Source organism: Bubalus bubalis, chromosome 9 (genome assembly GCF_019923935.1).
Source record: "Bubalus bubalis isolate 160015118507 breed Murrah chromosome 9, NDDB_SH_1, whole genome shotgun sequence".
Taxonomy (NCBI): Eukaryota; Metazoa; Chordata; class Mammalia; order Artiodactyla; family Bovidae; genus Bubalus; species Bubalus bubalis.
In genome coordinates, this window is record NC_059165.1 from 38,932,427 (window position 1) to 39,050,165 (window position 117,739).

Sequence of the window (117,739 nt, forward strand, 5' to 3'; positions counted from 1 at the left end):
CAAAAAAGTTTTGATGAACAAAATATCAAAATGTTAAGTAAAGATGGGGTCTGACAGTGCCGGCATTCGGGCAAGGTAAGGGAGGCCCAGTTATGCAAGCATGCAGACTCCCTGGGCAGCCAGGCCCTAGAGGCGGAAACTCTACTTCAGTCCCATGGGTGTCATCTTCACTCTTTCCACTAGGGGGCGAGCGTCTACCACACAAACCTCACCAGTCCCGCCGCTTAGAGGTTGGAAGACATCCCTGGCGTCTTCTCTCTGCTGTTCCTAGATTCTGAGCCAAAGGGGGAAAAAAAGGGCGGGGGTGGGAGGTGGGGAGAAAGAGAGATTCTGATCCATGATATTATTCGACCGTGACCCTCTGCTGGAGAAAAGAAAAAGAACCCAAGAGCCACACATCTTCCTAGCATTTTCAGTTAAAGGGATTGTGCGTGCATGCTGTGCTCAGTCATTCAGTCGTGTCTGGCTCTTTGTGACCTTATGGACTGTAGCCCACCAGGCTTCTCCGTGCGTACATTCACAATTACAGAGGCAGCTGGCAGAGTGCAGGAATACAGCAGTTGTCCAGGAAACAAGAAATCTGGGTTCCAGTCCTAGCTCTGTCTTCCCATTCCTTGTGTGGCTTCAGCCAAGTCATTTCACGTCAGATGGCCTCAGTATCACTATCTGTGAAGCAAAGGATGGATCAGATGAGGTCTCAGAATCCATTTAGCACTAAACATTTGTGCTTCGGTCTCCAAGACAGAGCTAAGAAAAGAGCCTGAAATTACTGAAACATAAAACAGCTGGATGAATCAAGCCAGCATGCTCTGAAGCGCTGAACTTTCACATCTGGCCCTCTGCTTCTTCGGAAGACAATCGTCGGTTGCTATTATTAGGTTTCCTGAGCTGGAAGACAAGAAGACTCACTACTAGAGAACGTTAGCCACATGCTGGGTGTTACATGTATCGTCTTTTCTCAGTTTCCCAACCCCGCTGTGAGCAGTTATCATGACCACCATTCCCACTTTATACATGGGGACAGTTGAGTCCTCAAAAGCTTGGGTCAAAGCCAAAGGAGATAGATGGGCTCCAGGTTAGACATTTACAACTGGCCTCCTATTTGCATTTCATGAGCCACAAAGAAGTAGGCTTCAGGCTGGATGCTTACAACTCTTGGCACTTCCTGAGACAAGCAATTTTACAATCAGCCTCCTGTTTTCCCTCCAAAATGAAAGTAACAACAGAAACAAGGTAAACAGCCAGTCTTTGTCTCTTGTAAACACCTTAAGGTAATAGTCATAACAATAGTCAAGGTAATAGTCACGACAAGGACAAAGAGGGACAAAACCCTGTTTGAGTAAAGGATTACGGGATCTCCGATTCTCCCACCACCACCTTTTTTGGGGACAAAGAAGACACTGCTGCTGCTGCTGCTGCTAAGTCGCTTCAGTCGTGTCTGACTCTGTGCGACCCCATAGACGGCAGCCCACCAGGCTCTGCCGTCCCTGGGATTCTCCAGGCAAGAACACTGGAGTGGGTTGCCATTTCCTTCTCCAAAGCATGAAAGTGAAAAGTGAAAGTGAAGTCACTCAGTCGTGTCCGACTCTTAGCGACCCCATGGACTGGAGCCTACCAGGCTCCTCCATCCATGGGATTTTCCAGGCAAGAGTAGTGGAGTGGGGTGCCATTGCCTTCTCTGAAAGAAGACACTACACATATGTAAATTCTCCTTGTGGGTCAAAAGTCAGGGGATAACACCAGTCCATGAGTCTTGTTCCTCCCAGAAGCCTTCACTTCAAGATCCATCTTGGCTGAGGGGTGCATGCACACTCAGGGGAGTTTCCTAGGGCAGGGCAGGGCAGGTGTGGAAAAAGAAACCAGATAATTGGCTAAAGGTAAATAAAGACCTGGAAGAACTGACCTATATCAATGACTTAACCACGCTTTACTGCGCTCCCCCTCACTAGGGGGACACTCACACCCTTTGTCTTTGGGTGTACATCTCTACCTTACTTCTGTCTTAACTAAACAAGTCATTTCTCTGTGTGCTCTCATAGCACACAACAAATTGTTGTTGTGCTATGTGTCTAGTAATGAACTTTATACTTGCATTTTATAGTTTTTGCCTCCATGATAAATGCATTTTTTACTGGAGGCATTTGCCCCTGGATCTTTTTTTCCCTGGATCTTTAGCCTATATCCGTGGTTGGTCTGGTGGCTAGGATTCCTGCTTTTCATCCAGGCTACCCAGGTTTAATTCCTGGGTAGGAAATTAAGATCTCACCTCATGCTTCCTCTCACTGCTGCCTCACCAAGATCAAATCCAATAGCTAAGACTGGAACCAAATGGGTGACTCTAGAGTCTGCACTTTGAGTGACATTAGCCATGAACGGGCCCCTTGGTAGGCAACAGGACTTCCCTGCCACACTGTGTGCCCCGCCCCCACCCCATGGGAGGGGAACCAGAGAAATCAAGACAGCCCAGATTTAGAAGCACTCCTGCCCGGTACGGGTTGGGCCCCAAATGCTTCCTTCCCACAACACAGGGAACTGTCTAAACTATTAGAGATTACAGATTTCATTTTCAGCAGACACCTCCTAAGGCCTCAGTGTGGCGAGGCCAGGGGACTTGCTCGTGGTCCCTCAGACAGGTGGGGAATCAGAAGCTCCCAGGGCAGAGGAGCGTGTGGACACGGCTACGCCTCCTCCAGCTTCCTCAGCGGGGCTTGGGAGTCTGGCCCCTTAACCAGGCTCCTCAAGCCAACTCTGGAATACAGCCATCTTGCCGATCCCTGGGCCAGGCTGAGGGGAAAACTACCAAACAAAAGACTCAGATTCTAGTCTGTAATGGGGGCTGGAACCTGTGTGTGTCCCTTTTTCGTTATTTTCTCCTTTCCTAGAGTCCCTTCCGCAGCTGTCCTCAGGCTCCGGTGGCTGCTGGCCATGGCACTCTGAGGTTGAGATGGAAGCTAACCTCCCCTGAGAGGCCCAGCTCCTCAGGCAGCAGCCAAGGGCATGAGGAGGGCAGGTGGCTTACTGGCTCCTACTTACTGGCTCCTAAGAATCTCTGCAAAATTCCAGGCCTCTCCCTGCTTCAGAGACAAAAGCCTAAACAGAATTTCTCAGAAAGCACCCCAAATGGCTCTGGGCAAGTCACTTAAAAAACAAAAAAAAGACATTCCTCATCTGCTTTATCATTTCGCCTCAGATTGACCCTGATGAAAAATAAGAAGGAAGGAACTTCCCTGCCGGTCAGTGGTTAGGACTCTGCACTTTCACTGCCACGGCCTGGGTTCAATCCCTATTCGGGGAACTAAGATCCACAAGCCACAGAGCACAGATGAAAAAGGAAAAAAAAATTTTTTTTAAAGAAACAAAAAAGAAGAGTTCAGCTTCATCCTTGGAATTTATCTTCACTGATGCCCTTGTAAACTTACAACACACATTCGTCTCTACCCCAAGTGATTTTTCAAGCTGAGGCTGACAATTGCCCCAAGTGGCCTCCTGGTGTGAAAAGTTGGTATTCCACATGGGGCCTTCCCGTTCTATAAAACTCATTTAATGTATGAGCTTAATTACATGGAGAACAAGGGCCTCAGAGGTAAAAGGCTAAGGAGGGCATTAAATTCTGAAACACTTCTGAGCAGCCCCTTCACCTGGCACAACTGCACAGACAAATCACACTTAAGCTCCTGAGCACACGGAGGTCTGGAAGGGCCACCTTCTGTAAGGAATGGAGAGGAGAGAAGAGTAGGGGTCCCCAGGGTACCTGCTCACTCCTGTAGGGCAGTCCTGTAGTCCAGGGCACTGACTGCTGTGAGTAGCTGAACTTGAACTGGTGGACTTTATCATGAGACCAATTTTGGCTAGTTCGTTTATTCAACAGATATTTGAACAGCCCTCAACTCAGCACCAAGGAGAAGGCAATGGCACCCCACTCCACTACTCTTGCCTGGAAAATCCCATGGATGGAGGAGCCTGGTAGGCTGCAGTCCATGGGGTGGCTAAGAGTCGGGCACGACTGAGTGACTTCACTTTCACTTTTCACTTTCATGCATTGGAGAAGGAAATGGCAACCCACTCCAGTGTCCTTGCCTGGAGAATCCCAGGGACGGCAGAGCCTGGTGGGCTGCCATCTATGGGGTAGCACAGAGTCGGACACGACTGAAGCGACTTAGCAGCAGCAGCAGCAGCAGCAACTCAGCACCAAACCCTGAGTTCGGCACTGGGGATGCTGGGATAAGCAAAATGCAAACATGGTCTCTGTCTTCCTGGACCCTTGAGTCTAGCACAGGCAACAAGCACTGGACAAATGACCAGGGTAGTAAATATAAACTGTGAGCTGCCAGATGGTGTCATGAGAATGGCAAGGTAGGAGAACTTTACTGGTTGAGTGATACGAACAAGCTGAAAACTGCAGGGTAAATTATTAGAGAAGTAGGGTGTGTGGGTGCTAAGTCACTCAGTGGTGTCCAACTCTTTGTGACCCCATGGACTGCAGCCTGCTAGGCTCCTCTGTCCAGAGGGATTCTCCAGGCAAGAATACTGGAGTGGGTTGCCATGCCCTCCTCCAAGGAATCTTCCCAACCCAGGGATCAAGCCCAGGTCTCCCACATTGTAGGCAGATTCTTTACCAACTGAGCCACCAGGGAAGCCAAGAATACTGAAGTGGGTAGCCTATTCCTTCTCCAGGGGAATTTCCCAACCCAGGAATCAAACCGGGGTCTCCTGCACTGTAGGTGGATTCTTTACCAGCTGAGCTACCAGGGAAATCCTGAAGCAGGGTGGGGAAGGTATCTGAGGGAAGAAGGGGAGAGAGATCATCATATGCAAAGGCCCTGTGGGGGGACCAGAAGGGCAGTTTGGGGGAATCAAAGTGTGATGACCACCATGATCCCCAGGTCATGATGAGGGGATGGAGGGACACTGCAAAAGAATAAGGTGAGGGGGCCGAGCTCAGAGCTTGAAGGCTGTTAGGTCAAATTCAAGACTTCTGCCTTGACTCTGAGAATAAAGGAAAACAACAGAATGATTTTAAGTGGATGAGTCACATAAGCAAACTTGGATTTTGAGAAGATCACTCTTGTAGCCATTGCAATTTAACCTAAAGAGGAGCTTTGCAATGGAATGCTTAACCTTGGAAAAGTAATAACAATAAACACATGAATTGGGTTTTGTTGTATAGGAACCTGGAATGTTAGGTCCATGAATCAAGGTAAATTGGAAGCGGTCAAACAGGAGATGGCAAGAGTGAACCTTGACACTTTAGGAATCAGTGAACTAAAATGGACTGGAATGGGTGAATTTAATTCAGATTACCATTATATCTACTGCTGTGGGCAAGAATCCCTCAGAAGAAATGGAATAGCCCTCATAGTCAACAAAAAAGTCCAAAATGCAGTACTTCGATGCAATTTCAAAAATGACAGAATGATCTCTGTTGGTTTCCAAGGCAAACCAATCAATATCACAATAATCCATGTCTATGCCCCAACCAGTAATGCTGAAGAAGCTGAGGTTGAACAGTTTTATGAAGATCTACAAGACCTTCTAGAACTAACACCCTCAAAATATGTCCTTTTCATTATAGGGGACTGGAATGCAAAAGTAGGAAGTCAAGAGATACCTGGAGTAACAGGCAAATTTGGCCTTGGAGTACAAAATGAAAGCACAGCAAAGGCTAACAGAGTTTCACCAAGAGAACGCACTAGTCATAGCAAACACCCTCTTCCAACAACACAAGAGAAGAGTCTACATGTGGACATCACCAGATGGTCAATACTGAAATCAGATTGATTATATTCTTTGCAGTTGAAAATAAAGAAGCTCTATACATTCAGCAAAAACAAGACCAAGGGCTGACTGTGGCTCAGATCATAAACTCCTTATTGCAAAATTCAGACTTAAATTGAAGAAAGTAAGGAAAACCACTAGACCATTCAAACTACTAGACCTTACAAATTCAAATCCCTTATGATTATACAGTGTAAGTGACAAATAGATTCAAGGGATTAGATCTAGTCTATCAAGGGATTAGATCTAGTCTATCAAGACAGACTGCCTGAAGAACCATGGACGGAGGTTCGTGACATTGTACAGGAAGACAGTGATCAAGACCATCCCCAAGAAAAAAAAATGCAAAAAGGCAAAATGGTTGTCTGAGGAGGCCTTACAAATAGCTGAGAAAAGAAGAGAAGCTAAAGGCAAAGGAGAAAAGGACAGATATGCCCATTTGAATGCAGAGTTCCAAAGAATAGCAAGGAAAGATAAGAAAGCCTTCCTCTGTGATCAATGCAAAGAAAGAGGAAAACAATAGAATGGGAAAGACTAGAGATCTCTTGAAGAAAATTAGAGATACCAAGGGAACATGTCATGCAAAAATGGGCACAATAAAGGACAGAAATGGTATGGACCTAACAGAAGCAGACGATATTAAGAGATGGCAAGAATACACAGAAGAATTATACAAGAAAGATCTTCATGACCCAGATAACCACGATGTTGTGACCACTCACCTAGAGCCAGACATTCTGGAATTCGAAGTCAAGGGTCCTTCAGATCAGATCAGATCAGATCAGTCGCTCAGTCGTGTCTGACTCTTTGCAACCCCATGAATTGCAGCACGCCAGGCCTCCCTGTCCATCACCAACTCCCAGAGTTCACTCAGACTCACGTCCATTGAGTCAGTGATGCCATCCAGCCATCTCATCCTCTGGCGTCCCCTTCTCCTCTTGCCCCCAATCCCTCCCAGCATCAGAGTCTTTTCCAATGAGTCAACTCTTCGCATGAGGTGGCCAAAGTACTGGAGTTTCAGCTTTAGCATCATTCCTTCCAAAGAAATCTCAGGGCTGATCTCCTTCAGAATGGACTGGTTGGATCTCCTTGCAGTCCAAGGGACTCTCAAGAGTCTTCTCCAACACCACAGTTCAAAAGCATCAATTCTTCGGCACTCAGCCTTCGTCACAGTCCAACTCTCACATCCATACATGACTACAGGAAAAATCATAGCCTTGACTAGACGGACCTTTGTTGGCAAAGTAATGTCTCTGCTTTTGAATATGCTATCTAGGTTGGTCATAACTTTCCTTCCAAGGAGTAAGCGTCTTTTAATTTCATGGCTGCAGTCACCATCTGCAGTGATTTTGGAGCCCAGAAAAACAAAGTCTGACACTGTTTCCACTGTTTCCCCATCTATTTCCCATGAAGTGATGGGACCAGATGCCATGATCTTCGTTTTCTGAATGTTGAGCTTTAAGCCAACTTTTTCACTCTCCACTTTCACTTTCATCAAGAGGCTTTTTAGTTCCTCTTCACTTTCTGCCATAAGGGTGGTGTCATCTGCATATCTGAGGTTATTGATATTTCTCCCGACAATCTTGATTCCAGCTTGCGTTTCTTCCAGTCCAGTGTTTCTCATGGTGTACTCTGCATATAAGTTAAATAAGCAGGGTGACAATATACAGCCTTGATGTACTCCTTTTCCTATTTGGAACCAGCCTGTTGTTCCATGTCCAGTTCTACAAGGGTCCTTAGGAAGCATCATTATGAACAAAGCTAGTGGAGGTGGTGGAATTCCAGTTGAGCTATTTCAAATCCTAAAAGATGATACTGTGAAAGTGCTGCACTCAATATGCCAGCAAATTTGGAAAACTCAGCAGTGGCCACAGGACTGGAAAAGGTCACTTTTCATTCCAATCCCAAAGAAAGGAAATGCGAAAAAATGCTCAAACTACTGCACAATTGCACTCATCTCACATGCCAGTAAAGTAATGCTTAAAATTCTCTAAGCCAGGCTTCAACAGTATGTCAACCATGAACTTCCAGATGTTCAAGCTGGATTTAGAAAAGGCAGAGGAACCAGAGATCAAATTGCCAACATCCGCTGGATCATCGAAAAAGCAAGAGAGTTCCATAAAACATCTACTTCTGCTTTATTGACATGCCAAAGCCTTTGACTGTGTGGATCTCAGCAAACTGTGGAAAATTCTTAAAGATATGGGAATACGAGACCACCTTACCTGCCTCCTGAGAAATGTGTATTCAGGTGAAGAAGCAACAGTTAGAACTGGACATGGAACAACAGACTGGTTCCAAATCGGGAAAGGAGTATGTCAAGGCTGCATAATGTCACCCTGCTTATTAACTTATATGCAGAGTACATCACACAAAATGCCGGGCTGGATAAAGCACAAGCTGGAATCAAGATTGCCAGAAGAAATATCAATAACTCAGATACGCAGATGACACCACCCTTATGGCAGAAAGTGAAGAAGAACTAAAGAGCCTCTTGATGAAAGTGAAAGTGGAGAGTGAAAAAATAGGCTTAAAACTCAACATTCAGAAAACTAAGATCATGGCATCTGGGCCAATCACTTCATGGCAAATAGATGGGGAAACACTGGAAACAGTGGCTGACTTTATTATTTTGGGCTCCAAAATCACTGCAGATGGTGACTGCAGCCATGCAATTAAAAGACGCTTACTCCTTGGAAGGAAAGCTATGACCAACCTAGACAGCATATTAAAAAGCAGAGACATTACTTTGCCAACAAAGGTCCGTCTAGTCAAAGCTATGGTTTTTCCAGTAGTCATGTGGATGTGAGAGTTGGACTATAAAGAAAGCTGAGCACTGAAGAATTGATGCTTTTGAATTGTGGTGTTGGAGAAGGCTCTTGAGAGTCCCTTGTGCTTCAAGGAGATCCAACCAGTCCACCCTAAAGGAAATCATCCCTGAATATTCATTGGAAGGACTGATGCTGAAGCTGAAACTTCAATACTTTGTCCACCTGATGTGAAGAGCTGACTCATTTGAAAAGCCCCTGATGCTGGGAGAGAATGAAGGCAGGAGGAGAAGGGGACAACAGAGGATGAGATGGATGGATGGCATTGCCGAGTCGATGGACATGAGTTTGAGTAAGCTCTGGGAGTTGGTGATGGACAGGGAAGCCTGGCATGCTGCAGTCCATGGGGTCGCAAAGAATCAGACACGAATGAGTGACTGAACTGAACTGATTGTGTTTTATTAGGAATGAGCCCTCTGTGCCGTGTGTTTATCATGCATGAATATCTTTGGCCTTGAAAACAACATGTAAGGTATTTGTATTACTATGATGCACTTTTCACAGATGAGGGAACAAGGTTCACAGAGGCTCAGATAGTTGCTTGAGCTCATTCAGTTGGTGAAGTTGCAGAGCTGGAGCTCAAATCAAATTTCATCTGACTTCCGAACCACCGACAGCTCCTAGGAGCCACAGCCCTGGTCCTCAATCAAGGTTGCACAATGGAATCACCTGAGTGGGGTGTACATATTCAAATCCTCCCCTGAAGAAGTTAGGATGTAATTAGCTCGGAGTGCAGCCAGGACTTTGGGAATTTTTGTGGATAGGTGAGTCTATTGTGAATTCCCTTCCTGCTCAGATTGGCTGTGATTTCACCAGTTCTGCTGTCAGAAGCTTCTCCCAAAGTGACTAGGTTTCAGGAACTGACAAATGAAAGCTGAGGGACTTTGGTGACATCAGTTTGGCTTTAATGGGTGAGCAGAGAAAGCCAAGTCCTCCAGGCTGCATCTCTAAGGCCTGCCAGCCACTCACCTTTGGCCCAGACCCAGCCTGCAGACAAGTGGAGAGGAGAAAGAGAAATGGTCAGCTGATCTCAGGTGGGCCCTGTTACCAGAGACTGATGGACTCCTCTGAGAGCCTCTGGAGCATTAGAATGTAGTGGGAATAGCTCTTACCTGCCCCCTTGGGCCTGCTTGGCTTCTTGGATGTTCTGCTGCTTGAAGCAGGATATGGGTATTTGACCCTCTCCTTTTTCCCTCTCCAGCCACTTGGTCTGCTGCCACTTGAACCTGCCCAGTTCATTCCCTTCCAGGCCTTGATACTTGCTGGCCCCTGGGCTTGGAATGCCTTCCCCCAGCCAGTCACTTGGCAACTCCAGGTCTGGAACCCAGGTGGGGCCCAGACAGAGCTCTGAACAGACTCTGAGTTGAGAGGCACAGAAGCAGGCTCTACCCAAGGCTCCTGCTCCTCCCAGACACCTCCTCTCTGATACCTGGGATAAGTCTTTATCTGCCCCCAGGGAAACCAGCACCCCACCCCCCCCCGCCCTGAACCACCATCATTCCTGCAGTCCAAAGACTCAAGTCACAAATGCTTACTTGATCCTCTCTGACTCATGACTGCACAACCGCAAGAAGTTAGAAAGAGATGGGGCAGCAGAGAGCAAAAAACAATACCTCACATCTAGGGGCTGCTTTCTGCCTTTTCCAGAACCTTCTGGAGCTATTATCTCACTTAGAGACTCAGAATCTGACAGCTTTATGGAGACTGCATATGCCCTGTCCCCATAAGGCAAATACGAAACTTCGGGGGGCGGTTGTTGCAGAGATTTTATGGCTGATGCAAGGTCATGCAGCTTAAACTACAACCACAGATGATGTCGATGCACGTTTGATTTTCAGGATAACTCTGCAAGACTGACAGAACAGTATCATCAGCCCATTGGACAGATGACAAAATAGAGGTACAGAGATGAACAATCTGCCCAAGGTCACAATGGACCTCACTGGGGAACAGAGACCAGAAATCTGCACCCTTGGCCCTTGCCAGTATGACACCACACAGCTCTGCTTCTGAGAGGGGCAGAGAAAAGGCAGGCAGGGTCCCCATAATGCCAGTTGACGTGAATGGAAAAGTTGCTTTTCAGACTATGAGTTCTCAACTGTTCAATGTTAGAGTTTGCCTGACAAGCTCAATCGCAGCTCAGCTTTTTTCCTTGACCTCTTAGGAGTCTTGGTTTTCTCATTTATTAATGAGGATAGTAATAGTCCTTTGTTCATGTATCATTGTACAGATTAAATGAGATAAAAAGCCCACCAAATGAATAAACTGTACTCACAGGCAACAAAGAATAGTTGCTATTTTTACTTTAATAACCCTTAGTAGAATTTCCATTATAATACTAACCATTCTGGGACTTCCCTATCGGCCCAGTTGTTAAGACTCTGAGCTTTCACTGTAGTGGGCACAAGTTTGATCCATAGTCAAGGAACTAAGATCCCATATGCCAGGAGACCCAACCAAAAATAAAAATCAAACATTCTGGAAAACAAACCACTAAAACAGCTTCTCTGAGGATGAGGCCTCCTGGGCTCCCAGCTTGTGAAATCAACCCAGAAGGAGTCTCTCCTTTTTGTCTTTCCTTTTTTTTCCCCTCAAAATACATTGGAATACTGGAGCCAATTTGTACTGGCTTCTGAGGGCCTGTTGTTCCATTTTCAGGAACTTTGTGGGCTGGTTGTTAAACACAGCCATTATTAAAAATTAAATTATATAAGCTGTTTGAAGCCAATTCTTTAAGAGTTTCTCTCATTTCAGTTGGTCCTGTGAGAGGGAGCACTAACAGTCTTTGTTCAGGATTATCTTTTCAAGCTTGTTTGTATCGTGTTTCCCTTAAAAAAAAAAAAAGGGCAGGTTTGCTTATCGTCCAGAATAATAAAAATGATGTCTGGCTCTGAGCATTATAAAAGATGATTACTTAGCATTATAAAAGGTTTGGGTCCCTAAGCTCAGGATTCCTCTCCTATGTACAACTCACTGCACGTGCAAGTGCCAGCTGGCCCATTTTGCATCACTATCTGGGAACTGGGGCTCAGGGACGCAGTATAAGACAATGCTGACACTTTAGTTACTGCAGTTGCGGTAAATAATGAAGTCCATTGTCTCTGACCCAGGAGTCTCACGTCTTCCGTCAGCTTCCGTGAAACTGACAATGTATTAGTTGGCAAGTACGGCAAACTCTTAGCACCCCCAAAGTTTTTGACATACACTTAAAATTGAATAAGTTATATTTAAAATAAAGTTGATAAATACTCAAAACGCATCACTTCCTACCACCTTTTATTATTCTCTATACTTCTGAGGTCATGGGCATCTATTGTAAGTGTGAGTGTATTACATAACAGTGTACTCCTACGAATCTCTTCATAACTCTGTGCTCAGGGGCATCCTATTATTTGCCAGCAATCAGCTAGAAGTGTTATATTTATACCACGGAAACTATCCCTCCCCCACCAAGATCTGGCTGTGAAACATTTACCATCACATCACCATCTAAATCCTACCAATCCCTCCCAGAAATTTCTCAGACCTTGATGTTCCCAAAGATCTGTTAAAATGTAGGCTCCGAATTAGACATCCCTAGGAAAAACAAGACAAACAAACAAAAAAATCTCAACCTAATCTCACACTTTATTACACAAAGTAACTCAAAATTGATCATAGATTTAGGGAAATTCCCTGGCGGTCCAGTGGTTAGACCTCTGTGTTTCCACGGCAGGACTGCAGGAACAGGTGTTTGATCCCTGGTCAGGGAACTAAGATCTCACATGTGGGAAGGCCATAAAAAGAATTCAGTGAGAGAAAAAGTAATAGGTAAGAAGTGGATTTATTTAGAGAGATACACATTCCACAGACAACAAGCAGTCTGTCTCAAAAAGCAAGAAGGGCTCTGGGAGAAACACATTCCACAGACAAAGTGGAGGCCATCTCAGAAGGTGACATACCCTGAAATACGGGGGTGGCTAGTTTTTATGGGTTGGGTAGTTTCATAGGCTAAATAGTGGGAGGATTATCCCACTATTTTGGAAGAAGGGGTGGAAATCTGCAGCAATTGGGCCATCACCCACTTTTGGTCCTTTTATGGTCAGCCTTGGAACTGTCCTGGCGCTTATGGGTATCATTTAGCTTATGCAAATGTAATATAATGGCTTCCAAAGTGGTGCTAGTGGCAAAGAACTATCCTGCCAAGGCAGGAAAAGTAAGAGATTTGAGTTCGATCCCTGGGTCAAGAAGATCCCCTGGAAGAGGACATGGCAACCCACTTCAGTATTTTTGCATGAAGAATCCCATGGACAGAGGCTAGCTGGCTACAGTCCATAGGGTCACAAAGAATCAGACATGACTGAATTGACTTAGCATGCATGACTATATTACAATGAGCACGTAATGAGGTTCAGGATCTCCTGGAAGCTGAATCTTCCCCCATCTTGGACCTAGTTCGGTCTAACCAATTTATGTTGTATCCTCAAGGATTATGTCATTCTTTTGCAGGTTGCGCCCAGTCCTCTTGCCTCCTCTTTTAGTTCCAATTTAAAGAAGGGATATGTGAAACATATAAAGACTAGCTATTTTCTTTTTAAATAATTTGATTGATTGATTGATTTTTGACTGTGCTGGGCCTTCATTGCCATGTGGGATTTTCTCTACTTGCAGAGAGCAGGGGCTACTCTTTAGTTGCAGCGTGCTGGCTTCTCACTGCAGTAGCTTCTCTTATTGTGAACTACAGGCCCTAGGGCAAGTGGGCTCAGTAGGTATGCCTCCCAGGCTCTAGAGAACTGGCTTAGTAGTTGTAGCGTATGGGCTTAGTTGCTCTGCGGCATGTGGGATCTTCCCAGACCAGGGATGGAACCTGTGCCTCCTGCATGGACAGGCAGATTCTTTACCACTGAGCCACCTGGGACACCTAAAGACTAGTTCTTACTGAGTACTCATATGTGCAGCTCTGTTCTGGACAGTGGTGATAAAGCAGCAAACACAACACAGGAAGATTCCTGCCTTCATGAAACTTGTACTCTAATAAACAGAGGCGATAAACCAGGTAAAAGTATAATATGTTGCGTGTTCTTAATTACTATGGAGAGAGAATAAAATAGGAGAGGACATAGGGAGCTTGTTAGAGGCAGGTAAGGAATTGAACAACGGAAAAGGTGAACTATGCTGTGCTTAGTCATTCAGCTCTGTCTGACTCTCTGCAACCCCATGGACTGTACCTCACCAGGGTCCTTGGTCCAGGGGGATTTTCCAGGCAAGAATACTGGAGTGGGTAGCCTATTCCTTCTCCAGGGGATCTTCCCGACCCCAGAATTAAAGTGGGGTTTCCTGCATTGCAGTCAGATTCTTTACCAGCTAAACTACCAGGGAAACCCAAGGTGTTACTGCAAAGGTGGCACTTGAGCATTAGCCATCTCACTCTTCAAGGATGAGTTGCAACTATCTGAGGGTGCTATGGGGGAGGGGAGCATTTCAGGCAGAAGGAATGACAGGCAAAGGCTTGAGCTGGCAGCGCACACCTGTGTTCGGCCAACTGGCCACCTTGGCTAGAGAATCAATGGCAGGAGATCATTAAGGGCCTTTGACCTCACATAGGTTTAGCATGCAGACAGAGAGACTGCAGCCATGAAATTAAAAGATGCTTGTTCCTTGGGAAAATCACCTGTGACCAACCTAGACAGTATATTAAAAAACAGAGATGTTACTTTGCCAACAAAGGTCCATCTAGTCAAAGCTATAGGTCTTCCAGTAGTCATTTATGGATGTAAGAGTTGGACTACATAGAAAGCTGAGCACCAAAGAATTGATGCTTTTGAACTGTGGTGTTGGAGAAGACACTTGAGAGTCCCTTGGACTGCAAGGAGATCAAACCAGTCAATCCTAAAGGAAATCAGTCCTGTATATTCATTGGAAGAACTGATGCTGAAGCTAAAACTCCAATACTTTGGCCATCTGATGCAAAGAACTGACTCACTGGAAAAGACCCTAATGCTGGGAAAGATTGAAGGCAGGAGGCGGAGGGGACAATGGAGGATGAGATGGTTGGATGGCATCACTGACTCAATGCACATGAGTTTCAGCAAGCGCCGGGAGTTGGTGATGGACAGGGAAGCCTGGCATGATGCAGTCCATGGGGTAGCAAAGAATCAGACATGACTGAGTGACTGAACTGAACCTGGAGAGTCCCTGGAGCGTTTGAACAATGGTTTTGCATAAATGATGCACAGGTAAACCGGAAGTAAATGCAGGCTGCAGGTCCCCCTGTGGAGGTGCTGAATGTGTGGGCGAGATCTGACAGGGTTCTGAAATAGGATTCAAGGTGATCAAAAAAATAAAGGAAGGGGCGTAGGAAACAGCATCACAGAAATCCAAGCCCCTGAACCTCGTTACGACAAATTATAGTTAAGAAGTAACCCTGCAGATGTTTTCCTTCTCCTTTTTCCACCTTGCTCTGCCAGGTCGCAGCGTAGATAGGATGCCACGGAAATCTTAGCAGCATTCGGGCCTGGGAAGGGCGACACAGAGGGCTACAGCATCCCTTCCTCCCCGGTCCCCAGGTCCAGGCACTCCCTTAAATGCTTTACCTACAACAACTCATTTCTGCTGACTTAATCCTCCCAAAAGCCTTATGTACTGCATCAGGGGCCTCTCTGCTTCACTATAACTCAACACTAAGAAACAGAATTGCTTTCTGTTTTACTCTTTTTTCATTTAAAAACAAACAGTATTCCTTCAAATGGTTAATTTTAAGACATACTCTCAATATTAGAAATGTCAAAAAGTGAATGACAGAATTGAGGCAATCTGGAGTCATCCATTTCAGATAATAATGAAGACTCCTGCAGTTAGAAGCGTAAAACCAGAGACTTGAACCCACAACGCTTGGTTCTACCCCGAGATCCCCCATTTAGTAGCTGGCAGAGGAGCCCAGCGGGCTACAGTCGGTGGGGTCACAAAGACTCAGCCTCGACTTGGCAACTAAATAGCAACAACAAAGGTCATTGCATCTGATGCTGGCTCAGGCAGGTCAGGCCGTTCCCTCTATCACAGTGCTGACACACAGCGTTCTTTCAAATCCTCAACTAGCAGGACCTCGGCAGATGGAGCCTCCCACCACAATTCCCATCTGTTGATTTTTTGCTCCATGGCCCAGCTCCTGAATTTTGCTGACATGTTTTAATCTTTAAAATATATGTGACTGACATTCTACTCATTAACATTGTATGAACACAGAAACAATATGTTTTTCTTAGCCAAATCTTTGAATAATATTGAAGTTTGATGGGAAATGGGCCATGGCCTTGGGTGAGCAGAACACATTGATAAAGTCAATCCATTTGCTTGTGTGTTTCCAATTAGTCAACCACAGCTTGCCTCTTGGCAAATATGGGTAACAGATGAAAAGGTACTTTCTGGGTCAGCATTAATGCATCACTGAAAGCAAGTCAGTGACAATTTGTAAGATGAAGCATAAATCTAAGAGAAAGCCACCAGTATCATCAGGCTGAAATCTTTGGTGCATGCACGCTCAGTCGCTCAGTCATGTCTGTTTGTGACCCCATGGACTGTAGCCTGCCAGTCTCCTCTGTCCATGGGATTCTCCAGGCAAGAACACTGGAATGGTTGCCATGCCCTTCTCCAGAGGATCTCTCCAAGCCAGGGATTGAACCCACGTCTCTTATGGCTCCTGCATTGGCAGGTGGGTTCTTTACCATTAGTGCCACCAGAGTGACTCAACTGATTGACCTTGGAACTGAATCTGGACAAGGTGAGACAGTAGAGAGGTATTAGGATTCAGGACTTCAAGGATTATTGGGGTCTGGGTTCTAGAAGGAGAAAACTAATAAACTGAGCTTATGGATGGGGTGAGACCATGGTAAGGGAGATGGGGTGATTGGAAGATGGGAAGTCAAGGAATAAGAGGCCAGAATCTTGGAAGGTACATCTATCTGCTTGGATATTAAAAATACAAAAATTAAAATAGAAGTTGGTTACAGAGAGTGACAGTGAGCCAGACAGGCATTAAAATCCTCAAACAAAGAAGTCATGGCCTAGTGGTCAGGAGGTGACTGCCATAAGGAAAGGTGACAGGAGCTGCACTCTGATGACAAGTGGTTCCAAGCCAGAAGGTTTTACAGGAACGACAATGGAGGAAGGTCCGGCAGAGACAAGGGGGAGCAGGGAGAGCCCCCCACCTCCAGGTCCATAAGAAGAGAGACAGGAGCGCCACAACCTCCACCTGCAGAGAGGGCTGAGAAGCTGAGCTCCCTGGAGAACCAGTGTCGGTGGTTCTCCACCTGAGCCACAAATGATCAACATGGGGGCACTCTGTGTCTCTGTCAGTGCCTGGACCCCACCATCTGGCATTTTCATTTAATTAGTCTGGTGAGGAGCCTGGACTTTAGTGTGCTTTTGAGTCCTGGAGGTGACTTAAATGTGCAGCCCGGGAATGACAATAGAAGCTAAAGGGGACATAGAGAGGATTTTGAGGATGTGGGGGGCTTTGCCCGGGATTGGCCTGGGGTTAGAGGGAAAACGGTGGACTTTAGGGACAGGTTAGAACAAGGGAGGGTGGTGAGCATGGGGATGAGAGCCTGGGGAAGGGACGGGAGGCCTGGGAGACCTGGGCTGAAGAGGTGGATCATGTGGTGGTGAAGCTGTGAATGTTGGGGAGCCGGAGGGGCAGGGTCTTGCCTGGAGCACAGAGAAGGCGGTGGTCCACTGCACCAATGCAGGGGCCTGGAGGCCTAGGGAAGCCTATCCTAAAGGAACACCTGGGACTCTGAGCCTCCCACTGACTCCCAGCTGCACCCTTCCCATCAGATTCCCCAGCACGTCACCCTCCCATGAGGCAGGGCAATGTAAGTCCCCCCTTTATCCAAGGGAAGGGCTCACTTTCTGCAGTTTCAGTTACTCTCGGTCTGAAAATATTAAAAGGAAAATTCCAGAAATAAGCAATTCATAAGTTTTAAATTGCTTGCCGCCCTGAGTTGTGTGATGAAAGCCACCGCCCTCCTGCTCCCAGAATCATCCCTTAGCACTCTAGTCTCTGTCATCAGATGGACTATCACGGAATCATGGTGCCTGTGTCCAAGTCACCTCATTTTACTCACATGGCTCCAAAGTGCAAGGGCCGTCCACGACGCTGGTGATTCACATCTGCCAAGGAGGAACTGGAAGTGCTTCCTTTAAATGGAAAGGTGAAAGTTCTTGACTTAATACGAGAAAAAAAAATACACTGAGGTTGCTAAGATCTGCAGTAAGAATGAATTTTCTATCAACTTGTGACTAAGAAAAAAACATTTGTGCTACTTTTGCTGTTGCACCTCAAACTGCAAAAGTTAAAACCACAGTGTTGATAAGTGTTTTGTTAAGAAGGAAAATGCATTACATTTGTACAAGGCATTAAATTTTGAGAGACTAGATTCATATAACTTTTATTCCAGTATATTGCTATGATTGTTCTATTTTATCAGTAATTGTTAATCTCTCATTGTGCCTAACTTATAAATTAAACTTTGTCATAGGTATGTATGTGTAGGAAAAAAAAGTGTGTGTGTATTTAGTTGCTCAGTCACCTCCAACTCTTTTCGACCCCATGGACTGTAGCCCATCAGGCTTCTCTGTCTATGGAATTCTCCAGGTGAGAATACAGGAGTGGAGACTTCCCTGGTGGTCCAGTGGCTAAGACTCTGCTTCCAATGCAGGGTGCCTGGATTCAATCCCTGATCAGGGAACTAGATTCTGCATGCCACAATGAAAAGATTCCACATTCTTCAACAAAAATTGAAGATCCTGCAGGCTGCAACTAAGACCCACTCAGTGAGGCCAAATATATAGATACTTTTTAAAAAGAATACTGGAGTTGTATGTATGTATAGGAAAAAACATGGTATATATATATAAGATTTGGCTCTATTCGAGATTTCAGGCCACCGCTGAGGATCCTGAAATGTATTCTCCACGGATAAGAGGGTACTGCCACAGTCAGAGCCTAGACTATGGAGTCAGATGAAGTTGGTTCAAATCTCTGCTCTGGGTGACTTTAGGCAAATTAATCTCTCTGCACCTCCATTTTCCCAATGGTAAAATGGGGCTAATAATAGTATACAACACAGAGGGATTTTGTGAGCATTAAATGAGTTAAATTATGGAGGGGATTAGAAGAATGCCTAGCATACAGGAGGCCCTATTTGTGTTTTTCATTCTTTTCTTTCCTTTTTTTTTGGCTGGGGGCAGGGGGACAATCTGCCTGTGGGATCTTAGTTTCCTGACCAGGGACCGAACCCAGGCCCTGGGCAGTGAAAGCACAGAGTCCTAACCACTAGACAGCCAGGGAATTCCCCTGTGCTTTCCATTCTTTATCAAACATATCCCAAATCTCCTTCTCTCTACCTCTGTTGTGATAACACTGGTCCAAGACACCGTCATTGCCCACTGGGAGTCCTATTTTCACTCCCGTTTCTAACCCACTCGCACGCAGCAGCCAGGGTGATACTTCAAAACTGCACATCAATCTGTGTTACTCCTCTGCTTAAAATCTACCTCTGACTGCTCACCCATGGCATTTAGAATGAAGTCCCAGATCATTATTCCTGGATTACTACATCCCTCACCATCTGGTCTTCCTCTCTACCTCATTTCCTCACCCACTACGTCCCAGAGTCACTGACCTTTCCCTTCCTTAACATGCCAAGCACATTCCTGAGTTGGGTCTTTGCCCAGCTGTTTCCTCTGCCCAGGTGATTGTTCTTCCTAGTCTGTGCACGGCTAGATTCTTCTCGTCCCTGAGAACTCAAATGAGGCCTCTTCCACATCCCCAATGTCCCTTTGCTCACTAATTTCACTCATGCCAATTTCAGTTCTCTGAGGAGCCTCGCTACACTGTTTGCTTTGTTTGTGTCTGTTCTACTCTGCATTCCCCCCAAGACAGAGACTGAGAGTAGGATTTGGGTGCAGATGGCTTATTTGGAAGATGTGGCCAAAAAGCAGTAGTGAAAATGCAGGGTCAGTGTATGTTTACAGCCTCACTACCCCGGAATTCGATCCCTGGTCAGAAACTAAGGTCCCACAAGCAGGGTGGCCAAAAAGAAGGAAAGAAAGAAAAGAGTGGAAAGTTCAAATAGGGCTTTCTGGATGCTAGGCATTGTCCTAACCCCCTCCACGATAAGTTTACTCGCTTAATGTTCACAAAATCCCTCTGTGTTGGATACTATTATTAGCCCCATTTTAAGCACAGAGAACACCTCACAGGGTTGTCCTGCTATATATAGGGGCTACGTCTTCAACTGCTGGCTCTGATGGCTCTTTCACTGAAGGCTGCCTCTGAGGCTTTAATTCCCTGTTCTAGGCTCTGCTTGCCTTTGGGCCAAGCTAGTTTCAGCTGCAAGGCTGTATTGGAAAAGGCTCTGGGCTTCCCTGATAGCTCAGATGGTAAAGAATCTGCACGCAATGTAGGAGACCTGGGTTTGATCCCCGAGTTGGGAAGATTCCCTGGATGAAAGGGATGGCAATCCACTTCAGTATTCTTGCCTAGAGAATCCCATGGACAGAGGAGCCTGGTGGGCTACCGTCCAGAGGGTTGCAAAGAGTCGGACACGATTAAGCAACTAACACCTGCCACCAGAGGCAAGTCAGCACAGGTCTATCTAAACTCAAAGTGAGGCTGAAAGCCTTTACTATAGGCTCAGGTGTCTGCTGCCTGCCTGTCTCCCCACTACAGTGTAAACTTTTAGTGAGAGAAGGCTGTTCTTTCTGCTCACTGCTCTTTTCCAAGAGCCCAGCATGGTGCCTGGCAGATAGCAGGTATCAATAAATACTAGTTGAAGGAATGTAATCCCTTCATCAATCCAAGCGTATGTATTGCTGTTATCCTCATTTTTCAATGAGAAAATTAAGACTCAGTCTTGCTTACTTGCGGTTGCAGCCATGGTACAGCTGGAATTATCAACCCAAGCACTCTGACTTTAGGCCCCAAAGCTGAGAACTACAAGAACTTCCCTCATCAGCAGCTACAGTTACTGAGAAAGATCATTAGACTTGGTCATCACATTTAGTTTTGGCAGTATAAGAGTTTTAGGTACTTTTTAGAGATTGTCTTGCTTCTATGGCATAACGGCTTTCATGTGGTATTAGGGTGTGATTTAGAGAATGAATAAGAATAAAAAATGCAAATGACTCAAAGGCCTTGGAGAGCAAGATAAATACTTGGAGTTGGCCTGGTTTGATATAAGAATAACTGGGGAAGATCTGCCACAAACTGGAGGGCACGTGCTCCATTTAGAGGAAGCTCCGGTGGTGGCCCACAGCTGGTGTCTAATAGCAGGGGTCAGTGAACCTTTTATGCAAAGGGCCTGGTAGTAAATAGGTTTAGGGAGCCGCATAATCTCTGTGGCAGCTACTCACCTCTGCTTTGTAGCAAGAAAGTAGCCACTGAGCATTTGTAAGCAAATAGGTGTGGCTGTGTTCCAATAAAACAACATCCTTTACAAAAACAGATGATGGGTGATGGGCTGTAGTCTACCGACCCTTGCCTTAAAGGAATGTAGTCCGGATCTTCTGATTTTCCAACAGAAGATGGGAACTGGGACTTGACGTGAAATTTCCCAGTTCTGAAAATATCATATAGACAGCCAGTTTGCACTCACCACAAACAGTGGCTTCTCATATTGCCTCAAACTTCTGTTCAGGAAGTAAGGCACAAATATCAATAGCCATAATGCAAGTGGCCTGTGAAAGACACTGTCGTTCAAAGAGAAAATTCTCTGGACTGGGAAGCAATTACTAAAGCCTTTACGAGAAGGCGGTGCATAGCTGGAGTTAAAAGTTAGGTAATATTTTTCCACGTAAAATTTACAGTGTGGGAGCACTGTAAAGGCAAAGGTAGTAGTATGAGCAGAAATATTTGGGGAACCACAAATATTCATTTTGACAGAGAGCAGAGGTTGATAGCCTGGGAGAACAGGAAAGGAGATCAAAGGCTTGCTTGGAGTTTTGTAACAAACCTTGAGCAGGGTGTTCAGAGCTTCCCTTTAGGAAGGTCCCTGTTGATAGCAATGCCACTAAAGACCGCACCATGAAGGGACTTCCTGGCAGTTCAGTGGTTAAGAATCCTCTTTGCAATGCAGGGGATGTGGGTTCAACCCCTGGTTGGGGAACAAAGATACCACATGCCACAGGGCAACTAAGTCCTCACACTGCAACTACTGAGCCCATCACCACAACGAAAGAGCCCGCATGCCTCAACTAAGACCCAATACAGCCTTAAATAAACAAATAAAAGATCAGACCATGAAGGGGTCGCAAATGGGAGTGAATGTTTGTATCCCCCACCCGCAATTCATACATTGAATTTCTACTCCCCAATGTGATGGTGTTTGTAGGTAGGGCCTTTGGAAAGTAATGGGATTTGAATAATGTCAGAGAGGTGGAGCCCCTATGATGGGATTGGTGCCCTTATAGGGGAACCAGAGCTTTCTCTCTCTGCCTCTTTCTCTACAGCAACAAAGAGGCCATCTGTAACTAGAAATAGGCTTCTCCTCAAGAATCGGACCATGCTGGCATCCAGAACCTGGACTTCCAGACTCCAAAACTGTGAGAAGTAAATGTCTGTTGTCTAAGTCACCCAGGCTATGGTAATTTGTCATAGCAGCCTGGGGTAAGACAGAGAGTATTGTAATTGGCAATGACGGCTTCTTGAAATGTGGGCTCAGAGGCAAATTTCCAGTTCTAGAACTAGAATCAGAGAATGCCAGAGTTGGAAGGAAGCTCCGAGGTCTAATCAGATCTGCCCCCCACTGCCAGGCAGAGACTCTGTGATCTGACAGATGTCACATGCCTGCAGGTGCACGTCAAGTTAGGGCAAGAAGGGCCTGCACTCTGGCTTCCCAGGTGCGGTTGGAAGCACATACTCTCAGGAAGGGAAGATAGGTTTGACTATATGTATCATAAAAATCTAACATAAAATTTAAGACAGCAGGAAAAACACTTGCCACAAATTTAACAGTCTTGCTAGTTTTAATATATAACTAGCACTTCCTTTAGCAAAACTCTAATATGCCAACACAAAGATGAATAAAGGGCAGTTTGCAGAAGAAACACAAATAATCACATTTTAAAACTCCAGTCTCACTGGAGAGCAAAGAAATGTGAACTGAAACAGTATATTCAATTTCATAATCAGTTTGGAGAAAATTTTAACATACTTTCTCTTTAAAAATAATTTTTTTAATGATAATTTAGTCTTAGTGGGTCCAGGGAAGTAGGTACTTTCTAAGATTGTATTGACAGAGATGTGTTTTGGTAGAACGTTGCTAGAGGCCCATTTATAATCTATTTTAGAAGGGGTAAAACTGTCATACTCTTTATCACAGCAATCTCACTTCTAGGAGTGAATCCTCAGGATAGAATTGGAGAAGCATAAAGACAGTATGTCTTTAGGATTTTGTTTATATTGTATACACACACACACACACACACACACACACAAGAAAAAAAAAAAAAAAACCCCTACAGTGTGTTACCACTACTCTTTGTTGTGTTTTAAATTATCCAAAAATAAAAGACTAATTAAATAAATGCTTTGGCAATATGCTAGAATATCATGCAGCCACTGAAAAATATTGTTACTATTTTATTTTTGGCTGTGCTGGGCAGCTTGCAGAATCTTAGTTCCCCAACAATGGATTGAACCCAAGCCACGGCAGTGAAAGCTCAAAATCTTAAACACTAGGCCACCAAAGAAGCCCTTGAAAATATTTTTGAAAGATATTTTTAAGATAGTTCATAAAAATACTCGAGATAATCTGGGGCTTAGAAGCAGCAGGATGCAAAACTGCATTCAGGTGATTACAACTTCACGATTATATCCTAATTTTGGTTCACACTTAGTACCATCTACATGCCAGGCATGAATTGATCTTCATATAACTATATAAAGGAGGTATTCCTTATTATCCCATTCTACGAATGAGGAATCTGGGGTTAAGTAGCTTGCCTCAGATCATCAACTAGAAAGAAGCAAGGTCAGGATGGTAGCACTGACATATACACTATCATGTGTAAAATAAAGAGCTGGTGGGAAGCTGCTATACAGCACAGGGAGCTTAGCTCCATGCCCTGTGATGACTTAGAGGGTGGGATGCGGGAGGAGTGGGAAGGAGGCTCAACAGGGAGGGGATATATGTATGTATATTTATAGCTGATTCAGATGGTTATACAGCAGAAACCAATACAACATTGTAAAGCAATTACCCTCCAATTAAAATTTTTTTAATTAATTAATAAAAAAAAAAAAGATTGCCGTCTGGGCAGTCTCACTCAGGACTCTGATTGAATCATGGAGCTTGCAGGAGGCAGAGAGGCCAGGGTAGGAGAGGGCGAGACATTAAAAATATCCTGGGTGATAGGATTAAGGTCTCAGGAAATGACAAGTTCCACCTTCAGATACTCATAACTAAAGCCTTGGTTTCATCTTCATTCCCCTCTTTCACACCCCACATCTGGTCTATCAGCAGATCCTATCCGCTCTAACTCCCAAACATGCTCAGAGTCTGGCCCCTTCTCACCTCCCCCATCACCTCCACCCTGAGCCTCGGACCTGGTTGCTCTTGCCCCCACCATCTATGTCCGCAGCCCAGGACACCATCACACTGATACCGTATGGTTGCCTAGTGGTAGTGGGGCAGTGGGGTTGTTCAGGATCTTAAACATATTTTAAACATGCTTTAATAATGTTTCAAGCAGAGTGATACCTGTGTAACTTAAAAATGTCAAAACAGAAGATTGCCTAGCACCTTCCCCCACCCTTGGCCTCAGGGTCCCCAGCTGAGCAACTGCCGCCCTAATTCTTGGCTCTTTGAGCCTGGGTCTCTGAGCACTTGCAGGCTTTGGAAGCCCCTCATGGAAGGAGACTTCGTGGCATCCTGTGGCCCAAGGACGGTGGTGCAGGCCGCTGGCGGTCAGGACCCTCTCCGCTTGAGGGTGCCATGGGCAGGCCCCAGCAGGCTTGTCTGGTTGCTTTTACTGTCCAGTCTCAGTTTCCTTCCTGTTCATTGTCTGGCAGAGGAGGGGTGTCTGGCAGGCTCAGGGGCTTTTAAGTTAATGACGGCTTTTATTTCCTCCTGGAGTCTGGGCCGTTCTTAGGCTCTTGTTCCATTGTTCCCCACAGACTCCTACTCAGGATGGAATGCTCCTTATCACACACCTAGTCCAGAGTTCACAAACTGGGGCTGATTGTAAGCGTGGCCGCAAGCATTAAAAAAACAAAAAAAGGAAAAAAGAGATACATGCATCATTTAAAAATGGACATTTAAGTTCGAAATACGTGGGAATTTGTTTAAAGTGTCTTAAATATTAATTTCTCACTTAAATGCTTTCTTCTCTGCAATCACCCTCTGTTTTTTCCAGTCTAATTTTATTGAGGATTTTGATGGCTAAGTTGAAGACTTTTCTTGGTAAATCTCACATTGCACTTGAAAATATATTTTGATTATTTTCAAATATCTTTTGATATTGATTTCTAACATAATTCCACAGTGATAAGAGCATAGACTCTATGATTTCGATAACTTTAGACCATGAAATTGTTGCACCTCATTTTATGTCCCTGGATATGTTCCAGTGTTTCCTAGTTTACAGTCTTTGGGAACTTGAATAGAATTTGTATCCTACTGTTGTTGGCTGCTGCTGCTGCTGCTAAGTCGCTGCAGTCGTGTCCGACTCTGTGCGACCCCATAGACAGCAGCCCACCAGGCTCCCCGTTCCTGGGATTCGCCAGGCAAGAACACTGGAGTGGGTTGCCATTTCCTTCTCCAATGCATGAAAGTGAAAAGTGAAAGTGAAGTCACTCAGTCGTATCCGACTCCCAGCGACCCCATGGACTGCAGCCTACCAGGCCCCTCCATCCATGGGACTTTCCAGGCAAGAATACTGGAGTGGGTTGCCATTGCCTTCTCCATGTATTCATTCTATTAATTTTTGAATGTTTGATATTGAAACTCCAACTACAAATCTTAATTTTAGTTCAGTTCAGTCGCTCAGTCGTGTCCAACTCTTTGCGACCCCATGAATCGAAGCACACCAGGCCTCCCTGCCCATCAACAACTCCCAGAGTTCACTCAGACTCACGTCCATCGAGTCAATGATGCCATCCAGCCATCTCATCCTCTGGCGTCCCCTTCTCCTCTTGCCCCCAATCCCTCCCAGCATCAGAGTCTTTTCCAATGAGTCAACTCTTGGCATGAGGTGGCCAAAGTACTGGAGTTTCAGCTTTAGCATCATTCCCTCCAAAGAAATCCCAGGGCTGATCTCCTTCAGAATGGACTGGTTGGATCTCCTTGCAGTCCAAGGGACTCTCAAGAGTCTTCTCCAATACCACAGTTCAAAAGCATCAATTCTTCGGTGCTCAGCCTTCTTCACAGTCCAACTCTCACATCCATACATTATCTACCTAAAAAAATAATTATTAATATATAGTGGAACTACATGTAGTTCTGTATTTTCCAAGTCTCCTGTAAATGTGTTATCATACTTTCATAATCTAAAAAAACAGGAAAGGAAAGGAAAAAAGCCAATATTTTAAAAGTCAGATGTCTTAGTTTCTTCTTTGAAAAATCTAACCACTGGTGATAACTGAGCTGGAACAATCAGAACAGCACAGAGGGGCCTCACTCTGGATGTGTCGTGAGCGGTCTGACTCACCTCAGTCCTCAGCACCCTGGTTGTCCTTGGTGGCATGGCTGTTGACCATCAAGCTTGGGCTGCTGTTTTCCTCACAGAGAAGAATACTTCTCCATCCCTCCATCTCTTTCAGAATGAGGAGTGGGGGTGGGGGAGTTACACAGGAGGGCTGGGAGCTTTCTTCCACCCGACAAGATTCTCTCAGGTTGATCACCTTGGGTTTGGCTCCCCTAGCCCCTGCCAGGATCTAATCCCATCCTCTCCTTTGATTCCCCTCCTTTGACAGAAGGGGAAACTGAGCCCTGTGGAAGAAGTGTTGCTTATCAAGTCCCTACAGTGAGTTTGCACAGCGCTTGCTTCAGGCTGTAAAGTGCCATGTCCTAGGAAGGCTCTGGCATGTTTTGTTATGAGTGATGCTATTAGAGAGCACTTTGTACTTCCACTAACCTTTCTTTTTTTTTGAAAAAAAAAAAAAATTGTCTTTAAAATAAATAAATTTAAATAAAAAACAAAATAAAAACAAAAAACTAAAAAAAAAAGTTTTCAGTGAATCTTATAAAAAAAAAAAATTCATTCATTTGACTGTGCCAGGTCTTAGTTGCAGCATGCAAGATCTTTAGTTGTGGCATTCAAACTCTTAGTTGTGGCATCCAAACTCTTATTTGCTGCATGTGAGGACTATTTCCCTAACCAGGGATTGAACCTGGGACCCCTGATGCCATTGGACCACCAGGGAAGTCCCTCACCCCCCTACTTTTCATCATCACAACAGTCTTTTAAGGAAACAAAGTTCCTCCATTCTAAAACCAAAGAGCATTAGTGTCTGGCGTCACATTTAAAAACTGGGGGTAATGCCTCGCCAAGCCGAAGTCTGAGTCAGATGATTCCTTCAGACCCTATTAGCTCTGCTAGCTACATGCTCCTCATTTATCTGTTAATTCAGGTAACGTATATTGACCCCCTCCTTTACATAAGGCACTGTGCTTTTCCTCAAGGAGCCTAAATGGTGTAAGGGTAAATACTGAGGGTGAGGAGAAGGGGAAGTTTTTGCTCCAACAATTGCCCATGGAGGGGGATGGGTGAGTTCAGGTTAAGCATTGTAAGGTATAAGACTATCTTTGGAAGGAACATAAATGGGTGTCTTACTCCGTTCAGGCTTCTATGACAAAATACCACAGACTGGGTCACTTAGGAACAACAGGAGGGCTCCCCTGGTGGTCCAGGGGCTGAGACTCTGCACTCCCAATGCAGCCGCCCAGGGTTCCATCCCTGGTCACGGAACTTGGTACCACACGGTGCAACTAATCCTGCATTCCACAACAAAGATCGAAGTTTCTGTGTGCAGCAACTAAGACCCAGTGCAGTCAAAAAAAAACAAATAAACAACAGGAATTTATTTCTCAGAAGTTCAGAAGGCTGGGAACACAAAGATCCACATGCCAGCATGGTCATATTCTGGTGAAAGCCTCCTCCTGCCTCACCACCAGCACTCTCTCATTGTGTCTTCCACGTGGTTGAAGGGGCCATGGTTCTCTCTGGGGTCTCTTTCATAAGGCACTACCCTCAAGACCTACGTGTATCCCAAAGGCTCCAGCTCCTAACAGGGTCACCTTGGAATGTTAGGATTTCAACATATGAATTTGGGAGGTGGGGGGAGGGGCGGACACAAACATTCAGACCATAGCAGTGGGTTTCCCCTTAGGTAGAGGTCAGAGGACCAGAGCGGGGAGCTAGGCTAGCTCTGGTCCTCTTCAGGGACTAGTGCAAAATGAAAACACAGGGCCCCTTGTTCAAAAAGCACAGAAAAGTGCTGTTAAAGTTCTTAAAATATAGTTTTTTCCCACTTCATCTGCCATCTCTCAGCTTGTCATGGTTTTATTTGCTATTTAATGTTCTAAGTTAAGAAAAATTGGGAATTCCCTGGCAGTGCAGTGGTTAGGACTCCAAGCTTTTGTTATTGAGTCCAATCTCAGTATGACAGGCTAATGGATCGGAGATGAGATGTTGAGGTGAGGAATATTATTCAGAGAGCTGATTGACGGAGAAGGTGGCAGATAAATGTCTCAAAATAACTAGCTTATGAGGTGAGGGCCAAATGCCAGGTTCTTCTATAGATCAGAGATGGGGAGAGGTGAGGAAAGAAAGTAAAAAGGCCATTAATCCTGCAAATATATCCTAGAATGGCAAGCCTCAGGCAGGTTACGTGTTGATTCTTCCTTCCTGCCACCTACAGGTGGACAGGGTTCTGAACAAAGGCACTTCAGTTTAACAGTGAGGCAGAGAGGCAGTATTCTCTGAGGCAGGCCATTATGTTTGATTATAAGAACAAAAGCAGTGCAAGGCACGTCATAGAAACAGTTCCAATATGGAGTCAGAATTGGCTTATCCCTGCAACACTCTGATCGCCAAAGCCACAGTCCCAGGTTCATTCCCAGGTTGGGGAACTAAGATCCCCAAACGCTACCTGGCAGATCCAAAATTTTAAAAGGAAAAAAAAATTCATTTAAATATTACTGTGATTTTTATCATTCATCTTTATATTGTGCATTGTCACTTTTCACTGCAAAAATGAGAATTTAACTAATAATCAGGATTCCCGAAATTACACAATTCATATTTCACAGTTTGTATGTACATATATATTTAGTTTACATAATAGCAGTGGAAATGCTGCACACGACTAACACCAACTTTTTTTTTTCAGATGGCAGCAGGTTTAATCAGATCAGATCAGTCCCTCAGTCGTGTCCGACTCTGCGACCCCATGAATCGCAGCACGCCAGGCCTCCCTGTCCATCACCAACTCCCGGAGTTCACTCAGACTCACGTCCATCTAGTCAGTGATGCCATCCAGCCATCTTATCCTCTGTCGTTCTCATGATGTACTCTGCATATAAGTTAAAAAAACAGGGTGACAATATACAGCCTTGACATACTCCTTTTCCTATTTGGAACTAGTCTGTTGTTCCATGTCCAGTTCTAACTGTTGCTTCCTGATAGTGGCCCCCAAAGGTATGCCAAAGTTGTAACCCCTAGAACCTGCAAAGATGACCTCATTTGGAAAAACAATCTTTGTACATGTAATTGTGGATTTTGAGATGAGATCAACCTGGATTAAGGTGAGCCCTTGTTTGTTTGTGCTCAGTTGTGTCTGGTTCTTTGCGACCCCATGGACTGTAGCCTGCCACACTCCTCTTCCATAGACTTTTCCAGGCAACAATACTGGATGGGTTGCCATTTCCTACTCCATAACACCATCTTTTTATTTCACTTCTATTTTGTTTGTTTTTGTTTCTTTGTTTCAATAATCTACCAGTTTTTATGAACAAAAAATACTGATGCATATTAAAAGGTATTTTTGTCTGTCACTTACATGTCCCCATTTTCTGGATGGGAAGTTGTCTTCTCCATGGATGTGACTGCCTGTTTCTCCCCGGGGCCCAGCTACTAGCCGCCTGTGTACGGGAAAAGCTTGTGGCCCCCATCTGCAGCTCTCGTCAGCGTTTTCACTGAGTAGAAATTGCTTTTGTCTTCTGCCTGAGAAGGCCACCAGTGAGATTAAAATATCTGCTGCAAAATGGATGTCAACCCAGGTTCTTTACATGAGGAAGGCTAATCATCTTGGAGCCCAACGCTCTGCCTGTAGTTCTCAGTTTAGGACAGAGCTGTTCTTGGGTTCACTTTCTGGCCTTTAAGGACCCAGCTCTCCAGCGGTGCAGGTCTGCACCTGGGCAATGTGATGCGGGAAGGACAGAGAGAGGAGACAGCTCTAGGGGAGTGTATGGAGGTGGGGCCTCAGGCCACCCAGAGTCAGAGGAGGAAGGACGTGAGCAGGTGAGCTCAGGGCCCTCCACATCCTGCCTCTGAGGGCAGGTGAAGCACTGGGCCCGCAGGGGCCAGCTGAGGGCACTCACTCTCCTGCCAGGGCCGGGGCGAGGTCAGGCGTGCGGCAGAGTAGGGTTACCAACCACTGCCCCAAAAGTCGGGTGGGCCACAAGCAATGCCCAGCACCAGGCCCTTCCCCTACAAAGAGAACCACCAGCTGGCCAACAAGAGTGTAGTGGGCTGACCCAAGCCTTCAACAGTGGGCAAGAGGTTTCCCTAAAATAAATATTAGTTCCAGCTTATCAGCCGTTGGCCATCTGTGCAGGGCAGGGGTTGGGGGAGCTCAAACTCATTGAGCAGCCCCCTCCAGACAGCCAGACCCAGCTCAGACCCTCAAGGCAAAGAGGTCTAGAGCCACTCCAGACACCTCCAGAGTTGCTGCCAATAGGAACGGAGGCCCAGGAGAGTCTTGGGCCCTAGGGCACCTGTGTGGCCAAGACTGAGACTGCTGGCCACACGTCGAATCCCCAGCTGAGGGCAGGCAAGCCCTCGTGGAGGCAGAGCCTCATCCGCTCCTGGGCCGGGGGCCAGTGGACACCAAGGAGCTCTATCTAGTACCATCTCAGGAGGTCAAGGCTTGTTCTCTTTCTGCCCCATCCTAGTCACCCACCCTCTGCTGCACCTCTGCTCGGCCCCTTTGTTCCCTACCACCCTCACCCCCACACAAGGCTGCCTGGAGATAAGAAACCGGTGACTGAGGGACTTTTGTTTTTTAATAAAAACTATATAATTTAAAGTCTACATGTGTTTTGATATACACATATATCGAACCTAGGTCTCATGCATTGCAGGCAGATTCCTTACCCTCTGAGCTACCAGGGAAGCCTTACCTATACACAGTGAAATGATTATTACAGCTGAGCTAATTAACGTATCCATCACCCCCATCAGAATATATAGTTACCTAAGGTTTTGTTTTTGTTTGTTTTGGTGGTGAAAGCACCTGAGATCCCCTCTCTTAGCAAATTTCCAGTATACAATGCAGTTTTTGTTTGTTTGTTTGTTTGTTTGTTTTTGGACATGCCTTATGTGGGATCCTAGTTCCCTGATGAGGGATGGAACCCATACCCCATGCCTTGGAAGGATGGATTCTGGTCTACTGGACCACCTGGGAAATTCCTACAATGCAATTTTATTGACTATAGCCACTGTGCTGTACATTAGATCCTCATAACTTATCCATCTTACAGAACTGTAACTTTGTACCCTTTGAATAATAGCTTCCCATTTTCCTTAGCTCCCACTCCTGGTAACCACTGTTCTGTTGCTTCTATGGATTCAATGTTTTTAGCTTCCACGTGTAAGTGATACAGTACTTGTCTTTCTGTGTTTGGTTTATTTCACTTAGCATAATGCCTTCCAGGTTCATCCATATTGTTAAACATAACAAGAGTCCCTTCATTTTTATGGTTTAATAATATGCCATTGTGTAAATATACTATAATTTCTTTAGCCATTCATCCATCAATGGGCACTTAGTTTGTTTCCATGTCTTGGCTGTTGTGAAGACTGCTGCAGTGAACTTCTTGAGATGCGCACATCTTATCAATACTCTCCACCTCTGGCTCACTCATGAGTAGGGAAGCTGCTGCTGCTGCTAAGTCGCTTCAGTCGTGTCCAACTCTGTGCAACCCCAAAGACGGCAGCCCACCAGGCTCCCCCGTCCCTGGGATTCTCCAGGCAAGAACACTGAAGTGGGTTGCCATTTCCTTCTCCAATGCATGAAAGTGAAAAGTGAAAGTGAAGTCGCTCAGTCGTGTCCAACTCTTAGTGACCCCATGGACTGCAGCCCACCAGGCTCCTCTGTTCATGGGATTTTCCAGGCAAGAGTACTGGAGTGAGGTGCCATTGCCTTCTCTGAAGTAGGGAAGAGAGGAAAGGAAAAGGAATGACGGGTTGCCCCATCTTTTCCTTTCCTTCTTCGTCATAATATGTGGTTGCTTAACACAAGTAAGCAACACCAGTAAGAAAGACTGTGATAAGCTTCTGTGGTTGTTCATATTTCTCAGAATGCTACTGCCTTCTGTTATGGGCTGAACTGTGCTCCCACCAAAGTATTTTAATTTTTATTTGGACATAGGGTTGTTCTAGTTATAGTTAGTTAAGATGAGATCACAGTAGTGGGGTGAGCCCTTAATCTAGTTGACTGACTAGTGTCCTATAAGAACACTATGAAGATGAAGGCAGATGAAGAAAATGCAGCTGGAAGCCAAGTCACCATGGGCTGACAGCCACTGCCAGAAACTGGAAGAGGCAAGGAAGTATTCTACCCAGAGCCTCCAACGGAGCATAGCCCCATTGACTTCTAAGCTCCAGAATTGTGAGAGAGTACAGATCTGTTGTTTTAAGCCACACGGTTTGTGGTATTTTGTTAATAGCAGCCTTTGGGAAACTGTCACACCTTCTTTTTGCGTTCAAAGCAAGTCTAGTTCAGGTGGAAAGTAAAGCATCTCAGGGTTGTCAGTTCTTCCCACCCTGTGACCTGCAGTTATAGATGTAATGCACTTACCTTCTACTTCTTTGGATTTCACTGAACTCCTGTGCCTTGTCGGTCCACTGGAATTCCATGTTCCCAAGGCAGCAAGGAATAGCAGATACCTATGGCACAAAGTTCCTTTGTTCACATACATGCTCCTCTGTCCTGGACTTCGTTTATAAAACACAGATTCAAAGATAAAACTCTAAGAATTTCAAGGTGTGACAGTAGAACATAAAAAGCACAAGGCCCTTCTGAGCTTCAGCCCGTACAGCTGCGTAAGTCGCACACCCAGGAATTGACCCAGTGAGAGGGAAATTTATTTTTTCTTATTTCTTTTGTTGCTGCTAGATGCCACACACACTACCTTTTAATTGAAAAAAGTAGTATGGGCCTGCTTTATAAATATCCTAGGTTTCAAGTTTTGTTTGCAAAATGGTGCTTTGAAAAAAATTCATCCTGCTGGGGTCTCAGACCTAATCTGTAGAGTTATAAGTCAAGAATTTCTAATCAAGGATCATAAAGGATTTGGTCAATGTTCTTTTGACTCTGTAGAGCACAGAGCTAGAAAGAGTTTAAAGGGATTGAATTGGTTTTTGGTTAAAGACCAAAGTGGTAAACAAGGCTTATGTCTCAAGGTTTATAGCCCAGATGTCTTCCTTCTGTCCCTATAAACTGAGCCAGGCTTCATGCTTTTGGTCCTAAATGGAGCAATGCAAACCATTAACACACTAAGGAAATAATGGGGGGTGGGGGGGGGATAAATTTGGAGATTGGGATTTACATATACACATTGCTGCTGCTGCTAAGTCACTTCAGTCACGTCCGACTCTGTGCGACCCCATAGACGGCAGCCCACCAGGCTCCCCCGTCCCTGGGATTCTCCAGGCAAGAACACTGGAGTAGGTTGCCATTTCCTTCTCCAATGCATGAAAGTGAAAAGTGAAAGTGAAGTCACTCAGTCGTGTCTGACTCTTAGTGACCCCATGGACTGCAGCCTACTAGGCTCCTCCATCCATGGGATTTTCCAGGCGAGAGTACTGGAGTGGGGTGCCATTGCCTTCTCCTACACATTGCTAGTGCTATGCTAATGCTAAGTCACTTCAGTCGTGTCCGACTCTGTGCGACCCCATAGACGGCAGGCCACCAGGCTCCCCCGTCCCTGGGATTCTCCAGGCAAGAATACTGGAGTGGGTTGCCATTTCCTTCTCCAATGCATGAAAGAGAAAAGTGAAAGTGAAGTCGCTCAGTCGTTTCCGACTCTTAGTGACCCCATGGACTGCAGCCTACCAGGCTCCTCTGTCAATGGGATTTTCCAGGCAAGAGTACTGGAGTGGGGTGCCATTGCCTTCTCCGACATATACACATTACCATATATAAAATAGATAACTAATAAGAACTTACAAGCACAGGAAACTCTACTCACTGCTCTATAATGGCCTATATGGGAAAAGAATCTAAAAAAATAATGTGTATGTATAACTAATTCACTTTGGTATATGCCTGAAACTAACACAACATTGTAAATCAACTATACACCAATAAAAGTTTTAAAAGAGACAAAGACTCCAAGGAAATACTACTCAAAGTCTAGCCTCAGCTTAGGACCTGCAAAGCTGAGTGCCTGAAGAATTTGTATCATGGACCCCCCCTGCCACCTAGGATATTTACTGTGGTGTGGTTATGGCAACAAAAGGCTGGAGACAATGTAAATGTCCAGCAGAAGAAGACTGGGTCCATATATCATGATGGATGGATCTATACTGTGTGACTATGGGGTAACTGTGGAGCTTCCCTGATGGCTCAGTGGTAAAGAATTCTCCTGCAATGCAGGAGATGGGGGTTCAATCCCTGGGTTGGAAAGATCCCCTGGAGAAGGAAATGACAACCCCCTCCAGTATTCTTGCCTGAAGAATTCCATGGACAGAGGAGCCTGGTACAGTACAAAGGGTCACAAAGAGCCTGACTGATCTACTGAGCACACGGGATAGCTGTGCAGCTCCATGGGCATTGCCAAGGGACACGGAGAGGGAAAAACAAGATGCAGAAGGATGTGTTCCATACGCTGCCATTCATGTAAAGGGGGAAAGGCATGGGTATTCATGTTGGTAAGTGCATGGATCACTTCTGGAAGGAAACATCAGGCGCTGCTTATCCTTGGGGGGGAGATTCAAAGCCTGGGAACAGGATGAGAACACATCCTTTTCACCATAAATATACATTTATAATGTGAGGGCTTGTATCCTATGAGGGGGAAAAAGACAAAGGAAAGTTAAAGTGACCAGTTGAAAAAAAAAAAAGTGAGCAGTTGATAATATTAGATTGATTTGTCCTCTGAGGAAGATTGGAAAGATCAGAGGAAAAAAAATTATTTTCTCATTTTATACCTAGGAAAGTTTTAGATAGGTAGGATGGTCTTGCTCTAAATCTTTGGTTCCCATCCTGTGAGTTTCAGAGACTGGAAGTAGAAAGGCAGTAATTGGTTCATAGTTCATATTTGATAAAACTGTAGGTTTTGAATGAATGAATGAATACTTTTCGGTTTATTTACTTCTCATAATGCAGTGAATGGGAGAAGTAACTCCAGTTGCATTTTTCCTCTGTCATCTACCATAGGAAGCCTCTTCTGCTAAGGGCACCGACATCATTTCTACCTGTGGACAGGACTCACTACCAAAACCATCAGTGCGACATGTCTTCATCTTTCAGAGACACAGGGAAAATGAGAGACTCCTGGGAATGATATACAAAAGACTGAATAATATGAATGATGTTTAGCATCCTCTTAAAATAGCCCTGGGAGAAAAGACCAAAGTCTCTGCATCTCCCTCAGCTACTGGGACTCTGGATAACTGAGAACCTGAAGTTAGGAAGAGAGAACTCCAAATCAAAGAACAATAAAGACCTGACCTCCTTTGGTGTACCTGAGAAAGAAATAATACTGCTATGGAAAAGATAAAACCAAATCAGAAACAAAACAACCCTGTGAATTGTTATTCAATGGAAGGCCACTCTGTAAATACATCAAGTGATTTTTTAAAAATAGCATTCATTCTTTTTTTCTGACTGTGAAAGTAATGCATGTTTCTTAAACAAAATTTAGAAAACTCAGATATACTAGAATAAAAACTAAGTTAAAATTTCCCATAATATTACCACTCTGATTACACAGGGTAATGTTTTAAAAGATGCTTGCTCCTTGGAAGAAAAGCTATGACCAACCTAGGCAGCATATTAAAAAGCAGAGACATTACTTTGCCGATAAAGGTCCGTCTAGTAAAGGCTATGGTTTTTCCAGTAGTCATGTTATGGATGTGAGAGTTGGACTATAAAGAAAGCTGAGCGCCAAAGAATTGATGCTTTTGAACTGTGGTTTTAGAGAAGTCTCTTGAGAGTCCCTTGGACAGCAAGGAGATCCAACCAGTCCATCCTAAAGGAAATCAACCCTGAACATTCATTGGAAGGACTGATGCTGAAGCTGAAACTCCAATACTTTTGCCATCTGATGTAAAAACTGACTCATTGGAAAAGACTCTGATGCTGGGAAAGATTGAAGGCAGGAGGAGAAGGGGACAACAGAGGATGAGATGGTTGGATGGTATCACCGACATGATGGACATGAGTTTGCGTAAGCTCCGGGAGCTGGTGATGGACAGGGAAGCCTGGAGTGCTACAGTCCTTGGGGTCACAAAGAGTCTGACATGACTGAGCGACTGAACTGAACTGACTGAATGTTTTTATGGACATTTTTTTTTTTTTTTGAGTGTGTGTATGTGAGCATAATGTATAATTCGGATCATAATCTAATCTGCTTTTTCACTTAATATCTTGTGAACATTTTCTCAGATAATTATTTATTCTCTTTAAAAATGTTGAGCTAAATTAATATTTAACCAGTCCCTGTTCACTATAATGGAAAAGCTTTGTGATGAAACCCCCTGTAAAGAAATCTTTGTACTCATATGCTTATTTTTTTAGAGTGAATTTCCAGAAGTGGAATAGTTGGATCCAGTGATACTTTTTTAAGGTGTTTGTTTTTTTTTTTAGTTTGAGGAAGTTTATTGTTATATTTTTACAATAATAGATGAGGCACAACTATCTCCTGCTTTTCCAGCATCTCAATGTAAAAGACAATAATTAAGTGTATCAGTGAAAGTAAAAAAAAAAAACAACAAAAAACGCAAAAGCCTAAGGTTTTAGAGAGAAAAGCGACTATAATCTATGTGCAGAAAGGCTGTAAATGGTTTTAGCTGAGGCTTGCAAATAGCGATCTTTGTCTCTGATGAAGACTTGAGGGCCGGGCACCTTCCAGGAATAAGATGCCCGCTCAGCTCACCATGAAGTGGAGGAAGCCCTGCCGCAGGGGAGAATGTGGGTCAGTTTTGTGGGCCACGCAGGGCCCAGGCCTTTGGGCTGTGTCGTCTGCTTCCCAGTCAGCTTAGAAGTGCGTCTGAATACAATTATATTGTCTCTCAGAAGACATGTTAATTTTCATTCCCACCAACGTTGTATTTGTCAATCCTGTATACTGTGCTTTAAAAAATTCTTGTCAGAGATACACCCCGTTTCTAAAACATGTTTAATGTCTTGGCTAGTGAGTATGAACATTTAAAAAAAGCTTATTTAAAAGTGATAATTGTCCATCTGAATTTCCTCTTTCATGCATGCCTGTTCATCCATTCCTGCATCTCAGTTGTTAGTGTCTTACATAGTGATTTACAAGAGGTCTATATGGTAAGATCAACCATTGTCACATTTGTTAACAATATTATCATTTGCCTTTTTGGCAATATTTGATGGCTGAGTGCTGAGTGCTAAGTCACTTCAGTCGTGTCCGGTTGTGTGACCCCATGGACGCAGGCTCCTCCGTCCATGGGCTTCTCTGGGTTTATTTATTCAAATCTATATATACTCATCCTGGCCTTTTGTTTCTTCCTGTGCCTTAACCTCTAGACCTTCTCGTCTGAAATAATTCACCTATGTTTTCTTTCTTAATTTCTTAATTATCTTGTGTTTTTTGTTTTTGTTTTTTTTATGGGGTAGGTTGTCATTTGTTTGTAGTTCTTTGGGTTTGATAAAGTTAATTTGTTATGTGGAGCCCACCTCAGTGGTCTGGCCTACATCACACATTTAAACCTAAGTCAGCCAGCCCACACTGACTGGAAACATCTCACTGTATAGAGAACCTAAGGACAGCAATCAGAGTCCTCCAAGTGAGCTAAAGCTGGCTCACCCTACCCTAAAAAATAGGACCTCCTCGTCAATCATGCCGTTTCCTGCTCCTTGTAACACTTTATAAATAAACTATCTCTCTTTTAAAATTTCTAATTAGAGGATAATTACTTTACAATATTGTGATGGTTTTTGGTATACATCAACATGAATCGGCCATGGGTATACATATGTCCCCTCCCTCTTGAACTCCCCTCCACCTCCTTCCCCATCCCTCTCCTCTAGGTTATCACAGAGCACCAGCTTTGGGTTCCCTGCCAATCACCTCAAGGTGTTTGAGTCAGACACCAAAATCCCACGGGCTATCTACTTTACATATGGTAATATATATGTTTCAATGCTATTCTCTCAAATTATCCCATCTGGTCCTCTCCTTCCCCTACTGTGTCTGTTCTTTATGTCTGTGTTTCCTTCGCTGCCCTGCAAGTAGGATCATCAGTACTAACTTTCTAGATTCCATTATTATGCATATAAAATTCACTTTTGCCCAAAATTCCTTGGGAAGAATATTCCATTGTTTGTAAGGCACTGTACTCTCCCAATCCATGAATTATTTTCCCTTAAATAAATAACATCAAACCATCACTAAATTGTTTTAGTTTTGTCATTTGACAGGTTCTTATTTTTAATTTGATGATGGTTTAAATAAATCCCTAATTTTACTTTTTTTCCTCAAATTAACTAATTTCCCCTGGCCAGTTTATTGAAGAATTTATCCATTTCCCCTTAAAAGTGAAATGCCACATTTATCATAGTTTCTAAGTATGTGGGATATATTTCTAAACTTTCGATTATTCCACTGATACTTATCCACCCATTCTTGTGTCAACACCACACTGTTTGAATCATAGATCTGCAATATGTTTTAAGATTTGGCAACATATAGCTCTATCCCTCATTTTTAAAGGATAAAAATCTTAGTTTTACTCACTGATATTCTTCCATTTAAGTGTTAGAAGTGTTGTCATCCCTCCCCCACCCCCCATCTACCCACAATCGTTAGAATTTTATTAAAAAAGTTAATTTGTGTAAAGTTGGTATTTTCACCTTTTTCTATTTCCTCAAACTTTTCTTATTCTGCTCAACCTTTATAATGTCTTTATTAAGATCCTATATTTATTAATGCTTATTCATTGATATTTTTCACTTTTACAAGGTTTTTTTTTTTCAACATTAAAACTTCTCTTTAAGCACCTATTGAAGCTTATCAAAGCTGATTTAAAAATTTCTTTCCAGGTGGGTACCTGCATGTAGGAAACTAGTCAGAAACCAAGGCCTCCTTAGTAGCAGTTAGTTATTGAGTGTTTTATATTTGGCATGGGGATTATCCCTTTATACGAATTACCTTATTTAATGATGCAGTATCTCCAGCAGATTGGTGTGGTTTTTATTCCCCGTTTCCACGTGAGGGTTCCCAGACAGTCTGAGGAACATGGCAAAAGTCATCCAGTCGGTAGCTGGATTTGAAACGAGTCTGTGAATCTCCAAAAGTATCACAAAAAGCAATCAATCTGTTGCTCCATCAGAGGGGCAGATTTAAGGGAGTGTCTTTCCGAAAACAAATTAAAACTAAATTAAAAAGACAATGCTTTCCATCCACCTGGCCATCCAGAAACACTGGTTTTCTCCCAATGTAACGAGTAGATCTATACTTTGCAGGAGCACAAAACAAAACCCGTTGATTTACTGAGCCTCCTTTAGAAACAGGGACTCGTGGATAATCAAGAGCGGGTTTGGGGGGCTTCCGTGGGAATTTTACATTTAGACATCCACCTCCGCATTGCAGGACTAGTTAAAAAGAAAAAACAGGTGGAACCGACTAAAGGTAGAACAGCGCACGCGAGAGACAGAACTTTCTGGGGGCATCCTGCCCGCGCCTTTCACGAGTGGCGCGCGCAGGTGGCGCCGCGGTCCCAGCGCTGCCCGCGTGAGCACACGGTGGTGTCCAGGAGACCACCGGGAGTCCCCGCGAAGGTGAGAGGAAGCTTTCCACCCAGGCGGGGGTGGAGTGCGGACAGGAAAAACAGCCAGCTCGGGCGAAAGAAAGACTCCAATTCCCAGCCCCCAGCCCCGCGGGGTGCGGGGGCCGGCGGCGCATGCGCGAGGCCCGGCCCCCAATTCCCCAAGCGAAGGAGGGAGGCCCCCGGCGGCCCAGAGGCTGCGAGCCGCGGCGGGACCCGAGCGCACGCAGGGGCGAGGCGGCGGCAGGGGTGAGCAGGGCTACGGAGGCGGCGGACGAGAGCTTGGAGCGCCCCGCGCCAGGGGCCCCTTCGCTTGCAGGCACCCGAGGGCACAGCCGGCTCGGCCCTGGGAAGGGCCCGGCGCCCGCAGCCCCCCACCTCCGGAGAGGGATGCGTGAGTTTCGCCCCGGCTGGAGGGCAGGATGTGGGAGCAGGACAAAGGCTGGGCGGCGGGGGAGGAGTTGGGGACGGCGAGCCGGTGGCCGCTGCCGGAGCCCCGGCCTCTGTAGAACTAGCGGAGTCTGCAACTTTCTGTGCAACTTTTGCAAAAAGGAAGATAAAAATTCTGCAAGTTGTTGCAGAGCTCCAGGTCGCCTCAGGTCCCGTGAGTAAAGGGGAGGGGACGCTGCAGCCTTCTTGGGATGGGAGGCGACCGTCCTCCGCTGAGTGGGGCAGAAGGGGGCGCCGAGGACAAGAGAGGATGGGGATGCCGGGGTAGGAGCTGGGGGGCGCGCTGCGGGCTCTGAAGTTGCCTGTGTCCACTCAGGGTGTGTCCTCAAAACCCGGTAGCCTCGGAGAGCGGCGCTGCAGACGCGATGATGGATGAGCCGTGGTGGGAAGGGCGCGTCGCTTCGGACGTCCACTGCACCCTGCGCGAGAAGGTCAGTCCCTCCTCGTCCTTGTCACTCGCAGGACTGGGTATTTAAAGTCCCTTTCGCTCTTGACTCCATATCCTCGGGTCGCCCTGCGTCGGAGCTAGGAACTCCTGGTGCCTTTCTTTCCTTCTACTCGTAGCCTCCTCCTGGGACAGTCGCGGGAAGAAGGGGAATGAGAAACGGGACTGGAGAGCTTAAATTGATTTTTCTGCATAGGAGCCCAGAGTCGTTAGACAACTAAACTGTACTCCTTAAGGTGGTATTTTCCATAGTATTGTCACCCGAGATTATTTTAAAGGATACATGAACGGACTTAAAAAAGTTATCGTGTATTTAATGTACAGTTTAAAAACATGTATCTAGCAAGCTCTGCGTAGAATAAATGATGCTGATTTTCCATTTATTGTAACGATATAGCAGTTCCTTTAAATATGTTTATTTAAGTAAAAGCAGTAACATGATATAAAGAACAGTTAGGTTAATGCTAGACTAAGGCGTATGTAGTTATGCCCCACCCCAAATATATCTAGGATGGGACTGAATAAGATTTTAGAAACACTAAAGGAGAGGCTACAAAACTAGGAAAATGTGGGAAGAAAACCAGCACTCCCTGCCAGTGTGCCTCCACTGGCAGAAGATGGGGGCAGCTGAGAGAGATCTCTGCTCTCCCCCACCCCTTAAAGGGAGAGGTGCTGATGGGCTCTGGGAAGGTGGCGGAGTCCAGGTGGGTTAGAGGTATGGCCTGTGTATCTTGTCTCCTGCCCCTGAGCTGAGACTGGGAAGGGTGGTTTGGGGAACAGGTGTGTAGTAAAAGGTGTATATTGGTTTCCTAGGGCGGCTGGACAAGCTACCACAAACTTGGAGACTTAATAAAAATGTGCTGTCTCACAATTCTGGAGGCTGAAAGTCTGAAATTAAGGTGTTAGCAGGGCCATGTTACTCCTTGGCTTTCCTTGGCTGGTAGATGCATCACTCTGTCTCTGCCTCTTGTCACATGGTGTTCTTTCGGTATGTCTGTCTGTGCCTCTGTTTTCTCGCTTTATAAGGACACCATTTGTTGGAATGAGGGCTTCTTGACCTCATCTTAATTTAACTAATTACATCAGAAAAGACCCTCTTTCCAAATAAAGCCATTCTAAGGTTCTGGGAGGTCATGAATTTTGGGGGGACACTATCCAACCTAGTACGGGGAGGGAGATGTCTCCTTAGTGGAGTTCCTGGGTCCCTTCATAGACAGGTCCCACATCCAGTGCATTTGCACCCAATGTCTGTGGAGTTCTGCTTAAAAAGTCATTAGCTATTCAGAGTTTTTTCCTCATGAGGGGTTAGCTGTATTCCAGTCCAATTATCTTATCTTTTTTCCTGTACCTACTAGTCCATCTCTCTTTTGCATTGCTTGTCAGGGCTGTGGCTTTCCTCTGCTTCCTTTGGTTTTCCTCCCCAGAACAGTATGCCCCAAGGTGCAAGCATATCAAGGCATATGGAAAAGAAATCCAGATCTTGGTGGTTCAGTTAACATGCAGGGAGTGGGAGTGGTAGACCAGGTAATAAGGATTGGTCCTTTTCTGGAAGTGGTGGCTAGATGAATTAGTGAGGCCTGCTGTAAAAACTGGGTTTCCTTGTTCTTTGCAGGTGCCAGTGGTTGTCAGTTCTGCTTGTAGCTTATAGGAATGGCTTTGACCTCATTGGTTCCTTTCTGGCAGGAAGGATTTCTGCTGCTACTGCTAAGTCACTTCAGTTGTGTCCGACTCTGTGCGACCCCATAGACGGCAGCCCACCAGACTTCCCCGTCCCTGGGATTCTGCAGGCAAGAACACTGGAGTGGGTTGCCATTTCCTTCTCCAATGCACGGAAGTGAAAAGTGAAAGCGAAGTCGCTCAGTTGTGTCCGACTCTAGCGACCCAATGGACTGCAGCCTACCAGGCTCCTCTGTCCATGGGATTTTCTAGGCAAAAGTACTGGAGTGGGGTGCCATTGCCTTCTCCGAAGGATTTTTGAGAGCAGTATAAACTCAACCAGCTCAGTTACCTGAGAATCCTAGACCTTTTGTATATAAATAAGAATGTTCTAATCTCTCCTTCAGCCACTCAAAGGAGCAGGGCAGGCAGTTCCCCATTAATTGTGCCTCACCCATGCCGTATTAGTTCACTGTTGGGCTGCCTACCTTGAGGTAGGATGGGTTTGTCCAGGTCTTACGTTTTAGAGGATGAAAACTCACTTGAGTTAGTGCTCAGAGTCACCTGTGACTTGAAACTGGTCTTATTAGTTCCTTTTTCTTTTTAATTGAAGTACAGGTGATTTACAATGTTGTGTCAGTTTCTGGTGTACAGCAAACTGATTCAGCTATGCATATATATATACATATTGTTTCACATTCTTTTCCATTATAAGATCAGAGAAGGCAATGGCACCCCACTCCAGTACTCTTGCCTGGAAAATCCCATGGACGCAGGAGCCTGGTGCGCTGCAGTCCATGGGGTCTCGAAGAGTTGGACACGACTGAGCGACTTTACTTTCACTCTTCACTTTCATGCATTGGAGAAGGAAATGGCAACCCACTCCAGTGTTCTTGCCTGGAGAATCCCAGGGATGGGGGAGCCTGGTGGGCTGCCGTCTGTGCCGGACATGACTGAAGCGACTTAGCAGCTTAGCAGTGCTATGCAGTGGGACCTTACTGTTTATCCATTCTCTATATAATGGTTTGCATCTGCTAATCCCAAACTCTTAATTTATTTCTCCCCTCCCATCTTCCCCCTTCAGTAACCATAACTTTGTTTTCAAAGTTTGAGTCTGTTTCTGTTTTGTAAGTAAATTCATCTGTATCATATTTTAGATTCCGCATGTAAATGATATCATATGGTATTTGTCTTTTCCTTTCTGACTTAACTTCACTTAGTATGGTAATCTCTAGGTTCATCCATGTTGCTGCAGATGGCATTATTTGATTCTTTTTATGGCTGAGTAGTATTCCATTGTATATATATCACATCTTCATTCATTTGTTGATGGACATTTAGGTTGCTTCTATGTCTTGGGTATTGTAAATAGAGCCGCTATGAACATTGGGTTGTGAATGGTATTTCAAATTTGTATTTTTTCTGGGTATAAACCCAGGAGTGGGATTGCTGGATCATATGGCACCTCAATTTTTGTTTTTTTGAGGAATTTCCATACTGTTTTCCATAGTGGCCACACCAATTTACATTTCCACCAACTGTTAAGGAGGATTCCCTGTTCTCTACACTCTTTTCATTATTTTTATTGTTTGTACACATTTTAATGATGGCCATTCTGAGCAGTATGAGGTGATACCTCATTGTAGTTTTGACTTTCAGTTCTCTAAAAATCAGTGATGTTGAGCATTTTTTCATGTAACTAATGGTCCTCTGTCTGTCTTCTTTGGAGAAATGTCTGTTTAGGTCTTCTGCCCAATTTTTGATTGGGTTGTTTGTTTTTTTGTTATTGAGTTGTATGAGCTGTTTGTATATTTTGGAAATTGAGCCCTGTAGGTCACATCATTTGTGAATATTAAAGTACTCCTTTGAGCATCCTACCTGGCCCTGCTGCTTCTGTTGAAGCAGCCTTAGAGCTCCTCCTCATTTAACTACTTTTCTGGTGGGGCCTGGTGGTACCAGCCAGTACAGGGGAATCAGGATTCTTCCCCATCACACCTGTGCCCTTGAACTTCTTCACTGAACATGAGAGAGGAGCAGATCATCCCCACCAGGCTGGTGGTGACAGTGAGGCTATTGGTGATGTTTTTCAGGCTTATGGCTCAAGGAGTGTTCAGATTAGACTGACTCCCACTTTTTTTTTTCTTTTTTTGCCAAAAGATGCATCCAGCCATTTAAAATGAGCAGGTTCTGGATACACATGATGGAATTAGGGCTGGGGATGGCTCTCAGCTTGAGGCCCAACTTCGTGGTCCTTCAAGCCTCTCTCCCCTTCCCCAAGTGCCCTGGCCCCAAACGCATGCTTCCCTCATGGTCCTGTTACCTATGTCCTACTCACCAGACTGTGAGCCTCTCACAGGCGTGCGGTGTGTTGTGTGATATCTCAGCTTTACCAGACCAGCGTGTGGTATGGAGGGAAGACAAGGGGTGTCCACTGCTTCACCTGCTGCAGGCACAGCCAATGGGGGAGCACAGAGGGGAAGGACCAGGCTCAGGTGGACTTCCTGGGGCACTCGAATGGTGGTGCAGGAGTGTTTCCCAGGAACCCTCTGTCAGGTCTCGAGCATGCCCCAGGAGGTCGCCCTGGCCTGGCGGGGGCTGTCCATGTGAGTGGCTGCAGTGCTGGCCGTGGTGCCAGGGACAGGATCAGGTGAAGGCCGCCTCCTGGCCTCCTATGGACTTAGACAGTAGATAGTCTCATTCTCTTCTGGGATAATGTGGGGGTGGGAGTGGGGAGGAGAGGAATAGGGGAGGGACTAGGAAAAGAATTCCCCACAAAGATAGACCTATTGCCCTGGACCAAAGTCCTGCCTTGGGATTGTAGGAAAAGAGCTACAGGTTTAGCCTTAATAATAGAAACCTAGATCACTCTTCCCACACTTCTGCCGGGAGGTTCCATTTTCCTCCCTGAATTTTGCTTTTGGATGAGCGGTACAATAGATAGAACTCACTCTGGTCTCCTTTTGACTTATGTCCATTGTACACATAATCATCATTCCAGTTAGGAGGAAGTGCTTATGTTAGTAAAACAGAATGTTTAGTAGCTCTCATCACTGTGATTTAAGGCTTCTTGGGTATGTGGAAGACTTTCTGAATATGGGGATTTCAGAGGAGTACTTGGGGAAGAAGTACCCCCACCCTCCTGAAGCCACGTTGACAGCGCTGGTAGCTTTCTCTTCCAGGACTCTGGGAGCCTGTGTGCCAGAGGGCTCCTCCTCCTCCAGCCCCCTCTTCCTCCATCAGGCATTCACCTTCTCCCAGGATCCGAGTCACGTGTTACCATTGGGGTCTTCTCCATCACCCCAGATTTGAGATCTTCAGAGCAAGCAGCCACAGAATGCATATTCCCTAAAACAGCCAGTTTTCTCTATCCAGCCAGTTTCCCTGAAGCTGGCTTTCTTGTACACGTAAAGGCCTTTAACTGTGTGAGACTGTGTTTTTTGAACCAGTGGAGTGTTAAAGGACATTTTTACTGGTCTGTGACTAAATTTACCCAGAGAAATTCTGAAACACCAACAGAAATGATGTTTAGTGATGATAATGTTGGTGACTACTGCTTCTTGAGCACTTCCTATGTTTCAGACAGTGTGCCAGGCACGCCCCTGTGTATTATCTCACTTACACTTCATATTTGCCCCGGTTCTGGGACTGACCCTGTGGATGGAAACTATAAGACAGAGTGTGTCAGTAACTGTCGTGAGATCAAATCCCTGCTTGTATCAGAGCCTGAACATAAATTTGTTTGGGAGAAAACCACCCATTTTAACCGAGAATGGAAGCACAGCGCCAGGAACAATCAAGGCTCTGCCCTCCGTGACACTGTAGGCTCTGTATCTTAGTTTGTGGTCTGATGGCTCTCCAAGGGCTGGGTTCTCCCTAAACCATCCTGAGAAACCTGGGCATTGGGAATTGCTGAGTCCCAGGGCAGGGCCTCGCTTACCTGGTCCTGGTGGGTCCCCTGCCCCACTTGTGCATGGCGCTTCTCACCTTGAAGTGATCTGGCCTCTGCTGTTGCCTGCCCCTGGGGTGCACCTGGGGCGCTGCTCCTGTTTCTCCCGGCCCGGAAAAGGGTGAGATGCCTTGGGACCTTCCTCTTCCTGGAACTCTGACAGCTGCATGTGGTAGGGTCTCACCCCAGCTCTGTCCTTCACCTGGATTAAAACCGCACTGTCTTCTAGGGACCCCTAAAGCACATACATTCTTTTATTTTTCTTTTCCAACATCAGTAGTCCCTCTTCTCACTCCTTCCCTTACATTGCTTGAGCGTCCCCACTGCAGAGCTGAACATCTGTCTCCTTATAGAAGGTGTTGACCCAGGTTACCTCTTACTTGGTTTTTCTATTCCCTTCCCCCTCATTTTTGGGTTTCTGCACCCCCAGGGAGCAGTTCTTCCTAAATCATGAGGTCCACCCGGGTCCACCCATGAGAAAATGTTCCATGTACTGGGATGTGTCTGCCCAGCTTAGTTCCAGGAATGTGTCTCCCAGGCCTTTCAAACCCGAATGCTGGCTGGGACAAGCCCTTGGGGACTGACAGGGGCGCCTTGTGGTGGTGGTCTTCAAGTGGGAAGACAGCCAGCCAGAGGTAAGGGTGAAGCTTTTAGCGGAAGCAGAAGTCTCTGGCGTGCATCCTCCAGAGCTGCTGCAGACTGCTCTGGAGGTGTGTGCAGCCAGAGGATGGAAGGTGGATTGAGAAATGGGGTTCAGAGGCAGGAGGAGATGGCCTTCAAAGTGGCATCTGGCTTGCAGACTCACTGACTGCTCTGCCTTACCTGTATTCTCTAGGAAGCTGGGGATAAAACTGAACCAGAACTTGGCATTTTCTCTCAAGTCCTAGCAGCCTTAGACTGTGGAAGGCCCCAGTGTGCCCTCAACACTCAGCTGAGACTAGATCTTTGCATGTTATCCGTTTTCTGTGGAAGAAGTAGATTATCTCGAAGGCTCCGTTTCATCTGTAAACCAGGAGAGTGATTCCTGCTCCCTGCCTCCCAGGTATCTTGGGAGAAAATGGGTATGGGTATCCTCCTTCCATCTCCCGGGCCTCTGGATTGTGGAGTGGGGAAGGGTCTTGGTGGGCATCCTAGTTGGCTGGGGAAGTCTGTGCTCCCTAAGTGAAGGGAGGACAGTTAAGACTTCAGGTTGGCTCTGTGCCCTTGCCCTTGACTTGTTCTTTGTCTTCCTAAACCACACAGCCCCTTGGGTAAAGGGAGTGCAGCCAGCAATTTTCTCTGAGAGAACCTGCCAGAAAGAGGTGACATTGTTGGTCTGCTGTTTCTTTCTTTTCTTTCTTTCTCTCCTTTTGGCCATGCTACGCAACTTGCAGGATCTTGGTTCCCTGACCAGGGATCGAACCCATGCTCCTGCAGTGGAAGCACCGAGTCCTAACCACTGGATGGCCGGGGATTTCCCTTCATTTTTTAAAAAAAGTTATTAAACACACAAAGTACGTTTTTTGTTTCTCTAGGAAACTACGAAAATAAATACAAGCAAACGGAAGAAAGTAATATTCCCCCCACAACCCCACTGCTCGGAGTAATCTGCTGACATTTTAGTGTCGGTTCTTCTGTTCTTGTGTGTGTGTGTCATCACATTTCTGTGGAGCTTTTATTTAGTGAAGATGGAAAATATCTTTTCTTAAAACACTGTTGATTTCATAATATATCATGCTCACATTTCCATATCATTCTTCTTCACCCAGTCCTGATTATTGGACTTTTGCAAAAAATTTGAAACAATTCATTGTGTTTATTTAGAATAGACAATATAAGAATATGATAAGAAAGAAAAAAACACATATGAAAGGTTGGATGGTGAAGAGGCTCTAGTTCCCTCCCTGAAAGGTACCACTGACTCCAATTTCTCCTGAATCTTTCCAGAGTTACCCTGTGTATGAACAAACCATGTGTGTGTGTTCTGACACAAGTGGTAATAGAATTTATACACTTCCCTGTACCATTTAATTTTTTAAATGTTTACATTTTAATAATTTAAATATTTTATGAAACCACCAACAGAAGCCCCATGACCATAAGGGAATTTTTTTGGTCTTTTCTGCTCACTGTAACAATAAAGGTATAGTGTAGCTACTCAATATATATGTGTTGAATGAATGAATGAAATGTTTCTTTTTGGCCATTTGTTATCCAAATGTATACATTTTATTTTATATAAATGTTGTCATAATGTATTACAGTATATTATAGTTTCATAGCAATTTTTTGTTAACTGTATATACTAAATAACTTTCTAAGTTAACTATTGGTCTACAGGTATCATGCATAATGTTTTATTGTATGGATATACCATGATTGGATTAACTTGTTTCTTTGTTGAATACTTAAATGGAGCTGCTTATTCATTTTTTTAAGCTGAAGTTAATTTATATATGATACAACACACAGATCTTAAGTGATTTTGCAGTTTTGAGTATGCAGCAAGTTTTGACAAATGTATATACATGTAGCAACCACCATAGTCAAGAGATAAAACATGCGCATCAACCTAGACAGTTCCCAGGTACCTTTTCTCAGTCACTCACCCCATCTTGCTCCCAACACCAGGCAGTCACTGAGCTGTTTTTTGTCTGTGTGGATTAGTTTATCTTTTCCAGAGTGGAAATGGAGTTACGTGTATATGCTCTTTTCTCTCTGTCTTTTTAAACTTAGTTTTTTAACACTTTTGAGGTTCACCTGTGGTGTGTCTATTAGAAGTTTGTTTCTTTTTTATTGCTGAGTAATATTCCACTGTATGTATATTAGATAATTTGTCCATCCCCCTCTTGATGGCCTTTTGGGTCATTTCTCTTGTTCCATTTGATTTTATACAACACTGCAGTGGTGATCCTACTCTGCTGTCTATGAGTGTGGTCATGAGAATAAATGCCTAGAATGGAATTGCTTGTCACAGGGTATGATTTTAAGAACTTTGTATTTCACCAGTTAGTAAATTCTCAAAAGTTGTACCAGCTTGCACTCGAACCAGTGGTGTGGGAGGGTGTCTGCTTCCCAGTAACTTTGCCAACCCTGGCATTAGCCTTTTCTAAAAGTCCAGGGACTTCCCTGGTGGTCCAGTAGTTAAGAATCTGCCTTGCGACGCGGGTTCAATCACTGGGTGGGGAATTAAGATCCTACATACCTGGAGTAACTAAACCCACATACCAGAACTACTGAGCCTGCAAGCCAAAACTAGAGAGCCCATGCACTTCAACGAAGAGCCCACATGCTGCAACTAAGACTAAAATAAATGGTTAAAAAAGAAAAAGTCTGTTCCGTTTTAATAGGTCAAAATGGTGTCTCTTGTCTGTGTTCAAAAAGAATCAGGAACTCTGAATAGGAAAAGTACTAAAAGATGCAAAGGAAGAGGTAGAGAACTCTGAACACTTTCCAGGATCCGGGGAGGCCCATCCGCAGCCGAGAACCATCCTGAGACTCATGTCATGCTAGGGGAGGCCTGCTCACCTTGGACTCAGGCCACAGAACTCTCCAAGCTCCCCCTGCGACCCACCACTGCAATGTGTGCATGGAGTTACTTGGAAACTGAATCCTGAGGCTGAATTTGAATTGTCCTGAGGCACTGGCCCCCTTGTAGGTCACTGGAGCAGATGGTACCAGAGCCTGGATGTTCTCTTGGTAGGGACATCCCTGCTGGTAGCACCAGCTACTTACTTACTAAGTTGAAAAATGATCGTCTGGTGACTTGAGTGGGTAGGTTGGGATGACGGGGAAGGGTAGGGAGGAGCATAAGAACAGCGGGAAGCATCAGGAATTGGATTGATTGAACTATTGTAAGGAAAAGTTGTAGAAAACCTCAGTGCCCATCGGAGAGGAATTGATTTCACTGTGGTTCATCCATGCACTAAAATAGGTGGAATTATTAGACGTGACGAGGTACATAACTTTATACTTAATAACAATGGATTTTTCTGATAATTGTAAAAGTGATCAAATGACTTAATAGGTCTGACTCTTTGGAGTGAACTTGTCCTTAATTTTTTATTATAGAAATTTAAAAAGATACACAAAAGTAGAGAGAATAGTGGAGTGAATCCCCGTGTACTCTCCACCTAGCTTCAGTACCTGCTTCTTCTTTGGACAGCATGTCATTTCACCCATAAATATCTACTAAGAGATAAAGGTCATTTTAAAAAGACATAACAACTATGCCATTCTTACAAAACTCACTATCATTCATTAATAGTCTTCTATGACTCAGTTCCATGCATTGGAGAAGGAAATGGCAACCCACTCCAGTATTCTTGCCTGGAGAATCCCAGGGACAAAGGAGCCTAGTGGGCTGCCGTTTATGGGGTCGCAGAGAGTCGTACACGACTGAAGCAACTTAGCAGCAGCAGCAGCAGCATGGCTCAGTTCATGTTCAGTTCTCCCAGCTGTCTCATAAATGGCTTCTATAGTTGTTTCGTTTGAATTATGATCTAGATAAGGTCCATGCATTACATTTTCTTAATTGAATGACAAATGGCAAAATTTCCTTTTCCCTAGTGCCATATTGCCAGATGACACCACCCTTAGGGCAGAAAGTGAAGAAGAAGAGCCTCTTGATGAAAGTGAAAGAGGAGAGTGAAAAAGCTGGCTTAAAACTCAGCATTCAGAAAACTAAGAGGGTTCTTTAAATTCTTTAGTGCTATAAAAGTTTCAGAAGTTTCACATACATGATTTAATATAATCCTGTAATAACACTTTTTTAAAATCCGCCTTCTCCTATATTGTCCCTCCTCTTTTCCTCTCTCCATTGGTAACCAACAGTTTGTTGTTTATATCTGTGAGTCTGCTTCTTTTTGGTTATATTCACTAGTTAACATTTTTTACATTCCACATATTAGTGCTATCATACAATATTTGTCTTTCTCTGACTTATTTCACTTAGCATCCATCAATGTGGCTGCAAATGGCAAAATTTCCTTTTTAGGGCTGAGTAGTATTCCATTGTATATATGTTTACACCACACCTTCTTTATCCATTTAGCTTTTGAAGGACAGTTAGGTTGCTTCCATACCTTGGTAGTTGTAAATAATGTTGCTTTGAACACTGGAGTACACATATCTTTTTGAATTTGTGTCTCTGGTTTTTTCAGCTATCTGCCCAGGAGTGGAATTGCTTGGTTGTATGGTAGTTCTATTTTAATATTTTGGAAAATATCTATACTGTTTTCCACAGTGGCTGTACCGGTTTGCATTCCCACAAGTAGTGTAGGAGGGTTCTCTTTTTTTCTCCACCTCCTTGCCAACATTTGTTATTTGTATTTTTTTTTCCTTTTGGTTGTGCTGGGTCTTTGTTCTTGCGAATGGGCTTTCTCTAGTTGCGGCAAGTGGGGGGCTATTTTTTGTTGCAGTGGCTCCTCTTGTTTCGAGGCACCAGCTTTAGGGCAATCAGGTACTGGGGCTCACAGGCGTCAGTAGTTGTAGCATATGTTTTTGTTAGTTGTGGTTCTCAGGGCTTTAGAGGAGGGGCTCTGTAGCTGTGGAACGCTGGCTTAGTTGCTCTGTGGCACGTGGAATCTTCCCACACCAGGGATCAAACCCTTGTCTCCTGCATTGGCAGGTGGATTCTTATCCACTGTACCAAGGAAGTCCATTACTTGTGTTCTTTTTGATGATGGCCATTCTATAGATGTCAGGTGATATCTCGTGGTTTTCATTTGCATTTCCCTGATGATCATTGATGTTGAGCAACTTTTCATGTGCCTGTTGGCCATCTGCATTTCCTTTGAAAAATATTTGTTTAGTTCTACCCTTTTTAAAATCCAGTTGTTTGTTTTTTTGATTTGTATTTGATCTGTTGAATTGTATCAGTCATATCATTGCAAATAACTTCTACTATTCAGTAGGTTTTAAAAAATTATTCTTAAGTCTTTCATTCTATAATGGTCTCCCTGCCTCCCATTGCCTTAAAAAATTATTTTTCATGCCATTGAATTTTGGCTAATATGTCCTGAAGGACACCCCATATTCTTGATTTGATCTATTACTTCCTCGTGGTGTCCTTAACTTCACTGTTAAGTTTGGCTTGTATACTTTCCTACTCTGTGGGACTAGGACATGCTGTAACCTTCTTGTTCTCTAGCTGTCAATCAAACATCACTTTTTCAGAAGAACCTTCCCTGGCTGCCACACAAGGTCAGTGTGGGCCCCTGCTGTGTTCTTAGACAACCCTTGATTGTTCCTTCAGCAGGCAGCACAATTTGTAATTGTATACTTATTAATGGAATTACTCCGTTTGGATCTCCCTGGATGGCAGGTTTGTGAGGACAGGCTGGGACTGTGTCTCCCCAGTTCTGAGCAGAGCAGCTGCTGCATATGAGCAGCTCCCCTCCCCCCACTGGTATGTGCTCATCACGGATGCCTGGTCTGGGGTCTGTGCTTTATAGTCCACACCTCACCTTCCTGGACCTCGCTGCTGGGTGGGGTAGGTAGCATGGCTGCCAGTAACTCCATCTGCTGGGAGAGAAACAGCCTCCAAGGACTTCAGCACTTGGACATTAAGTGGGAGAGCTGGGACCTTAAAACCTCGAGATCTGCTGTCCCGAATCTGACTTTCAGCAGAGTTGCACGCAGCCTTGAAGGCAGTGATGTGCAACAGGAACTTCCCCTGGCGGCGTGGGCACCCACACAGGGAGGTGAGAAGGCGGGGGCGAGTGGTACAGAGCTGTTGGCTCTGAGTGGAAATCTCTCATGGGTCTCTTGTGTTAACTTTCTGTTTTGAAATAATTTCAAACTTAGCAGAGTTGCCAGCACAGTACACAACTGTAAACACTTGAACACATTTGACTTATCATCACCTTTTTCTTTCTTTAGACATTTTTTTCCTCTCTTGGATCAAGATGCAGATGCAATTCCCTGTTATCCCTTAACATTTCAGCATTTCTTTTGCATGGTTACTTTTTTAAAAAAATTTATTTGGCTGCACTGGGTCATAGTTTCACCCTGCAGGATCTTTAGTTGTGGCATGTGGGATCTAGTTCCCCGATCAGGGATCAAACCTGGGCTCTCAGCATTGGGAGCGTGGAGTCTTAGCCATTGGACCACCATGGAAGTCCCTACATGGTTTCTTTTAAGATGGGCCATAAATTCTGGGGGAATTTTGGTCAAACCACTAGCAGCACCTTCCCAGCTAGGAATCCTCTCTGGAAGCCTGTTTTGGGTGAAAGGGATACAGCAGTCAGATCAGGAGGAAGGGTGGCCTGGCTCTGAGTCTGGGAAGACAAATTCTGGTTCATTTCCTTGAACTGTCCCGTGCCTTGTTGGCTGACCACTTCTTTATCAGGCAGTGCAATGGTTTTTCCAGTAGTCATGTATGGATGTGAGAGTTGAACCATAAAGAAGGCTGAGCACTGAGGAGTTGATACTTTTGAACTGTGGTGTTGGAGAAGACTCTTGAGAGTTCCTTGGACTGCAAGGAAGTCAAACCAGTCAATCTGAAAGGAAATCAACCCTGAATATTCATTGGAAGGACTGATGCTGAAGCTGAAACCCCAATACTTTGGCCACCTGATGTGAAGAACTGACTCGTTTGAAAAGACCCTGATGCTGGGAAAGATTGAAGGCAGGAGGAGAAGGGAACAACAGAGGATGAGATGGTTGGATGGCATCACCGATTCAGTGAACATGAATTTGAGGAAGCTCTGGAAGATGGTGATGGACAGGAAGGCCTGGCGTGTTGCAGTCCATGGGGTCGCAAAACCTCGTGTGTTACCTGCAGACACCAAGAAGCTGTACAGAAGATAGCACAGCCCCTAGCCTCACTCCTGGGGGGGAGGTTATCCTTAGTACAACTGAGGATAACCATCTCAGACCACTTCTGGCTGTTGTATTTGTCAGTGGTCATAATAGCCAGTGAAAGTTGGCAAAGCTCTTCACCATTAATGGGTGCTTGTTGTGTGCCTGACTTATGTTACCTCCCATTATCTAAATCCTCTGCTGCTGCTGCTAAATTGCTTCAGTCATGTCTAACTCTTTGTGATCCCATGGACAGAGGAGCCTGGCGGACAGTGTCCATGGACTCTGTCCGTGGGATTCTTCAGGCAAGAATACTGGAGTGGGTTGCCATGCCTCCCTTCAGGAGATCTTCCCGACCCAGGAATCAAACCTGCGTCTCTTAAGTCTCCTGCATTGGCAGGCAGATTCTTTACTGCTAGTGCCATCTGGGAATCCCCTAAGTCCTCTAGTAGGTACTAAATTATCTTCATTTTACCCCCACTTTACAAATGAGACAGATGCTAAAGTTTACAGAGTTAAATAACTTATTCAAGGTCATGCAGCAGGTAGATGAAAGAGCCAAGGTTTGAACCCAGGCAGACTGGCTCCAAAGTGCACACTCTTAACCACTATACCCATGATGACATCCCATTGCCTGGGGAAATACGAAAAGCTTCCAAAAAGAAGGTGAGACATAGAGGAATTTCATCTTCTAGGGCCCAGGGCTGCAGCATATGGTGATCATGCATTGGTGGTCTGCCTGGGGCAGTCTGATGAGTAGGGGGCGGGCAGGTGGACCAGGAGTATCGGCTCTGGGATGTGGGTCTCGGTAGACATTTACAGTTATCCTGAGACATAGAGAACTCTGAGGAATGGGGGCTGGATCACTGGAAAATATCCTTGGCCTTGAAGACCTAGGTGTTGGCAGTGTTCCAAAGAGATGGCCTCTGAACCAGGGCAGGAAGTGGGAAGACTTGAGAGTATTAGGCAATAGGATCATAGGAACCAGTTAACAAACAGAGTGAAAGACTTAATGTTTCTTACTTGTTGGAACAAAGTGATTTTCCATTGCTGAGGGATTGGCCTTTTTCATGGTGAAGATTGTTGTTGGAATGCTCCTTCCAGCAATTGCTAGTTTCTGTGTAATTTTTCAAGGCTCCCACTGCCCTCTAAATTAAGGGAGTAGGCATTTATCAGGTGCCACATGTCAGATATTGTTGAATGTTTGGTGCACATTATCTCATTTAATTGTTAAAGTTGCTTAATTTGGGAAAGGAGTACTTCAAGGCTGTATATTGTCACTCTGCTTATTTAACTTATATGCAGCGTACATCATGCGAAATTCTGCTGGATGAAGCACAAGCTGGAATCAAGATTGCTGGGAGAAATACCAGTAATCTCAGACATGCAGATGACACCACCCTTAGGGCAGAAAGTGAAGAGGCACTAAAAAGCCTCTTGATGAAATTGAAAGAGGAGAGTGAAAAAGCTGGCTTCAAACTCAGCATTCAGAAAACTGAGATCATGGCATCCAGTCCCATCACTTCATGGCAAATAGATGGGGAAAGAATGGAAACAGTGACAGACTTTACTTTGGGGGACTCCAAAATCACTGCAGATGGTGACTGCAGCCATGAAATTAAAAGACGCTTGCTCCTTGGAAGAAAAGCTATGACCAACCTAGACAGCATATTCAAAAGCAGAGACATTACTATGCCAACAAAGGTCCATCTAGTCAAAGCTATGGTTTTTCCAGCAGTCATGTATGGATGTGAGAGTTGGACTATAAAGAAAGTTGAGCACCAAAGAATTGATGCTTTTGAACTGTGGTGTTGGAGAAGACTCTTGAGAGTCCCTTGGACTGTGAGGAGATCAAACCAATCAATCCTAAAGGAAATTAACCCTGAATATTCATTGGAAGGACTGATGCTGAAGCTGAAACTCCAATACATTGGCCACCTGATGCAAAGAACTGAATCATTTGAAAAGACCCTGATGCTGGGAAAGATTGAAAGCAGGAGGAAAAGCGGGCAACAGAGGATGAGATGGTTGAATGGCATCACTGACTTGAGGGACATGAGTTTGAGTAACCTCCAGGAGTTGGTGATGGACAGGGAAGTCTGGCATGCTGCAGTCCAAGAGGTTGCAAAGAGTCAGACACAGCTGAGCGACTGAAAAGAACTGAAGTGCCCTGACCAAGGTGGAGTTAGTTGTTGCATGCTGGTCCATCTTCATTCTTTCATTCAGCACATGTTTTTTAGCAGCTGATCACATGCCATGCACTGCTAGCCACTGGGGATATAAGTGGTGAACAAAACAAAATTCTCCACCTTCATGGAGCTTACAGCCGAGCGTCAGGCTCACATGAAGTGCCTGTGAAGTGCAGAGAGATGCCCAGCTCCATCCCAGGAGGACTGAGTCAGCAAGACAGGAAATGGGGAGTATAGTAGATTCCTAGGGCTGCCTCAAACTGGGTGGCTTACAATAGCAGAAATGCATTCTCTTGTAGTTCTGGAGGCCAGAAGTCTGAAATCAAGGTGTTTACAGCATGGTGCTCCCTCCAGAGGCTTGCAGGGAGGATCTCCAGCATATGGTCATTGCTGGCCATGCTTGACATTCCTTGGCATGTAGCTTCATCAGTCTATTCTCTGCCTCCATCCTCACCCGGCCCTCTTCCTGTGTTTGTCTTTGCCTGGTCTTCCCTCTGTGTGCCTGTGTGTCTCTGTTTTCTCTTCCTGTAAGGACACCAGTCATTGGATTAGGGCCCACTTTAATCCAGTATGACCTCATTTTATCTTGATTGCCTCTGTAAAGACACTGTTTCCAAATAAGGTCATGTTTTAGGGTCCTGGGTGGACGTGAATCTTGCGGAGATGCCATCCAACTCAGTACTGGGGGGCAGCCTCCATGTTTCAGTAGATCCCCAGGAGATTCCAGTGCCTATGATCAACTGGCCACAGGTGCGGGAGCCCAGGTCAGCCGGGGACTGGAATCCCAGCTGGAGCAGCTGGGGCTTAGTGGTGGTGGTTACCACTACCGACCCATTTTGGGCTGCACAGTAGGGTCAGGATGCCCAGGAGAATGCATCAAAAGGAATCTGGAAATGAGGGCAGGTACGAGAAGGCAATGGCACCCCACTCCAGTACTCCTGCCTGGAAAATCCCATGGATGGAGGAGCCTGGTAGGCTGCAGTCCATGGGGTCGCTGAGGGTCGGACACGACTGAGCGACTTTCACTTTTCACTTTCATGCATTGGAGAAGGAAATGGCAACCCACTCCAGTGTTCTTGCCTGGAGAATCCCAGGAACGGGGGAGCCTGGTGGGCTGCCGTCTATGGGGTCTCACAGAGTCGGACACGACTGAAGTGACTTAGCAGCAGCAGCAGCTGAAAGTGTGGAGTGAAAGCTGCAGCTTAGGAGTGGTGATCCAGGGAAAAGGAGAACAGTTGTGAGGGTTGGACCTATTGCAAAGAACCAGCGTGGAAGGGGGCACACCATGACCCCTGCCCCTAGGTGACAGAGGGTGTGGAAGAATGAGGGGCACCTCCAGTACAGAAGGTGTGGGACAGGGTCCTATCAGGAAGCTGTTAAGGAAGAACTCAGGGGGGTGCTGGCATATTATGGGGGGGCGGCGGTGTAAGGGTGTCACCTGGGAGTGGGGAGGGGGAGTGGGTGCTCAGACTTGCCTTTGTGCCCAGAAGGGCAGTGGCTCTGTCTCCTGGGAATGAGGAAGTGTGTTTGGAGCTGGCCCTCCTATGATTTGCAGGGTTCAGGGGGGCCCCATGAGAGGTGGGGTGGCTCAGGGTGACCTCTCTCTGCTGGAAGGAAGCTGCAGGCCAGACATCAGCAGGGGAGGATGTGACCAGCCAAGTTGGCTTCATGTACCGCAGGCCACCCTCTCGAGGATGTTGAAATAATGTTCCCGCAGAGAAGTTGATTCTTTACGGAAAGTGCCTCCTCAGGCTCTATGAAGCAATCGGTTTGCGAGGGGGAGGGAAGGGTTGGGTGATCCTCTGGCTTTGCAGGGCCTCCCAGGTCTGTGGCCTGTCCTCCTGAGGCCTCTGAAGAATTAGCCCACCCCTCCCCTTTCTTTCTCCCTTTCCATTTGCAAGTCTCCACTTCCTGTTGGTCACCTTGGTTACCCTTGGTGTTTCTTCACCGTCTTGCTGCTCTTTGTTCTCAGGCGGACTCAAGCCCTGGAGCTGTTTCCCAAGCAGCTGGCCCGGTGCCTGGAGGCCCAGCCTCCCTAGGGAGGCAGCAGTTGGCAGCAGGGAGGAAGAGCTTGGTGGGAGGCACGTGGGAGGAGACCCCGAGTGGGTTTCTTTCAGTGGCTGGTGTGGGAGGGCAGCGCGGCCGCGCCCCGCACCTTGGCGTGTTTATGCGGCAGTTGTCACGTCCCACCCCAGGCGCAGCCAGCTCCTCTGATGTCCACGCCAGGATTTGCCACTGACCTGCATGTGGCCTGGGCCATTGCACTTCTGAGCCTCAGTCTCTTGGGTTCTGCTGGTGTTAGTGGCAGTTCCCCTGCCTGGGCCCACCTCAAGACAGGGAGTGTTGAGAGGAGAGCCTGAATGGGTTAAGTTGTTGGGGGGCATCTCTGTGTAGAGAAGCAATGTCAGAAGGGCATGTAACGAGACTTGTATGGGCTCACAGTTATCTCCCAGTGCGGGATTACTGGTGATTTAATGTACTCATCTTAGTACTGATCATATTTTCTAAAATTTCTATAGTGCTGCTGCTGCTGCTAAGTCGCCTCAGTCGTGTCCGACTCCCAGCGACCCCATGGACTGCAGCCCACCAGGCTCCTCTGTCCATGGAATTTTCCAGGCAAGAGTACTGGAGTGGGTTGCCATTGCCTTTATTTTATAAACGGTTTCATATAACATTATTTTGGAAGGAAAACACAAGCCTAAATTATCCCATGGAGGCCCCAAAACATAATGTTAAGAGCACAGAGTCAGAAAGCCCAGACTCAGATATGTCCTTCATTACCTCGATGGCCTTCAGCAGGTTACTTAGCTTCTCTGAGCCATCCTGGTCTGGAACACCAGGGCGCCAATGATCCCCATCTCGTGGGCCTGTTGGAGGATGAGATGACAAAATACATGAGACATAGTGTCTGGCTAATGACATATAAGCTTTCAAATTATGTGATATATGATATATATATATATATATATGATACATGTATACGAAATGGAAGGTTATATAAAACTATTGGTCATAATGAGCAAGTCTAGATTCTCATGAAGACCAGAGGGGAGGTGTAATCCGGGAGAGAGAGAAAGCTCTGTCCTTGCCTTGGGTAGTATGTACCTCAGTCTATCCAGTAACAGCAGAGTATCGAGGAGGAACCCAGGTCTGTGTTTATGGAGGACAGGACGCTGCCAAAGTTATATATATATATATTTGTGTGAGATGGGCTTCCCTGGTGGCTCAGCAGTAAAGAATGTGCCTGTAATGCAGGAGTTGCGGGAGACACGGGTTCTATCCCTGGGTTGGGAAGACCCCCTGGAGGAGGGCATGGCAACCCATTCCAGTATTCTTGCCTGGAGAATCCCCCCCATAGACAATGGAACCTGGTGGTCTACAGTTCATAGGGTTGCAAAGAGTCGGACACAACTGAGGTGACTGAGCACGCGTTCATAGCACAGGCATGAGATGGGACGGGGTGGGCGGGGGTTAATCTGGCACCCAGTCCCCGGACCCCTCAAGGCAGGGCACCCAGCACCTGGCTGCCTGGGGCTTCTATGGCTGGAGTCTTTGACCTCTTGTGCCCCTCCTAGGCTCCTTAATACTACTGCCATGTGGAAGTTCTTAGCAGGGGCCATTCTGCAGGTAGAAGCTGTGGTTTTCCATCTCAGCAAACTTTTCAGTTCATCTCTAAATTTAGAGTTATCAGATTACTAGGCAGTGTATCAGGGATTTTCACCAGAGTCTTGCTTTGCAGATGTGCTGGAGTCCCAGCTGCCAGCACCATAAATCACCAAAAAGCGTGGGTGGGGGTGATAGTGGTCAGTGGATAAATTTAACTTAGAGTTTCCCAAAACTGTGAGTTTTTTCTGAACAAATGTTTCTGAGCCTCTAATGGGCTAATATATGATGCTTTTTAGGAAGGAACAATGTAGTAGTAGGCTTCCCTGGTGGCTCAGAGGTAAGACTCTGCAGTGCAGGAGACTTTCAGGAAGACGCCAATTTGATCCCTGGGTCAGGAAGATCCCCTGGTGTAGGAAATGGCAACCCACTCCAGTATTCTTGCCTGAAGAATCCCATAGACAGAGGAGCCTGATGGGCGACAGCACATGGGATCACAAAGAGTTGGACACAGCTGAGTGACTGAGCATGCACACAGAATGTGGTATGCAGTGTTTCCCAAACTAATGGCCCACAGAAGCCTCTTCTTCAGGGGCTGGGGTGTCATGGGACACGTGTCAGCAACCAGTATCTTTGGAATGACCAAGTATGGAGGGTATGATTTAGATTCTTAAAGCTTCCAGTCCTCTGTAAACACTGACCTGCTTCCTCCTTGGTTACCCTACCCTCCTTGCTGTTGGGTAGACTGAGGGACATGCCACTGCAAGGCAAGGACAACATTCTCTTTCTCCTGGAATTCAGCATCACCCCCAACCCCTGCCCCTACACTGCCGGGCTTTGAGTAGTTTGAATTGCCCAGCTAGATGAATAGTTTTATTCAACATAAGATCAGGAGCAACTCATTTTTTCCTGCCTTTTCAAGTATTTACCATTCCCCAAATTTGGAGAAGAAGAATTGAGTATCTCTTTTGTGTCAGGCATTGGTGTCTTGGAGCTGAACAAGACGAACCCATGATGGGTTCTCATCATCATCATGTCTGCAGTCAGGGGTGAAGAAGGACAGTGGATTGATGGATGGAGATTTGGATAGAAAGTCCTGGATGCCCCTGAGTTCTGACAGGGGCATTCCCTGGGGACACTCTCTTCAGAAGTGACTTTTAAGTTGAGATCGGCAGGAAGAGTGGGTTAAGAGGCAATTAGAAAGTAACACAGCGCAGGACACCACGGGGTCAAATGAAGACTTCCTTTCCTCCCATCCTGAGAAACCAGGGGTGACTGGCTGAACTTTCACAGTGCATGTGACCTTCAGAGCCCTCTGAGGTTAGCCTCAAAATGTGAGCAGAGCCTTTGTGTGAGGAGCACACTCTGAATTTCCTGCCCATCTGTCCTGCAGCAGTGACAGGCTGGGGTCCCCACCCAGCTCTCCTGGCTGTGGGCTCCGGGTCTGTCAGACTGCACTTGGAGCTGGCCTCCCTCCTGTTCCCAGACACATCTGAGCACAGCGCAGGTGTGCGGGGTTTGCCACCTCTGCCAAGGTCAGTGCCTCTGTGCTGGGGGTGAGGGAGGGGTCTGTATGCCTGGACTCCGGGCGGCCCTGCCTCCTGTGTGTAACTTGGTTTGGGGCTTCATGTAGGTCGTGATTCCCTTGTCCCTGGTCTTTCTCGGAGCCCTGCCCCTCTCAGGCAGTCCTCTTTCTGCTTTGGAAGCCTCTGGAAGAGCCCTTGGGCAGGCAGAAGAGTGTTTCTAAAGGACTCCAGCCTGTCTTGACACCCATCACCTTCCTCTCCTCCAGGATGGCACCTCTGGGGCTTCTCACCCTGGGACTGTCCCCCAACCATCTTGGTTACCCCCAGGGAAGGGTGCAGGACCAGGTAAGGGAGATCTAGAGGAGGAGGGCAGAGAAGGCTCCAGGTGGAGGGAAGTTCCCCCAATTGGTGTTGCTTGGGTTGTACCTGTGTTCATCACAGAACACTCCATTCATTCATTAATACATTCATCCCCTCATTCACCAGATGTTCATTTGCCCTTAACTGTACCAGATCCAGATCAGTCCCTGACTTGGGAAGATCCCCTGGAGGAGGGCATGGCAACCATTCCACTATTCTTGCCTGGGAAATTCCATGAACAGAGGAGCCTGGTGGGCTACAGTCCATGGGGTCGCAAAAGAATCGGACACGACTTAGCGACTAAACAACAACAACTGAGATAGCAAAAGCAGGTTTTTTTGCTGTTTTTTTTTTTTAAAGGTGGAGTCCCACCTACCCGCCCTCCCCAACCCCATCACAACCATCTGTGTTTGTGCCCCCACCTGCTCAAACTGGGCAATCAACCTTCCTGGAGGGCAGATAAAAGCTCTCCCGTCTGGCTCAGGTGATAAAGGTCTAGGGAGGGAGAGTTTCAGGAAGCCTCTGCCTGCCCCTCCACCCCACCCCTTCTCAGTGTGGCTTTTGTGCCGGCCACACTGATGCTGCCCCTGGCCCCACCATGAGCAGGGTCACCCTGCCTGGCCTGTTCCTGCCCCCTTTCCGCCCTCGCCAGCAGCTGCCTGCCTGCCTGCCAAGTGCCTGCCTAATCCAGGAGCGCTTCCTGAGCCGCCCCTCGCTGGCTGCCCTTTTGTTTCTGGAATTCAGGCAGCTCAGCAGAGGGGCTGGCTTCGTGCACCCAGCTGCTTCGAGCTGCCTTAGGTCAAGAGTGCTCCGGGAGGAATGCGATCCTTAGAGCAAAGCCCTTGTAATGGATGCCTTCCCCCGCTCCCTGGCGCCCCCCCTCACAATTGGGTTAGGGGAATAATTGGCCAGACTCTCAACAAACAGGGTAGGCATGCTGGCGACCTGGTTTGTTGTTCATTTCCCAAAGAATCACCCTGCTCTGAGGTGCTGAGCAGAAGTGAAGGCTCAGTCTTTGCAGAGCATGTGGAGGCAGGCAGCTTTCTCTGCACTGCCACCCCCCTCTCCCCACCCCAGCCCAGCTATAAACCCTCAGGTAGAATGTCTCCTTCATCAGTACAAATCAGGATCCTTTGAGAGCCCGACAGAGGCAGATAAGCTCAACTTATCTGAAGGTTGATTACCCAGTTTGAGGGAAAGGCAGGCAAGTGCTGTTAAGTGCCACACGCTTTACATTATGACAGTGTGACCTCCTTTTCAGGTGAGGACACCGGGGTTCAGAATTCACATGTCCAGGGTTAGTAAACAGTAGAGGTGAGATTTCACCCCAGAACTGCCTAATGTTGCAATCCGTGCCAGGCTGTTCCCCTAAATGTAGAGGAGTGTATCTGGAACAGGGAGGGATGTCCTTGTGTTCATTCTTATTTTTTAACTGACTTTGTGTTTCAGGCAGTTTTAGGTTCACAGCGTATTGAACAGGAGGTACAGAGATGTCGCATGTACCCCGCCTCCCCTCCACATCCACAGCCTCCTCCACTATCAACAACCCCCACCAGAATCTGGGTCCATTTGTTAACAAGTCAGTGAAGCTACAAATCCTCACCTCAAGAGCAGCCAGTGAGGGGCGGCTCAGGAAGCACTCCTGTAGTGGACCTACATAAACACATTACCCCGAGACCACAGTTTACACTGGCGTTCACTCTTGGTGGTGTACATTCTGTGAGTTTGGACAAATGTGGAATGACATGTCTCCACCATTATAGTACCATACCCAGTAGTTTAACTGCCCTGAAAGTCCTCTGTGCTCCCCCTGTTTATCTCTCCCCCACCCAACCTCTGGCATCCACTGATCTTTTTTTCACTTTCTCCATAGTTTTTCCTAGTCCAGATTGTCATATAGTTGGAATCATAGTATGTAGGCTTTTCATATTGCCTTCTTTCACTTAGTAACATGTATGTATGTTTCCTCCTTGCCTTCTGATGGATGTTCGTTCCTTTTTTTAACTTATGCAGAGATTTTTTTTTTTGAGCACCTGCCCCTATGCCAGGCTCTGGGCAGTTGGTTTGGCAGGGTAGATGTGGCTCCTGCTCTTTGCGGCTAGAGTTTAGCAGGAAGAGACACATAAATAAGTAAATATCTGGCCTTGAAGAACAGCGTGCTAACAAGGGGCACCTGATTTAGAATGATGAGGGATCAGAGAAAGCCTCTCTTTATAAGTGATGATTAAACCTGTCTGAGGGATGAGCAGAAGTGGAACTGGGGAGCATCACAGACAGCTGTTCTCCTTCCTAGAAGCCTGCACACCCTTGAGAACAGCCTTTTCCATGAAGCCCTACCTGCTGACTCCTTGAGCTATTATTGCCTGTTCCAAAGGTCCATAGCTGTTTTATGTACCGATGGCTTCCTCAGAGAATCTGCTCAAGCCAGTGGGCTCTTTCTGCAGGAGGGTGTGCAGAGGAAAGACATACAGCATCTCGCTTTGAGCTTTTCCTACACAAGGGAAAATGCAGAGGATGGGAGTGAAGCTCTGTCGGGCTGAGCTAAAACCAGAGAGAAGTCAGGACGTTGCATATCTGACTTCTTGTGTTTGGAGCCTTTGAACCGCCTGGATGAGGGCAGTGCAACCCGGGCCAAAGGTCACTTCGCTAATTTCCGGCAGCTGTTGCTTATGGAACACTAAGTATCTGAGATTGTTGTTGCTTCTTGTAAAAAGCCTTAGAACCCTCTGCTTAGAGGAAATACCCAAGTAGGCTGCAAGCTTGTGGGGGCTGCTGGAGGGTGGGGAGGGGGTCCTGGTGATGAGAGGGCTGCAACAGCAAATTGGCTGCTGCTACCAGCTGTCTGGCTATAAGCCAGGGCAAGACTGAGAGATCTTCCCTGCAAGGCCACTCTACTCTAAACCCTTTACTGTCATTGCCCTGCTCCAAACCCTTCACTGGCTCCCATTGCCCACAGGGCAGGCGGGATATCTTACATGTTAGGTCCCTTCAGTCGTGTCTAACTCTTGTGACCCCATGGACTGTAGCCTGCCAGGCTCCTCTGTCCATAGGATTTTCTAGGCAAGAATACTGGAGTGGGTTGCCATGCCCTCCTCCAAGGGATCTTCCCAACCCAGGGATTGAACCTGTGACTCTTACATCTTCAGCATTGGCAGGCGTGTTCTTTACCATCTTAGCAGGACATATAGACTGAGACCCTGTCCACCCTTGCAACCTGCTTTGTTCAAGCATACTCTCCCTCTCTGGCTGTTCCAAGGGCTCCAGCTTCCCCAGACGAGACACCAGTGTGGCCTTGCAGGTGCTGTGTTTCCAGCTGAACTTCCTTTTCCCCTTCATCTTCAACAGGTTAGTTCCTAGACATCCTTCCAGAATTTGACTAGACAGGTCTCCTTGAGGTTCCCACTGACTTGCTACTCTACACAAGTGGCCACACCTTCCTCTGGGCCCTGGGCAGTCAGTACTCACCACTGCAGTCCCTCCCTTCTTTTCCCCGTCCCTTCCTTCACTCCTTCATCATTTAATTCCAGGCATCTGACCATGTTCTTGTCACACCAGGGCAGTGGCAAAACAGGAGTACGAGTAGACCCAGACTCGCACCCTCAAGGAGCTTGAAGTCCCGTGGTGGTAGCATGAATCCATCAAACAATGAAGATGAAAAATACCCAAAGAAGTCAAATCCTTTCCTTAAAGAAGTGAAGATTTTGTCCATGATTTAAAAAGTTAACACATAATAAATGCTGGAGAGAAGGGAACCCTTCTACACTGTATTGTTGTTTAGTTGCTAAGTCTTTGGGACTCTGTGAACCGTAGCCCTCCAGGCGTCTCTGTCCATGGGAGTTCCCAGGCAAGAAAACTGGAGTGGGTTGATATTTCCTTCTCCAGGGGTATCTTCCCGACCCAAGGATTGAACCCACATCTCCTGCATTGCAGGTGGATTCTTTACCACTGAACCACCAGGGAATGGAATGTAAATTGGTGCAGCCACTGTGGAAAACAGTATGGACATTCCCTAAAAAACTAAAAAAATTTGTGATATCATCCAGCAACCCCATTCCTGGGCATATATCCAGAGAAGATGAAAGTTCTATCTCTAAAAGATACAAGCACACCAATGTTCATAGCAGCACAATAGCCAAGACTTGGGAGCGACCTAAATGTGCATTAGTAGATGAATGGATAAAGATGTGGTACATATATACAGCAGATTATTATTCAGCCATAAAAAAGAATGAAATAATGCCATTTGCAGCAGCATGGATAGACAGACCTAGAGAGTATCATTATCATGTGACTTACTAAATGAAGTAAGTCAGGTAGAGAAAGACAAATATGTGTTATCACTTATATGTGGAATCTAAAAATAATGCAAATGAATTTATTTGTAAAACAGAAATGGACTCACACATAAAAAACAAACTTTGTTAACAAAGGGGAAAGGAAGGGTGGATAAATTAGGAATATGGGAATAACAGATACATATAAAATAAAGAATAAAAATTTACTGTATAGCACAGGGAACTGTATTCAATATCTTGTAAAATAACCTATAGTGGAAAAGAATCTGAAAATGTATGTATGTTAACTGAATTATTTTGCTGTAACCTGAAATTAACAAAATATTGTGAATCAACTATACTTCAATTAAAAATTGTTTATTAGAAAAGATTTTCTCATTGATTTAAAAAAATAATAAAAGGTTGAGGAAAAGGATACATTCAAATTCTTCTAGTCTCAGATCTTATATTTCTTGTTCGTTAAGCCCTGGGGTTATAGGACTTTGTCACACTCAGTTTCTTCATATGTAATGTTAGGGACAGGAAATAATTCGTCAGGCATTGGGCAGCTTCCATCATCACAGCTTTAGGGCTACTGAGACAGAGGTGTTGTGGCCTCAGGTTCTGGGGGAATAAGTCAGAGAATAGATCCTAGCATGAAATCTCTACCAGGCTTCGCTTTCAGAGGGCAGGTCTCCCCTCCCTCAGGGAAGACGAGCAGCTTTACCAGTGTCCACAGCTTTCCTCTGCAGTGCTGATCCCCGTTTGGAATTCTGCAGTTGCCTTACTCTTTGATGGTCATCTCTTTCCAACAGGGCCATAAACTCCACTAGAGTGGGTGATGTGTCTGTCTTATTTTTTTTTAGTAACAGCGTTATTGAGATATCATTCACATACCATAAAATTCACCCTTTTGAAGTCACATTCAGTTGCTTTTTCGTGTATTCACAGAGATGTGCAACCATCGACACTGTCTAATTTAAAAACATTTTAATCATTCCTAAAAGAACCCTCATATCCATTAGCAGGTTCCCCCTGCCGTTAACCTTCCCACCTGCTCCCAGCTTCCAGCAATCGCTGATCTACCTTCTGTTTGTATGGATTTGTTACTAAAAGGGAGGCCTCTTCCAGGGCCCAAGAGTGGGCTCTTGTCTAACACTCGGAAGCGAAGTGTCTGAGGATACACATGTCCTTACAAAGCAAAAGACTTTATTGGGAAGGGGCGCCCAGGCAGAGAACAGTGGGATGAGGGAACCCAGGAGGGGGTTCCCTCCTCCTGGGCAGAGGGTTCCTCTGCCTCGTGGCTCACAGTCTCAGTTTTTATGGTAATGGGATTAGCTTACAAGGTTGTCTGTGGCCAGTCATCTTGCTTGTGCCCACTTTTGGTCTGACTAAAAGTGGACACTTGTGTCCACTTTTGATCCTGATGGCACCAGGATCTCTCTGCCAAGGGAGGATTTCTGGGAGGTTGGCAGGACATATTATGGGTTGGTGACTCCTCTCTCCTTTTGGCCCCTCCCAAATTTTCCTGGTTAGTTTTCAGTGGCAGCACCGTGTTGCTTATGGCGATCTCTGACCTCCTGTTGTGAGACAGCTCATGCAAGTGGTTATTACCATGCCTGACCCAGGCAGACAGTTTTGGTCAACAGTTCTCTAACAGATTTTCCTGTGCTGCACATTTCATATAAAGAGAGTCCTATGATATGTGGCTTTTTAAGACTGGATTTTTTTCACTTAATATTCTCAAGGTTCATTTAAGTTGTAACACATATCAGTATTTCATTCCTTTTTGTGGAATAATAATATTCCATGGGATGGGTATCCCATATATTTCCATTCATCGGTTGGTAGACATTTGGGTTGTTTTCATTTTGGGGCTATTATGAATAATGCTGCTATGAACATTCCAGTTCAAGTTTTTGTGTGGTCATCTGTTTCCATTTCTCTTGAGTGTACACCAAGGATTGGAATTGCTAGGTCATGCGGTAACTCTTTTACATTTTGAGGAGCTGCCAAATCATTCTCCACAGTGGCTGCACCATTTTTCTTTAACACCAGCAGTGTATGAGGGTTCCAGTTTGTTCCAATTTGTTCACATTCTCATCAGAATGTGTTTGTTTTCTGTTTTTGTTTTTATAATAGCCATTCTAATGGATGTGAAGTGGTATCTGATTGTGGTTTTGATTTGCATTTTCCTAAAGTAATGTTGAGCATCTTTTCATGTGCTTATTGGCAATTTCTATACCTTCTTTGAAGAAATATCTGTTCAATCATTTGCCCATTTTTAAATTGGGTTGTTGGCCTTTTTATTGAAGATTTGTAAGAGTTATTTGTATATTCTGAATTAGAGTCTCTTACTGAACTGTGATTTCCAAATATTTTCTCCCATCCCGTGGGTTATCTTTTCATTTTCTTGATGGTATCTTTTGAAAGTTTTAAATTTTGAAGTCTAACTTATGCAGTTTTTTCTCTTTTTTTATTCCTCTTGTTTTGGATGTCATATCAAAGAAACCACTGCCTAACCTAATCATAAAGATTTGTTCCTGTTTTTTTTTTCTTTTTAAGAGTTTTACAGTTTTAATCTTACATTCATGTCTGTGTCTGTCTCATTCCTGATTGTACCCCCTCTGCCTAGAATAATGCCTATGTGTAGAAGGTACTTGATACTTATTGAGTGAAATGAATGAATTGATATCTCTTAAATGAGTGAATGAACAGATATCTCCTTGTCCCAAAGCTGTTGCTATTCACAGCCCCAGGGTTAAGAGAGGGTGTTAGGCAGGGGAGGGTCACCAGTTTGTTTTAATCTCATCCCCCAGTTAACCTGGCCTTAGTGAGCTCTCACAGTTCCTTTTCTGCAGCTTCTTCTTTGTTTTTCCTGGATTTTTGCTTCTTTTTTGTTTCCCTTTTTGACAAAATGTTGCTAAGACATTTCCCAAGTAAACTGTATCTGGTCTGCTTGGTTAAATGTATGGTAGAGGTATAAGAAAATTTCTTCATTCATCAAAATCTTGGGTGACATAGTTATCTTGTTGCACTTACTTGTGTTTGACTGATAAATTCAGATGCTGCTACTGCTGCTGCTAAGTCGCTTCAGTCGTGTCCAACTCTGTGCAACCCCATAGACAGCAGCCCACTAGGCTCCCCCGTCCCTGGGATTCTCAAGGCAAGAACACTGGAGTGGGTTGCCATTTCCTTCTCCAATGCAGGAAAGTGAAAAGTGAAAGTGAAGTCGCTCAGTCATGTCTGACTCTTTAGCGACCCCATGGACTGCAGCCCACCAGGCTTCTCTGTCCATGGGATTTTCCAGGCAAGAGTACTGGACTGGGGATGACACAGTGGTATATAAATTACGAAGGAAGAGTCACCTCCTCAGGGGACATATGATGGCTGAAACTTACTTTTAGAAAAAGTGTGTATATAGAGAAAGAAAAGGTAAGATAACAACTGATGAATCTGGGTGAAGGCTATTTGGAGTTCTCTGTACTCTAGTTTTTATTAGGTTGGGCCAGGTCTGAGTTGTGGCACTCAGGGTCTCTGATCATAGTGTCATGCAGGATTTGTAGTTGTGGCAGACAAGATCTTTAGTTGTGGCATGTGTAGTCTTAATTGTGGCATGTGGGATCTAGTTCCCTGACCAGGGATTGAACCTGGCCCCCCTGCATTGGGAGTGTGGAGTCTTAACCACTGGACCACCAGGGAAGTCCTTATGCTCAAAATTAACAACTTTTCTTACACTGAATTTTTTTCAAAACAGTGTTTCTCACCATCCCACCCATAGAGGAAATTAAGCTGAGGACCCTGAGAGATTGCTGGGTGCTTGGTGCTTTACATCCGTTTTTCATTTAATCCTCAGCTGTTGGAAAGGAAGCCAAGGTGAAGGTGCGCTGACCAAGGTCATACAACTTGGTTGAGTGGAAAAACCTGAATTTGGACTTGGGACTCCAACTTAAGTCCTCCTATGTGTTTTATGGCCTTGTGCATCTCAGGCAGTCGACCTTTTGCTGGGAATGACCAGGCTGCTTCCTTTGCCTCTGTCTTCACGTTCTTGACACTTCACGAGCCTGAGCTCAGCGAGGGCAGGAGGAGGATGGTCCAAGAGTTTCTAGAATAGAGCGACTGCCATTTGGGGCTTGAAGGAAAGGGAAGAGGGAATGGAGGGAATTGATGCGCCCTCACCAGCCAGCAGGTGGGCCCTGAGGCTCCTGGGAGGCAGCCCTGACTCCCTCTTCTGCCCTACCTGTTCCAGGAGCTGAAGCTGCCCACCTTCCGAGCCCACTCCCCGCTCCTGAAGAGCCGCCGGTTCTTCGTCGACATCTTGACCCTGCTGAGCAGCCACTGCCAGCTTTGCCCCGCTGCCCGGCACCTGGCTGTCTACCTGCTGGATCACTTCCTGGATCGCTATGACATCACCACCTCCAAGCAGGTCTACGCCGTGGCTGTCTCCTGCCTCCTGCTCGCAAGTACGTGGAACCTGCTTCCTTCCCTGTGCCGTGCCCTCCTGCTCCATGAGCCCACATGCTCCCGAATTGTTCTGCATTTCCGTGGTCTTTGTGCATCTTCTGTATTCATCCTTAGCTGAATGCAAAGAAGTGAAGTTGCTCAGTTGTGTCCGACTCTTTGCGACCCCATGGAATGGAGCCTGCCGGGCTCCTCCATCCATGGGATTTCCCAGGCAAAAATACTGGAGTGGGTTGCCATTTCCTTCTCCAGGAGATCTTCCCGACCTAGGGATCAAACCTGGGTCTCCCGCACTGCAGGGAGACGCTTTACCATCTGGGCTACTAGGGAAGCCCTAGCTGAATGCAAGCTATAGTAATAATAATCAACATGTTCTTTAGCATCTAAAATGTACCAGGCTATAAGGCATAAGGATTTTAGCAACTTGATCTTAAAAGAATCCACATAATGACTCTAGAAGACAGATCTTTGAGTACCTGCATTTCACCGAGGCACAGAGAGGTTAAGAAATTTGCTAGGGTCTATAGCAGATAGGATTTGAGCCCAGAAATGCAGGATGCCAGAATCTATGTCTTAACCCCATGTTACCTCCTTTCTGACATAGGGCCTCTGAATGTGCTAGGTGGGTGGGTGGGGAATTCTAGCAACCACTGTCCTTAGACATGTTTAGAAATGTGACTACTTGTGTGGGGCCCAAGCAGGAGTCAGGCCTGGGCACAGGCCTCTTTCAGTGAGGCCTCACTAAAACACAGCATGGCTTTGACCCTGGGTAGGAAATGAACATGCTCCTGGTCTGGTCCAAACACAGTCTGCCATGCCATGCTGCCACTTTAAAATCACCCTCTGGTTTGCTGACAGTCTTAAAAGGATCAGCCGTCAGGGTCCTGCCTCTCTGACCTCATGCCTTTCTCCTCTTACATCCCTGGGTTCCAGCCAGTCCCCCTGCTCCCCTGTCACAGAGCTTTGAATATGCTGTTCCCTCTGCCCAGACCCTCCATTCTCTTCCCCCACCCATCTGGTCTTGGTTAGACGGCACTCAGGCCCTGCGCTTGCATCCCCAAGAAACCTCCACCACTGCCTGCAGAGTGAGTGGTGCATATGTAAGGTGTCTCTGATGTACAGTTCCACGGCATCATGGATTTTTAATTAAAACCCACCTCCCCAACTAAGCAGGCTTCCCTGATGGCTCAGCTGTAAAGAATCTGCCTGCAGTGCAGGAGACGCAGGAGAGTCTGGAGATGCTGGTTCAATTCCTGGATCTGGAAGAGCCCCTGGAGAAGGGAACGGCTACCTACTCCAGTATTCTTGCCTGGAGAATCCCATGGACAGAGGAACCTGCAGGCTACAGTCTATGGGGTCATAGTCCAACCTGCAGGCTACAGTCCAAGAGTCAGACAGGACTGAGTGACTGAGCAGCACACCCCCACTAAGCAGTGAGTTTCAGAGAGGAAAGGAGCACATAGGAAGGCCTTGGAATATAGTATTTGTGGACTAAAGGAAATGAATGGAGCCAAGGGTTCCCTTAGAGTGGGAACATCCACACTTCTCCAAGTTGCCCTTAATGCAAGGAGCAGATACCCCAAAGTGACCAGTTGCAGTCACATTTCCTTGATATCTAATCAGATTTTGCCTTCGTCGCTACATTACGTTATTGTCCTATTTTATTACAGGGGGCCCTTCCCCATTCTTTGATTCCCGCTGATGCTTCAGGAAGACCATGCCCATTTTCTCCAGTGGCTTTGTCTGTCCCTGGCACACTGCTGTGAACCCTTCATCACCATCATGCAGTTCCAAATACATGGCATTAGAGTTTTTAGCATTCTGCCTTGTTTTCCACCCTGACACCTGCCACCTGCTGTTATCTATAATCCCTGTGCCAGCTTTGGGTTTACAGCCTTTCGATTTGTGATTTTCTCTACCTTGGACCAGCTGGCTTTCCCCTGTGATATAGGGGATCTTGGCTTGCTGGGAGACTGGCCTGCTTGCTACTTCAAAGTCCCAAATCAGCACACAGCTCTCTTTGGTCTTGGGAGGAGCTGGGGGCTGGCGAGAATCCCTGTCAGTGGAAGGCAGAACGGGCGTCGCATTTCGGGGGGCCCTCGGGGAGTCTGCGCCGTGGCCTCTGGCTTGCTGCTGTCTGTGGTCTGTGGTCTGCATCGAGGGCCCTGGGGCAGAGGACTTGGATTTCTATGGGGCCACCGAGGCTCCGGCGTCTGTCTGGGGAGCTGGGGTGGGAGGTATGCACTGGGGACTTCTTTGTGCAGTGGCTGCCATGGCAGAGGGAGGGGGCCTTTCAGACAGAGAGGCAGACCCCCTGACACACCCACATGTCTGAGGGCGCAGCCAGCCTCTAGTGGCAGGAATGGATTTTTCAGGACACCTGCCATATGCTCAGGGGCCCCAGGCAAGAAAAGTTTCCATGACAGCCTGAAATCCTATTCATTCCTCCTTTGCCTCTCCCCAGGCCAACTGTCAACCACAAGGGAGGTCACCTTGCTCAGGAGGTTCTGAGTTCTGCTAATTTCCTAGCAAATAATTAATTCCCAGATAATAAGGGTGACAGTTCTTGGATTTTTGCAGCTGCTTCCAGGTGAGGGTCTTGCATAGATGGAACCCTCTCACCCACACCCACTTTCTCTGCTCCCATAAAACAGGAGCCGGTCGAGAACCCATGTCTCCAGACTGTGGAAGGAGGAAGAAAAGCAAGAGTTTGTGGGCTGGTCCATGGCGGACCAGTGGCAGAGCCGCCCTTTGCCTCTCTATGATCAAGTTTTATTTATTTATTTTTCATCCCCTGCATTGCTAAGTGGATTCTTAACCACTGGACCACCAGGGAAGTCCCTGTATGACCAACTTAACTTCATTTCCTTCCTTAACAGATGAGAGACCCCTGTTGTTGTTGTTCAGTTGCTAAGTCATGTCCGACTCTTTTGTGACCCCATAGACTGTGTAGCCCACCAGTCTCCTTTGTCCATGGGATTTCCCAGGCAAGAGTACTGGAGTGGGGTGCCATTTCCTCCTTCAAGGGATCTTCCTGACGCAGGGATCAAACTCATCTCCTGCATTGGCAGGCAGATTCTTTAGCACTGAGCCACCAGGATACCCTGGAGAGACTCCTTCTGTAAGTATAATCTAGATATAAGAGTGCCATAAATTGAATAGAGCCACTGTCTTCTGTAGTCTTTCGTCTTATACAGCACCCCTCGCCAGCTGTCTTTTGGTTGTTGTTGTTGTTTAATTAAAAGGGCAGTTTGACAACACAGAAACCCCAGCACTTGCAGGTGAGTTGGCTTTGACGGTGCCCCATAATCATCGTCCTGATGGGGTGGCTGCATTGTTTACTGGTCCCTTTTTACACACCCAGCCCTGTGCCAGCCGCTTCATACACACGTCACTTGGAAGCCTCGCACCCGGCCCGGGTAGTCGTGCTGCCATCCGCCCATGCCGTAGGTTCAGAGAGGCCCCAGGTCACACAGTTTGGAATTTTGCTTTGTTTTTTTAAATTGAGGTAGAATTCATATCACAACATAGAATCTACCGTTCTAACCACTGTAAAGTGTGTGGTTCCGTGGCATTTAGTTCACGTACCACTGTTGAACAGCCATCAGCTCTCTCTAGTTCCAGAACATGCCCATCACTCCGAAAGGTGCCCACGTACCCCATTAACCAGCCAGTTCCCATTCCTGCCCATCCCTAGCCCCTGGCAACCACCGGTCTGTTTTGTATCTGTATGGAGTTGCCTATTCTGGATATCGCATATGGAAAGGAATCATACAATATGTGACCTTTTTATGTCTGCTCTCTTTTAAGTTTTTAAGATTCGTCCATGTTGTAGCATGTGTCAGTACTTCAGTACCTCATCCCTTGTTATGGCTGTATGGATACATACAGCCTTGTATGGATGGACCACAATTTGTTTATCCATTCACATGTTGATGGACATGGGGGTGGTTTTCACGTTTTGGCTGTTAGGATTAGTGCTGCTGTGAACATTTGAGCACCAATTTTGTTTCAACATTTATTTTCAATTCTTTTGGATATCAACGTCAGAGTGGAATTGCTGCCCATATGTGGTTATTCTGTGTTGAACTTTTTGAAGGAAACTTGGAGTTTCGCCTTTGCCTCATTATTGCCATTCAGAGATGAATGTGTGCTGAGTCCTTATCCCCAGGATATGGACTGGGGAAGGAGAGAAAGGAGAGAGGGAGGGAAAGAAAACCAGAAAGGCAAGAGGCATGACCAGTGGCATTTTACTAGGATGGCAAGGCCTTAAATGTAGTATAAGATCTTACGATGATGATATAAAAAGTATGAGATGCAGTAAGTCCCCAACATATGAACAAATTCCGTTTTGAGAGTGCGTTCATAAGTCCAACAAAGTTAGCCTAGGTACCTAACACAATCTGCTATGTAGTACTGTACTGTAATAAGTTTGTAATACTTTTCATATAAATAACACATAAAAACAAAAGCAAAAGATAAAACATTTTTAATCTTGCAGTGCAGTGCCTTGAAAAGTACAGTAGTACAGTACAACAGTTGGCATACAGGGGCTGGTATCGATTGAACAGGTAAGAAGAGTTACTGACGGGAAGGGGGAGAGGAGGTGGGAGATGGTAGAGCTGAAGGATCGTCAGCAATAGGAGACAGAGAGCAAGCTACAATTTCACTCATGCCTCGCATTGACGGAACACACGTTTGCACCTTTGAATGTTTGCAACTTGAAGGTTCATATGTAGGAGACTTACTATATATATATATATTTATATATATATATATATTTTTTACTGTATGTTTTTATTGTTAAAAAGAATCCAAAAGGAACAGAAGCACCTAGCATAAAAAAATTAGTTTCTCCCCAAATCCATAGTCCCATTCCCAAAGTTTGGGGTGTATCATTCCAAACCTAGATGTACTTATGTATTTTCGTAATTGAGAAAATAAATTTCACTTCTTAGAGTGGGGGAGGGAATGAATCATAGGTTAACAGCTGAATAAACTGCCCAATAAACAAAATTGCCAGATTTCCTCCCTTCCTCCTTTTATCATTCTTTTTTTTCATTCTTTCTTTCCAGCTAATCCCAATTCCATTATACTTTCTCTTTGCAAGCTTTTGTTTTCTTTCATTGTGACTTTCGGACCCCTGCCCTCTCCCTGAGAAAACAATGTTTCTGAGTGCTGAATTGTTGGTGAGCCGCATCCAGCCCCTGACTTCTGATTTGTGAAAAGCTGTGGGAGCTCAGGGAGATGAGTCCATGTGTTTCTTAGGATAAAATTCTGACTTCCATTTTTTTGTAGCTGAGCCTGAGTCCAGTGCTAGCCTTCATCTCAGCCTTCATCCTTCTCCCCAGGAGAGGGAGGCATCAAGCAGGAGGGTGATCCCATGGTCTCTGCAAGGAAAGGACCCCTCTCTGTCCTTGGGTCCTCGTGCAGGGCAGGCTCCCTTAGCCGGGCCTGAGTCTGTCCTGCTATTCTGTGCTTACCTGTAGTAGGCACATCTCCCTCTGGTAGAGTTTTAAAATTAGCAGTGGTACACTCACTTGTAATAAGATTCAAAGACTAAAATAAAAAATCTGTTGCCCATCCCACTCTCCAGAGACAACTTATGGAAACAGTTTCTTATATCTCTGCCCAAAACCGATTGAATGTATTTTCTAGGAATATTCTGTGTGTATACAAACATACAGTCAGCTTTCATGAGCCAAGATTCCATACTTGCAAATTCAGCTGCTCACTGGAATTTATTTGTGACTCCAAAACCAATGCTTCTGGAACTTTGGGGGGCAGCTCTGTGCTTTCTCATTTCGGCTCTCACACTAATAGCAAATATCAGGTGGCCTTTTCTGCTCTGTTTAGTGCCTTGTTTTCTGATTTTTCTGCTTGTTGGTAATTTTGCTGTGTGAAATGAGCCCCCACCATCCTGTTGAACTACATACAGTATTCTGTTCTTGCGTTTAGGAAGGCTGTGCTGTGTGTGTCTTAGGAGAACATTTGTGTGTTAGGTAAGCTTTGTTCAGGCAAAAGGTATAGTGCTGTTAGTTGTGAGTTCAGTGATCATAAATCAATGATATATTAAACAAAAATACACAGAAAAGGTTACGTAGCAGGTTTTTTGGCTCCACTGGGTCTTTGTTGCTGCACTCAGGCTTTCTCTAGCTTCTGTGGGTGGGCTTCTTGTTGCCATGGCTTCTCTTTTGGAGCTTGGGCTCCAGGCACATGGGCTCAGGAGTCGTGGCACAGGGACATAGCTGCTCCGTGGCATGTGGAATCTTCTTGGACCAGGGGTTGATTCTTAACTAAAAAGCTTAGTGTTAGTCCAAAAAAGCTTATGCATTGATTGATTGTGATCAGACTCACAGGAACCTAACCCTGTATCTTCCCTCTAGCAGCATGGTTCTGTGTTCACCAGATCGGTGTGCACCGTGAAGAATCAGGATCAGTTAGATCTGCACAAGTGGGTTAACACCAAAGGTGCTTTCTTTGTGGTACCTTAGGGAACGTCTTTCCCGTCAGTCTTTGTGGAGGTACCTTACTCTTTATACTGAGTGCAGAGTTCTCCATGTTATAAACACCGACATCCATAGAATGATTTCTCTGTCAATGGATATTTACACTGTCATCCTTTTTTTCTTTTTACACTGCTTTACACAATGTGACAACAACTGTCTTTCCCCTGCATCTTTGCACACTGAAGTATGTCTGTGGGATAAAAGCCCAGAGATGGGATGGCTTTGGTCAGAGGTATGTGCATTTAAGATTTTGGTAGGCTGCACTGAAACCAACAGCTGAGAAGATCCTTTGTTTCTTCAGTTGAACTTAGTGTGCAGGAGCCTTTGGAGCCACACTTCTCCACCATCAGAAGGAGAGCCACGTCTCTCCCCCATTCTGGCCCCTCGTCACTGTCCACTAGGGCTTCCCAGTGGGCAGTGCATTTGCATCCCGCCTTTCTGCCTTGTCCTGTCCAGGATGCCCAGGTAAGAAATGAGTTCCCACAACAACTTTTAAGGCTTCTTAAGCCAGACATCAATAGCTTCATCTCTTAGTGAAGGTACCAAAAGAAGCACTGCCTCTGGGCCTCCGTAGATTCTACAAGAGGCCTGTCTTTCTCTCAGTAAACTGTCTTCCCCTCTCTCTCACCCCTGTATCCTTCCCCTCCCCTTCCCCTGCTTTGATTACTTAGCAGCTGAGAAGCAGCTTCTTTGCCAGCGGAGTGGGGGGATGGGGTCGCTCCCTCTGAGATTTTGAGATTTCGGAAACTTGAAAGCAGCCCTAATCCCTCCTGATGTCCCTCCTGGACAGGGATGAAGGAAGATGCCCCAGCTCAGCCTAAAGCCAGGGATTCCTGGGACCCCACTGGGGCACCAATCACAGGCTGCTTGTGTGCCTGCATGCTCAGTCATGTCGGAGCAACTTTTGCAACCCTTTGGACTGTAGCCCTCAAAGCTTCTCTGTCCATGGGGTTTTCCAGACAAGAATACTGGAGTGAGTTGCCATTTCGTCCTCCAGAGGATCTTCCCAACCCAGGGATCAGACCTGCGTCTCCTGTGTCTCAGCAGATGTAAGTGGGGGCAATTTTTCCAGGTAGCCTTGTTCAGGGGTGTGCTTCAAAAAAGTGTGAGACTTATTTATAGGATTAGACTCAAATCTGCAAGGAAACTTGGCTGTCCCTGTTCAGGAAATAATTCAGCGCTCCCTGCCTCTCATGCAAGAGTGGTCGGCCCTGTGTTTCCTTCCTGCCGTGGTTTCACATTTCAGAAGTCAGGATGGGTCTCACCTTTGATGCGTGCACTTGATACGACCAGTGTGTGTTACTTCCTCCAGAAAGCTGCTGCAGTGTCCGTGGTGCATATTCTAATCCATAGTATTTCAGCGGTGGCCACACAGCACAAGGCAGGCTGGAAACAGTGGTCTGTCACGTGAGGGCCACGCCGAGCAGCTCCAGTGTTACTGTAGCGAGGACGTGGTGATTTTCCATTTCCTGTTTCTGCAGACTGGCAGGCTTAGAACTATTTGAGGGGAGGGATTCTGTGTGAAGTGCCTGTCAGACAGCTGACTGGGCTGGAAACTGAGAAATTGCGCCATTTGCCCTAGCAAGTCTAGTACCCAGACCTGTTCGGCAAAGACCTTCTGTTCTGGTCTCAGAGATTTTTTGAGGGGAGGGGGAATCTTGCGCTGCATGAGTTGATTTATCATGTGGTGTTCAAGAGCCCTTGACCCCACATGGTTAAAATAGTCAAAAATAACCTGTATTCCGCCTTTGCTGTATGCCAGATGCAGCGGTCAACCTCAGGGAGACGGGGGTGAACAGTAGGAGTTCACCTGGAAGACTCAGCAGCACATAGCGGGGCACAAAGCAGATCAAGCCCGCATCCTAAGCAGGCTTCAAGCCAAGCATGACCAGCAAGTCCTGGGCACATGCCAAGAACAAGCCAGTCACCCTGCTGAGAAGAGCCAAGTGTCCTTACTGTTAGGAGAACATTTCGGTTCACACCATGACTAGGATATTGACATTGGGCACCCTGTCTCCTCCTCATGCTATTTGCAGTTTGGCTGCTGGGATCTAGGCATCTTTATTTTCTTATTTACAGTAACCTTGAACCCACCGAGCAATGAATGCTCAGTGCCTTACAGTTCTTTCTCTGCTGTCACAGCCAGGATTGCATTATAAGTATCCTCCTGCTAATGCTGAAGGCTTAGAGGGCAGAGTTCAGAATCCTTCATCATTGGGCCACCAGTTCTCCACACCCAGAGTCTGTCCTCCAGGTTAGAGCCCCTCCCTGCCTTGCCAAGGAGACTTGGGCTCTGCGTGGTGGGGTGTCCACACCTCTGGTCACAGCATTCTGTCCTCCGTGAGGCACCCACCAATTGTCTGCATTGGTTACAGTAGGACCAGCAAGGCAGTTTTTGGTTCTTTTCTCTTTTTTTTTCCTCTCTTCAGTATAATTTCCAGGCTTCCCTGGTGCCTCAGTGGTAAAGAATCCACCTGCCCATGCAGGAGATATGGGTTTGAACTCTGGTCTGGAAAGATGCCATGGAGCAGCTAAGCCCATGCACCGCAACCACTGAGCCCACATTCTGCAAATACTGCAGCCCTCGCACGCCCTAGAGCCTGTGCTCTGCAACAAGAGTGAGAAGCCTGCGCACTGCAAATGGAGAGGAGCTCTCAAGGCACCAAAGACCCAGCACCGCCAAAGAAAAAAATAAATAGAATTATTTTTAAAAAAGAAACATATGATTTCCATTTTATTGTCTTTTCAGAGAACAGTATTTCTTCAGTCTTTAAGGATTCATCTCCTTTCATGGGCTTCAGTGGAGGTCGTGGAGCAACATCTACAGTCTAAATCAGGGTGGTGGTGTTCAGGGTGGCGCTTTCTGAAAATGATGCCTGGTTGACTACTTTGCTGTGAATGGTACAGTTCACCCAATAATGTTGTTTCACATACAGCTTGGGAAGCACAGAGACGTCGAAAACACTTGATTCAGAATTGTCGTCCCTGATGGCTGCGGCCTGTATGATGTTCCGAATGACAAATTTAAAAAAAAAAAAAAAATTTATTTTTGGCTGCACTGAGTCCTTGTTGCTGCGCATGGGCTTTCTCTAGTTGCAGCGAGTAGGGGCCGCCAGCTAGTTGTGGTGCACAAGCTTCTCGTTGCGGTGGCTTCTCCTGTTGCGGACCACAGGCTCCAGGGCCTGGCCTTCAGTAGTTGTGGCGTGGGCTTAGTTGCCCCGAGGCATGCGGGATCTTCCTGGACCAGGGGGTGGCAGGGGCCAATGTCCCATGCATTGGGATGCGGATTCTTAATCACTGGACCTCGAGGGAAGTCTGAATGACAAACTTCTTAATGGCCTTATCCTTGGGCGTGCATTGGGCATAGTTGGTGCTCTGAACAGGCTACACGTGACCACGGCTTTTTTTCTGTAGGACCATAGTTCCTTCTTTTCTCGGTGATCTTGGAAATGAGACGAGAGAGGAGGTTTGCTTTAAAACTCCTTTCAGACCCAAAGGAAATGTGCCAGCCTAGCCTTCCCTGGGAGGTCAGATGAGATTAATCTTTTTTTTTTTGGCAGATCTTAATTCCCAGGCCAGGGATTGAACCTGGGCCCTCAGAAGTGAGAGCATGGAATCCTAATCAGTGGACTGCCAGGAAATTCCCCCAAGATGAGATTGTATTATTTGTGTTTGCCTAGATTTTCAAGATGGTCTTCAGGGAGCATGCCTCACCTCTTCCTACATCCTCATCTTGAATGAGGGCAGATCCACATTTAGGAACCTTCTCTGGCACTTACTTTGCTGGTTCTGGCTTCTAGGGTCCCAGCAATGGCGTCTTGATTTCTGAGAAGTTGAAACTGTTTTTCCTCAGCGGCAGAATGATATTTGTTCCTTGTAGAAAATTAGAAAATAGAAAAAAGTAGAAAGCATACAATAAAAGATAGTTGCAAACCCACTGCGTTTTTTCCTACAATCAGAATTTGGGGGTGGAGGGCAGATCCTGGCCTCAGTGATCATGGGATGGTTAAGATTTATTGTTTACAGGCCAGGCGGTGTTTTGAACTCTTTATGAGGATTTGCTCATTTAATCTTCAGTGAAGATTTAGGAACCTTCATTGTGAAGTAGGCACTGTTATTTCCTCCAGTTGACAGAGGAGGGAACCGAGACCCAGTGGTTGGGTAACTTGCCCATTGGGTAAGCGGCCCGGATGGGGACCCAGGTGGCCCTGAGTCCTTGCTTTCAGCCACAACACAACAGCACCCTTTGTCACCAAGCAGGTCACTTTCTTCCTTGGCCATAGCAGGAAGACTCAAACCAGCAACCGGAGAGGTTGCTGGGAGATGCCTGGCTCCTCTGCTTTCTGAGTCTGCTGAGCCGCGTTTCAGCTGACCTGGATGGAAGCTTCAGCCCCAGGGACCAGGCCTCATGATTGGAAGCGGCTCCCCCCTGACCTTGAGAGAGGCGGCCAAGGTTGCTGCCTTGCTCCTCCTCCTGCCACCTCCTCCTCTTCCTCCCCCTCCCTTTCCTCCCTTCTCCAAGCAGAGACGTTGGAATAACAAAGGATCCAGAACTCCTGACATCCACGCCTTCAGCTCAGAAGAGAATTTGTTGTCAGCTTTTCTGCGGCTGGCAGCCCCGTCAGGCCTGGTCTGGAGCTACCCGGGTCAGCTGGCAGGGGCATTCTGCAAAGCAGTGGCCTTCATTACAGGGGAGAACTCCCTTCCGCTGCACAAAGCACTGCTTGACCCTGGCCCCAGAAACCAGCCGTGTACATGACAGGGGCCCACGTTGCACGCCCCTGCTTTTACACTCAGTGAAATTATTGAGTCCCTTTTAAAGAGGAGCACAAAGGAGCCCAGGTTTTGCTGGGGTCAGCGAGTGAAGTCATCGCGCCAGTTTGCTCCATCCTGAGACAGGGAAGCCCTCACTGCCAGAAGGGAAGCCGGTGTGTGACCCAGCTGGCCGAATGCCACCTCTGACTCGGAGGCATTTTTACAATTTCCTCCTGGAGAAAACAACTACCCGCAGCCTCACCTCCAGTCCAGAGTTGAACTCCGGAATTGAGCCAGCCTGTCAGAAATGTGCTTTCAGTCATTCATTCATTGTTTATTGAGCTCTGCTCTGTTCTGGACCCTGAAGATACAGCCATAACAGAACAGCCTGCTGTGAGGAGGGGAACGGGGAGGCTCTGAAAGGCAGGGTGAGCCCAGGGACCTGATCATCTCGGGTCCCACCATCTCCCAGGCTCAGCGCATAGTAGGTGTGTGTGTGTGAAAGCAATCTTGAATTGCAGGGATCGTGGACATTCCTTAAGGGCCTTTCTTTGTGTCCTGAGGAAGGCAGGGAGCTCAACCTTGCAAGAACCCCACTTTACCTTCCCACTGGGTCTCCCAGATGCCCCAGTTTGGCTGGGATCACAGGCTTGTTTCTGCAGGACATTTCCTAACCTCCAGATCCCTGGAGGGGCTGGGGTTCTCGAATGCGGTGCATCTGGAGTAGGTCTTCAAGGACAGACTGGGGATGTAGGATGCTCCCCACTTCCCACCTGCAATGGTCTTTATAGCGTCTTCCCTTCACTGAAGACTGCCACCGAAGCACTGTCTTTTTTTTTTTTCTTTAAAGATCTAATTAAAAAAATATATATTTATTTACTTGGCCATGCCACATCTTAGTTGTGGCATGCAGAATCTTTAGTTGCGGCATGTGGGGTCTAACCTGAATAGGGATCAAACCTAGGCCCACTACATGGGGAGTGCAGAGTCTTAGCCACTGGACCACCAGGGAAGTCCCCAAAGTACTGTCTTACAGCGGGAGGGTTTTCTTGCTCTGTCCCTGGCTCGCTCTCTCTCCCGCCTGAAATCTCGTCCTCAGGTGACGCTGTCACTGCACCTGTGGCCGACTGCACGGTTGGCTCTGAACCGAGCAGATGTTTATAAAGCAGTGCACATTCCAGTGTTTGTTGAGCTCTGGGCCCTTCTGAGCATGCTGAGCCCTTGTGCCATCCTCGCGAGCATTTGTCTCCCTCTGTCACTCCTATTGCTCGTGCCCTGAGGCTGAGACTCGCCCCTAGCCACACAGCCAATGATTGACGGAGCTCCAGAGCACCTGGGTGGCCCTGCGGCTGTGCTGGCTCTGGCTTCTCCATCAGATCGCTCAGAATATGTCTGCCCAGCTTCCTTGGAAAGACACTTGTCTGCTGCATATGAGCAGTGCCCGTTCAGGGATGAATAAGACCTGGCCTTAATAACTAAAAAAAAAAAAAAAAAAAAATTTTTTTTTTTTTTTTTAATGAAAAGCTGGTTTGGGTGGAGAGGAATCTGTCCTTTTTTAAAAAAATTTTTTTTTATTGACGTATAGTTGATTTACAATGTTGTGTTAATTACTGCTTTACAGCAGTGATTCACTTATACCTACATATATATATATACACACACACACACACACATTCTTTTCTTAAATATATCCTTTTCCATTATGGTTTATTGTAGAACGTTGAATATAGTTCCCTGTGCTATACGATAGAATGTTATTTATCCATTTTACATATAAAAGCTTACATCTGCTCACCTCAACCCCCCCACTGTATCCCTCCCCTGTCTCCCTCCCCCTTGGCAATCACGTCTGTTCTCTGTGTCTCTGATGCTGTTTGTTTCATGGATAGGTTCCTTTGTGTCATACTTTAGATTCCACATATAAGTGATACTATAGGATATTTGTTTTTCTCTTTCTGACTTCGGTTCAGTTCAGTTCAGTTCCGTCGCTCAGTCGTGTCTAACTCTTTGCGACCCCATGAATCACAGCACGCCAGGCCTCCCTGTCCATCACCAACTCCCGGAGTTCACCCAGACTCACGTCCATCGAGTCAGTGATGCCATCCAGCCATCTCATCCTCTGTCGTCCCCTTCTCCTCCTGCCCCCAATCCCTCCCAGCAGCAGAGTCTTTTCCAATGAGTCAACTCTTCGCATGAGGTGGCCAAAGTACCGGAGTTTCAGCTTTAGCATCATTCCTTCCAAAGAAATCCCAGGGCCGATCTCCTTCAGAATGGACTGGTTGGATCTCCTTGCAGTCCAAGGGACTCTCAAGAGTCTTCTCCAACACCACAGTTCAAAAGCATCAATTCTTTGGCGTTCAGCCTTCTTCACATCCACTCTCACATCCATACATGACCACAGGAAAAAAACATAGCCTTTCTGACTTACTTAGTAGCTAATCTCCAGGTCCATCCACGTTGCTGCAAATGGCATTGTTTCAGTCTTTTTTGTGCCTGAGTGGTATTCCGTAGTATACATGTACCACATCTTGTTCATCTGTTGATGAACGTTTGGATTGTTTCCATGTCTTAGCTGTGAATAATGCGATGTGACTATAAGGGTGCATGTATCTTTTTGAATTATGGTTTTGCCTGGATATATGCCCAGGAATGGGGTTGCTGGATCATATGATGATTCTGTTTTTAATTTTCTGAGGAATCTCCACACTGTTTTCCACAGTGGCTGCACCAACTTACATTCCCACCAACAACGTAGGAGGTTTCCTTTTTTCCCCACATCCTCTTGGGGAGGCTATTCTTTATTGCAGAAAGCTTGCTTTGGAAGAAAAAATTAAGTCTCTTTGATCATACACATCTTTAGTGGAAAGGCTCTGGGATTAAATTACTAAATGGCATAAAGAGGAGGATTGACAGAGATGAGTATTTGTGGACAACAGGGTGGTTAGATGGGGAGATTGCAGCTGGCCTGACACCCATGTTCATGGGAATTCCTGCGCCCAGATAAATATACTCTCAGAGACTTTCTGGGATTGCAAGGATCTTTGTGACTGTATCTGAGATTTCTTGCTTGTGGAATAGAAAACTCTGGACTTTGGAACCATTTATGTATTCATTTTAAAAAGAACTACTTAAGTATTAAATTTGTGCTGGCTGCTGTGCTAAGTGAAGGGCATGTACAATGTTACAAAGACGGATGTGTTCCCATCCTCATGGAATAAGGAGCTACCCAGACTTTTCATTTTGCTCTTGCTCTTCACAACTGGGTGATTGGGCAACTCACTTAACCTTTCTGAGCTTCTAATTCCATGAGGAAAACACTCCCAAACCTCTTGGGTTGTTCCCAGAATGAACTGAGTTTGCTTGGCAGTTCCTGAGGCTGCGCCTCCCTGGGGGCTGCCTGCATTGTTTGATGCCTGCTATGCAGTGCTGGAGCCTTCGAGACAGAGGGGAGCCCAGAGTGAACCAGGTGACCTCTGGGGCTCACATTCTGATGTGTGGATTCTCTGCCTCTTGCCAACCAGCTAGACTAGGAAAGTCCCTCCCCTGTGAGGAGGACCCATCTGGGAAAGGCCTTGGAGCCCACACTGCCCTTGACCTCCCAGGCTCTGTGAACCTTGAAATCACTAGCAGGAGGGTGGAATTCAAGGTCACAGTCTAGGGCAAGGAGGCTGGAGCCACTCTGGCATTCTCTCTGGGGGTCTGGTACAGCCCAGCGGGTGGGATCAGTGGGGCTGAGGGGCCTTTGGTTGGACTTACTTTCACCCCTTTTTCAGACCCCGTAAGAAAATGTTTGTAGTGTTGACTGCCAACACTAGTTTGTTTCTACTCAACTAACATGACTTTAGAAGAAGATCCCAGGTCCAGGGTGCAAAGAATAAATACCATGTTCAGTAAATAATAGCAGCAGTTGCTACCATTTATGGAGCCCTTGCTTTACCCTGGGTCCTTTGCCAGTCATAATACCTTCTGTCTCCTTGAGCCCTCCCAACCATCCTTTGGGGTGTACGTTTCCATGTGATTGCCCAGAATCATGCAAATCATAACAGCAGTGAGGATGGAGAACTAGCACCTAGGCCTGAACTTGAAATCCTTGGTGGGGTTGGGGGTGAGGGTTCAAGAGGAGGCATTCTTGTCTGTTTCCATTAAGGACCCTCCTCCCCCAGAATCTGGGCTTCCCCTGGTAGCAGGATGCTCAGCCCTCATTAAATATCTTGCTCAAAAACAAAAAGCAAACAAACAAAAAAATCCTGCTCTTCCTGAAGGCCACTTCTCTCCCCTCCGTTAAAAGAAGAATCTAAGGACGAATTTGCATCAGAAAGGTATCCTTTCTGCCTGGCCCAGCCTAGGAACTAAAGGGCCGAGTACTTCCTCTCCCAGCCATTGGGGAAAAGCCTTTTCTCTTTCCTCTTGGGTCCTCACCTCCTCTACCACCCAGCACCTTCTACAGTCATGTCAGAAGATCTTAGGTTCACCTGGAGGGCCCAGCAGTCGCCACAGTGGCTCTTTACCCTCCAACCTGCTTACCACCCTTCCCTTTATCATCGGCTGCACAAAGAGCAGGGCCGAGGGCTGCTGGAAGAAGGAGGAGTAGCCGTGGGGTCTCAATCCCTGATCAAGAACATTTTGTTTCTCCATCTCAGATGAAAAGCGGGGGCTGTGGGTGTGGGCGGAGACTTTAAAATAGGAGAGTGGCCTTTCTTGAGAAAGAGCAGATTTGCCTGTTTTAAAAGGCATTGCACTTCTTTAGCAAAGAAGAATTGATTTCATAGCTGTTGCATTAAAACCTGGTCTCTTTAGCCAGGAGGCCTTGGCCTCATGTCTGAGCCTAGGTTTAGCTCCTGAATGAGCAGCAGGTAATCCTAAATGAATCTCAAGTGTGTGTCTTGCCAGGGATGTAGGATTCTTGCAGGAATTAACTGGAATCTGTCTAGTAGAGAGTGGGCAGCACTGAGCTCGGGCATGAGAAACAGGCAACTTTTTATTAAAAGGCCAGTTTTTTAAAGAAAAACTCCTGTTCTGTGCTTGTTTACTTTTTTGTTTAAGGATTTTTCTTTTCTTTTTTATTTCCTTTTTTGGCTGTGTGCCATGCAGGATCTTAGTTTTCCAACCAGGGATTGAACCTGAACCCCCTGAAGTAGAAGCACAGAGTCTTAACCACTGACCCACCAGGGAAATTGCAAGACTTTTTCTAAAGACAATATAAATGTGGATGATCATTAAAGGTTTATAATGCATTCATGGGGTTTCATTATAACATTTTCTCTGTGGGGTTTTTTTTTGGTAATATTTAAAATTTTCTGAAATTAAGAGTTTGAGGGGTTTTTTAAGCAATTAAAAATATTGCTTCTCTTGGTCCTACCTCAGAAAAGTCAGTATTATATTTTTATATGCTCTATTTCTGCTTTATTGACTATGCCAAAGCCTTTGACTGTGTGGATCACAATAAACTGTGGAAAATTCTGAAAGAGATTTCAGGCAGACCACCTGACCTGCCCCTTGGGAAATCTGTATGCAGGTCAGGAAACAACAGTTAGAACTGGACATGGAACAACAGACTGGTTCCAGATAGGAAAAGGAGTACGTCAAGGCTGTATATTGTCACCCTGCTTATTTAACTTATATGCAGAGTACATCATAAGAAACACTGGACTGGAAGAAACACAAGCTGGAATCAGGATTGCCGGGAGAAATATCAATAACCTCACATATGCAGATGACACCACCCTTATGGCAGAAAGTGAAGAGGAACTCAAAAGCCTCTTGATGAAAGTGAAAGTGGAGAGTGAAAAAGTTGGCTTAAAGCTCAACATTCAGAAAACGAAGATCATGGCATCCGGTCCCATCACTTCATGGGAAATAGATGGGGAAACAGTGGAAACAGTGTCAGACTTTGTTTTTCTGGGCTCCAAAATCACTGCAGATGGTGACTGCAGCCATGAAATTAAAAGACGCTTACTCCTTGGAAGGAAAGTTATGACCAACCTAGATAGCATATTCAAAAGCAGAGACATTAATTACTTTGCCAACAAATGTCCGTCTAGTCAAGGCTATGGTTTTTCCAGTGGTCATGTATGGATGTGAGAGTTGGACTGTGAAGAAAGCTGAGCGCCAAAGAATTGATGCTTTTGAACTGTGGTGTTGGAGAAGACTCTTGAGAGTCCCTTGGACTGCAAGGAGATCCAACCAGTCCATTCTGAAGGAGATCAGCCCTGGGTGTTCTTTGGAAGGAATGATGCTAAAGCTGAAACTCCAGTACTTTGGCCACCTCATGTGAAGAGTTGACTCATTGGAAAAGACTCTGATGCTGGGAGGGATTGGGGGCAGGAGGAAAAGGGGACGACAGAGGATGAGATGGCTGGATGGCATCACCGACTCGATGGATGTGAGTTTGAGTGAATTCCGGGAGATGGTGATGGACAGGGAGGCCTGGCGTGCTGTGATTCATGGGGTCGCAAAGAGTCGGATACGACTGAGCGACTGAACTGAACTGAACTGAACTGAAGGCTTGATTGTCAGGACAGTAGGTAGAATAAGAAAGAGCTAATCTTTAGTCAGTTCCAAGAGACAGAAAGTAGAAAGGCAGTTATCAGGGCCTGGCAGAGGGGAACAGAGAGTTGTTAAGTGGGTACAGAGTTTCCGTTTTTGCAAAATGAAAAGAGTTCTGGAGATTGGTTACACAATAGTGTGAATGTACTTAATGCCGCTGATCAGTACAATTAAAAGGGTTAAAGTGGTACATTTTATGTTATGTGCATTTTACTACAATTTTTAAAAATACCATTTTTTAAAAAACGAAAAGCTATTGTGTGGATATCCCTTCCAAGGCTTGCTGGCTTTGCAGTGTCTGGCCACTGTGGTGGAGACTGTGGTTTAGGCCACTTGGTAGACACATGTCATCAGTCTACTAACTGTGACCTTCCAAGAGTGGCTCAGGCTCTCTTTGAACCAGCCCCTGGAAGTGTGGGAGCAGTCAGCCAGCTGATGCGCAGAGCGTCCTCAAAGGTGTTGTTTGCACATTTCACCATCACCACTAACATTGGGCTCGTGTGCATGCGACTGGCCTCCCAGATTCAGGGTGAGTGCTTTGATAGGCTTAGGATTTCTTTTTATAATTTTATTTATTTATTTTTGGCTGTGCGGGGTCTTCCTTGTCTCGAGGGCTTTTCTGTAGTTTCGGCAAGTGGGAGCTACACTTCAGCTGCAGTACACGGGCTTCTCACTGTGGTGCCTTCTCTTGTGGAGCAGCAGCTCTAGGGTGCGTGGGCTTAGTAGTTGCGGCTCTCCGGCTCTAGAGCACAGGCTCAGTAGTTGTGGCGCCTGGGCTTAGTTACTCTTCGGCATGTGGGATCTTGCCAGTCCAGGGATTGAACCCATGTCTCCTGCGTTGGCAGGTGGATTCTTTACCTCTGAGCCACCAGGGAAGTTTAAGATCTTTTTTTTAACCTTAGTATGTTGATAGTGCTCCCACTGTTCAAATTTGGAACAGTGTAAAAAGAAAAATGTAGATGAAATGGTAGATGAAATGCAGATGAAATTCTTTTTTTTCAACCCCAGTATAACAGTTTTTTTAGGAAAGAATCATCCATGGATGCTAAACCATTGAGTTAAAGGTTGTTGAGAAACAGGGTGTTCACTTCATCTTGAGGTATCACCTGACAGATGACTTATTAATTTCACAGGAGAATGGTACCTTTAAAATAGAGTGATCTGGTTTCAGCTCCTCAACCAAGTGATCAAACGTAACATCACTATTGCTAGGACAAACTGACTTTGTATAATTCCTAAGAAGACCCAGTAGGAACAAAGCATCGCCTCTATAGTCTTGTTGATCATGAGGAAACAATCAGGGAAGTCCAGGATATGGGACACCGTACCAGACAACTGGCCCAGATTCATCCAGAGTCGGTGTCATGAAAAACAAAGAGTGGGACCAAAGAGATGTAATAGACACCATGTGTAGCCTTGTTGGATCTGGATCCAAAAAACAAAGGTTATAAAGGCATTTTCAGGACCCTTGGGGAAAGCCAGATATGGATTGAATGTTAGAAAATGTTACTGCATTTATGTTGATGTTCTTAGAATTGTTAATGGCATTATAATATAGAAAAATGACCTCAGGGATGGACACTGAAGTAACGAGGGGTGGCATGTCATGTCACAACTTAATTAAAATAGTTCAGCAAAACCAGTATTTATATACTACACACATACACACACACACAGCAATTCTCTGGCTCTGTGTCAGCAATTGGTGACTCTGGGGAGGGGTCATCTGGGTTCATTGTTCTGTTCTTTCATCTCTCCTGTGGATTTGAAAATTTTCCTAATAAAAAGTACATCAAATAAGTTGGAGGCAAATTGTGGCTCTTGCCTGACTTGGAAAGACTCAGACTTCTGTCCCCCACTCCTCCAGGGACCTGCCTGAAGACTCCTGGCATTTGTTGTCTATGCCTTTTGTCAATCAGGAGCAAGCATCTGGGTGGTGGTGCTTGGTGCTGGCAGGCTGGGGACAAAGGGCTGTCTGGCCCCCAGACCTGAGGAGAAGGATGCTGGGCATATGCAGTGTCAGGAAACTCATAAAATCTTTGCTGGCTGTGAAATGTGTTGCTCTAAGAGCATGGGCTGTGAGGTCGCTCCTAGGTGTGGACTTGAGTGCTTGCAGAACCTTTTCCTCTGAGTCTCTGGGGCTCTGAACAGAACCTACCTGGGGCATCCAGCGTGTGTCCAGCACAAAGCCCAGTGCCCAGCCCAGCATGGGGCTCCATCCATTTCTCTGTGCTGGGTACGTCTTAGAGGACTTTGCATACTGCACGGCCATGCTTTCTCCACGTGGGGCATATTCCTAGAGAGGAAATGAATAGCTTGTGGATTTCAGTGCTTTTAGGTCCAGAGTCAACTTGAGGATTCAGACCCAGCTCTGTCCTGCTCTGGCCTGCAGTGCAGTGAGTCCCCAGGAAGCTTCCCCTGTGTGGGGAGCAGAGGGAGCCGGAGAATCAGATTCCTTAGTAATCATTGGCCCTTCCATTTCAGGGTGATTCTTTGGGTCCTGGTAGCTGTGGGAAAGGCACAGCTCTGAAAAGTTTGAAAGCAACAAGGGCTACTGCTGCTGCTGCTAAGTTGCTTCAGTCGTGTCCGACTCTGTGCGACCCCAGAGACGGCAGCCCACCAGGCTCCTCCATCCCTGGGATTCTCCAGGCAAGAACACTGGAGTGGGTTGCCATTTCCTTCTCCCATGCATGAAAGTGAAAAGTGAAAGTGAAGTCTCTCAGTCGTGTCCGACTCTAGCGACCCCATAAACTGCAGCCTACCAGGCTCCTCCGTCCATGGGATTTTCCAGGCAATAGTACTGGAGTGGGGTGCCATTGCCTTCTCCAGCAACAAGGGCAGGGAGGAACTAATCTGATTGAGTACATCTGCCTGTTGGGATATGTGCCCTCAGAGGTCAGTGCCACTCTGAGAAGGCCAGGGAAGGGTGGTCAAAGTAAACTGGGCCTTGGGACTTCCCTGGTGGTTCAGTGCTTAAGACTCTGTACTTTCAATGCAGGGGACACAGGTTCGATCCTTGGTAGGAGAACTAAGATCCCACATGCTGCAGGGTGAGGCCCAAAAAAAAAATGTTAATTGGGGTTCAGTCAACTCCAGGGTGAACAAATTGCTGGAAAGGCCCTGGGAGGTTCATTCTGCACCCTCCTCCTCTTCACCCCTTCATCCCTCCACCCACTCCTCCACTCTGCACTGTGGCATCAATTATTCACTCATGTGTTCATTCTAGGAGCGGTTTTTGAGTGCCTACTGTATTCCAGTGCTGAAGATATAGAGATGAATAAGATGCCCTTCCTTGCCTTAGGTAGCCCAGCATCAGAGACAATTAAAGTCAGTGTGGCAAAGGCTCTGCTAGGAGCAAGATAAGGTGCTTTAGGAACCCAGTCTGCTGACTGAGGAGTTTGACAAGGCTTCACAGAGTACGACGTTGAACTAATCTAAAGGGATGGGTTGGATGAGAGATTCTTCTACTTCCACAGAATTGCAGGAAGTACAGTGTGCCAGAGCAGGGGTTCTCAAACTTGAGTGTGCTGAAGAACCACCTGGAGGGCTTGCTAGGATGCAGATTTCCAGGCCCCACCTTGAGTCTCATACAGTAGGTCTGGAGTGGGGCTGAAGGATTCACGTCTCTAACAGGTTCCTAGGTGATGTTGAGGCTTATGGCTCTCAAATATGATACGCTGCTTCCCAGCTTCATTGAATAACCTCAGCCTCATCTATAGAAGGAGAAGGCAATGGCAACCCACTCCAGTAGTCTCGCCTGGAAAATCCCATGGACGGAGGAGCCTGGTAGGCTGCAGTCCATGGGGTCACACAGAGTCGGACACGACTGAAGTGACTTAGCAGCAGCAGCAGCCTGTTGGGATAGATTGCTGACTGCCAACAGAGCCATGGAAGGGTCTCAGTGCCACTACCGGCATGATTGATATTTCTGTCAGAGCTGTGACCTTCACCTTGACCTTCTGTTCTGGGAAGAAAAGAGCTCTAGCTATTGAGTGCCTGCAAACAGCATTGACTCAAGTGAGCCCAAGGTTCAGGGAAACCTTAATAAGTTGGCAAAAAAAATTTTTTTTCTTAAGTTGCCAAAAGAATATGTAAATCATTGGAGGAAAAAATTAGGGAGTACAGATAATCAGAGAGCATCAGAGAACAATTTAAACAGCCTGCAATTCAAGTAGGACTTCACTGGTGGCTCAGACAGTAAAGAATGTGCCTACAGTGCAGGAGACACAGGAGATGTGGGTTCCATCCCTGGGTGGGGGGGGTGGAGAATCTCCTGGAGGAGGGCACAGTAACCCACTTAAATATTCTTGCCTGGAGAATCCCATGGACAGAGGAGCCTGGTGGGCTACAGCCCTTAGGGTCACAAAGAGTTGGGTATGACTGAAGCAACAAGCACAGTTCAACTATCCAGAGAGAACCATTCATTCTCTCAACAAATAGGCATGGGACATCTACTGTGTGCCGGGGACTGTGCTGGGACCTCGGGCACAGCTGAGAACGTGTAGGATGTGGTTCCTATTCTTCTGGGGCTCACACTTGTTGATGGTTTGCTTGCTAAGTCGTGTCTGACTCTTTTGCAACCCCATGGATTGTAGCCTTCCAGGCTTCTCTGTCCATGGGATTCTCCAGGCAAGAATACTGGAGTGGGTTGCCGTTTCCTTCTCCAGGGGATCTTCCCAGCCCAGGGATCGAACCTATGTCACCTGCATGGACAGGTGGATTCTTTACCACTGAGCCACCAGGGAAGCTCTCATACTTGTTAGTGACCTATTAATGGCCAGGTGCTGGCCACTGACAGTAATATTTGAAATAAAAAAATCTTGAGTGTGAGAAGTGCCTTGATGACACCCAGTGGCCTCTGATCAAAGCTCTGGAGGACACGTGATAAGGTGGGTGAGGGCATGAGCACACCCCGCTGGAGGAGGGATCACGTTTCAGGTGTGGTTGGATCCGGTGTTTGGGGAGGGCATGGGGCCCCGAGGCTGCAGAACGTGGCAAAGCCTGATCCCCAGGCAGCACCCTCTCCCAGGATTTCATCATACAAAGGCCTCTTCCGCCTGGGGAAGGGGCAGCACTGTCCTCACCTTTTCCTGCCCGAGATGCCCTGGTACAAGGGAAGGTGTGTGCTCTGGAGGCAGGGCCGTGCCTGGCAGGCTGGGAAGGAGATGAGTCTGGGTTGCACTGGTCATCATCATCTCCTTCCCTCCTCCGAGGTAAAGACCAGAAGTGCATGTCATCGTCTCTGCCCATCCGGTGGGCTGCCTGTTGCCTGGTTCCCTGAGAAGAAAGATGCAGGCCTCCCAGAGTCGGTGTTTCGTTTCTCAGTGACGTCTTCTGAGGCCTTGGTGAGGAATGTGTTGTCTCTGCTGCAGGGCCGTCTGCCTGAAGTGATTACTTCCTTATCTCTCATCGGCTGAGAACTGGGTCACAGGGCGCTGGCAGTTGTGCACAGGTGTGTGGACGCTTTGTTGGCTGTTCCCGCTGTCGGAACAGATGTGTGCTCCAAGCTCAACTGGGTCGCCCATTGCCTTTTCCAACACCTGCTCCAGCAGCTGTCCTGCACACAGCAAGGTTGGACTTGAAGGCCAACGTGATGGGACCGAGGTCAGGCCTTGGGGTGCACTGTCTGATGTGGGTGTCAGGCAGCACGTGGGGACTGTGGTCAGGGAAGGCTTCTGAAGGGGCGTGGCTTTGAGGTGGAGGACAGGGTGAGGTTGGTGAAATGACAGGATGCTGGGAAAGGGTGCTTCGGGCAGAGGGCTGCGCTAACCAAGGCTCGTCGGCAAGGAGGGCACAGTGCCTTCAGAAAACTTCAGTGGCCAAGGCCACAGTCGGGTGTGAGTGGTTTCCCTGAGCATTGGTGTGAAGGCTAGGAGTCCCCAACAATTTCTCCGGTAGAGCTGCCTCCAGCACAGGCTGCCTGTGGGGCTTCCCCATGGATGACTGCCCAGCGGCGTTACTATGGAAATCCTCCATTCCCTTGACCCTGAGCAGGATAACCCAAGGTTGGTGTTTTATTTTTGTTTGTATCTAGCTCCATTTGGATGTATTTCATGCAGTTTATTTCCAGGATCTTGCAGTATATAATCATGATCTCAGTGAGGCAGCAGTGAGCAGTGGCGTGAGGTGAGAGGTAGCCTGGATGAAAACCAGGAATCCCAGCCACCAGACCAACCAGGGTTACAGGCTAGAAGCTATTTTTCTGTGGATCTTTGCCCCCAGTGAAAAACGCATTTATCGTGGAGACAAGAACTGTAAATGCAGGTACAGAGTTTATCATTAGAGACCACATAACAGGTGGGAGAGCACACAGAGAAGCAGTGTGTTAAGACAGAAGCAAGGCAGAGATGCACGCCCGGAGAGAAAGGTTGTGGATGTCCCCCTTAGTGAGGAGGAGTGCAGTACAGAGGTGGTTAAGTCATTTGTACAGGTCAGTTCTTACAGGTCTTTGTTTACCTTTGGCCAATTACCTGGTTTCTTTTTCCACATCTGACCTACCCTGAGACCCTCAACCAAGATAGATTTTGAAGTGAAGTCTTCTGGGAGGATCAAGACTCATTATGGTCCAGCATTATGCCCTGACTTTGGCCCCACAAGGAGCCTTTCTGTGCATGTGTAGTGTCTCTATCCAAAAAAGTGGGGAGCAGAAATTCCTTAATCCTTTATTCCAGCAGGGTTTTGCCCCTCATTGTCCTTGCCTTGACTGTTGCCATAACTATTACCTTAAGGTGTTTACGAGAGGCAAAGACTGGCTGCTTACCCTGTTTCTGTTGTTACTTCCATTTTGGAGGGCAAATAGGAGGCTGATTGTAAATGCCTTAACTGGAGCCCACCTATCTCTTATCTCAGGAAATGCAAGCAGGAGACTGGTTAGAAGTGTCCAGTCTGAAGCCTACTTCTTCCTGCCCCAAGAAATGCAAATAGGAAGCCAGTTATAAATGTCTAACCTGGAGCCTGTTTATCTCTGGACTCGGTTATTACTTCTTTTTTTTAACTTTTTAAAATTATTTAATTTTATTTATGACTGCACTGGGTCTTCATTGCTGCCTGAGAGCTTTCTCTAGTTGTGATGCGAGGGCTTCTCACTGTGGTGGCTTCTCTTGTTGCAAAGCGTGGGCTCTAGGGTGGTTAGGCTTCAGTATTGTGGTGTATGGGCTTAGTTGCCTCTGAGCATCTTAGTTTCTAGACCAGGGATCAAACCCATGTCCTCTGCACTGGCAGGCAGATTCTTAACCACTGGACCACCAGGGAAGTCCCTGTAGTCATCATTTCTCGAGTACTTTCCGAGCTATGTGACAGGTCTGTCTGTGGGATTTCACATCTTTTTGTCACTGTGCACTGAGTGTATTCCAGTTATCTGTTCCTGCAAAACAACCCCAAAACTTAGTGGTTTAAAACAACAGCAGCGTGCACTGCATGGTGGTCTGTGTTGGTTTCACTTTGGCTCATTCATCCAGTTGCCGGAGGATCCGCTGGCCTGGAAGGTCCAGAGTGGCCTCATTCACATGTATGAGAATCAGTGCTGGATGTTGCCTGGGCATGTCTGTTCTCATCCTTGTGGCTTCTTTGACTCCAGGAGGCTGAATGTGCTTCCTTACATGGAGGTCTGGGAATGACACTCCAGGTAGGGCCAAGTTGAATCTGTAAGGCCTCTCTCGACATTCCTGGTAGTCAAGTGGTTAAGAATCCACTTTGCAATGCAGGGGACACGGGTTTGATCCCTGGTTGGAGAACTAAAATCCCACGTACTTTGGAGTAACTAAGACTGCAAGCAACAGCTAGAGTCCACGTGCTGCAATGAAAGGTCTGCCATGGTACAATGAAGACCTCGTGTGCCACAACTAAGACTCAGCACAGCCAAAATAAAATAATTTTTTAAAAAGTTGTAAGGCCTCTTAAAGCATTGTCTTGGAAGTTACATGACACCATGTTTTCCAGTTTCATTGAGATGCATTTGGCATAATGTATTAAGGTGTACAACATAATGGTTTGATGTACGCATATATTGTGAAATCACAGTTAATATTCATAATCTCACATAGAATTTTTTCCTTTTAAGATGAGAACTTTTAAGGTCTACTCTCTTAGCAACTTTCAAATATACAATATGGTTAACTGGCCATTATACCCTATGTTACATCCCCAGGACTAATTTATCTTATAACTAGAAGTTTGTACCTTCTGATCCCATCCCCCACCCCGCCTCTGGCAACCACCAATCTGTTATCTGTATCTGGGTTCAATTTTAAGATTCTACATGTAAGAAACACTGTAACACAGTGCCAGGAGCTCAGCCCTTAGCATAGTAGCCATTGCTATGCATCATTACTCCGCACACTGTTACCAGGCAGTGGGTCCTGCTCAGTCATTGGTTGGTGCTTCAGTGGGCCCCGCCCACAAGCAACAACAGTTAGTGAGGGGATTCAGACAGCTGTAAAGTGGTGGTCGTGAGGTGCAGAGTGAGCTAAGAGGCGGATCGTGGCCTTCTCCCCGAGGCCCCCCAACTCTTCCAGCCCTGGGCCAGCGGGTGAACTGGGCGCCCAGAGAACAGACTGGGGGGGACTGTGTCCTGCAGAGCACCAGAGCCCTTGCCAAGGCCACTCACTAGCCTTGGCCCAGGCATTAAGGCAGCTGTGAACCTCTCCTCAATCCCTTTCTGCAACCTAACAGCAGTGGCCATCTGCCTGGCTCACAGTTTTAAGGACCTGCCCCTGCCGTACGGGCAGCTTGAGGAGTGTGAGGGCCAGTTGGGTCCTGAGTGCCTGGCTCCCTCAGCAATGACAGCTGGACAGGACATTGGGACATGGCCCTGAGGGAGCTGCCAGCTGAGCTCTGCCTCCTCTCAGCCAGAACCTGGACCTCGAAGGGTGAAGGTCCCAGAACCTGGGACCTGGCCCTTTCGTGTCGCAACAGGGAATAACATTCATTTGGTGGAGCTTTATAGGAACATCATTACCTGACCTCAAGAACAAAGGCTCTGACACAACAAGTAACCATGCCCCTCCCTCATCTTTTTACTTTTAAAATGGCTTTGCTGAAAGCTTTCAGTAACTTTGGGGTTCTTAAGGCATGAGTCACTCATCTCCTTTCATGTCCCTGTAATAAACCTTTCTCTGTTCCAGATTCCCGTGTTTTAGTATTGTTTGGCCTTACGGTGTGTCGGGCACACAGACTTGGTGATCTTCGGTAACAATATCGTATAGTTAGTTGTCTGTCTCTCTCATTACTCACTTAATATAATGCCCTCAAGGTCCATCCATGTTGTCCCAAATGGCGGGATTTTCTTCTTTTCATGGCTGAATAATATCCCTTTAAGCTCCAGGAGATGGTGAAGGACAGGGAAGCCTGGCATGCTGCAGTCCGTGGGGTCGCAAAGAGTCAGACATGACAACAACAAATATGTTATTGTTCAGTCACTCAGTCGTGTCCGACTCTTTGCGACCCCATGGACTGCAGCACGTCAGGCTGCCCTGTCCTTCACTATCTCCCAGAGCTTGCTCAAACTCATGTCCATTGAGTTGATGATGCCATCCAACCATTCTCTGGTCCCCCCTCTTCTCCTCCTGCCTTCAGTCTTTCTCGGCATCAGGGTCTTTTCCAGTGACTCGGCTCTTCACATCAGGCAGCCAAATATTGGAGTTTCAGCTTCAGCATCAGTTCTTCCAGTGAATACTCAGGGTTGATTTCGCTTAGGATTGACTGGTTTGATCTCCTTGAAGTCCAAGGGACTCTCAAGTGTCTTCTCCAGCACGACAGTTTGAAAGCATCAATTCTTTGGCACTCAGCCTTCTTTATGATCAAATTCTCACATCCGTACATGACTGCTGGAAAAATCATAGCTTTGACTATACAGACCTTTGTGGGCAAAGTGATGTCTTTCCTTTTCAATATGCTGTCTAGGTTTATCATAGCTTTCCTTCCAGGGAGCAAGTATCTTTTAAATTCATGGCTGCAGTCACCATCCATAGTAATTTTGGAGCCCAAGAAAATAAAGTCTGTCACTGTTTCCACTTTTCCCCCTTGTATTTGCCATGAAATGATGGGACCCATTGTGTATAAATAACTATTTTCTTTATTCATTATCTGTCAGTGGACACTTAGGCTTTCTTGGCTCTTGTGAATCATGCTGCAGTGAACATGGGGTTTAGATACCTCTTCAAGATAAAATGCCCCTTTGGCTTTCATCCCTTTTCTGTCTTCTACTACTTATAGATCTTCCCTAGGCTCACCTCCCAAGAAAACTGTTTTAAGGGAAGCCAAACTCAGAAACCTTGACAGAGTTAAAGCTCAGTATTGAAGATACTGGGGAGCCACTGAAGGGCTCTTCCATATCTGCAAGGACAGGCCAGATTTACAAGGTCACTGTGACTATGGCCCCCGACCAGTCCTGATGTTGAATTAGTGCAGACTAGACAGGAGGGCCCAGGCCCTTGCTGCTATTGCTAACTGCTGTTGAACATCTTCTGTGATCCATGCGCTGGTCTGTACATTTGGTGTGTGTTATCTCATTGAATCTAACAAAAGCTTTAGGAGGTATAAGTTCCATTTTACACAGGAGAGAACTGAGGCACAGAGAGGGTGAGACATGTGTCCATGATCACACAGCTGGAAGTGATGGTGTGGGAATTCGAGCTCAAATGTGACAGATCTGTAATATGTGCCTTTGGGCTTGCCCTTCTCCTTGCCAGTACCATCTGGGTACCATAAAGAGGGCCTCTACAGCAAGTGCTGTCTCACGTAATCTCTGCTTCTCCTTAGGTAAGTTTGAGGATCGGGAAGACCACGTCCCCAAGCTGGAGCAGATAAACAGCACCAGGATCCTGAGCAGCCAAAACTTCTCCCTCACCAGGAAGGAGCTGCTGAGTACAGAGCTACTGCTGCTGGAGGCCTTTGGCTGGAACCTCTGCCTGCCTACGCCCGCCCACTTCCTCGACTACTACCTCTTAGCCTCCGTCAGCCAGAAGGACCGCCACTGCCACAGCTGGCCCACTGCCTGCCCCCGCAAGACCAAAGAGTGCCTCAAGGAGTATGCCCACTATTTCCTAGAAGTCACCCTGCAAGGTGGGGCCAATGTCAAGGCCTGTCCACCCTTCCCCACCCACATGGGGGCCAGGGTCAGGGGCCAGTGCACCCACATCACCAGATCACCCCACTTGGCAGGGATAGGCAGAGAAAGATTTGCAGGGGTAAGCAGAGACGGAGTGAGTTAGCAATAATGTGTAAAGGAGGAGTAGCTTGTATGTAGGCAGCCTGTAGTCTGTCTATTTAGTGATCACCTACCTGGTAGTTTTTAACTCACTTGGAACAATGCAAATGATCTAAGTAGCCCAGAGTCACAGGTAGGTCATTCTGAAAGAGTATTGTACATGTAGGATGGGAGAGAGGGTTTTGTTTCCATCTGCTTTAGCAATACACTTTTACCGTTTGGAGACTTTTGCTTAAAGTGTCTTAAGATCTGGGTATTAAGATCTAGGTATTAGGTACAACACTAGGTCAGAAATACTGTTGATTTAACTACCTGATAACCCACTCCAAGCCAAAAGGGTTATGAGTAACAATATCAACAATTGTGATATTAAGCAGTAAGTGAACACTTACTGTACACCAGGCAGTGCTCTGCATGTCTTGTTTCATTTGAACCTCACAGCAACTTCACATGAAGATCATTTATGCTACTCTCATTTTACAAATCAGTTTCCTTAATTGATACTCAAGATGCGAAGTAACTTATCTTAAAGTTATTGCTAGGATTTGAAGCTGGGAAGTCTGACTCTTGACTGTGCTTATAACCGTACCACCCTGCCTAATTCATACTTTAAGAGGCAAATGTTGAAATCATTGAAAGTCATGAACAGTTTAAGACAGCAAAGTAATGTGCAGATAACCAGCTATTCTTCCTGAGAATTGCGGGAATTTGAGCAGTTTGCCTTTGCACATATTAGTACCAGCTTTGCCAGGTTGCCAGATATCTTAGTAGGACATTAAGAGTTCTCATATTATTTCAGTGTTTACTTGTACCAAAACATCACACTGTACATCATAAATATATAGTATTTGTCAGTTGTTTGTCAATAAATCTGGGGTGGGGTGAGGGGAAGATTACCCAGTAAATTTATGAATATCAAATTCTTACGGACATTCATTTGTTGGTTCATTCTTCAGCAGATTTTCAGTGAGTTCCTGCTGTGGGCCAGGCTTCGTTACTAAATAGCCTTTAGTCAGCACCCCAAACAGAAGTCTTAGAAATGGTGTGTGTTCACCACTGTCTTTCAAAGGAAGGACAGATGTTTAGTGTTTCTCCTTGTGGCATCAGCAAGTCCCTTGCAGCCCCTGGAAGCCAGGGATGTATTTTGACAATCGCTGCTCTAGGCTGACATCAGAAATCCCAGATGGAGAGCTGAGGTGTTTTAAGAATGAAAATTCATGCTATTTTAATTTTTCATGTAGACCCTCTGCATTGCGTGTATGGTGAACAACCTTGGACCTAATCACTTGTCTCCTGGTTCCCAGGGAGCACAAGGCAGAGCTCCAAGGCTAGGCTTCTGATGGTGACTCTCTCTCTGTGATTCTCTTTCAGATCACATTTTCTATAAATTCCAGCCTTCCGTGGTGGCTGCAGCCTGCGTTGGGGCCTCTAGGATTTGCCTTCAGCTTTCTCCTTATTGGACCAGAGACCTGCAGAGGATCTCAAACTACTCCCTGGAACATCTCAGCACGTGCATCGAAATCCTGCTGGTGTAAGCTCCTCTCCTGATCCTTTCGTGTTTCTGAAATAGCCAAGTTCCACTTGCTCATAAGGCCCACCTCAGGTGATTTCCCGCAGTTTGAGGCTTATGGTGTCCTGGTGGCTCACAGAAAGTGAACCACCATGACTCCTGATAGAATTCAGATTCGGGGAGTTGGTCCTTCCTGTTTTGGGTAGCTTTGGGTTTGCAATTGTCAGGTCAAGAGTGCAGGAGAAGAGGGGCTCACTGCACATCTTTCTGAGTGTCTGGGCTCTTTGACCCAGTGTATCAGTCAGTCTTCTGGGTGATCACATGGAGAGACCCTCATTATGAGCTGCTTTTCTCAGACATGGTCACAAAGTGAACTCTTAGCCTGCTCAGCCCAGAGTGGCTTCACTTAAGAGACCATAGCCTAGGAATCTTGTGGAGGAAATGTTCAGTGTTTCAGAGAGGATGCGTAAAGACACAGCACCCTAAAACTGATATTGGAGACCAAAGAGTAGTGACTGCAGGGAGGAGGACAGAGAGGACAGAAAGCTCTCACCTGGCTGCACTTGGTCTCTCTTGCATCCAATGGCTGGCAGCATCTCCTGCGTGCTGGTCCCACTCACTTCGGGACCACGCCTCTGAAGAGCCATCTCTCACCCTCCTGGTACAGCTGCCTTTGTCTCAATCCTCTGAAATCAGTCATGCTCCCTAGCCCTGATTTTAAAATTTCTGCCTTTTGAAAGCTGGAGAATATGGTCTGACCTGAATGAGGACAAGTGTCCCAGATACTTAGCCACCAGCCCTGCCTCTTCCCCAAGGCTCTGGGGTAGCCCTCTGCTCAGACCTGCTACAGCTTCACTTGTTTCTTTCTTACCAAAGCCTCTAATTGTTTTCCCAAAACAAATATATTATGGGAAGCCTTTTTTTTTTTTTTGGAGATGGAAAAAAACCTGTTCTATCCTGCTTTTCAGATGAAGACACTTAGGCCCCTGGGGGCAACCTGTTTGAAATCTGCTAAGTGTCATAACTCCATCTCAGCCGAGGATGGAGCTGACCAAAAGTGTCTTGAAGGCAGAAGGGGTGCTCACCTAAGCACCAGGGGGCAGTTCCTATGCCCTGTGTGGGGATGCAGTGATGAGCAAAAGCAGACAGGCCCTCCCTCTCGAAGCTTAAACTCCACACTAGGGGCCATGTAGTGACCTGAAAGTTATCGTCTGCAGTGTTGACCGCCCAGTGTGGGCAGTACAAAGGGTCTACATGAATAGCTAGGTTAGTCTTGAGGGTTGCCGGGCTTTTGTGGGAAGCAGATCCAAACTGAGATCTGGAGCCTGGGTTTAGTCGGAGATCAGCTGAAGCAGTGAGCACAAGCCAGAGCAGCACATGGGTCGCATCCCACTCAGCAAGGCAGGTGACTGGCACTGCGGCCTCTGGCCTCCCAAGTCTCACCCAGTCCTTTCCTTTCAGAGCTTATGACAACGTCCTCAAGGATGCCGTTGCTGTCAAGAGCCAGGCCTTGGCAATGGTGCCCGGCTCACCCACCCAGGTGCTGTTCCAGCCACCCGCCTACCCAGGCCTCAGCCAGCCGTCAGCGACGGCGCTGGCCCAATTCCAGAACCCCGTGCAGGACCTGTGCTTGGCCTATCGGGACTCGCTGCAAGCCCACCGCTCGGGGACCCTGATCTCAGGGGGCACCAGCTCATCCCTCCACCCCCTGTACCCCACTCTCCAGCCCCTGGACGTGTGTCCTGTGCCGCTGCCCGCGTCCTTCAGCATGCAGATGGCGATCGCAGCCGAGCCCAGGCACTGCCTCGCCACCACCTATGGGAGCAGTTACTTCAGTGGGGGTCATGCATTCCCCGCAGGCTGTTTTGATAGATAGGGCACCTTTAGCCACACAGGGAGGCCTTGGAGACCCGGGCAGAGGAAGAGGATGCTGACCAGGGGAGCCTAGCCCAGCGAGACACCTGGGAGGGGCCATCCCCACAGAGAGCCTCAGGGTCCTTGAACAGAGCGGGCCTGTGGTCTTTTTAAATAAAATTGACCCGGAGCACAACAGGCAATGACATACCTCACCCGAGAGCATTCCTCTGGAAAAATGTCTTCACTTGTGTCTAGGGTGCAGGAGGGTGGCTCAGTGGCCACCCTCTGGAGAGGGGCCCAGCGGGTCGAGGAAGACTTGGGAAGAGGCCAGGAGGCTGGAGACTGGATGCAGACCTGCAGTCCACGAGCACCTCCATGTTTTAGCATCGAAGACACCTTTACTCTTTGCTAATGGCAGCTACACCATTGGAAAGGGCGTGGCCTGACGTGCTCTCAGGGACCCCAGTAGGTGGCATCTGGCTCCATCCACAGGGGCCTGGGTGTGCGTCTGCCTCCTGAGACACAGTGAGCAGCTGTCTTGATTTATTGTGGAGCCTAAAACCTTCTTCAGCCTTTTAGATGTTTCACGTGTTGCTGCTTCCCGAAGTGACCTAGCTTTCTGTTCAGTAAGATGTCTTGTTTACATGCTATATCAGGGATTTTGTGATACTTGAAAATTCCTTAGGAGAAAAACATTGGTGGATTGCTACACTGCCTGTCCCATGCGTGGGCTGTAGGTTTTAACCCAGCTTGGGATGGACCCCTGGTTAACCACAGAGCTCCCTTTTGCAAAAGTGTATGGTTGGGGAGAACCACTTTCCAAGCTCTCGGTTCCAGAAGATGCCACATCTTGGATGCTCTGTTCATCTGTAGAAGTTCGATAACCACCCAGAGAAAAAAGACTGTTGAGAAGTAGACAAAGATTTAACACCAGCAACCCCCACCTCCCTCCCTCCACCGCATGCTTCTAGTGCATGAGGTTAACCCCAGCCTTGGCCTTGCATTTGGCTCAGAGCAAAGGATCATTAATGTGGAATGCACGCCTGACGCCAGCTGGATTTGGGGGCATGTGGGGTCTGTGACACCACTGAGAGCCAGCGATGGGTTGGATCAAAAGCCAGTATTTGGGTCTCTGCAGTGAGAGGGCTCTCAGGAAGACTCTTGGAACCATGTGCAATATGTTTTTATTCTGACTCACGGCTTGTGCTCAGTGTATTTTATTTTTTGGTTGGTTTGGGGTCAGTGGTCACATTGTTCATCCCCCGGGACCGGGAGGTGCAAAGAACCATGGAAGCGTATTTTGGTTTGTTTGTTAAAGAAGAACCCATTTTAGTTTTCTTGACTTGGTTGCCAGTCTAGGAGACTGGCAGAGAGACTGCGGGAAGTCAGATCCGAAGGTGGTTTTCGGAGCTGATGGGAGCCTCAGCACGGAAGCTGAGTGAAAGAAGAGCCTGGACACCGGCACGGAGGGGTCACGTTGTCACACTAGCATAGGAAAGTGCACGTTCGTTTGTTTCCTCTTTTTCCTTGCCAGCCTCCTTCTGTTTATGTGCAACTGGTTTGGATTCCAAGTTATTGTGTCTGTCTTTTCTGGGTCTGGCCGTTTGTGAGGGTCTTCCCCCAAATAGAGCCTCCCAGCCAGCCCAGCCCAGAGAAAGAGTGGTCCTGCAATAAATACATCACCTGTTTGTGGCCTCTCTGGGTTCTCTTCCTGGCCTTCTCTCCGCTAGCCTTCCCTTCTCTCTTCCTCGTCAGCCCCAGGGATCCATACTGGTACCCAGAGGTTGTCGGGGATGAGTGGGTGACTGCACGATGAGCTCCTGCCCTCTGAGCTGGAGCTACACCTCCCTGGGGCCTGGGCTGGGCTGCAAGAGTCAGCCCAGCACCACCACCGAATTAGGCAGGGCTCTCCAGAAAAACAGAGCCCATTGTATATGTAGTGAGAGTGATTTATTCTAAGAGAATTGGCCAAACATTGTGAATGCCTGCATTAGGATCAGAGCTAAGGTTCCACTTCCTCATGCCCTCTAGGTTCAAAATCCATCTCTCCAAAGCCATCTGTTCTGTCATCTGAACACTCCTCTCTACTAACCCCTTAATCAGTGATTCTCAGCAGGGCTCATTTTTGCCCTCCAGGGGATTTTGGCACCGTCTGGAGATATTTTTAGTGGTCATAGTTGGGAGAGGGGCATGGTTGGCATTTAGCAGGTAAAATCCAGGATGCTGTTAAACATCCTGCAGTGTACAGGACAGTCCCCACAGTGAAAAACAGCCTGGCCCAAAACGACAACAGTGCCATGGTTGAAAAACCTCAACCCACAGAACACCTTCCAGTGAGGTCTCTATCACCCCCAGGTCCCTTTCATTACCCCTTTCACTTTCATCATAGCTGTTAAATCACCTGGAATCATCTTGTCAGTTTACTGAGTTTGATGGCTGTGCCCTAAACCACCTCCAGCCAACAGAATATATAGATACTTGTAGATAGTAGTGCTCATCACCCAACTGGCGTTTATTATTTGCTGCATAAAGCACTGTGCTAAGGAATTCGTTCATATTATTTCCTATAATCCTACTAATAAGCCTCCAAAGTAGGAACTATTACCAGCTGTTATCTTACAGACCAGAAAACGGGCACAGAGGGGTTCTTTGCCTAAGGTCAGGTGAAAGAAGGAGCCATAATTCAAACTCAGGCAGCCAGGAGCTGCCCTGCCACCCTGAGGTGCCTCAGGGGTTTTGGATGAGTGCAAGGCTCCCGCCGGCCATCCTGCTTACCTGCTGGAGAAGACATAACAGAGTAATGGATATGGGTTTGTAAAAGGGTTGCCAGGCATTCCTGCTCCTGATTGACAGGGTCCCAGGGGGTTCTTAGAGCATACTCAGTAGCAGACAGAAATGGTTTTGCACAGCTGCCGCAGGCTAATATGATTTACAGCTCCATCTGCCTGCCTCCAACAGGCTCTGACCTGGGAGGGGATCCCCCAGCCTCATCTGTGAAGGTGAAGATCTGAGATCCTGCTTGGAGCATTCCTCGAGCATCCCCTGTGAGGGACCCTACCTCTGGGCTGGCTTTGGCAATAGCTGGCACTGAGTTCCAGTGAAAGAATCTTAGCAGCCTTATTAATCTCATTCTCTGTTCCTCAGGGAAGCCGCTTGTGACAAATTTCAGCAGAAAGGCCATAGCCTTTAGGAGGAGTGTCAAATCCAAAGGCCCATCAGGACCAGGCAGGTAACATAGTGAGTAGACCAGCTGGATGACTGAGACAGTGTGAGATGGTGGGGACTGACTGTTGAAGCCTGTGTTCCCCTGTAAGGGATATGGCTAGCTTCTGTTCAGCGCTAACTAACTACAGCCTTTCAGGGATGTAAGCTGTATGTTGCCACAACTTCACATTTTCAGAGAACCTGGAAGTCTACACTTTCTAGGAAATCTAATTATTTGTAATTTTAAAAACTACCAAAAAAATTGTAGTAGAAGACCAATGAAACACATTGTCGGTTAGGGAGATTCTTAGCCTGGAAACTTGCAACTTCTGGTGTGTAGACAGGAGCATTGGACTGAGGAGGTGGAAGATCTGCGTTTGCCTGCCTTTAGCTAGGTGACCTTGAGAAGAGCTTCCTCTCCCCTCTAAACTTCTGTCTCGTCATCTATAAAGGTGGGAGCGTAGTCAGGCTGGGCTGCATTTTAGATTTATGATAAGAAAGCATGGAATATATGGAATCATTATCCAACAGTGCATCCTTTGAGGACTCACAAGTGGACCACTCCTTTTTGGGGGGTGGTGCTCAGATGAGCCCCAGAACTTCACCTCCCTCCAGCCCAGCTCTGACTTTTAAGGGAGAGGAACTTAAGTGGTCAGGCTTCTGCTGGCCCATCTCCAACGAGTGTTTCAGGTTCTGCCCTTGCCAGAGCCACAGCAAACAGCATATACTGGAAGTCAGAACTTCTGCTACCCCCTGGCTGTGTAGACATGGGCAGGTCAGTCCCCTTTTCTGGGTCTGTTTTTTCATCTGCGAAATGGGAGAATTGGACTGGAATGGTCTGCAAGGTCACACCTGGCTGGTAAGCACTTCGAAAGAATTACAGCTTTCTGATCTTCATACCTAAAGTGTCCCATTCTATAGGTCTTCGTTTGGGCCTGGGCTGCCCTTTTACTATGCCCCCGAGGAAATGTGTGTGCATATCTGGATTTGGTGTTCTTGTTCTAGAAGTTCTGACCCACTGTATGCCCATTCCACCAGTCAAACCACCCATAAGGATCCTGTTTGGTGAGTATTTACTGTGTTCCAGGCCCTGTACATGACACTTTCCTCATGCTCTCTTACCCCCTGCTCCTCTTTTGTCCTCTCAACATCATGACCTAACGTTATTTACTATCACAATTTTCCGGATGATACTGAGGTTCAGAGAGGCCCAAGGTCTCACTACAGGCAATGGTGAACTGTTTCGCACTTAGATATGCTGGACTGAGGAGCCACGCGGCCTCTGAGTTGTCCCCCCAACCCCACAGAGAACACATCCACACCCACCCCAAGGCCCAATCACTCGGGATTTCACTGGTCAACCACCTGTCCCGCCCCCAGCATACGTGCACACCCAGGGGTCCCTGGGACCACAGGTGCGTGGTGGAGCGCCACCTAGTGGTGGTCTTTAAGGACACTTTGGGAAGCTCCTGTTAACACCAAGTGAGCTCGGTGGGAGGGAAGTGGTGGATCGCAACGATTCCCAAGGTTCAGGGTAAAGGGGCACCTTGGACCGTGCAGCAGAATGGTGACGCGCGTCTAACTTTCCAGAGGCCACTGGCATGGATTTTTACCCTTGAAACGCCTCTACAGCCCAAGAAGGGAAGGCCTTAGTAGCTATTTTACACATGGACAAGACAAGACACTGAGAAGCACAGCAGCACGCCCACATGTCTTACACGAGAGTGGAGGAGGCACTTCTAGCCCTTCCATCACACTGGCTTGAGAACGATGGTGCTGATGGTGGAGGTGAAGGTGGTCATGGTCACAGTGGCTAGTTAATTCGTAGCATGACAACTCTTACTAGGTAAGTGCGGTTTTTATCCCCACCGACAGGTGAGGAATCTGAGGCTCAGAGAAATGGATGAACTTACCCCAAGGTGACACAGCTTCTAGGTGGCAGAAGAGAGATTTGAACCCTGGCAATGTGACTCCAGAGTCAGAGCTCTTAACCTCTGTCCATTCTTCTGGTTGAGGAAACTTCTTTCCCAAGATGCCGGTAAAATGGATACCTCACCCCATCTCACCTTACTCCACTTACTTCTATAAACTGGAATTAGAAACTGAAGCCTCCATCAGCCGGTGATGCCCAGCCCCACATTTCTCTCAAGAGACTTGCTCAGCTATGTGACCTTAGATAGATCTCTTCACCTCTCTGAGCCTTGGTTTTCATATCTGAAATACAGAATTTAAACTAGTTGAGCTCTGAGGTTCTTCTATTCTCTGAGTCTGTGACTCTATAACACTGACTGCGGTGTTTGAATTTGTTCTTGAGTCGGTTACCAAAGCAAAAGCAATCTCTCTCCTCCCAGCTCTTCCTTTCTTTTCTACTCTTTCTCTTATCCCTTCTCTCTCTCTCAGTTTTCCACCTAGTTGTATTTAACTCTGTTAGAGACTTATTATCCAAGCTCATTATGAGTAATTATTCAGTCTGAACAGAAAACAGGAACATTGCTAGTTTAATTTAATGCTTATCTAGTTCACTTAATTAGCAATAAGTCTTGGCAAAATGCTGGAATTCACAGGGTCCTGACTTGGTGGGTGGGTAGGGGAGGTTGAGTGCTGTTCTTGGAAAGAAACAAGTTTCAGGGCACAATGTGGGAAGAGGCAAGGACTGCGCTGCCAGTGAGCTGGGCTGTGCCATCTGTCCAGGCTGAGGCAGGCTCCTGAGAGTGGAAGACTGTAGATTACACAGGCTGCCAGTACCTGAGGTCAGGTAGCATAGCACTTATTAAGCACCTGTTGTATGCCAGACCCTCTAGTAACCACTAATCTGTTTCTGTATGAGTTTGTTTTATTTTGAAATCATGTGGACCACCAGAAAAGTCTTTCTCCATCTGACTTATTTAATATAGTACCTTCAGGCTTTAGGGCTTCCCTTGTGGCTCAGCTGGTAAAGAATCTACCTGCAATGCAGGAAACCTGGGTTGGGAAGATCTGGAAAAGTGAAAGGCTACCCACTCCAGTGTTCTGGCCTGGAGAATTCCATGGACTGTATAGTCCATGGGGTCGCAAAGAATGGGACACGACTGAGCCACTTTCACTTCACTTCAGGCTCCATCCATGTTGTTGCAAATGGCAGGATTTAATTCTTTTTTATGGCTGAATAGTATTTGTGTGTGTGTGTGTGTGTGAAACATCTTTATCCATTCATCCACTCATGGACACTTAGATAATTCAGTTCTTAAAGAAGGTGCGTTCTCTTGTCATGGAGTCCTGCAGGCATTTTGATGAGGGAAGGAGAGCGTTTCCTGTTTGGTGCTTCTGGCTATTGTACGGCCCTTTCCCTTTTCACAAAGGGAGGCCTGAGGCTCACAGCTTTGACAACAGAATCCAGCTCAAAGTCAATATCGTTCAGCTTTGACTTTTTAAAATAGTTTTAATCTATTTATGGAAAATGATGATGGCTTTCCATGTATGAAAGTGATATAAAGTTTCCTTTGTAGTAAAAACAAATGAATTGTATGGAGAAAAGTAGGGGGTAAAAAGAAGTCAGGGTGAAGCACTTTTCACCCTGACTTCTGGGTAGTCCACTGGTTAAGACACCACACTTCCACTGCAGGGGGCACAGGTTTGACCCCCAGAGCTAAAGATCCTGTGTGCAGTGTGGCATAGCCAATTAAAAAACAAAAGAGAGAAGAACTCAGGGTGGTACCGAGGAAAGAAGAGAATGAAAAAATCCCATTCAGGGTTAGGAATGATCTATCCAAGGGACAGGCAGACCCCCATTCCTCTCCATGCCCCAAACAGACGCCGCGATCAGGCAGGGACACTTGCTCGGGCCAGGTGCGGCCTTGGCATCCTCCCTGATGCAGGGGTCCAGGCACCTACCCGGGGGTCAGAGTGACCTTTCTGATCACCTTTCCCATCCCACTGCAGCCTCTCCAAGTTTCTCCCTGGCCCCCCATCCAAGCGCTGCTAGTTCAATCCATGACATTTCAGTTCCTGCCTGGCACACCCATAACCCCTTTGTCATCTCATAGACTTCCATTTCTCCTCAGCCCCTCATTGGTCCTCCTGGCCCTCTCGTACCAGTGGGTAAGCTGAGGCCCAGAGGAAGGACTCCGCAGTGAATGAGCAGAGACCCCAGCCACGCTGAAGCGCCGCTCCTGGCTGCCGCGTCCATCCCAGTGTCTGTGCAGCCTCGGCGCCCAGCAGTGGCGAGTCCTGCCAGGGAGTCACCAGTCCTGCCCCTGCTTCTGATACACTTTCTTGTGGCCCATCTGAGAATCAATGTGTCACCCCTCCCAGGGGACATTTGTCTCTTGAGAAAGAGTGATCTCTCCACCCTGAGTGTGGATGGCAGGTAGGGCCAGGGACCACAGATGTGCCCACCACGCCTCTCGAGCACCGCCTGTGCCCTCTCTCTGGGGCTAGGGGTCTTACGTCCATACCTGTCCACACCCCAAGTCTCTGTGGTGACATGGGGCCCACAGGGACCTCAGGGCCAAGGTGTGGCCTGCACAGCCATCTGCAGGGGTTTCCCATCTCCACCAGCCAGAACTGCCCCAAGACACTAGAGAACAAAGAGAGGTTCTGGAACGAGCAGAAAGTCTTATTACACCAGCTTTATTGATACGGCTTTATGGACCCCCGGGGAGCCCTACCCGCCAACTCAGGCCAGCTCAGGCCACCTTCTTGCTCACGCGCTCGTAGTTCACGCCTCCAAAGGTGGAGACCTGGAAGAAACAGCGGGAACAGAGGGAGTCAGTGCAGGGAGCCCAAGGTGACCATGGGGCCTAGGGAAGGTAGACTGGCCTCTAGTCCCAGCCCTGATAGGAGTGAGCCTGTGGCACCGTTTCTCTGGGCCTCTGGTTCCCAGTTTGCTGCAAGGCTCACTCTGTTCACTTTTATGTGGCCAAAGTGCTAACATGTTGGCACGATGTGGCTTTCCTTGGGATAACCTTCCACTCGTCCATCCATTTCATTTCACCCATGCCAGTCACATTCCCCCCAATACTGAGCTTGTCCCATTGTACAGATGAGAAAGCTAAATGTTAGAGAAGTCAATCACCCCTCTAAGGAGGAAGGCCACACTCACCCTCTACACCATTTAGCATTTATGGGGCCCCTGTGCTCAGTGATGGGGAGACACAGTCTTTGCCCTTGGGAAATGTGAGGTTTTGTGGAAGAGGCTGAAAAGAGGATGCTGTTCAGCAGAGGCCCGCTGTGTGCAGCACCCTGGGCTCAAGGCCAAGACACGCTGTCATCGGATGTGCTTATAGCATCAGTTGGTCCTGATGCCCAGCAGAGGAGAGCTGCTTTCTTGTGGGAGGGGACGGGTGGCAAATGGAATTTTGTGGAAGCAGTTTTGCCTAAGGGCAGCAGTAAAGTGATGTGTGATTTTCATATGGGGTGGATGGAGGATGGCGTGGAAGGGGAGGCCAGGGCTCTGCCTAGAGGAGAAGTGATGAGAGAAGGGGTGCTGGTGGTGGGTGGAGGTGGGAAGAGGGATGCTCACAAAATGCATCCCTGTAGGTGGAGAAGGAGGAGGGTGTCCAGAATAATTCTGGGTCTCCAGAGATGGGAGGAAATATGCAACCAAGACCGCTTCTCTCTGGTACCTGGTCTGTCCATGTGCATATGTGTGTGTGCATTCTTGTGCGTGTGTGTGTGTGATGGCCATGAACTCTGGGCACTGCTCACACTGTACAGGCTCCATGGTCAGCTGTCCCCAGGAATTAGGAAACATTTGTTTCTTTTGGGAAGATGAGTTCTCCTGTCTGGCACAAATGTGCTTCATTCTGCCCTGGGTTCTCCTTGTACCCCTCACAGGATCTGCCCTGGGTTCTTCCTACACCTCTCCCAGGCTGGGGAGCCTTGCCTCTGGGGAGTCAGTGTCCTCTGGCTTTCATCAGATTCTCCAAGAGGTCAATTTCCATCCAGAAAAAAACACTCGTGCCTGTGCTTAGTTGCTCAGTCGTGTCTGACTCTTTGCAGCTCCATGGACTATAGCCCGCGTGGCTCCTCTGTCCATGGGATCCTTCAGGCAAGAATACTGGAGTGGATTGCCATTTCCTTTTCTCAGGGGATCTTCCCAACTCAGGGATCAAACCCTCATCTGCTACATTTGGCAGGAGGATTCTTTACTGCTGAGCCACTGGAGATGCCTATGCCATATATATATATGTATATGTGGGTATACATATATGTACACAGGCATATTTTAAAACACCATTGATTTTTTTTAAAAACTAAAATGAAGGGAGGGAAAGAAGACCCATGGCCTGGGAAGAGCAGGCAGAGTTTAAAAATCAGCCAATTTCATCTGCCTCCCCCACAGACTAGCTGGCCTTGGGCGAGTTGCCTATGTCTCTGAGCCTCTAGGGCTTCTCTGTAAAATGGGAGTGATGTGAGGGCATTGGGCCTCTGGAGCCATGTGCTGCTTTTCTCTAGACTGGACTTGGGTGAGGAAAACAAGGAAACGGGGAAGAGATTGCAAGATAGAGAGGAATGAGGGTGGCAGACCCTGCCTCCCTCAGCACGTCCTCCTGGAGAGGCTTGGGGAGGATAGCCCAGACCTCCCCTGGGGGGGACTCTAGCCAAGGCATAGGCTCACGAGGGGGAAATGACTGACATGTAGAAGCATCTTCCTTTTTCTTGTCACCTCACATCCATTTCCTTCACCTAGGGAAACTCTGGAGCCCCCCGGGAAGAGTTGGATGGGGGATGGAGCACCTCCAACCTGTGTTTACTGAGAGCCCGCCTGCCAATGCAGGAGACACAGGAGACCAGGGCTCAGTCCCTGGGTCAGGATGATCCCCTGGAGGAGGAAACGGCCTGTGGGAGGGGTCAGTCCACAGGTGTGTGAGTTGGCCCCGCCAACATTTTTTTAAAAATCTTTTAATTAGTTGCCAATATTGGCTAGTCTGGAAATTTCACTTAAAGTGCCAATTTCCAGCTTCTCTTGCAACACCAGAAGATAGAGCATTCAGGGCCTGAAGTCCCTCATGAAAGTGAGGGAGTGGCAGCTGTGCTTGGGCCCACCAGGACTCCCTGCTTCATGCATACTCTGGGAAGTCCAGACTTGTGCCCCTGAGGTGGTTGAGTGTGGGCACTGGAGTCTGGCACCTAACACCGAATTCCTGCTCTGTCAAAAAAGCCCTGTGCCCTCTGGCCAATCTCTTAGTCTCTGTGCCTCTGTCTCCTCACCTGCAAAATGGGGATAAAAATCCTTACCTAACAGTGTGATTGTGAAAGTCAGATGAAGTCATGTGCATCCAGCGATCAGCACAGAGCCCATGCCTGTAAAGCCAGCTTCCCAGAGGCCTGCCTCTCAGGGCAGAAGAACATCCTCTATATTATGTGAGAACCAGCAGGACACTTACCTCCACCAGCTTGCCATTCACAATCTCTGCGATGTGGTGGTAGTTGGCAGAGTCCACGACCACTTTCCCACCCTCCATCTTCACGGTGACCTGAAAGAGAAGCAAAAGGCAGCCTGAGTTGCAGAGCCCCCACAAATGCAGACCAGCCCTCGGGGGTGAATGGACCTGCCTCCAGCCCCAGCAGTCCCCCTCTAGGAAGTAATTTGTCCTATAGACATGTGATGCTACAGTCCATGGGATCGCAAGGAGTTGGACACGACTGAGCAACGGAACAACAACAACAACAAAGACGTGTGATTACATATATCCAAAGATACAGATAATCTGTGCAAGCCACTGGACATTCCTGTGCCTCGGTTTTCTCATCTCAATAATGGGGATAGTACTGGTACGTACTCCATGGGGTTACTGTGAAGATTAAGTGATTTACTATCGTATATGTGGGCTTCCCAGGTGGTTCAGTGAAGAAGCAAAGAATCTGCCTGCCAATTCAGAAGGGGAGGGTTCGATCCTGAGGTCAGGAAGATTCCCTAGAAGAGTCAGACGTGACTGAGCAGTCACACATGATATTATGATATATATAAAGTGCTTAGAGCAGTGCCTGGCTCCCTGCTGAGCACTCCTTGTTAGCTGCAGACTCTGTTATGATCATCGTTATTAAGTGATGCTGATGTCATCCGAGAGTGTTGATTGCAGCATTGTTTGTAACAGTGAACAACCTAAATATTCAACTTACATTATCCTCCAGTCAGTAGCCTAAATATCTATTAATGAGGGAATGGTGACTAGCATTTCCGTACTGTTGGACACTATACCACCATTAAGAAAAGACTAAGGCAAGTCGATATGTGCTGACACTGAAAGATACCGTGAGAAGTTGTTAAATTTTTAAAATACTCAAGTGGCAGAATATCAATATTATGACTGCTTATCACCCCCCTGGCAATGTGAGGAGCAGAATACTTTCTTGGTCAGGGTTGGGGGCTACAGAGGGGACCTGGGATGGGTGGAAGACCTGAGGGGCCATTTCTGGGTAGGAAGGGGATAAACAGCCAACTTTCACTTCTTTGCTACCCATGATTGCAGTTTCAAACCCAGATGAGTCTAGTTCTAGGGCCTGGGCAAGATTAACCTCTAGGTCACACTACAGGCAGCATAAAAATGTGGTTATGCTCTCTGGAACCAGACTGCCTGGGTGTGCAGGCCCAGCCTCGCTGTGGGATCCAGGCAACTATTTAATCACATGACTCAGCCCAACTCCCCCATCTGTAAAGTGGGGTGGTAGTTATAGCAACCTCACGGGCTTACCTGCATTAAGATGTGGGACAGATCCAGCTAGTGTCGGGGATATATGTGTGAAGGATTCGGCAGATGGGAACAATTTTTATCATCATTATTGTGTCCATTATTGACGTATCATTAAAAACCAAGAATGGCTAAGTTGCCAAGTAACTCAAGCTCTTAATGCTGTAGACTAGACTTGAGAAGAAAGGCATCCCCGGTGGTGCTCGTGGTAAAGAACCCACCTGCCAATGTAGGAGACACAGGAGACCTGGATTTGATCCCTTGGTCAGGAAGATCCCCTGGAGTAGGGCATTGCAACCCACTCCAGTGTTCTTGCCTGGAGAACCCCATGGACAGCGGATCCTGGCGGTCTACAGTCCATAGGGTCACAAAAGAGTTGGATGCGACTGAAGCAACTTAGCACTCACACACAGACTTGAGAAGAAGCCTCAGCTTAGGGAGCAGCCCCAGGGGACATGGTGGGGACCAAGAAGTCAGCCAGAGGCCTGGGGAAGGAGGGAGGGGTAGCCAGCAGGCTCTCACCTTGAACTTCTTGTTTCCCACGGTCTCCATCTCAGTCTCCTTGCCAATGGTGAAACTGTTGGAAATGGAGTGGCCCCCAGGGTAGTGCTGGGACCAGGTGAAGTTCTGCCCGTCCTGCTGTATCTCCGAGATGACCTTGAAGTTGCGGCCCTTTTCAATCCTGTCGCTGGAGAGCCCTGGGCCCGGGGACAAGCAGAGTGGCCGTGTAAGAGCTGCCTACAGCCTGTGGCTTTGGGCACGAGCTTGCTTTCCCCATGGCAGGTTAGTGTGACAGTCAAGAGCTCAAGCCCCAGTTCTGTCATGAGCCACGTGGCCTGGGCAAGTTACTATCTCTCCAAGGCTCAGGGTTTTCATCCACAAACTGGGGATAATAAGGCCCATTTCACAGGACTGTTGCAGGGGTTAAATGACAGAGATTGTGTCTGGTAAAACTCCCGGCATGGAGTTGACAATAATAGCTGCTCTTCTATACTATACTAGAAATTTACTACTGTACCAGTACAAAGTAGTATAGTAGAAAGTAGTATGCTAGAAATTTCCCACGCTCGCAAAGTCCTAAAATGAATGAGACCTGCAAGACTGTCTTCTAATGCACTTGTTTTACAGATATGGATTCCTGCAACTAGACTGTTGTAGGTGAAGCCAGGTCACTGTTCCTTCAGGGCCAGTCCCAGTACTTGACTCAGAAGGGCTCTTTCCTCCCCATGGCCCCAGCCCCTGCTCTTGGGGCTCCTTTCCTACCTGGGCCCAGGTAGGGCCCAGGTCCCCTGCGTCTGTCCTCTGAATCTAGACAGCTGCACTGCCTCATGCTTGGCTGACACACCAAGATTTCTGCAGGATTGTCAAGTCCACTGTCTCTTTGGTTCCTCTCAACCAGTGTTACAAATCGAGCCGTCAGAAGAGTGGGGTGTCTGATCTCCACCCATGGTGCCTAGCACTGTAAGAGGCCCTTGTTTGCTGAATGATGGAGTGAACAAGTAGCTTGTCAACCCTGGTCTCTGTGTTCCCACCTCTTTGTCACCTCTCCCCAGGCAGCATGGGGTGACATCACTCATCTCATCCTGGGCTCCTGGGGGGTCTCATGACCTCTGGCACTGATGCATGACCGTGGGCAGTTCTTGCTGAAATGCCCCATCAGTAACATTAGGTTGGCCCATGCATATAGCAAGCATTCAATAAATGTTTGAATGAATAAACCAATCAACTCTCCATCTCACCCATTACTAGCTTTGTGACCTTGCACTAGTCACTCAACTTCTCTGAGCCTCATGGATTTTGGGTTACCTGTGCAGAGCTGGCTGTGACGCCCAACCCCAGGAAGGTGCTCTCAGGAGCTCACTCACCCAGGCACTTCATGAACTCATCGTAGTTCTTCTCACTCTCAATCTCGTACTTGCCAGTGAAGGCCATGCTGCCGAAGAGCTGGAGCCTCAGGAGCAAAGGATGAGAAGGAAGAGCTGTGGTGCTGAGGGGCCTGGTGCCTCAGCTTATAAACCCTCCTGGATGTTGAGGCTCAGCCCCGAAGTCAGCCCACTTCTCCTTCCCACCCATGAAGAGGAAGCACTTGCAATTTTATGATGTGGGCAGGACATGGAGGAGCAAAACCCCCGAGGTTATTCACCCTGGGGACTTGCTGGCTGGAATCCCATTGCCATTGGCAAGGCTAGGGATGGCTCTGCTGCAGGGTGTGAGTGATCATCCATCTCTGCCCAGCCCTCCTCCATCCATCCATCCATGTCCTCCCTCCATCCATGCTCCCAGCACCCCTTCTTTACTCAGTCACCCCTGCATTCATTGACCAGAGTGTGCCAGGTACCTCAGTGTGGGGCCAGCACTGAGGAAACAGTGAGACATACCCCCTTTCCCAAAGAGCTTCCAGTCTGGTCCAATGACAAAACACACCTGCAGAGAATCCTCATGCAAACAGGATGGGGTATGTTCTGAGACACACAGATCTGTGGAAGAAGCAGTGGGGTCCAGCTGGCTGTTGCAGCTTTGCATAGCAAGTGGCATTTAATACAGGTCTTGAAAGAATTTGGATGTTTAGAGAAGTGGTAAGGTTGGAAGAGGCAGATAACATTTTAAGTTGAGGGAACAATGTGATGAAGGTGAGTACAGCCACCAAGAAAGGAAACAATGAGTTTGTCTGCAAAAGAACACTTGCAGAAGCACAGGCATGAGATGGGTGTAGATGGTGTGATCATATGCACCCGTGGAGTGTAGCCCACGAGCCAGGGAGCCAATTGGAGGAGGCAGTGCCAGTTGCCCTAGAGACCAGCTATGTGCCGGGCATGGGCTGGGAGTGTGGCAAATTTCCGTCTGTTCCAGCTAAGCAACTGGGAGGGCCAGGCATCCGGCCCCAACTTCCTGTCCCTGTTCTTCTGTGGTTGTGCTGGATCTCCATTGTCAGGCCCAGCTTCTCTAGTTGTGGCACACAGGTTT

General features: G+C 46.8%; 2 protein-coding genes and 1 long non-coding RNA gene across 6 annotated transcripts; 2 read left to right on the forward strand and 1 right to left on the reverse strand.

The window, feature by feature from the left end:
• The first annotated feature begins 39,982 nt into the window (after positions 1-39,982).
• Positions 39,983-104,587, forward strand: CCNJL (cyclin J like). Of its 4 annotated transcripts, none has more exons than XM_025292298.2 (6): positions 39,983-40,073; positions 40,591-40,705; positions 70,305-70,518; positions 99,085-99,387; positions 100,904-101,063; positions 102,504-104,587. In XM_025292298.2, the coding sequence occupies exons 2-6, from the start codon at positions 40,640-40,642 to the stop codon at positions 102,916-102,918; spliced, it is 1,158 nt and encodes a 385-aa protein (XP_025148083.1). In that variant the 5' UTR covers positions 39,983-40,073; positions 40,591-40,639; the 3' UTR covers positions 102,919-104,587. The 4 variants fall into 4 exon arrangements, with proteins under 4 accessions (XP_025148083.1, XP_006073510.1, XP_025148084.1 ...); XM_006073448.3 differs by having other exon boundaries at positions 40,020-40,218; XM_025292299.2 differs by lacking the exon at positions 39,983-40,073 and adding an exon at positions 40,278-40,428.
• Positions 62,205-65,490, forward strand: LOC123335015. The gene is made up of 2 exons (XR_006553231.2): positions 62,205-65,126; positions 65,337-65,490. It is a non-coding gene; the product is annotated as an uncharacterized LOC123335015 (long non-coding RNA).
• A 6,108-nt stretch (positions 104,588-110,695) lies between the features above and the next one.
• Positions 110,696-117,028, reverse strand: FABP6 (fatty acid binding protein 6). The gene is made up of 4 exons (XM_006073447.3): positions 116,641-117,028; positions 115,298-115,473; positions 113,471-113,560; positions 110,696-110,821 (listed from the first exon to the last, which is right to left on the reverse strand). The coding sequence occupies exons 1-4, from the start codon at positions 116,705-116,707 to the stop codon at positions 110,768-110,770; spliced, it is 387 nt and encodes a 128-aa protein (XP_006073509.1). The 5' UTR covers positions 116,708-117,028; the 3' UTR covers positions 110,696-110,767.
• Between the last annotated feature and the right edge of the window lie 711 nt (positions 117,029-117,739).

Excerpts from the sequence above, each read along its gene's own strand:
- FABP6 (XM_006073447.3), bottom strand. The coding sequence starts at position 116,707 with ATGGCCTTCACTGGCAAGTACGAGATTGAGAGTGAGAAGAACTACGAT. Across the intron at positions 115,474-116,640 it reads TGAGTTCATGAAGTGCCTGG|GGCTCTCCAGCGACAGGATT; the intron begins GTGAGTGAGCTC and ends CCCCGGGCCCAG. Across the intron at positions 110,822-113,470 it reads TGAATGGCAAGCTGGTGGAG|GTCTCCACCTTTGGAGGCGT; the intron begins GTAAGTGTCCTG and ends TGTTTCTTCCAG.
- CCNJL (XM_025292298.2), top strand. The coding sequence starts at position 40,640 with ATGATGGATGAGCCGTGGTGGGAAGGGCGCGTCGCTTCGGACGTCCAC. Across the intron at positions 70,519-99,084 it reads CTCCTGCCTCCTGCTCGCAA|GTAAGTTTGAGGATCGGGAA; the intron begins GTACGTGGAACC and ends GCTTCTCCTTAG. Across the intron at positions 101,064-102,503 it reads TGCATCGAAATCCTGCTGGT|AGCTTATGACAACGTCCTCA; the intron begins GTAAGCTCCTCT and ends CTTTCCTTTCAG.